At 44.8% G+C, this 143,818-nt stretch overlaps 2 protein-coding genes and 1 long non-coding RNA gene across 5 annotated transcripts in view; all 3 read left to right on the plus strand.

Moving 5' to 3' along the window:
- Positions 1-458, plus strand: part of LDB1 (LIM domain binding 1) — a 299,786-nt gene extending 299,328 nt beyond the window's left edge. For both annotated transcript variants that reach the window (XM_082269267.1, XM_082269268.1), the window contains exon 11: positions 45-458. In XM_082269267.1, the coding sequence (XP_082125393.1) occupies positions 45-275 (231 nt within the window). In that variant the 3' untranslated portion in view covers positions 276-458. The remainder of the gene's footprint in view (positions 1-44) is intronic.
- An 11,638-nt stretch (positions 459-12,096) lies between these two features.
- On the plus strand, positions 12,097-12,659 carry LOC309563811. Its single transcript, XR_014225743.1, has 2 exons — positions 12,097-12,156; positions 12,334-12,659. It is a non-coding gene; the product is annotated as an uncharacterized lncRNA (long non-coding RNA).
- A 29,764-nt stretch (positions 12,660-42,423) lies between these two features.
- LOC309564609 (uncharacterized protein) lies at positions 42,424-121,344 on the plus strand. 2 transcript variants are annotated; one of them, XM_082269264.1, is made up of 12 exons: positions 42,424-43,109; positions 74,730-74,830; positions 79,336-79,378; positions 83,909-83,942; positions 85,956-86,030; positions 94,334-94,483; positions 96,739-96,810; positions 101,259-101,321; positions 108,051-108,149; positions 114,403-114,527; positions 117,797-117,908; positions 121,082-121,344. In XM_082269264.1, the coding sequence occupies exons 1-12, from the start codon at positions 42,457-42,459 to the stop codon at positions 121,262-121,264; spliced, it is 1,710 nt and encodes a 569-aa protein (XP_082125390.1). In that variant the 5' UTR covers positions 42,424-42,456; the 3' UTR covers positions 121,265-121,344. The 2 variants fall into 2 exon arrangements, with proteins under 2 accessions (XP_082125390.1, XP_082125391.1); XM_082269265.1 differs by having other exon boundaries at positions 94,334-94,471.
- The last annotated feature ends 22,474 nt before the right edge of the window (positions 121,345-143,818 follow it).

Raw genomic sequence — 143,818 nt, forward strand, 5'->3', positions numbered from 1 at the left:
CTCGCCTCTACCTTGATTATGTTTGTGGAAATCTTCCCTTTCAGGATGTAATGGTGGTGGGCGAACCAACCTTGATGGGCGGAGAGTTTGGGGATGAAGACGAACGACTGATAACCCGCCTGGAGAACACTCAATTTGACGCCGCCAATGGGATTGACGACGAGGACAGCTTCAATAACTCTCCCGCGCTTGGCGCCAACAGTCCCTGGAACAGCAAACCGCCCTCAAGTCAAGAGAGCAAATCAGAAAACCCGACCTCACAGGCTTCACAGTAAACACACACACACGACCCTTCAAATAAATATATATATGTGTATAACAGGCCCATGTGGAGGAACAAAAAAATGTTGTTTTAAAATAAAAAAGCCGAGGAAAAAAAAAATACAAAAAAAACAAAAAAAAAAAGTTGAAACCTATCTACCTGTAAATTGAAATAAAAAATGACATTTTAAAATGAACCCCTTTACTTCAGGTCATGCCTTTCTAGGAAAGGGGTTACTGTGAGAGCTAAAGAGGGGCTGAGGTACTGTGGACCCTTTAACTGCTACCCACCAAAAAGCCGTTTCTTGTGTCCTGGGGGAAGGGGAATGTAATTGGAAGGGGGAGGCGGGGGAGGGGGGTGCACCGTTTCAGGAACATGTAGTGGGCGGGGTTTTATTTAAAGGACCGCAAATTTTAGAAGGCTAAATCCCAGGAACAGGAAACATTAAAAATGCCAGACTCTCCCCTCCACCATCTTGAGTGGCATTTTCGCACTAAATTTAGGGTGACCCTGTCACCTACTCAATGTTTTGTGGTTGAACCAGCATTCATCTGTGACACTAGAAAACCACGAGGCTCAAAGAGAGCCCAAATAGTCACATTGTTACTATGCATTTTTTTTTTTGGCGGTTTTCTGGTATTGTTATATCGTTATGCATGTTTTGCGTAATTTTTAAACTTATTTAAATATATACCTGCATAACTTGTAAATTTCCACGTTCCCATTTTTATTTTTTGTAATTAGTACGATATTTGTAAAAATGAAGGATACGGCTACTGGGAAAGACGCAGAACATTTGAATAGCATAGGGAAAGGTTAGACCCCCCCCCCCCCCTCTGTCAGGTTTTAGTGCAATCTGTGTAGGAGAGAAAGATAAGGCAATCTCAGGAACACAGACAAAAAAACCTGATGAATGTTCCAACCCCCCCCCCCCCCAGGCTATTTAGAACTAGAAAAAAATGGGAATGGGTTTTAGTGGCCATTGAGAGCAAATGTCATCTTGGCTGGGGTCGAGCCAATACCGAAAGATTAAGATTTCTGGCTTGGCCAACGCAAAGTGGCGGCGGCGGCAAAAAACCTCTTCATGATGCCTGATGACAAAACACAATTAGGTTAATTGTTAATACAACTAATTTTAATCTACCAAAAATGTGCTAAAAAGAAAAAAAACGGAGCAACCTGTAAAACGTATTTTTATTTTTTGCACTGACCATTGGCTATAGTGCAAATATAAGCTTTTATAAACAATCCTCTATCCTAACTGATTCTGTTGATGTCTTTGACCGAGGGCTCCATTGGAACACGCCACTGGCTATAGTGATAACCTAGGCTTATATGTAGGACTCTCTACCCTAACTGGATCCACCATGGTTCTGTTGATGTCTTTGACCAAGGGCTCCATTGGAACACGGCACTGGCTATAGTGATAACCTAGGCTTATATGTAGGACTCGCTACCCTAACTTGGATCCACCATGGTTCTGTTGATGTCTTTGACCAAGGGCTCCATTGGAACGTGCCACAGGCTATAGTGATAACCTAGGCTTATATGTAGGACTCTCTACCCTAACTTGGATCCACCATGGTTCTGGTGAGGTCTTTGACCAAGGGCTCCATTGGAACACGGCACTGGCTATAGTGATAACATAGGCTAATATATGTGGGGTCCTCTACCCTAACTGGATCCACCATGGTTCTGTTGATGTCTTTGACCCACGGCTCCATTGGAACATGCCACTGGCTATAGTGATAACCGAGGCTTATATATAGGACTCTCTACCCTAACTGGATCCACCATGGTTCTGTTGATGTCTTTGACCCACGGCTCCATTGGAACATGCCACTGGCTATAGTGATAACCAAGGCTTATATATAGGACTCTCTACCCTAACTGGGTCCACCATGGTTCTGTTTGTCTTTGACCAAGGGCTCCATTGGAACATGCCACTGGCTATAGTGCTAACATAGGCCTGTATAGAGGACCTTCTACTTTAACTGGGGTCCACCATGGTTCTGTTGTCTTTGACCAAGGGCTTCATTGGAACATGCCACTGGCTTTATTAATAGCCTAGGCATACAAAGGACCATCTGCCCTAACTGGGTCCACCATGGTTCTGTTGTTTGTGACCAAGGACTCCATTTGAACATGCCCTAGAACTCTTTCTATGTCACATGTTCATTCAGGAATTTCTAGAGAAGTGTAAAGACCAAGGTTAAGCGCAAGGAGGGTTCATAGTCTAGAGTGGGGGTCTCCAAATTTTCTAAATAAGGGGTCAGTTTTGTTGTCCAGACTTTAGGGGGGCTGGACTGTAGCCAGTGGGGGTGGCACCAGTGGGAGTAAACATGACATTTGGTATATGAGGAAGAGTGCCCCATGGTTTTTTATCATTGGGAGGAATAGTGCCCGATTGTTGGTGTCATTGGGAGAAATGGTTCCCAATTGTTGGTCAGTTGGCACAATAGTGTCTTGGATCAGTGGAAGGATTAATGTTCCAAGGGCCTGATAAATGCAAGCAAAGGGTCACAGCTTGGAGACCACTGGTCTAGAGCCAAGATTACCTAATGTGGCACTGTTACTACTAGCCATAGTCAAGATTTATCGATCAGTAAAGTCAACATTTTGTGCAAGCCAACTAGCTTATTCAAGGATGTGCAAAGAGTAGTGATGGATGAAGTTCAATAACTAGTCATTTAATTTCATTGTAGTCAACCATGAAAAGTGAATGCAGATTGGATGCCTTGACTTATTGACTGTACACTGATTCCCTGTGCGAGTCTGTAAGAATGAAGTATGATAAACTTGTTCTACATCAATTTGTTTACTGGAGGGTTTCAACTTTGTTCCATCTAGTACTCCACGCAGACCAGAATTTGGATTTACACTCTTGCACAGTTGACCTGAAACCACTTTCGGAAATCTATAGCCTTTGAGATACTTAAGGTTGAAATTTATAAGCAGCAGTCCTCAGTGGCCACAAGTTCAGGTCAGACACCGGCAGACCAGAATTAGGATTTGCTCTCTCACAAAAGTGATTTAACGTGGCACTCAATTAATTACAATCCTCTTTGGGAAATCCATAGACTTTGGGGGGGTACCTAAAGCCAAAGCACTAGTCACTAGTTGAGGTTAGACATATATTGCTTCTTTCTTATTCTGAGACAATGAGGTTGTCAAAACTGACATCAGCCTTAAGGGAGCACACCAATTGTTTTTCCCATGATTTTGATGAGAAAACCTGACCTGTGGTCAGTGGCAGCAATTGGAGTTGGGAATCGTTGTAGACTAGAGTTTACTATGGATGCCTTAGGATGTAGGACACGCCGTACAGCCCTCAGCATAAAATTTACTCTAAGCATTCATGTACGCTGTCAAGCCTTCATTGAAAGGTTCATTGACCTTCTGTGTTACAGCGTTGGGGGGAATTATTTGCCCTACTTTGAACAGATTGGCCCGCAGGAATTTCCTAGTTAATGTAATTACTTTTTTTTTTTTTTTTTAACCCAGATCATTGTAGATAACCATCGTTATTTGTCACCTCGCCAAACATACTGCAGATTCAGGTTCCACAGTGCCTCACTCTTGCTTGACTTTTTATTTTTTATTTTTATTCTGTTTTATTTTATTTTTTTTTTTATTTTTAAATAATATTATTAAAAAAAAAGTTAAAAAAATTGCTGTCCTGATTTTGTACTGGCTTATTCTATATCTCTGAGGAATATTGTTTTATACAGTTCCAAAAGCTTCAAACCAAGGAAGACTTTGCAGAAGTAATTTGTAATCCCTCCAAGAGGAAGAGAAGAGAAAAAAAACAAAAAAAAAACTTTTTCTTTAATGTAAATTTGTGTGATATTCTCTCCGAACCCCCTGTTCTCTTGCTTGGGTTTGTGTATCTGTATGTGCCTGTACATTTTCCGCTCTATAGAAGCAGTGTGTAATTCTGGTCTTAATGTATCCTTTAGAAAGAGATCTTTTTTTATATATAGGTGATATGATATTTGGGTCGGGGAGGGCAGGGGTGGGCTGGGTTATTTTGTTCCCAATTTTTTTTTTTTTTATATTTGGGTCTGAAATTTGAGGGGTGTATTGGCAGGGAGAGTTGATGTATGGTCACCACTTCACTTGGCAACTCTTGCTGGATCATTTTGGATTTCCCGCGGTGCTTATAGGACCAATGGCACTTTTCCACTGCAGGTACCGGCTCGGCTCTACTCGGCCCTGCTTGGCCCGGTTTGCTTTTCCACTGCTGGTACCGCATGGTTCGGTGTTGGAACGGTTCGGTACGGTTTGGTATGGTTTGCTTTTCCACTAAAGTAGTACTAAAGTTAAGTGGGTGGGATAACAACGATTCTCTGACCAATCAGTGGCTAGTAGTGACTGCATGCAAAGGATTGTGGGATATGGTACCGGTATGGTACCGCTTAGAACCACAATCAAGGTGGTACTGTTTAAGCGAGCCGTACCATTTGGTTCCATGCAGTGGAAAAGCGCCGCCGTACCGTACCGTACCATGCGGTACCAGCAGTGGAAAAGCACAAAAGCGAGCCGAATCGTTCGGTTCCATGCAGTGGAAAAGCGCCACAAGATACCTCTCGAAGGGTCTTGCAGTCCTAGATTTAAACAAAGTGCAAATTTTGTTGAGAGCAAAAGAATAAAATCAGAATTTCAAAGGTTCCTACATTTTGCTTGTAGCCTATTTTGTTTCTGAAGCAAGTTCAAGTTGCTCTTTGACAAATGAAGCAGATGCAAGTTGTTCCTTTAAAAGTCATTTGCAAACTTTTAAGAAAATTTAATATTTTAATGATGCAACATAAACATATTTATCAAAGGAAAACTTGAACTTTTATCCAGAGGTAACTTGGCTGAATGTGTTGCATATCTTGGCTAAGTGCAAGCAGTGTAACTTTTACTTGAACTTTCCTCCACAATGTTTATAAGAGGCACCATTGCTTTTTTTTTTCTCTCTTGGATACTTCTCGCAGTAGCAATAAATTAACTGCGAATATGTAACAATGTATTTTTTTTTTTTTTTGGCGCCCAACGTGGGGCATGAGCCCACAACCCTGTGAATGTCTCATGCTCTACCGACTGAGCTAGCCGGTAACCATGTATTTAATAAATGTTGAGGACATATGCACAGAGGCAGAATCTCCACTGTCATGCAGTCCATGTTCGCAATGCAACTCTATAGTTCACAGTACAAGCCTGGCTGGCTCGCCAATTGTTGGTAGTTCCAAGCTTTTAACATTGGAGGAACATGCTGTCAGTGTTGGGGTAGTTACTCAAAATATGTAACTAGTTACTAGTTACTTCTGTAAATTGTAATGAGATTACTTTACTAGTTACTGTATTTGAAAAGTAACTTCACTACTTATTACTTTACTTTCCTCTTTCTTAATTGACTGTGTAGAAGAAGATACATGACACTCTTTCTGCATAGAGTTTATTGTATAAACACAGGCTTTGGGAAACATGAGAACAAAACCTGAAAAAACAGAATAAAACATAAAGTGCAACAAAAAGTCATAAACTTCATCCCTCTCTATTCTTCGAAATAACGATTCGCACGGCTTGGGTAACGCAGGAAAGCGCGTTCCTATAGCCCAGTAAAGTAGTGTAGTTACCTCCTATAGCCTAGTAAAGTAGTGTAGTTACCAATATTAGTATTGTAACTAGTTACTTTACTTAGTTACCAAAAAAAGTAATGTAGTTACTGTAATCAGTTACTTTGTAACTAGTTACCCCCAACACTGCTTGCTGTTTCCAGAACTGCCATTGATCAATGGTAGAATTTACACTAGAGGGGCATTCATAAGTCTAAAGACGAAAGCTGAGCAATAACCATTCTTTAATAAATATACATTTGAATTATCTCCTAAAAATGTTCGCCTGGGGGGGGGGGACTTCGAATACATTTTGGACAAACAAGGAGAAAAATTGTGCAGTTTCAGCCTTTGCTAGATCCCCCATACAAAGTATAAGGAGGCCTTTATAAAACCTGCGTATACTGAAAATCGGCAATCTCTTTCTATATATTAACGGATAATGTTTTTGTTTTTATTTTTTTTTTCTCAGAGAAATTGCCTACTTTTCAGCCTATGAGTGTTTTATGAATTTTGCCTCTAGTGGTATGCTCAGAACCAATTGAAGTTGCGTGTCTCAGATCCGTCCCCCAATTTAGGGCCCATGCATACTTATTCATATGTATGTACATTTTCACTGTTTGAGTTTTACTGCACTTTTGTATACATTTTGTATGTGTTTCTATATACTGTACTGGCATTTCTATTTCCAAAAATCCCTCAGATAAAAAAAAGTTCACATCAGAGATTTTTCACTAATCCTTCCTTCAACAGTGGCACAGTCATGTTAACAAGCTTTTACACTTTTGTAAATCTTGACACTATTGTAAACTGTTGCATGCATCAACTTTTTAAGAACACAGGGATTGATTTACTAAAACTGGTGCACTCAGAATCTGGTGCAGTTATGCATGGCAGCCAATTCGCTTCTAACCTAAGCTTGTTCCATTAGGCTTTGGCAATTAAACCTCTGGAAGCTGATTGGTTACTGTGTAGAAGTTAGCCTGATTTTGCACTCTCCAGCGTTAGTAAATAAACTCCAGTGTCCAAATGTAAACTGATGCATTGACCCTAATGGGAGATCTTGGCTATGTGTTAAAAATGATAAATACAAAGTGTGGACGGAATTCTCTGCTGGCAATGAGGTCCAAAGCTAGCCATAGATGGATCGAAGTTTGTCTGGTTCAATGAATTTCGATCCACCTATGGCTCTTTTTCTTACTTTCTAAGTCAATTGCTTGCAGAGGCTTAGAGTGGGGCATCAGCATGGGATTTCAAGTGATTGTAAAGCAAAAAAAAAAATTGTATTTAAAAAATAACAAACGTGCCACACTTACCTGCTGTGTAATGGTTTTGAACAGAGCAGCCCCGATCCTCCTCTTATCGAGTCCTTTGCTGACATTCTAGCCCCCCCCCCCGCCCGCTTGCTTTGGGGGCGCTCATGCGTGCTCGCTCCTGAGCCCTGATCTCTGTGTCTATAAGACACAGAGCACTGCTCAGTCCCACCCCCACTCACTTGCTGTGATTGACAGCACAGGGAGCCAATGGCTCCTGCTGCTGCATCTCAGCCAATGAGGGAGAGCCTTGGCTCTCTTGCACATCGCTGGGTTAGGTAAGTATTGGGGGGGAAGCAGCACACTAGAATGTGAAATCTCGTATAAAACCCCCTGTTTAAAGGGCATGTTCACCTTTACAGAAAATCTGCAAGGTGAACTAACACTGGAACCCCTCCCCACCCCTGGTCCCACTGTAAAAGCATCTTGCAATCCCCTGCTGTCAGGCACTGGGAGACCGCTCCACTGGTTCAGGGATTGGAAATTCTCCTGTCTTTCTCTCATCTCCTTGCAGCGCAGACAAGACGGGCTAGACTGATTTTGATTGGTCAGTGCTGTCCATGTGACAGGGCTGACCAATTGGAATGCCTCTTGCCCGTACACGCTGAGAGGAATGGATAGGAGATTAAGCTGTGGGGGTTTCAAATCCCTGTAGCATCCTGGTGCCTGACAGCAAGCGATTGCGGGACATTGGTACAGCTGGACCTGGGGGGGGGTCCAGATTTTCTGTAAAAGTGAACTTACATTTTAACTGGAAATCTTGAATGTGTACTTTTCACAAAACCCATGGCACCCAATAAACTATGATTGGAGGTTATAGACCTATGCAAAGTGTTGCATGGTGCATATGGTATGTGGTGCATTGCATTTCTTTCCAACTTTAACATCACAGTGCGCAAACCGAGACCATCACGGTCTTGTGCCATCATTCTCCTGGCGCAATAATGCACACCTTCATCGCAAACCGATTTTCTGAAAAATGTGCACTGTGCAGATTGTGCGTAAACTCACAAACACAGTGGGGTAGATTTACTAAAACTGAGGAGTGCAAAATCTGGTACAGCTGTGCATGGTAGCCAATCAGCTTTTAACTTGTGTTGGAGCTGGAGAGAGTCCAGAGAAGGGCAACTAAACTGATTAGGGGATTGGAGGACCTTTAATTATGAAGAGCGTCTGCAATCCCTTGATTTATTCCCCCTGGAGAAGAGACGCCTGAGGGGGGACATGATAGCAATTTATAAATATCTCAATGGGGATCTCGGCATAGAAAAACAGCTATTCAGTCGAAGGGATTGCATGAGGACTCGAGGGCATGCAATGCGATTAGAGGAAGCGTTTTAACCTCAGGCAACGCAAGGGGTTCTTTACTGTTAGGGCTACAAGATTGTGGAATTCTCTACCACAAGAGGTGGTTTCTGCGGGAAGTATGGTGGCTTTCAAAAGACTCTTAGACGTACATCTCAAGGATCAGGACATTTAGGGCTATGTGAGATGATTACGGCCACACACACCTACACAGGTTGAACTGGATGGAATATTGTCTTTATTCAACCTCACCTACTATGTAACTTCAGCTTGTTCAATCAAGCATTTCCAAAAAAAAAAAAAAAAAAACATGAAGCTGATTGATTTCTATGCAGAGCTGCACCAAATTTTGCATTCCCTAGTTTTAGTAAATAAACCCCAGTGACCCCCCTTCCATGGGTCAATCTTACTAGGGGTGGTTCACTGAGACTTAAAAATTAATGTAAGGGTTGTTTCTAATGTAAAAAGTTTGAGAAAGGCTGATCCCTACCTTTTGAAACCAGTTTTTTTCCCCATATGAATTCAAGCTAAAATGATACAAAATCCATTTAAACCCTTTAAGGCCCACTTTTCGGATCTTCTTTTAGAGCTCATACACTCTTCTACATTATCTTTTAATCCACTTCATCTGCAACTACATTGCACCACGGAGAGGATGGCACCGTTGGGTACAATTCTCACCTATCTGTGTTTGCTAGCTTTAAAACTGTTGCAGTTTCCATTCCCTTCAAGCTGTTCATGCATTTTAATTCATGTATTACTACCTCCCCCTGCCATCTACATTCTCAAAATGCATGCAGAATTCCATTAGATGCATAATAATCATCAATGTGTTTTAAGTGGTGTTGCGTTTGCTTCTTCTCTTGAGCTTCGCAAGCCTGCCACTAGACTAAAACAATGTTCTGTTCTACTTCTAATTTTAATCTATGGACTTCAATTATTGTGCTGTTGCCAAAGCAACAACCCAGCTTCTCTTTCTGCATATTTTAGCATGCAAACTATTGCAGGAAAGGTTGCTATGGGCAGGAGACCTATTTTCCTCTTGTGCTTGCAGGGCTGCTGTTAGAAATCACTGGGCCCCCCCGTACAGCCTTCCAGAACTAGCACAAACGAAGTAACGTGTGGTTATGAGTAAGCGATTATCTATATCGTGAAACTCGTCAACCTGGCATGTCTCTCAATGCACTGTCTGTATGGAGTTGTTTATAAGGAATAAAAGACATCTTTGATTTCATATTTTTCTGAGTGCAGTCCAATTTTCTTCGTTTGTGCTAGTTCTGGATGGCGGATCTGACCAGCACTGGTCTACTTAGCCTCACCTGAGCGGCTTCCCTCTCCTATTCCCCCCGTACAGCCTACCTGGCAGGGCCCCCCCAAATATTTTAAGACCATATTTTCAATAAAGGTACACTAAAATCATTATTAGCAGAAGCAAACCTAACAGAACTTGTGTGAATTAGCCATTTTTAATTGTTTTTTTTTTACATTTAAAAAATTATTTTTTTTTTTTTAAATGTTGAAAATGTTTACATATTTTACGATTTTTTTTAATTATTTATTCCAATGTTTATTGTATTTTTTTTTTTTTTTTTTTTTTTACAGAGCAGGAAAGCCTGCAGGGAGTGGGCACATGGGGAGAGGGGGGGGATCAGAAGCAGGCAGAACAGGGAGGGGGATCGGTGTGGGAGAAGCAATTGCAGGAGAGAACCACCAGTCCTCCTGTAGAGGGCCCGGGCGCACAGGGGGGCCCCAACAGCATGTGGAATCTGTGCGGTTGGGCAGGGGTGCGAGTATAGAGGGAAGCCCTGTGTCTGTGTCTCTCCCTGCAGCAGCTGAAAGCTGGCAGGAGGGGTAGAAACTGGCTTTCAGCTTCTGCAGAGAGCCACACACAGGGCTTCCCTCTATACTTGCACCCCTGCCCAACCGCACAGATTCCCCATGCTGTTGGGGCCCCCCTGTGCGTCCAGGCCCTCTACAGGAGGACTGGTGCCCCCCCCCCCCTATGAGCGGCCCTGTATGCATGCACAGTTTCTTTTATGATAATCAGTCCAGTGAGGTTTGACTAGTGCTATGTTGTAGATTTCTCCAGCTCCCTGTATTTTTTAAAACCAAAATTCTAAATATATGAAACCCATTTGAACCTATAGTAGCTTGGGACCTACACATCCAGGTATGAAACCCATTTGAACCTATAGTAGCTTGGGACCTATACATCCAGGTATGAAACCCATTTGAACCTATAGTAGCTTGGGGCCTACACATCCAGGTTTATTTGCTAAGGTAGTGCATCTGTGATGTCTTGTAGTCCATAGCCCATTTGAACCTATAGTAGCTTCGGACCTACACATCCAGGTATGAAACCCATTTGAACCTATAGTAGCTTGGGACCCTACACATCCAGGTTTATTTGCTAAGGTAGTGCATCTGTGATGTCTGGTAGCCCATAGCGAACCGTAAGAATGGACTCTCTTAGCAGATATTACTACAGAAAAGTGAAATATGGTTGCTCTGAGTTAATACACTTTGAAAACTACATTGCACTATAGCAGTGATGGCGAACCTTGGCATCCCAGATGTCTTGGAACTACATTTCAGATGACGTTCATGCACTCTGCAGTGTGGTTGAGCATCATGGGAAACGTAGTTCCAAAACATCTGGGGGGGCCCAAGGTTCACCATCACTGCACTATACCCTACTTTGTTGAATAAGTCTTGGTGAGACAGCCATTGGGTCCTAAGGCTTATGTTGATGGCTTCCTGTGACTTCATTGGCTGTGGGATTTTTGGCATAGCTGGCAAGTTGACTGATGACACTGGTGCTTCTGTAGAAGCTACCTAAAAGAGAAATGGATTGGTCAGACATGGTCACCATAGCTCATGGTTGCAATGGTCAAAAATCATGGACCTTTCTTCGGACAGGAGCTCTATCATGTGTTATAGGCCTTTTCCCATCAGCTTTTCTGCCTCAATAACCGCTCTACTGAACTTTTTTCCAATGCTTGCTCTTGATGTGGATGAACCTGGCCTTGCATATCAACCTGTCGCCATCAGCATTGTCTCATGGCAGCCAATACCTTTCAAACAAACCCTGAAAAACTGCAAATTAAAGTGTCCCCCTGGTTGGTGTGAGACAATACAGAGAGAGACACTTTGATATGCAAGGCTTTCTACCTGATTTTGCACTTTTGCTTAAACAAACATTCTCGTCTTTTTCATTCTGACTCCCCTGGTTGTAAACTAAGCAATACCTTCATTGTAAATCCCATGTCTTTTTTTTCCTATGTATTCTCACTTGTAGGAGGTCATATAGGAGCCTCATAGTATATATATGTATATATAAATGTGTGTGTACTATATATATTTTTTGTTATCAGAATACAATATAAAAAAAGGGGGATCAAGAATGCCATAAGGCAGGCAGGGGCAATGTGTGGTCTTTAGCTGTTGATGGAGCCCACAAGTGCCACCGCCAAATTGGTATGGTGGCTCCATGATGGCAGCCCACAAGTGCCACCTTGCCCAGGCAAGCCAAAGTGGTATGGTGGCTCCATGACAGGAGCCCACAAGTGCCACCCCTTGCCCAGGCAAGCCAAAGTGGTATGGTGGCTCCATGACAGGAGCCCACAAGTGCCACCTTGCCCAGGCAAGCCAAAGTGGTATAGTGGCTCCATGACAGGTGCCCACAAGTGCCACCTTGCCCAGGCAAGCCAAAGTGGTATGGTGGCTCCATGACAGGAGCCCACAAGTGCCACCTTGCCCAGGCAAGCCAAAGTGGTATGGTGGCTTCATGACAGGAGCCCACAAGTGCCACCTTGTTCAGGCAAGCCAAAGTGGTATGGTGGCTCCATTGCAGCTGGAAGGCCTTAGGTTGCTTGTGCCTGCTATAAATCCGTCTGTTTTTTTTTTTTTTTTCTATGTAGTGAATGGTGACTTATATTACTCTTTCCTGTTGCCCTCTTAATGTTGCCAACATGCGCACCCACATATTGACATTGCATCAATTGTGCCATTGAGTCCTGTATGGTACTAATGAATAACGAATCCAGCTTTTTCGTTCCATAATGTCCTCCCGAATCATTGTATCCCCTCCCCACCATGAGCAGAGTCTTTGCATCTGAGGTTCCTTGTCTCTGCTTTCTTTATAAATATATTGTATAATAAACTCTAGATGGATTTCTATGTGTGAATGTTTCCTCTCTTCCTTTCATTTTTCTTTTTTTGTGGTGTAATAAATTTAAATTCATTTTTTTGGGGAAAATCGTATCATGTTTTAGGTAAAGATGACCAGACCAGTAGACATTTTGTATTCTATACAAAGTCCAGATAGAAATGGGCAGACTCGGTGGACTACTCTTTGTTTTGCCATCCCTTTTCTATGTTTCTAACCTCCCAATGTGAAGTAATTGATGGATGTAATCAAAATGCAATTCTGTTACTCTTTACCTAGACCAGGGGTGTCCAAACTATGGCCCTCCAACTGTTCAGGAACTACAATTCCCATCATGCCTAGTTATGTCTATGAATGTCAGAGATTTAAAATGCCTCATGGGCAGTGTAGTTCCAAGAAAGCTGGAGGGCCGTAGTTTGGACACCCCTGACGTAGACCAAGGGTCTTCAAACTATGGCCCTCCAGTTGTTCAGGAACTACAATTCCCATCATGCCTGGTCATGTCTGTGAATGTCAGAGTTTTACAATGCCTCATGGGATGTGTAGTTCCGCAACAGCTGGAGGGCTGTAGTTTGGGGATCCCTGACCTAGACCCTAAAGGGGTTGTAAATTCAGAAGGTTTTCATCTTAATGCATTCTTTGCATTAAGATAAAAAGCCTTCTGGGTGTAGCAGCCTCCCCAGCACCCCTTAATATTTTCTGAGCTCCATCTCTGTCCAGTCATGTCCACGAGTCCCTTGGCCGTCCGGGACTCTCCCTCCTAATTGGCAGGGAGTGTCCCGGACTCCTGTAGCAGCCTCCCCAGCACCCCTTAATACTTTATGAGCTCCATCTCTGTCCAGCGATGTCCACGAGTCCCTTGGCCCTCCGGGACTCTCTCTCCTAATTGGCTGGGACACAGCCCTGGCACCATTGGCTCCTGCAGCTGTCAATCAAAGTCAGTTAGCTAATCAGGAGAGAGAAGGGGCAGGTCCGAACGGCAGCTCCATGTCTGAATAGACAGACAGAGCTGCAGCTCGGCTCGGGTGCCCACATATCAAGCTGCTTGCTGTGGAAGACAAAACCAGAAAATGTACCACCTTGCCCAGGCAAGCCAAAGTGGTATGGTGGCTCCATGACAGCTGGAAGGCTTTAGGTTGCTTGTGCCTGCTATAAAGCCATCTGTTTTTTTTTTTTTTTTTCTGTGTAGTGAATGGTGACTTATATTACTCTTTCCTGTTGCCCTCTTGCTGTGGAAGACAAAACCAGAGAAATTCCCAGCTCAACTCACCAACCAGTTTGCTTACCAACCAAATTAACTTCTCTAACAGTGTGCGTAAAAAGCAGGGGTTTAGTTTGCAAACCTTTGCAAACGCATGCGTAAGCTGCAGGGCCACTTCACGGCACCCTGTATTACGTGCAGTCCTAACTCCTGTAAATGTGAGAGTTTCTACAGTGAGAGCACATGCATTCTAATGGATAGCTAGGGGGCAGGTGGGCTTGGAGGTGGCCCAACCCTCCTTAAGGTCACAGGGACAAAATGGACGCCCAGCACATAGCACAATGGCAGCAAAGGTGTCCACTGTGTCCCCTCACCAGTATACATCAATAAAAAAAAAAAACGATATGGCCCTTGCCCTCATTCCCTCTCTATAACTGGCCTTCACAGCAAGGAGCACATGGAAGGCCAACGCATGCAAGACCAAACCTTGCGTGCTGTGGGGGCACTCCCTAGGAGAGAGGGGCCAAGGAGCAGGAACAAGGGACCCGAGAAGAGGAGGCTCTGGGCTGTCCTGTGCAAAATCAACCACGTAGAGGAGGCAAGTATAACATGTGTTGTGTCTTTTGTTTTTTTTTGGGGGAAAAAAAAAAAAAGGGTTCACAATATTTTTAACATGACCCTCCACTGGACCCAAACATATCGCAATTCTTTTACACTATACATAGTACCTTTAGGCCCCGTTCACATAGGGGAGACGCTCCTATTAGAACGGGTCCGCAGCTTCCCTATGGGAGGCGACCTACGGAGACCTGTGAGGCGACCTGGTCGCCTCACAGGTCGCCCCAGTGTGAACCGGGACTTAGACCTTCAACATAACCAACCACAATTATATTACACACTATAAATAGAACCCTACACCTCCAACATGACCAAGTAGATGTATTTTATATTCTAAGTCAGGATGGAAACCTCCCAACGTGATGCAACCGATGGGTGTAATACTAATGCAGTTTTGTTACTCTTTACCTTTACACCCCGACCATGACCAAGCACTGGTCCTAATCATGTCACAATTCTATTACACGCTATACATAGAACCCTACACCTCCAACATGCCCAACCACTGGCCCTAATCATGTCACAATTCTATTACACGCTATACATAGAACCCTACACCTCCAACATGCCCAATCACTGGCCCTAATCATGTCACAATTCTATTACACGCTATACATAGAACCCTACACCTCCAACATTCCCAACCACCAGACCTAATCGTGTCACAATTCTATTACATACTATACATAGAACCCTACAGCTCTAACATGCCCAACCACTGGACCTAATCATGTCCCAATTATATTACACACTATACATAGCACCCTAAACTTCCAACATTTCCAACCACCAGACCTAATCGTGTCACAATTCTATTACATACTATACATAGAACCCTATAGTTCCAACATGCCCAACCACTGGACCTAATCATGTCCCAATTCTATTACACACTATACATAGAACCATAACCTTCCAACATTCCCAACCACCAGACCTAATCGTGTCACAATTCTATTACATACTATACATGGAACCCTACAGCTCCAACATGCCCAGCCACTGGACCTAATCATGTCCCAATTATATTACACACTATACATAGAACCCTAAACTGCCAACATTCCCAACCACCAGACCTAATCGTGTCACAATTCTATTACATACTATACATAGATAAGTCGCGCTAAATATATTAGATGGAGATGTGACGTCCATAAAAGTCCAAAGATATATTATTGATAAATTCCAGGATCAAGCTCCCTTGAGGGTATGTGCTTACCAGATGAAGGTAAGAGAAAGGCAGTCTCGCTGCGTGGAAACTTGTCACCTTGACAGTAGATTCAAGCCTCTATGATCGATCAACTCAGTGGACATAGGATCATGAAAAGCAAAAAAGTAACGCAATAGCGTAAAACCCAACAAACAAATCAAGTTTCACAGTGGTCACACTTGAAGTTGCTGCTGTCCCAATTTATCTGTTCCTTTAGCGCGGTTATTATTCCCTTATTTCACATACTATACATAGAACCCTACAGCTCCAACGCGACAAACTACTGGATCCAATTTTGTCACAATTTTATTACATATTATATGTAGAACCCTACAGCTCCAATGTGAAAAACCAGTGGACATGATAGTAATTTTTTTACATACTATACATAGAATACCACACCGCCAAAATCATGAGCACTGGACATGCTCATGTTCCACCTCTCGTACACACTATAGGTAGAACATTACACCACCAACATAACCGACAAATGAACAGGATTATGTTACATTCCTTGTAAACACTATTCATAGAACTCTACTCCTCTAATATGAGAGAAATATGTAGACTGATTTCAATTGTCTCATTCTGGAAATGATAGTTGATACTAATCCCCTTCCTTCCTCATGATGCCAATACAAGAGATGGGGGGGAGGCAAGGTTGTCATTGTGTTAGAAAGTCTGAACTTCCTAACTATATAAAAAGTTTAACCCTTCCCCACTCTACTATATATGTGATCTGTTGGCCGTCCCTTTTGCATAGATGTCCAATTACTTCTTGTCCTGACAGAAGTGATGGGAAATCCCCCCCAACCTCACCCCCCACAGAGTCCCAACAATAAAAACTTGATAGAGGTTTCAACTCTTCTCAGTGTGCTCAAAATTAGGTTGACTGGTATTGGCGGCCATCTCCTCTGGTTAGAGCTACTCAGTCATGCTACTAAAAATCACCAGTGATTGGTATAAGTAGCAGCTGATTGATAAGCAGACGGTTCCCCACAGCGTAAGCTACACAAGTAGCAATCAATCCTTCTACTTACTGCACAGCGAGCCAATTTTTGCTCTGGTTTAGCAATCAACTGCTGCTCATTGCGATCAATCACTAGCAATTTTAAGAAGTATAAATTAACTACTAATACTCTCCTGTGTAGCTGGAGCCTGAGTAGCGTTTTCTAAAGTGGGCCACCAATGAGAACCTCCATGTTTCCATTGTGATACGAAAATCTTCACTGACTGCCCGGGTTATATTAAGCAGGAAGCCGGGGCAGAGGTTTTTTTTGTATTTTATGGAAACTTCTGGTCACTGACCTGCATTATGTAATAGCAATGAAGAGAAATGCAATTAGCTTACATATAAGACATAAGGTGCTAAAGGGGTATAGTATGTGTAATTGGCTGAATGATCATAGAGAATATCTCTAACTTGCAGTTTACTAAATGGATGCAATTTACAAGTTACAATCTGTAATGCAAAACAGGGTCAGAATGGCAAAGAGCATGCATACACAATAGAAAAGCAGCCTCCAAGCTGATGGATGTGGCCCTTTGCAAGCCTTTATCCCTTGAGGCATTATTCTTTCCTCTGACACCAACAATGGAGCATAATTCTTGCCACTGACTCCAATGACGGGGGCATAATTCCTCCTACTGACACCAACGATGGGGCACTATTTCTTCCACTGACACTAACAACGGGGCATAATTCCTCCTACTGACACCAACGACGGGGCACTATTTCTTCCACTGACACTAACAACGGGGCATAATTCCTCCTACTGACACCAACGACGGGGCACTATTTCTTCCACTAACACTAACAACGGGGCATAATTCCTCCTACTGACACCAACGATGGGGCACTATTTCTTCCACTGACACTAACAACGGGGCATAATTCCTCCTACTGACACCAACGACGGGGCACTATTTCTTCCACTAACACTAACAACGGGGCATAATTCCTCCTACTGACACCAATGATGGGGCACTATTTCTTCCACTGACACCAACAAGGGGGCAAAATTCCTCCTATTAATACCAATAATGGGGCAGTATTCCTCCCTCTTACAACAACAGTGGGGCAGTATTCCTCCCATTGATATCAACGATGGGACACTATTCCTTGCTCTGACATCAATGATGGGGCATAATTCCTCCCTCTGGCAACAATGATGGGCACCATTCCTTCCACTGACCCCAACAATGGGACACTATTCCTTGCTCTGACATCAATGATGGGGCATAATTCCTCCCTCTGGCAACAATGATGGGCACTATTCCATCCACTGACCCCAACGATGGGACACTAGTCCTTGCTCTGACACCAGTGATGGGGCATAATTCCTCCCTCTGGCAACAATGATGGGCACCATTCCTTCCACTGACCCCAACGATGGGACACTATTCCTTGCTCTGACACCAGTGATGGGGCATAATTCCTCCTTCTGGCAACAATGATGGGCACCATTCCTTCCACTGACCCCAACGATGGGACACTATTCCTTGCTCTGACACCAGTGATGGGGCATAATTCCTCCCTCTGGCAACAATGATGAGCAACATTCCTTCCACTGACCCCAACGATGGGACACTATTCCTTGCTCTGACACCAGTGATGGGGCATAATTCCTCCTTCTGGCAACAATGATGGGCACCATTCCTTCCACTGACCCCAACAATGGGACATAACTCCTCCCACTGACACTAATGGGGCACTATTCTTCCCAGGGACACCCGACGATGGGGCACTATTCTTCGCACTGACACCAATGATGGGGCACTATTTCTCCCCCTAATACCAAAGATGGGGCATTGTTTACTCCCACTGGGCACAGCCTGGCCCCTTTTAAGTATCAAGAATAGTAAACTGGCCCTTTGTTTATAAACTTAAAGATGCCAACTATCCAGCGCTATTTACTAAGCCGTTGGAGGATTTGAGGCCTTGGTCTGATGCAACCCTGTCTTGGATGGGTAGGATTGCCTCTGTAAAGATGATGGTTTTGCCCAAAGTACTATATTATTTTAGGACCCTACTTTTTTAAGAAGCAATAGAGGCCTTGAGGGGATTCCAAACAAAAATATTTAAACTAAATGAGGTGCTGGGGGCAGTAGACTGGCCCGGGCTAGTATGTATGCACCCAAAGACTTGGGTGGCTTGGGGGGTCATGGAGTTTTGGAAATATTACATTGCAGCCCAACTTACGCAGCTATGTCAACTACACCATACTTATTACAGACCAGACAACTTTAGAGGCCCAAGCAAGCTCCCCGCTGCCCATAGACTTAGTGCTTTTGACCCCCTCCAGGTATCGAAAGGCCATTTTGTGCCCCACGCTCTTCCTTTCTCTTAACCTTTGGGACTTGACTTGCAGACCATGGCCTCTCTGCTCGCCCCCACGCCCCAGTAGCGCCCTTATTCAATAACCCATAATTTCCTCCAGGTATGTCACTTGCTCAATTTAGCTGGTGGATGAATAAGGGACTTTATCGCAAAGGAAACTTCCTTGACCATACAGGGGTGTGCCCCCCTTCGTATTTTGTGCAGGATTTGGATATGCCCCCAGCTGAGAGCTTCTGCTTACAACAAATACATAATGTTCTTCGCTCTTTGCAGAAGAAAAGTCCTGATCTGGTATTTCGTATGCAATTTGAAAACAGATGTATACAAGAGACTCTCTAGCTGGGCTGCATCTCCATGCTGTACAAATCTTTTGTCTCCCCTTCATTGAAACTCCCCTATTAAATTGTTTGGGAGAGGGACCTGGGCATGGCCTTTGAAGTGGAGGATTGCCAATCCTGGACAACACGCCTACCTAAGGGCATTATTAATGTTGCCCTGATCAAGGCAGGGTGCAAAGTTTTTCAGTTACCCTCAATACTGTCTTCAGCCCCCTCTTTACAGTACTCAGCCCCCCCCCCCCCTGACATTACAGTACTCAGCCTTAACCCCCCGACAGTACAGTACTTAAAGCCTCACACACAGAGTACTCTTCTTTGCAGTACTCAGCGCCTCTCCCCCGTCCCACATTCCATCTCCCCTACCTTACACAGACAGGAGGACTCGAAGCTTACCAGGTCTGAATAGAGGACAGAAGCTGCAAGATGGTGATTGGTTGCTTAGATTGCCCTTCATCTTGGCAACCAATCACTGGCTTGTTTACCTTGGGCAGTTCCCGCCTTCCCTCCAGAACTGTCCCGCCTCCCGCTGTCGGCTCTGTAAAGAAAGCGTGACAGTTGCGGTCCGGGAAGGAGAGTGATGGGGGCCGGACTCGGACTGCGGGCCGACATTTAGTGATGCCTGGTCTATGGGTTCTTAGCGAAACCCTTACAATCTTTTATCTACTATTGTCGCCAAATTTTTTCTTTTTTTTTTTTATTATGTACTTTTTATGTTGTCAGTTTTATTTTGTACTACTGTGTGCTACCCAACAATGTCATTTCATGTTACTCTAAACTTTAATAAAAAGATTGACACAGAAAGTTAAAGCGGAGTTCTGGCCTCGGGGGTGAAATTTAGCTAAAAATACCCCCGGGACAGTCGGGGCTAGTGCATTCCACAATGGATAGCCTCTGAACTGTCCCGGGTCGCACTTACCTTTTAGAAGAAATACTTACCTTGAAAATTTCTTCTCCAGCGCTGCCATCTCAGGTGTGGGCAGCTGAAGCCAGCGCGTCCTCTTCTGCCTCCTCTTCGGTGACGTCGGAGTCCCACAATGCACTGCACTGGCCCCGCTCGTCACTTCCGGTGCAGGCGCGGCATCCCTGCAAAGTACCTGGGCATGCCCAGAAGCTGTTTAGCAGTGAATGCCGCGCCTGCACCGGAAGTGACGAGCGGGTCCGGTGCAGGTGCATTGACTCCTGGGAGCGATGACATTCAGCTCCCAGGAGTCATCGCAAGCCGGAAGAGACGGCGCGGGCCGCTGCCGCAGAGGGAGGAAGTGGAAGGAAGGTGAGTATATTTTCTTCTATAACAAGGTAAGTAAACAAAAAAAAAAAATCGGGAGTATCCATTTCTTTTTCAGGTTAATGTCCGCATGCGGATGGCCCAAAGTAATTTTTGAGGCCGGAACTCCGCTTTAAGAGCTTGTTTATACTTTTTTCAAAAAATGGCATTGGACACTCTTTTTTAAAGCACTCTGAATGCCAATCAAAGCGCCTGTCACTAAATAAAATGGTGACCTTAGTTAGAGTCCTGGTCACCCATTGTGTTTGCTTCTTTTCACAAATTATCTTTCATGGCGCTTTATAGTGTCTCCAAAGCCTCCATAGAAGTCTATGACAATGTTTGATAACAGCACCTGCAGATTTTGAGGGGTTTTTATTCAGTGTTTGCTTTGCTTTGTTTTGGAGGTATTGCAGGTATAAGATATCCCAGGATGCACTGGGAGACCACCAGGAGAACCAAAAAGCCGTTATCAGCAGTCACTTCCTGTTCTTGTGTATATTTTCTGGAAGTGTCTGGTGCATATCTGGTGTGCAGCCTGGAGCAGCAGGAAGGTGAGCAGGTCAGGACAGAAGTAGAACAACTAGCAGATGCCATACGTGGTGTGCAACATAGAAATGCTGTAGCAGAAGGGGAGCGGGGATCGGAGAGAGAGAGCAATGAGCGGCAGAGGATCAGCAGAGCTGGGGGACCGGAGCAGGAGAAACTAGGAGACGGCACACGTGGTGTGCAACATAGGAATGCTGTAGCAGAAGGGGAGTGGGGATCGGAGAGAGAGCAATGAGCGGCAGAGGATCAGCAGAGCTGGGGGACAGGAGCAGGAGAAACTAGGAGACGGCACACGTGGTGTGCAACATAGGAATGCTGTAGCAGAAGGGGAGTGGGGATCGGAGAGAGAGCAATGAGCGGCAGAGGATCAGCAGAGCTGGGGGACAGGAGCAGGAGAAACTAGCAGACGGCACACATGGTGTGCAACATAGGAATGCTATAGCACAGAGATATGCAAACTGTGGCCCTCCAGCTGTTGCAAAACTACAAGTCCCATCATGCCTCTGCTTCTGGGTGTCATGCTTGTGTCTGTCAGAGTCTTGCTATGCCTCATGGGATTTGTAGTTCTGAAATATCTGGAGGGCCACAGTTTGCTATAGCAGAAGGGGAGCGGGGAGCGGAGAAAGAGCAATAAGCGGCAGAGGATCAGCAGAGCTGGGGGACTGGAGCAGGAGAAACTAGCAGACGGCACATGTGGTGTGCAACATAGGAATGCTGTAGCAGAAGGGGAGCAGGGATCAGAGAGAGAGCAATGAGTAGCAGAGGATCAGCAGAGCTGGGGGACCGGAGCAGGAGAGACTAGCAGACGGCACATGTGGTGTGCAACATAGGAATGCTGTAGCAGAAGGGGAGCAGGGATCAGAGAGAGAGCAATGAGTAGCAGAGGATCAGCAGAGCTGGGGGACCGGAGCAGGAGAGACTAGCAGACGGCACATGTGGTGTGCAACATAGGAATGCTATAGCACAGAGATATGCAAACTGTGGCCCTCCAGCTGTTGCAAAACTACAAGTCCCATCATGCCTCTGCTTCTGGGTGTCATGCTTGTGTCTGTCAGAGTCTTGCTATGCCTCATGGGATTTGTAGTTCTGAAACATCTGGAGGGCCACAGTTTGCTATAGCAGAAGGGGAGCGGGGACCGGAGAAAGAGCAATGAGCGGCAGAGGATCAGCAGAGCTGGGGGACTGGAGCAGGAGAAACTTACAGACAGCACACGTGGTGTGCAACATAGAAATGCTATAGCAGAAGGGGAGCGGGGACCGGAGAGAGAGCAATGAGCGGCAGAGGATCAGCAGAGCTGGGGGACTGGAGCAGGAGAAACTAGGAGACGGCACATGTGGTGTGCAACATAGGAATGCTGTAGCAGAAGGGGAGCGGGGATCGGAGAGAGAGCAATGAGCGGCAGAGGATCAGCAGAGCTGGGGGACTGGAGCAGGAGAAACTTACAGACAGCACACGTGGTGTGCAACATAGGAATGCTGTAGCAGAAGGGGAGCGGGGATCGGAGAGAGAGCAATGAGCGGCAGAGGATCAGCAGAGCTGGGGGACTGGAGCAGGAGAAACTAGGAGACGGCACATGTGGTGTGCAACATAGGAATGCTGTAGCAGAAGGGGAGTGGGGATCGGAGAGAGAGCAATGAGCGGCAGAGGATCAGCAGAGCTGGGGGACCGGAGCAGGAGAAACTAGCAGACGGCACACGTGGTGTGCAACATAGGAATGCTATAGCACAGAGATATGCAAACTGTGGCCCTCCAGCTGTTGCAAAACTACAAGTCCCATCATGCCTCTGCTTCTGGGTGTCATGCTTGTGTCTGTCAGAGTCTTGCTATGCCTCATGGGATTTGTAGTTCTGAAACATCTGGAGGGCCACAGTTTGCTATAGCAGAAGGGGAGCGGGGACCGGAGAGAGAGCAATGAGCGGCAGAGGATCAGCAGAGCTGGGGGATTGGAGCAGGAGACATCAGGCACATTAAGTTGTTTTCTGGCTGTCACTTAGAACGTTACCTGTTTTGCTTGATTTATTTACCACGGACATTTGTCACTCTCACTTGGACTTTGCATTTTACTTTGTACCTTTGTACCCTTTTGTATTTTTGTGCACTTTTGTGCTATATTCATCATGGGCATTGGTTACCTCACTTGGATTTTGTATTTCAAATTGCATTTTTGTACACTTTTGTGTTTTTGTGCACTGTCATAACATATATTATTTCAGAAGATCTATATATGGTTGGTTTACACATTTTACTGTCTACTGTATAACAGGAATATTTGCTTTTTGCAGAGTTGTGTAAAGTACTCAAAACCCATACTTGCGTAAAAGTTCAAGTGCTTGATCAAAAAGTGACTTGAGTAGAAGTACTAAAGTATTCAACATTTTTTGTACTTAAGTATTGCAAGTAGTTTTTTTAACCACTTAAGCCCCAGCCCTATTTCGGACACTTTTTGTTCACGCGTTAAAACCAGTATTTTTTCCTAGAAAACTACTTAGAACCCCCAAACATTATATATATTTTTTTAGCAAAGACCCTGGAGAATAAAATGTCGGTCATTGCAATATTTTTTATCACGCGGTATTTGCGCAGCGGTCTTTAAAGCGCCATTTTTTTGGAAACATTTTGAAAAATCACATTTCACTAATTTTAAAAAATACTAAAAAGTAAAGTTAGCCCATTTTTTTTGTATATTGTGAAAGATGATGTCACGCCGAGTAAATAGATACCCAACATGTTACGGTTTAAAATTGCGCCCCCCCGTGGGATCGCGACAAACTACGGTCAATAGAGATCTCAATCTGCGACGCTTTAAATATATTTAACGGTTACCAGTTTAGAGTTAGAGTGTAGCTCTTTTTTTCAAATCATTGCTCACGCTCTGGCGATCACGGCGATACCTCACATGTGTGGTTTGAACAGCGATTTCATTTGCGGCTCGACTTCCGTATATGTTTTTTTTTGTGCGCGAGCTAACGGTGACGGGGGCGGCTAAATTTTTTTTTTCCCATTCATTTTATTTATTTTTTTAACTTTATTAAAGTTTTTAAAAAAAATAAAAATCTGATCACTTTTATTGCTGTCACAAGCAATGTAAACATCCCTTGTGACACCAATATGTAGTGACAGGTACTCTTTATGGAGGGATCGAGGGTCTAAAAGACCCTAGACCCCTCCACTACACTTCCCTGTATGCAAAACGCCGAAAACGGCATTTTTGCATACAGCCGTTTTTCAAATTTGCCGCCTTTTGCAGCACAGTAACCCGGACGTGACGTCATGGACGCCGCCTCCGGGTTACGTCATCGGAGACCCGATCAAAGCCGTTTCCGGCATTCATCGGGACTCCATCCAGCCGGCGGACGTGCCGGCTGGGTGCTCGGGGCTCCCGGTGGGACGGGAGCCCCGAGCAAAGCCACGGAAGGCGGCGGGAGGGGGGGGACGTCCCCTCCCGCCCCCCCCCCGGGTACCGATCGAGCGGCTCCCGAGCCGCATCGGTCGGTACCGACGGAAAGCCGACCGTCGGCTTCAAACCACGGTACCGGGATGGTGCCTCTAGCTAGAGGCATCATCCCGGAATAACACCGCAAAGTTTACTGACGTAGATCTACGTTAGTATGCGGTAAGTGGTTAAAAATTTTGCTACTCAAGTACTGAAAGTAAAAGTACCAGTACTGTTATGAAGTTATTAAAGAAAGAAGTCAAAAGTTTGAACATCATATTGTTTTTTATTATTTCAAATGCAGCTTTTATTTATACATACAGTAGCATTTATTTTGGTATGCGCTGATAATACACATGTTTTGAGCTTCATGAAACCTGCCATCTACTGTTCTGGCAGTGGTAATTTTTATAATAGTAACGAGTAACTATGCAGCACAAAAAAAAAATATCGGAGTAGAAGTATTGAAATCATCGAAAAAATGTAGTGAAGTAAAAGTGGAAGTAGGAGAAAAAAATTCTACTCCAGGAAAGTACAGATACCGCCTTTCGGTACTTAAGTACAGTAGTGAAGTAGTTTTACTTAGTTACTATACATCTCTGGCTTTTTGATTTAAGCATCATTTAGTGTTTTTCACTTTGTAGAACACAACAGTAGATTAGCTGGCGCTCAGGATGATTACTAGAGATCGGTTTGACCGGCATATAGTGAGCAATACACTAAAAATGTCAAAACTTCAAATGACAATGGTGCAAGTGTGCATGGGACATACTGTGAGGGTATGGAAGTCCATCAAGAAAAAGAAGGCAGTCCACACAGGAAAGTCAGGGCTCCGTGAAAAGGATGAGAAGAAAGAAACACAGGGCGCCTCTAAGTGCAGTGTGCTTTAATCCACGATTACACATATGATATAAAAACTCACATGGGGTACAGTAATATAAGGCTCAAATGATGATTTAAGGCTCAAACGATGGTGATGGCAGATGGTAGTAGAATCCAGTGTTCGAAGATGGAATGCGGGTAGAAGCTGAAGGATACAGCAGGAAAGACAAACTGGGCCGGCCGTTGTCATCCGGGATCCGGCACTTCTGCCATCACCATCGTTTGAGCCTTATATTACTGTACCCCATGTGAGTTTTTATATCGTATGTGGATTAAAGCACACTGCACTTAGAGGCGCTCCGTGTTACTTTCTAGAACACCACCACACTTGTTTAGCGCACTTGATTTATTTTCACTTCACGTTTTTCCACATTTTGGATCTATGGTTGCAGCTTCACACAGTTTATAATCAGCGCACCTTTCACACCTTAAACATTCAGGAACCTGACTGGCCTACACAGAGTCCTGAACTCAACCCAATAGAACACCTTTGGGATGAAATTGAGCGGAGACTGCGAGCCAGGCCTTCCTGGAATTGAAAATGGCGGAATCAGCAGTTCCAAGATTGATCTAGCAATGACAAGTGAATGAAGGGACTGGGGGAGCCAGATATATTCTCTAGGGATGCTATATAGTGTGGGGTCCACAGCAGGTCAAATTAGCCATCAGCACTCCTTTCCTTAACCACTTAAGCCCCGGAAGATTTTACCCCCTTCCTGACCAGGGCCTATTTTGCGATTTGGCACTGCGTGACTTTAACGGACAATTGCGCGGTCGTGCGACGCTGTACCTAAACGAATTTGACGTCCTTTTTTTCCCACAAACAGAGCTTTCTTTTGGTGGTATTTGATCACCTGTGCGATTTTTTGATCATGCGCTATAAACAAAAAAAGAGCGTCAATTTTGCGAAAATAGCAATATTTTTCACATTTTATTTATATGAAATTCCCAAAAAAAATGTAAAAATCAAAATTTTTTAACATTTTCAGCCAATTTGTTTTATGCTACATATGTTTGGTAAAAAAAATTGCAAAAAGCGTATTTTAATTGGTTTGCGCAAAAGTTATCGCGTTTACTAACAAAGGGAAAGATTTTTGTCATTTTTGTTGTTTTTTTTTAACGCGTAATGGCGGCGATCTGCGATTTTTTTTGCGGTACTGCGACATTGCGGCGGACAGATCGGACCCTTGACTGACATTTTTGACACTTTTGGGGGTGCCAGTGACATTTCTACAGTAATCAGTGCTATAAATATGCACTGTTACTGTAAAATTACACTGGCAGTGAAGGGGTTAACTTTTTTTGAGAGGGAGGGGTTATGTGTGTCCCTAGGGGCGTGATTCTAACTGTGATTGGCTGTGGCTTGAGGTGTAGGAACAGTGATCAACGGTCCTACATAGTAGAACCGTATGATCTCCATTCTTACACAGGGGAGAATGACAGGCGGCTTGTTTACATCAGCGCCTGCCTTTCTCCCTCTGCACCGATGATCGCTGAGTGACCGGCGGACATCGGGTCCGCCGGTCACACGCGCGCGGGGGGGGGGGGGGTCTGTGACCGCGCGGGAACGGGAGCGCTCGCTCCCCAGAGCCCTCACAGGCTAGCGACATAGACCTACGTCGCTCTGCCTGTGAGGGGCTGACTGCCGCAGTAAATATACTGTGAGCAGTCGACAAGCGGCTAGAGAAAATACCGTATCTGTCTCTCCCAGCCTTTTATTCACTCCTCATTATTAAATCAATCTTCGAGCTGCTGATTCCGCCATTTTCGATTTCTGGAACACGCTTTTTGCCATATTAATCTGACAGTTTTTACATCTAACGCTGCCTTCCTGATTAGTCCATCTAGTGCTGTGGTTTGGTCTTTTGCCGGAGGTACTCCTATGCCTGCCCAAGGCGTTGCGGCCGGTAGGTCTTCTGACGGGTCCCACTGGCCTATCCCACAATCCCTCCTAAGTCTGGGTCCTGAGGAAGCCAAATGGTTGGCGAAACGTTGACCGAACAGACAATACTACATCATAATTATTGTATGGATTGTATTGATATATTTAACCAGCTGCTCTAGTTTTATATTTTGTATTTCCCAATTTGAGTATACTTCTTTTCCCCTGTGTTTGGGGATAGATAAGTGTTACCTCTAATTTTTATTTTTTTTTTTAAATCTTTGTACGATAAAACTGTGATTTTATCTATGATGTCTCCTTTCTGTGGCTGCTATAGTCCACTATTGTAGGATACTGGGGGTTGTTTATGGTATTTACCTAGCAAAAAACAAATGCAAAGATGCAAAGCTTTTTGGTTTTTTTTTTTATATGGGACTAAATTTAAAGCAGTAGCCTTAGCCGGGCTGTAAAGGAAACCACAATATTAAGATATGAGAAGGTCAAAATTTTAGGAAGGGGCCAGTGTACAAAAATAATAACCATCCAAGTCTGGAGCATATGGACATTCGAGGAAAAAAGGTGGGGGGGGGGGATTGTGGGGACGGGAAGTGGATTCCCTGGGGGGGTTGGAGGTGGATTCCCTAGGAGAGGGGGGTACTACTTGAATGCTTAGAGAGAGTCAGGGGTGTAGATTTCATTTTATAGGTTTGTAAACTCGAGGGGGTTGATTTATTAAAACTGGAGAGTGCAAAATCTGGTACAGCTGTGCATGGCAGCCAATCGGCTTCTAACGTCAGCTTGTTCAACTAAAGCTTTAACAACAAAACTGGAAGCTGATTGGTTTCTATGCACAGCTGCATCAGATTTTGGACTCTTTAGTTTTAGTAAATCAACCCAGTTGTGTATTTAGGTTTTGTGCTGCCCTAGGCCAGACTAAACTCGTGCATCCCCTAATTTACCTACGTCCCACCCCTTCCTGTCAAGGCCACACCCCTTCCTGTTTCAGACCCGCCCTGTCATCTGTAAACCACACCCCTTCCTCTTTAGGCTCCACCTCTTCCTCTCTGTACATTAAAAGTGGGTACAAAGTGCCTACTTGTATATTTTGTTGTTTTGTATGGGTATGTTGGTTCGTGGGGGGGGGGGGGGTGCTGGGGGCCCCCACTAGGCAGCGGGGACGCCAATCCACAGGGCCATCGGCCGCAATTGCCGCCGGGCACCCGCGATTGCTCCCCGCTGGGAGAGAACAACGGTCTGCTGTTGTAAATACAGCTGACCGTTGTTCTCTCTGAAATGCTCACAGAGCGCCTGTGATCCTTCTATATAGAATCACAGGTCTCTATGTTAAGTTTAACCCCTACCCTGCCAGTGTCATTATTACAGTAACAGTGCTTTTAGCACTGATTACTGTAGTAATGTCACCGGTCCCCCCAAAAGTGTACAAAATGTCAGTTAGGCGTCCGATCTGTTTGCCGCAATGCCACAGTCCCGCTAAAAATTGCAGGTTGCCGCTATTAAAAGTAAAAAAAAAAAAAAAAAATAGAAATGACATAAATCTTTCCCCTAGTTTGTAGACACGATAACTTTTGCGCAAACCAACCAACATACGCTTATTGGGAATTTTTTTTTACCAAAAATATGTAGCAGAATACAAATTGGCCTAAAAGAATGAAAAAATTTTGATTTTTAAATTTTTTTGGGGGGAATGTTATATAGCAGAATGTGAAAAACAATATATTTTTTTTCCAAATCGTTGCTCTTTTTTTCTTTATAACGCAATAAATAAAAATCGCACAGGTGATCAAATACCACCAAAAGAAAGTTCTATTTGTGGGAAAAAAAGGACATTCATTTTTTTAGGGTACAGTCTCACACGCCGTGAAATTGTCCTTTAAAGAAATGCAATCCTGAATCGCAAAAAATGGCCTGGTCATTAAGGGGGAAAATCTTCCAGGGCTGCGGGCATGGTGTAGGGGCTGCGGGCATGGTACAGGGGTTGCAGGGATTGTGCAGGGGCTGCGGACATGGTACAGGAGATGCAGGGGTTGTGGACATGGTACAGGAGATGCGGTGCTGTGGGCATGATACAGGAGATGCAGGGCTGTGGGCAGCATGGTACAGGAGATGCAGGGCTGTGGGCAGCATGGTACAGGAGGAGATGCAGGGCTGTGGGCAGCATGGTAAAGGAGATGCAGGTCTGTGGGCAGCATGGTAAAGAAGATGCAGGGCTGTGGGCAGCATGGTAAAGGAGGTGCAGGTCTGTGGGCAGAATGGTACAGGAGATGCAGGGCTGCGGGCAGCATGGTACAGGAGATGCAGGGCTGTGGGCAGCATGGCACAGGAGATGCAGGGCTGTGGGCAGCATGGCACATGAGATGCAGGGATGTGGGCAGCATGGTACATGAGATGCAGGACTGTGGGCAGCATGGTACAGGAGATGCAGTGCTGCGGGCATGGTTCAAGGGATGCAGGGCTGTGGGCAGCATGGTACAGGAGATGCAGGGCTGTGGGCAGCATGGTACAGGAGGAGATGCAGGTCAGTGGGCAGCATGGTACAGGAGATGCAGGTCTGTGGGCAGCATGGTACAGGAGATGCAGGGCTGTGGGCAACATGGTACAGGAGATGCAGGGCTGCAGGCATGGTTAAGGGGATGCAGGGCTGTGGGCAGCATGGTACAGGAGATGCAGGGCTGTGGGCAGCATGGTACAGGAGATGCAGGGCTGTGGACAGCATGGTACAGGAGATGCAGGTCTGTGGGCAGCATTGTACAGAGATGCAGGGCTGTGGACAGCATGGTACAGGAGATGCAGGGCTGTGGACAGCATGGTACAGGAGATGCAGGGCTGTGGGCAGCATGGTACAGGAGATGCAGGGCTGTGGGCAGCATGGTACAGAAGATGCAGGGCTGCGGGCAGCATGGTACAGGAGATGCAGGGCTGTGGGCAACATGGTACAGGAGATGCAGGGCTGCGGGCACCATGGTACAGGAGATGCAGGGCTGTGGGCAGCATGGTACAGGAGATGCAGGGCTGCGGGCAGCATGGTACAGGAGTTGCAGGGCTGCGGGCAACATGGTACAAGAGATGTATGGCTGTAGGTTGCATGGTACAGGAGATGCAGGTCTGTGGACGGCATGGTACAGGAGATGGATGGCTGTGGACGGCATGGTACAGGAGATGCAAGGCTGCGGGCAGCATGGTACAGGAGATGCAGGGCTATGGACAGCATGGTACAGGAGATTTAGGGCTACGGGCAGCATGGTACAGGAGATGCAGGGCTGTGGGCAGCATGGTACAGGAGATGCAGGTCTGTGGACAGCATGGTACAGGAGATGGATGGCTGTGGACGGCATGGTACAGGAGATGCAAGGCTGCGGGCAACATGGTACAAGAGATGCATGGCTGTAGGTTGCATGGTACAGGAGATGCAGGTCTGTGGACGGCATGGTACAGGAGATGGATGGCTGTGGACGGCATGGTACAGGAGATGCAAGGCTGCGGGCAGCATGGTACAGGAGATGCAGGGCTATGGACAGCATGGTACAGGAGATGTAGGGCTGCGGGCAGCATGGTACAGGAGATGCAGGGCTGTGGGCAGCATGGTACAGGAGATGCAGGGCTGTGGACAGCGTGATACAGGAGATGCAGTGCTGTGGGCAGCATGGTACAGGAGATGCAGGGCTGTGGACAGCGTGATACAGGAGATGCAGTGCTGTGGGCAGCATGGTACAGGAGATGCAGGGCTGTGGACAGCGTGATACAGGAGATGCAGTGCTGTGGGCAGCATGGTACAGGAGATGCAGGGCTGTGGACAGCGTGATACAGGAGATGCAGTGCTGTGGGCAGCATGGTACAGGAGATGCAGGGCTGTGGGCAGCATGCTACAGGAGATGCAGGGCTGTGGGCAGCATGGTACAGGAGATGCAGGGCTGTGGGCAGCATGGTACAGGAGATGCAGGGCTGTGGGATGCATGGTACAGGAGGAGATGCAGGGCTGTGGGCAGCATGGTACAGGAGATGCAGGGCTGCGGGCATGGTACAGGAGAATTTTTTTTTTTTTTTTTAGGTTTTAGCAGCAGATCAGGGGGGCCTAAATACAGCAGTGAATCAACCCCAAGGAGTTACAGGAATCCCAGTTCCAGTAATTCACTTTTACCTGCCAGGACATGTTAGACATTGTTATAGGAATTCCTGTTAGACAATTTATTCAGCAACACCAAAATTCTCATATTTTAATGTATTTTGAGGAATCATAAGATGACCTATGGCAACGATTTAAAAAAAAGAGGTTATATGGATATTTTATATATTGAGAATGTGTATTAAAATTGTCTTTCTACAGCCTATTTAAATGGATTTTTAGAACTTGTTTAGATCTTTGAAGATCATATCTCTAGGTATGGTGCATGTTTGCATTCATTAGTACGTTTTTATAGATAGCATTGAAGATGAAGGGTTCTGTGTAATAATGGATAGCATAGCAGGTTGTAATTATAAAGTTCCGCCACTAGATGGCGTGCTGTGAATGGAAATAGTTTCAATTGTTCCATGCATCTTTTTTAGTGCTGCATTTTACTGTTTTTATCTATTTCATTCTTTTTGTCTCATTTCTTTTTCTTTATGTACAGAGATACACATTCTAATGCAAATGTTGTGGGAAAAAAATTAAAAAATGTTTATATATATATATATATATATATATATATATATATATATATATATACACACACACACACACACTGTATATATGCTTGCTTTGTTTTTTTTTGTTTGTTTTTTTTCAAACTTGTCTGAGTGTCCCAGCATGTGGGAAGTCATTAACTCTTGGCTGACATTATATATATATATATGTACACAGTATATATATATATATATATATATATATATATATATATATATATATACACTCACTGGCCAAATTATTAGGTACACCTGTTCAATTGCTTGGTAACACAAATTGCTAATAAGCCAATCACATGGCAGCAACTCAATCCATTAAGTTATCTAGACATGCTGAAGACGACTTTCTGAAGTTGAAACCAAGAATCAGAATGGGGAAGAAAGGGGATTTGGGTGACTTTGAACGTGGCATGGTTGTTGATGGCAGACGGGCTGCTCTGAGTATTTCTGGGGTTTTCACACACAACCATCTCTCGGGTTTAAAGAGAATGGTGGGAAAAAGAGAAAATATCCAGTGAGGGGCAGTTGTGTGGAGGAAAATACCTGGTTGATGTCAGAGGAGAATGGGCAGACTGGTTTCAGATGATAGAAAATCAACAGTAACTCAAATAACCATTCATTACACCCAAGGTATGGAGAATACCATCTCTGAACGCACAACACATCCAACCTTGAAGCAGATGGGCTACAGCAGCAGAAGACCACACCGGGTGCCACTCCTGTCAGCTAAGAACAGGAAACCGAGGCTACAATTGGCACAGGATCACCAAAATTGGACAATAGAAGATTGGTAAAACGTTGCCTGGTCTGATGAGTCTGGATTTCAGCTGTGGCATTCAGATGGTAGGGTCAGAATTTGGCCCATGGATCCATCCTGCCTTGTATAAATGGATCAGACTGGTGGTGGTGTAATGGTGTGGAGGAGGAGGGGGGGGGGGTAACGGTTCAGGCTGGTGGTGGTGTAATGGTGTGGAGGAGGGGGGGGTAACGGTTCAGGCTGGTGGTGGTGTAATGGTGTGGAGGAGGGGGGGGGGTAACGGTTCAGGCTGCTGGTGGTAGTAGTGTAATGGTGTGGGGGATATTTTCTTGGCACACTTTGGGTCCCTTAGTACTAATTGAGCATGGTTTACACACCACGGCCTACCTGAGTATTGTCGCTGATGGCTCCTTCCAGCAGGATAATGCACCATGTCACAAAGCTCCAATCATCTCACCACTGGTTTCTTCACCATGACAATGAGGTCACTGTCCTCCAATGGCCTCCACACTCACCACATCTCATCCAATAGAGCACCTTTGGGATGTGGTGGAACGGGAGATTGGTATCATGGATGTGCAGCCGACAAATCTGCAGCAACTGCGTGATGCTATCATGTCACTATGGAGCAAAATCTCTGAGGAGCGTTTCCAAAACCTTGTTGTATCTATGCCACTAAGAATGAAGGCAAAATGGTGTCCAACCCGATACTAGCAAGGTGTACCTAATAAAGTGGCCGATGAGTGTATATCAATAAGTCAAGAGTTTTATATAATAACACATATACAGTATCTCACAGAAGTGAGTACACCCCACACATATTTGTAAATATTTTATTCTATCTTTTCATGTGACAACACTGAAGAAATGACACTTTGCTACAATGTAAAGTAGTGAGTGTACAGCTTGTATAACAGTGTAAATTTGCTGTCCCCTCAAAATAACTCAACACACAGCCATTAATGTCTAAACCGCTGGCAACAAAAGTGAGTACACCCCTAAGTGACAATGTCAAACTTGGGCCCAATTACCCATTTTCCCTCCCCGGTGTCAAGTGACTCGTTAGTGTTAAAATGTCCAGGTGTGAATGGGGAGAAGGTGTGTTAGATTTGGTGTTATCGCTCTCACTCTCTCATACTGGTCACTGGAAGTTCAACATGGCACCTCATGGCAAACAACTCTCTGAGGATCTGAAATAAAGAATTGTTTCTCTACATAAAGATGGCCTAGGCTATAAGAAGATTGCCAAGACCCTGAAACTGAGCTGCAGCATGGTGGCCAAGACCATACAGGGATTTAACAGGACAGGTTCCACTCAGAACAGGCCTCACCATGGTCGACCAAAGAAGTTGAGTGCACGTGCTCAGCGCCATATCCAGAGGTTGTCTTTGGGAAATAGACGTATGAGTGCTGCCAGCATTGCTGCAGAGGTTGAAGGGGTGGGGGGTCAGCCTGTCAGTGCTCAGACCATACGCCGCTCACTGCATCAAATTGGTCTGCATGGCTGTCATCCCAGAAGGAAGCTTCTTCTAAAGATTATGCACAAGAAATCCTGCAAACAGTTTGCTGAAGACAAGCAGACTAAGGACATGGATTACTGGAACCATCTCCTGTGGTCTGATGAGACCAAGATAAATCTAATTGTTCAGATGGTGACAAGCGTGTGTGGCGGCAACCAGGTGAGGAGTACAAAGACAAGTGTGTCTTGCCTACAGTCAACCATGGTGGTGGGAGTGTCATGGTCTGGGGCTGCATGAGTGCTGCCAGCACTGGGGAGCTACAGTTCATTGAGGGAACCATGAATGCCAACATGTACTGTGACATACTGAAGCAGAGCATGATCCCCTCCCTTCGGAGACTGGGCCGCAGGGCAGTCATTATTAATATGATTAATTATTTTTATCATTATAGTTGTCATTGCAATTGGCTATTCACCTCCCCTCCCAAACATTCTCAGTTAATACTCGCCATTGTAGATATTTGCAAAATGGAAAATTTAACCGCCATGGCTGAGGATACGATGGCGAGTTTTGGCAGAGTTTGGGATAAATCAGACCACAGTCCCAACAACACCTCCTCAGATACAAACTGAGATTTATTAAACCCAATAATGGCGCACTCAACAACACACATCCCCATACATGGAGATTCATGGTGTTCCCTCTTTCCCCTGATTCCCCCCCCCCCTCCTTTTTTTTCCCCTTCTTTTTATGTACCCAATATGGTGAGATTTTGATTATATATATTTCTATCACAGATATGTTTCCTTTAACACATTAAGGTGAAGTGTCATCTAATTGCCAGTAATACTGTAGCATGTTCAAAACGTTTTATTTTTTGATAATAATCTGTATGCTTCTGGATTTAATAAAAATATAATTAGAAAAAATATATATAGTTAATAATAATTATAATGATAATAATAATAATAATATCAATACAAATATACAGTAATTTTTATTATTATTATTGTCATTATTATTACGATTATTATTATAATCAAAATTTATTTCCATCATTATTATTATCGTTGTAGTTGTTATTATCATTAGGATTAATAATATAATTATCATTGTCACTATAAATATCAAAGTTATCATTATAGTTAGTTATTATTATTTTTATTGATTATATATATTTCTATCACAGATATGTTTCCTTTACCACATGTGTCATCTAATTGCCAGTAATATCGTAGCATATTCAAAACTTTTTCTTTTTTGATGATAATCTGTATGCTTCTGGATTCTGTTTTGATTTTCTATGTATTCTTACCTACAAAACTTTAATAAAAATATAATTAAAAAAAAAATATATATATATATATATATAGTTGTCATTATTATTATGATTATCATTATAATTATCATTATTATCAATAAAAATATACAGTAATTTCTATTATTATTATTAGGATTATTATTATAATCAAAATGTATTCCCATCATTATTATTAACGCTGTAGTTGTCATTATCATTAGGATTAATAATATAAGTATCATTGTCACTACAAATATCAAAGTTATCATCATAGTTTGTTATCATTATTATTATTAATAATAATACTTTGTATTAGGATTATTATTATAGTTTTAAATAATATTTCCATTATCATTATTAATATTATTATCATTTTTATCATTATAGTTGTCATTATTTGTATCAATATAGTTGTCATTATTATGATTATCATTTTAATTATTATTATTATTACTACTATCAATATAAATATAATCTCTATTATTATTATTGTCAATATTATTAGGATTATTATTATAATCATTATTGTTTTAAATATTATTTCCATCATTATTATTATTGTTGTATTATCGTTGTAGTTGTCAATATCATTAGGATTAGTAATATAATTATCATTGTCACTAAAAATATCAAAGTTATCATCATAGTTAGTTAATATTATTATTATTATTACTATCTATCAATATAAATATAATCTTTTATTATTATTATTGTCAATATTATTAGGATTATTATTATAATCATTATTGTTATAAATATTATTTCCAACAATATTATTATCATTGTAGTTGTCATTATCATTTGGAATAATAATATAATTATCATTGTCACTAAAAATATCAAAGTTATCATCATAGTTATTTATTATTATTATTATTATTATTAATATTATTAATAGTCCATCTATGACTGCAACCCAAACTGAATATTCCTGTACCCTGCGTTTTCTATACAGTTTAATGTGGTATGCTTACTTGCTTATCCATCCGTAGCGTATCCTTCCTATGTTTTCGTACCTTTAATTTACAACCATTATAGCCTTTAACCTTTAGAGGTATCTGCCAGTTATCTTTAAATCTTTGTGAAGTTAAACTGCAGTATATGTCCAGCCCTAATTTATCGATTCCTGATTACTAATTGGATAAGCCCCCACCCCAGGTCTAAGAGTATAAAATTAGAACATCACTTGGGGAAGGCACGTGTGCAGGGGGGCACGTTTGCTCTCAGGGGGCTCTCTTCTCAAAGTGGGGGGGCGATTTCTCTAAGTGGGACACACTTCTGAATCTGCACTTCAGAGAATGCACAAAGTGAATGAATGCAGGAAAGGCTGAGAGATAAACCACATAGACTGCAGGTGATCTTTTGTAAACCCCTTCAGCTCTCTCTCCTTGTAAAATGCACTCTTTACCACTTCTTCTGACAGCCCTGTCCTCTATCCTTAAACTCTCTCTCCTTCACCCCTCTTCTCCACCCCACAGCTTATATATATCACCCTCACTTCTGTCCTCACCTTATTACTGCACTCACAATCTCCTGCTATTTCTAAATCCACATGCTCACATATCCTCCAGGACACCGGGCATGTCCCTTCATATAAATCACACTCTCATATTACCACCCTCACCTTTCTGCTTCTCCTAACCTCTGGAGACGTATCCCCAAACCCTGGGCCTCCATCATTTGCCCATGCTCAACACACCACTTACCCTGCACCCTCTGGCTGCAGTCGCAATCAGCACAATTTAGTTCCCATCTCTCTTCTTCCCAAAACCAGACTCCCTTTCTCTTGGGCCCTTTTGAACGCCCGCTCTGTCTGTAATAAACTCACCTCTCTCCATGACCTTTTCATCGCTAAGTCATTTAATCTACTCGCCATCACCGAAAAATGGCTTCACGAATCCGACACTGCGTCTTCTGCTGCCCTATCCCAAGGTGGTCGTCTTTGGACTCACTCCCCTAGACCCAATGGACGCAAGGGAGGGGGTTTTGGGATCCTTCTAGCCCCACATAGCACCTTTCAGGTACTTCACCCGCCTCCATCTCTGTCACTCTCCTTATTTGAGGTACACTGCATTCGTCTTTTATCCCCTGTTTCTCTAAGGATAGCTGTGATCTACCGCCCCCCTGGTCCAGTATCGACCTTTCTTGATGACTTCTCTGCCTGGCTACCCTACTTTCTCTCTTCCGAAATCCCCACAATCATTCTCGGCGACTTCAACATCCCTATTAATACTAACACTCCTACCACTTCCAAACTTCTCAATCTAACCTCCTCCTTTGACCTGAAGCAATGGATAGATGCTTCTACTCTGTTTTCTCCCACCTATGCACTCCGCACAACCTTTCAAACAATCCTTTCCCTCTCTCTGATCACTACCTTATTAGTTTCACTCTCTCCCTCTCCTCCACCTCCTCTCCCTCCAGCTACTGTAGTTACCCACAGAAACCTACGCCATCTCAACCCTTCTCTTCTCTACTCTGCTACTGGCCACCTCTATGACAAAATCGCACCCCTGTCCTGCACCAACCTAGCCACTTCTGTCTACAACGCTTCACTCTTAGCCTCCCTGGACACACTGGTCCCCCTCACCACACACCAAATCAGGCCCCGACCCCTTCAACCTTGGCAAACAGATAACACTAGAAATCTGAAAAAGCATAGCCGTGCTCTTGAGCGCCTATGGCGTAAGACTCGGTCTCAGAAGGATTTCAACCAATATAAATCTGCCCTCCAAAAATACAATTCCAGTCTCCACACTGACAAACAGGCCTATTTTATCACTCTCATTAACAGCCTGTCATCACGCCCCCGGCAACTCTTTGATACCTTTAACTCTCTACTCCGTCCGCCACTACCCCCTCCCACTGACTCACTCACTGCCCAGGAGATCGCCTACCACTTCAAACAGAAGATTGATACAATTCGTAAGGAGATCGTTGTTGTTCAGACACCTTCCATGCCTTATGCTTCATGCCCACAGGTGCGATCATTACTTCCCTCATTCAACCCCGCCACTATAGATGAGGTTGCTAAACTACTTGCTAACGTCCACTTAACCACCTGCCCTCTGGATCCTGTTCCCTCGCAAATGCTACGTTCACCTTCTGGCCCTATTCTACGCTCTCTAACCCACATCTTCAATCTCTCCCTCTCTTCTGGCATCTTCCCCAACTCTCTAAAACACGCACTAGTCAGCCCCATACTTAAAAAGCCCTCACTGGACCCAACCGATCTGAACAACCTACGCCCTATTTCCTTGCTCCCCTTTTCACCCAAACTCCTCGAACGTCTAATCTACAACCGACTGTGTGACCACCTTGCCGAGAATAGCCTCCTTGATCCCCTTCAGTCTGGATTTCGGCCTCAACACTCCACTGAAACTGCTCTCCTAAAACTGACAAACGATCTACTAATAGCCAAAACCAACGGACACTATTCTGTACTCCTACTTCTGGACCTTTCTGCTGCCGTTGATATGGTTGACCATCCCCTCCTCCTCAAAAAACTCCATGCCTTTGGTCTCTGTGACTCTACTCTTAACTAGTTCTCTTCCTACTTATCCAACCGCATCTTTAGCGTTATGTACAATTCTACTTCCTCCTCTCCTCTTCCCTTCTCTGTTGGGGTCCCCCAAGGCTCTGTTCTTGGACCACTCCTATTTTCAATCTACACCTCCTCTCTGGGTCAGCTGATAGCCTCCCACGGCTTCCAATACCATCTCTACACTGACGATACCAAAATCTATCTATCCACCCCTCAGCTCTCTCCCTCAGTCTCCTCACGTATCACTAATTTACTATCAGATATATCGGTCTGGATGTCACACCACTTCCTCAAACTAAATCCATCTAAAACCGAGCTTATAATTTTTCCTCCACCACGTGCCCCTTCCCCTGATTTCTCTGTCAATATCGATGGCATTACTATCAGCCCATCCCCGTATGCCAAGGTCTTAGGTGTTGTCCTGGACTCTGAACTCTCCTTCTAACCCCACATCCAATCGCTGTCCAAATCTTGCCGCCTCAGCCTCCGTAACATCTCCAAAATACGCCCCTTTCTAACCAAAGACACAACAAAGCTCATAGTTCACTCCCTGGTCATCTCGCGCCTCGACTACTGCAATTCCCTTCTCATTGGCATACCTCTAAACAGGTTATCCCCCCTTCAATCCATCATAAATGCAGCCGCCAGACTCATCCACCTTACCACAATCGCTCAGTGTCCGCCGCTCCTCTCTGTCAAGCCCTCCACTGGCTTCCGCTCACCCAACGAATTAAATTCAAAATACTTACATCTTACAAAGCAATCCACAGCTTAGCCCCCAGCTACATCACCAGCCTCGTCTCAAAATACCAACCTAATCGCTCTCTTCGTTCCTCTCAAAACCTCCTGCTCTCTAGCTCCCTCGTCACGTCCTCCCATGCTCGCCTCCAGGACTTTTCCAGAACCTCTCCAATCCTATGGAACTCCTTACCCCTATCTGTGCGATTATCTCCCACCCTTTTAGCTTTTAGTCGATCTCTGAAAACCCTCCTTTTCAAAGAAGCCTATCCTACCAGCCCCTAATAAATGTACCTCCATTTTCTACATCAACCCATCCCCCACGGTTATTGCCTTTTTGTTTCACTTTACCCTCCCTTCTAGATTGTAAGCTCTAACGAGCAGGGCCCTCTATTTCCTCCTGTTTTGAACTGTATTGTAACTGTATTGTCTTCCTTCACATTGTAAAGCGCTGCGCAAACTGTTGGCGCTATATAAATCCTGTATAATAATAATAATAATAATAATAATAATTATCATTAGGATTAATAATATAATTATCATTGTCACTAAAAATATCAAAGTTATCATCATAGTTAGTTATTATTATTAATATTAGGATTAATATTTTAGTTTTAAATATTATTTCCATTATCATTAATAATATTATTATTATTTTTATCATTATCATTATAGTTGTCATTATTTGTATCAATATAGTTGTCATTAATATGATTATTATTTTAATTATTATTATTATTATTATTATTATTATTACTATCAATATAAATATAATCTCTATTATTATTATTATTGTCAATATTATTAGGATTATTATTATAATCATTATTGTTTTAAATATTATTTCCATCATTATTATTATAGTTGTAGTTGTCATTATCATTTGGATTAATAATATAATTATCATTGTCACTAAAAATATCAAAGTTATGATCATAGTTAGTTATTATTATTAATATTAGGATTATTATTTTAGTTTTAAATATTATTTCCATTATCATTAATAATATTATTATTATTTTTATCATTATCATTATAGTTGTCATTATTTGTATCAATATAGTTGTCATTAATATGATTATTTTTTTAATTATTATTATTACTATCAATATAAATATAATCTCTATTATTATTATTATTGTCAATATTATTAGGATTATTATTATAATCATTATTGTTTTAAATATTATTTCCATCATTATTATTATCGTTGTAGTTGTCATTATCATTAGGATTAATAATATAATGATCATTGTCACTAAAAATATCAAAGTTATCATCATAGTTAGTTATTATTATTATTATTATTAATAATAATAATATTATGATTATTATAGTTTTAAATATTTTTTCCATTATCATTATTTATATTATTATTTTTATCATTATCATTATAGTTGTCATTATTTGTATCAATATAGTTGTCCTTATTATTACTATCAATATAAATATAATCTTTATTATTATTATTATAATCATTATTGTTTTAAATGTTATTTCCATCATTATTATTATCATTGTAGTTGTCATTAACATTTGGAATAAAATTATCATTATCATTTGGAATAATAATATAATTATCATTGTCCCTATAAATAGCAAATGTATCATCATAGTTAGTTATTATTATTATTATTATTATTATAATTACTACATCTAGAACGTCTATGTATGGCACTGATCCCTCGCAGTGCATGGACCATGCTGACATCTTTCCTGCTGCCTGGCCTTGGATTTAGAAATGTTTTATTCTAAGATTAATGACATGCGTTGTCACAGCTGACCCTGCCAACCACTACAGACAGTTAGCTTTGGGGCCCCATCAAAATTTCCCTATGGGGCCCCATGATTGGTAGTTACGCCCCAGCCTACGTATTATGTTTCTAGACTGAAAACAAAGGTAATTAAAAATCGAAAGCTTCCCCGAGCCGTGTAACGTTAAGTCCTCATGAATAGGATGCTATGTTGCTTAGGCACCTGTATTGGCTTCTCTAGCTGTATAGCCCCTCCCCCACCCACAAACAGGATCGACTATACACTTGGCTTGGCGAAGCTCCCTGGGACTAGTCAGCTGCTCTGAGCCCAGTTTGTTGTAGATACCATCACCAAGGGCCACTCATTATGAGTCACCAAGGGCCATTCATTATGAGTTGACAGAGAGGGACTTTCAAACAAGCAACAACATCAAAGCATCATTGCTGAGCTGGGTATCCAAACATAAACACACTTCGTGTCCTGAGCACGTCGGATGTTACAGAAGGGGACAGTATATCGAACGTGAGTGGAGGCTGCAATGTCTTCAATTGCAGGTGACATGGACAGGATCCAAAGTATCAGCACCAGAAGTCTGGATGATATGGACAGGATACAATGTATCAGCACCAGAAGCCTGGAGGACATGGACAGGATCCAAAGTATCAGCACCAGAAGTCCGGATGATATGTACAGGTTACAAAGTATCAGCACCAGAAGTCTGGATGATATGTACAGGTTACAAAGTATCAGCACCAGAAGTCCAGAAGATATAGACAGGTTACAAAGTATCAGCACCAGAAATCTGGATGACATAGATAGGATCCAAAGTATCAGCACCAGAAGTCCAGATGATATGTACAGGATCCAAAGTATCAGCATCAGAAGTCCAGATGATGTGGACAAGATACAAAGTATCAGCACCAGAAGTCCGGATGATATGGACAGGATACAAAGTATCAGCATCAGAAGTCCAGATGATTTATACAGATTACAAAGTATCAGCACCAGAAGTCCAAAAGATTCGGACAGGTTACAAAGTATCAGCACCAGAAGTCCAGATGACATAGACAGGATCCAAAGTATCAGCACCAGAAGTCCAGAAGATATAGACAGGTTACAAAGTATCAGCACCAGAAGTCCAGATGACATAGATAGGATCCAAAGTATCAGCACCAGAAGTCCGGATGATATGTACAGATTACAAAGTATCAGCACCAGAAGTCCAGAAGATATAGACAGATTACAAAGTATCAGCACCAGAAGTCCGGATGATATGGACAAGATACAAAGTATCAGCACCAGAAACCTGAATGATATAGACAAGATACAAAGTATCAGCACCAGAAGTCCAGAGGAAATAAACTGGTCACAAAGTATCAGCACCAGAAGTGACAATGGCAGTTCTGACACCAGCCTGGAGGAGGCGCTGACCTTCTCTCCAGACCTCGGACTGTCACCTGTCACCTGTCTTTCCGGAAACATGGATCATCTCCACTGTCTGGACAGGTAATGTGATTCTGGGTTATTCATGTTCAGAGTGTATCTAAACCCAAGAATAAATATGTAATATATTGCACCTTACCAGTCTTTAGATGTGGTGGCTGCATTTGTTTTCAGGCTTTTCCCCCCTTTATTTTCACCTGGTGATCCTGCCACTAACACACTTCCTGTCCTAGAGTGACAACGCTCCCTCGCCTGCACTGTATCTACGGAGGAGTTGTCACCCTTGGACAGGAAGTGTGTAATACTATCTCCATAACATAGGGGGAGGTGTTCTTTAGTCCACATAGAGAACTGGGAACAGTAGTAACTTATAACAGTCTGCACTGGAGGATACCAGCTTGCAAGATTTCTGGCAGGAGTAACAGGTATTTTATTGCACTTTAAAAAAGAGTAGCGCACACATGCAAAAGAAACTACCAAATTTGAAGACAATCCATAAATAAAAATGGGGAAATGCTTGTTTATTTTATTGCACTTATCAAACAGATAAAACAAATATATAAACAAAGTTTAACAAAGCTTCAAAATTGAAATACCTTCGCTAGACTGCAGCGAACATTTTTCTGTAGTGATGTATCAAAGAATACCAAACAATGATCAAAAAATCAATACTTCAATGGGTGTGTCCCCATTATTAAGACAAAAAATCTATCACATATATCAAATCCCTATTAAAGTGGCTCTATTACATTCTATGCATGAAGGTAAAAAAAAAAAAACTTTCTGGGTCCAACTCTCCCCCCCCAGCCCCCCTTTATACTTACCTGAGCCCCATCTCGATCCAGCAATGTGCATCACAGCAGCGGCTCTCCCGGGTCTCTTTCTCTCTTCTCATTGAGATCATAGAGAGCCAGCACAATCAAGGACATGTATGCATTATGATGTCATAGAACAAAAAACACAGTATATGAAGTACAGTGTGCCAAATATGACACTAAAAGAAGAATCATGTTCTATGACATTAAACGATGGCTATCATAAATTTACACAGTCAAATTGTCTCCACAGCTGCATTATGTTGTATCAAGTTATCCCATCATATTCATAAACCCTCATTAGATATGAGCTTCAAAGGTTGCCCCCACATTATGAATATAGTTGGATAATCTGGGATACTCATTCCAACCTTCGCCATCATTGAATTAATTATGAATTTTGTGTCACTATTTATCATGGATGGGGTCAACCTTTGAAGCTCATACCTTGCGAGAGTTTATGAAGACATCCCTAAGGATATCATCTTAAGTTCTCATTATATATGAGCTTCAAAGACTGCCCTCATCGATTATAAATAGTGACACAAAGATGATAATAATTCCATGAAGGCCATGGTTGGAATGAGTATTCCAGAGTATCCAACCATGCCCATAATTCAATGTATGGAAACTGTTAAATCAAACGAGACCCCTCAATTTAAGTTTCCATCAGATAAATCATGGAAATGATTGGATACATGCCCATCACGGAATTAATTATTATTATCTTTGTGTCAATATTTTTCATGGATGGAAGCTTGTTTCTCGTATCTTGTATTGATACCTCTGAAGCTTGTATCTCGTGAGGTTTATGACAGTTTTCTTAGGATGTCTTCATAAACCCTTGTTAGATATGAGCTTCAAAGGTTGCCCCATCCATGATATATAGTGACACATAGGGGAAAATAATTCATTCAATGATGGCCATGGTTGGAATGAGTATTCCGGAGTATCCAACCATACCCATAATTCAATATATGGAAACTGTTTAATGGAATAAAAGTCATCAATTTAATGTTTTTTACACATTACATTATGAATATGGTTGGATAATCTGGGATACTCATTCCAACCATCGCCATCATTGAATTAATTGTGAAGGTTTATGAAGGCATTCTTTATAAACCCTCATTAGATATGAACTTCAAAGGTTTCCCCATCCATGATATATAGCGACACAAAGGTGATAATAATTAATTCAATGATGACCATGGTTGAAATAAGTATTATGGAGTATCCAACTATGCCCGTAATTCAATGTGTGGAATGTGGTATATCATACAAAACCCATCAATTTCACACACAATAAATCATGGGAATGGTTGGATACTCCAGGATACTCATTCCAACCATGGCCATCATTGAATTAATTATCAATTTTGTGTCACTATTTATCATGGATGGGGTCAACCTTTGAAGCTCATATTTTGCGAGGGTTTATGAAGACATCCTTAAGGATGTCATCTTAAGTTCTCATTATATACGAGCTTCAAAGACTGCCCTCATCCATCATAAATAGTGACAAAAAGATGATAATAATTAATTCCATGATGGGCATGGTTGGAATGAGTATCCCAGAGTATCCAACCATGCCCATAACTCAATGTATGGAAACTGTTAAATCAAACGAGACCCCTCAATTTAACAGCTTCAACCCGATAAATCATGCAAATGGTTGGATACATGCCCATCATGGAATGAATTCTTATTATTATCTTTGTGTCAATATTTATCATGGATGGTGGGACACTCTGAAGCTCATATCTTGTGAAGGTTTATGAAGGCATTCTTTATAAACTCTCATTAGATATGAACTTCAAAGGTTTCCCCATCCATGATATATAGCGGCACAAAGGTGATAATAATTAATTCAATGATGACCATGGTTGAAATAAGTATCATGGAGTATCCAACTATGCCCGTAATTCAATGTGTGGAATGTGGTATATCATACAAAACCCATCAATTTCACACACAATAAATCATAGGCATGGTTGGATACTCCAGGATACTCATTCCAACCATGGTCATCACTGAATTAATTATTATCACCTTTGTGTCGCTATATATCATGGATGGGGAAACCTTTGAAGCTCATATCTAATGAGGGTTTATAAAGAATGCCTTCATAAACCTTCACAAGATACCAGCTTCAGAGTGTCCCCCCATCCATGATAAATATTGACACAAAGATAAAAATAATTCATTCCATGATGGCTATGTATCCAACCATGTCCATGATTTACTGGGTGGAAACTGATTTTTTAAGGGGTCTAGTTTGATTTAACAGTTGCCACACATTGAATTATGGGCATGGTTGGATACTCCAGGATACTCGTTTCAGCCATGATCATCACTGAATTAACTATTATCACCTTTGTGTCACTAAATATCATGGATGGGGAAACCTTTGAAGCTCATATCTAATGAGGGTTTATAAAGAATGCCTTCATAAACCTTAACAAGATGCAAGCTTCAGAGGGTCCCCCCATCCATGATAAATATTGACACAAAGAAAATTTGAATTAATTCCATGATGACCATGTATCCAACCATGTCCATGATTTATCGGGTGGAAACTGTTAAATTGAGGGGTATACAACTTTCCACACATTGAATTACGGGCATGGTTGGATACTCTGGGATACTCATTCCAATTTCCAACCATGGCCATCATGGAATTAATTATTATCATCTTTGTGTCATTATTTATCATGGATGAGGGCAACCTTTGAAGCTCATATCTAATGAGAACTTAAGATGACATCCTTAAATTGATGGCTTTTATTCGATTAAACAGTTTCCATATATTGAATTATGGGTATGGTTGGATACTCTGGAATACTCATTCCAACCATGGCCATCATTGAATGAATACTTTTCACCTTTGTGTGACTATATATCTTGAATGGGGCAATCTTTGAAGCTCTTATCTAACAAGGGTTTGTAAAGACATCCTAAGAATGCTCTCAAAAACCTCACGAGATACAAGCTTCAGAGGTATTAAATTATGGGTATGATTGGATACTCTGGGATATTCTTTCCAACCATGGCCATCATGGAATTTATTATCATTTTTGTGTCACTATTTCTTTTGGATGGGGGGGGGCAACCTTTGAAGCTCAGATCTAATTTGGACTTAAGACAACATCCTTAAAGATGTCTTCATAAACCCTCACAGAATATGAGCTTTAAAGTGTCGAAACCGTAAAATCGATGAGTTTAGTTCTGCTTTAAGGATGTCTTCATAAACCCTCATTAGATAAGAGCTTCAAAGGTTCCTCTCATCTATGATAAATAGTGACACGAAGGTGATAATTCATTCAATGATGACCAAGATTGGAATGAGTATCCCAAACATATCCATAATTCAGTGTGTGGAAACCATTAAATTGATGGGTTTAACTGTTTCTACACATTGAATTAAGGGTATGGTTGGATACTCTGGGATACTCATTTCAACCATGGCCATCACTGAATGAATGATTTTCACCTTTGTGTTACTATTTAGCATGGGTCAGGGAAACCTTTGAAGCTCATATCTAATGAGGACTTACGAAGAATTTCTTAAGAATTGACTGTATTATTAGGTGTGTAATAAAATATCTGAATGTTCTCTGATGTCCATAAAAGGCAAGGTTTTCTTCATAGATAGTGCATTGTTAGGGCATATGACCGACCCGGGTGTGGGAGCATGGGACTATGTGACTGATCATGGTATGGGGCATGTGCCCAACCCTGGTATATTGACATGCAACTGACCTTGTAATGGCAGCATATCCCCAACCTTGTAATGGAAGCATGTGACCTATTCTGGCATGGTGACATGCAACCGACCATGGTATGAGGGCATGTGCTCGACCCTGGCATGGGAGCATCTGTCTAACCCTGTAATGGGGACATGTGACCTACCCTGGCATGAAGGCATGGGGCATGTCTGGATACTTCAGGACACTCATTCTAACCTTGGCCATCATTAAATTATTTATTATCAAGTTGGTTAACATTAATCTCTCTAAGCCGTCATTCGTTGTCACTTAGCTGAAACTACAGTCACAGGATCATGCAGGGCTCCTTCTCCTCATCCTTTACTTCCTTGAGGGGTCCACATCACACATCCCATTGGCCAGCCAGTGGAGGGGTCCTCTTAGGATCCTGAAGGGAGATGAAGTGAGGGGTGAAGGGTTAACAAGTGGCTCTGAATTAGAGGTAGGAGGAGGAAATAGCATCAGAACATCCCTGTGATTTGAAATGATATAATGATCAATGGTTTTCAACATTTTTTACAAAAAAATATGTGAAAAGTGTGGCGTGCATTTGTATTCACCCCCCCCCCCTCTCCCCTTTACTCTGATACCCCTAACTAAAATCTAGTGGAACCAATCACCTTCAGAAGTCACCTAATTAGTAAATAGAGTCCACCTGTGTGTCATTTAATCTCAGTATAAATACAGCTGTTCTGTGAAGCCCTCAGAGGTTTGTTAGAGATTCTTAGTGAACAAACAGCATCATGAAGGCCAAGAAACACACCAGACATGTCAGGGATAAAGTTGTGGAGAAGTTTAAAGCAGGGTTAGGTTATAAAAAAATATCCCAAGCTTTGAACATCTCACGGAGCGCTGTTCAATCCATCATCCGAAAATGGATAGAGTATGGCACAACTGCAACCCTACCAAGACATGGCCGTCAACCTAAACTGATCGGCCGTGCAAAAAGAGCATTCATCAGAGAAGCAGCCAAGAGGCCCATGGGAACTCTGGAGGAGCTGCAGAGATCCACAGCTCAGGTGGGAGAATCTGTCCACAGGACAACTATTAGTCGTGCACTCCACAAATCTGCCCTTTATGGAAGAGTGAGAAGAAGAAAGCCATTGGTGGAAGAAAGCCATAAGAAGTCCTGTTTGCAGTTTAGGAGAAGCCATGTGGGGGACACAGCAAACATGTGGAAGAAGGAGCTCTGCTCAGATGAGACCAAAATTGAACTTTTTGGCCTAAAAGCAAAATGCTATGTGTGGGGGAAAACTATCACTGAACATCACCCTGAACACACCATCCCCACTGTGAAACATGGTGGTGGCAGCATCATGTTGTGGGGATGCTTTACTTCAGCAGGCACAGGGAAGCTGGTCAGAGTTGATGGGAAGATGGATGGAGCCAAATACAGGGCAATCTTAGAAGAAAACCTGTTAGAGTCTGCAAAAGACTTGAGACTGGGGTGGAGGTTCACCTTCCAGCAGGACTACGGCCCGAAACATCCAGCCAGAGCTACAATGGAATGGTTTACATCAAAGCATATTCATGTGTTAGAATGGCCCAGTCACAGTCCAGACCTAAATCCCATTGAGAATCTGTGGCAAGACTTGAAAATTGCTGATCACAGACGCTCTCCATCCAATCTGACAGAGCTTGAGATATTCTGCAAAGAAGAATGGGCAAAAATGTCCTCTCTAGATGTGAAAATCTGGTAGAGACATCCCCAAAAAGACTTGCAGCTGTAATTGCAGGGAAAGGCGGTTCTACAAAGTATTGACTCCGGGGGGTGAATACAAATGCAGCCACACTTTTCGCAGATTTATTTGTAAAAAAATGTAGAAAACCATTTATCATTTTCCTTCCACTTCACAATTCTGTGCCACTTTGTGTCGGTCTATCACATAAAATCCCAATAAAATACATTTACTTTTTTGGTTGTGTCGTGACAAAATGTGGAAAATTTCAAGGGGTGTGAATACTTTTTCAAGGCACTGTATATTGATCGCCTTTAAGTCCGCAGCCAGATATTGATTTTATACTGAAGTCAGTTCACAGGTGGTGTTTGCTGTTCATAGGGAAGGAATTTCCCTTACTAACCCTGTATACACTCTTTCAGTAAGCCGGGCAGATCATTATCAAGCTGTTTAAATCTCCAAGTATAAAAGAACATTGTATCGGTTTTCAAAGCTGGGAATCCTCTGATATGCAATTAGGTTGATCCCCACACATAGCCAGAGTAAGGGCACGTTATCTGCATTGTCCATTGAAGAGCAATCACTGGCGAATCTTTTTTCAGAGGGTGATATGTCACCTCCTCACCAACACTTTTAATCTTGTGATGCCCACACCACCGAGCAGCGGTTGCAGGGCAGCCCCATTGTCGCTCAGCAGTACCACTGCCAAATGCGACAGAGGTTATCACAACTCAAGCGTCTGTTTTTAATGCCCCCCTAGACTGCAAATAGTAAACAAGGTACAGTGCAGCTAATACATTTTTTTTGTTCCTGACCTAGAACAGTGTATGTGTCACATAGAGTCAGCTTTCTGTGTCTGTACCCACCCCCTCTTCTGTAATATATAATAGATTAGAGAAGAAGTGTTATTTTATTTTTTTTAAATCTTTATTGAATTTTAGCTCCCTTATGCAATTAAAGCACATTCTGAATTCTATATTTCCTGGCTGTAGCTCCACCCCAGGCTGAAGCCCAATTTATGTGCATGCTCAGGGGATGGGGGCATGTCATTGAGGCATTCCTATGTAAGGGCACTAAGCATTGAGGCATTCCTATGGGGGAGCACTAATCATTGAGGCATTCCTATGGGGGAGCACTAATCATTGAGGCATTCCTATGGGGGAGCACTAATCATTGAGACATTCTTATGGGGGAGCACTAAGCATTGAGGCATTCCTATGGGGGAGCACTAAGCATTGAGGCATTCCTATGGGGGAGCACTAAGCATTGAGGCATTCCTATGGGGGAGCACTAAGCATTGAGGCATTCCTATGGGGGAGCACTAAGTATTGAAGCATTCCTATTGGGGAGCACAGAACCGCACTGAACCCCTACCTAGAATAGTGTATGCGTCAGAGGGAGTCAGCTTTCTGTGTCTGTGCCCACCCCCTCTACTGTAATATATAATATATTAGAGAAAAATTGTTATTTAAATTTTTTAGATCTTTATTGAACCCCCCCCCCCCCCCAGTGGACAAGTTAATTTTAGCTCCCTTATGCAATTAAAGGACATTTTGAATTCTATATTTCCTGGCTGTAGCTTCAACCCAGGCTGAAGCCCAATTTATGTGCATGCCCAGGGGATGGGGGGCATGTCATTGAGGCATTCCTATGGAAGGGCCCTAAGCATTGAGGCATTCCTATGGGGGAGCACTAAGCATTGAGGCATTCCTATGGGGAGCACTAAGCATTGAGGCATTCCTATGGGGGAACACTAACCATTGAGGCATTCCTATGGGGGAGCACTAAGCATTGAGACATTTTAATGGGGGAGCACTAAGCATTGAGGCATTCCTATGGGGGAGCACTAAGCATTGAGGCATTCCTATGGGGGAGCACTAAGCATTGAGGCATTCCTATGGGGGAGCACTAAGCATTGAGGCATTCCTATGGGGAAGCACTAAGCATTGAGGCATTCCTATGGGGGAGCACAAAGCATTGAGGCATTCCTATGGGGGAGCACTAAGTATTGAGGCATTCCTATGGGGGAGCACAGAACAGCACTGAACCCCTACCTAGAACAGTGCATGTGTCAGAGGGAGTCAGCTTCCTGGGCCTGTACCCACCACCCTCTACTGTAATATATAATATATTAGAGAAGAAGTGTTATTTTAATTTTTTAAATCTTTATTGAACCCCCCCCCCCCCTCCCCCTAGTGGACAAGTGAATTTTAGCTCCCTTATGCAATTAAAGCACATTTTGAATTCTATATTTCCTGGCTGTAGCTCCACCCCAGGCTGAAGCCCAATTTATGCGCATGCCCAGGGGATGGGGGGCACGTCATTGAGGCATTCCTATGGAAAGGCACTAAGCATTGAGGCATTCCTATAGGGGAGAATTACGCTTTGAGGCATTCCTATTGGGAGCACTAAGAATTGAGGCATTCCTATGGAGGAGCACAGAACAGCACTGAACCTCCACCCCATCAGGTTTTACATGCACTTGGTCCCCTGTCTAATTTAATAATGATTTTTTTAAAAATGAGGTGATACTTCATCTTTAGTCCACCCATAGGGGCCATCCATAAACTACAAGGAACTTCCCAATTGATATGAATAAAGGGGGGGGAAATGAATGATGCTCCCCCTCCTTCTATAAAGCAGCTGGCTGGGAAGGGTCTGGGTCCCCCCATTGACACGAGATTGGCTTTAGACAGAGCTTTTTTCTCAGAGAATAGATGCAGGTACTCCGTTCTTCCAAGTCACCCCTTGTCTCCGCCCCCTACCCACTTCTGAGCATCGTTCCTTGGGTCCACCCCGTGCCCATTTACCAATACCATCCCTTTTAGAAAAAACAGAACTATATCATTTTGTGGTGCTAAGTCATTTGTATAGAATTTGTTAAGGATAATTTAAAAGTAAAATAGATTCCCCACAACCAGCAACATTAGCCCCCCAAGCAACAATAGATCATTCCGGCAAAAATAGACCCCCTGCAACAAAAATACCCCCTAACAACAGCAGGAACAATAGAATCCAACCAGCAACAACAGATCTCCCAACAGCCAGCATTTAAAGACCATCAAGCAGCCAGCAACAATAGACCCCTCCCTCAACAGTACATCCCTCGCAGCAACAATGGACCCCTCTCTCAACAATAGATCCCCCCCAAGCAACAATAGATTACCCAGCAGCCAGCATCAATGGATCATTCAGCACACCCCAGTAACCCTTGCCATTAGATACATTCAGTGGTGCAGATGCTGGATCTGCGCTCCCCATGTCCCTGTTAGATAAACTCAATGGAAGAGGGCCTAATAATTACTTTTATGTTGTTTTCCATTGTGTTCCTGTGTTGAATGTGGACGCCAGAAATAATAAGGTTCCCTATACAGTACAGACTATACAGTGGGGAAAATAATTATTTGATCCCCTGCATATTTTGTAATTTGCCCTCTTACAAAGAAATGATGGGTCTGTAATTTTTATCATAGGTCTATTTTAAATGATAGAGACAGAATACCAACCGCAAATCCAGAAAAAAAAACACATAAAACAAATGCTTTAAATCAAGTTGCAGTTCAGTGAGTAAAATAAGTATTTGATCCCCAAGCAAAACATGTACTTGGTGGAGAAACCCTTGTTGGTAAGCACAGAGGTAAGACGTTTCTTGTAGTTGGTGACCAGGTTTGCACACATCTCAGGAGGGATTTTGGTCCACTCTTCTTTACAGATCTTCTCTAAATCCTTAAGGTTTATTGGATGTCGCATGGCAACTCGAAGTTTCAGCTCCCTAAATAAATATTCAATAGGATTAGGGTCTGGAGTCTGGCTAGGCCACTCCATGACCTTAATGTGCTTCTTCTTGAGTCCCTCCGTTGTTGCCTTGGCGGTATGTTTTGGGTCATTGTCCTGCTGGAAGATCCATCCATGACCTATTTTCAGTGTTCTGGCTGAGGGAAGAAGATTTTACAATACATGGCCCCGGTCATTTGCCCCTCAATGTGCCAAAACTGGCCTGTACCTCTAGCAGAGAAACAGCCCCAAAGCGTCATGTTTTCACATCCATGCTTGACTGTAGGGATGGTGTTCTTAGGGTCATAGTCACCCTTTTTTTCCCCTCCAAACACGGTGAGTCGAGTTCTTTCTCGTTCTTCTTCTCCCAGAATGCGCCTGCACCGGCCCCTTTCGTCACTTCCGGGCAGGGCTGGGACAAGGTCATTTGGTGCCCAGGGCGAAGATGGCAAACTGCGCCCCCCCCCCCCCCAGTCCCCAATCCCGTCCCTGTCGTGGGTGTAATATAAGAATCAATGTAGTTTCAAAACAAGAAAATACTTAAAACAATACAAATTAAATACAATTGGTTAACCTCCACCTCTCAGCTAGACCCCCCCCCAATCTAAATAATAGTTGACCTGCTCTCAGCCCGACAGAGCCCCCCCCCCCCTCCAACCCTAATCTTAATAGCTGACCTCATCTCAGACAGAATAAAAACCCCAAAAAATCCACGCTTAGGATAAAACTAAGAGACAGACTTGGCTGCAGCCCACTTCAAAAAATACAGCCCTAAAAAAGGATGTATCAGATATATTTGTAAAAAAGGGGAAGTGATTGGCGCTTCCAGATATAGAAGGTGGAGCAAATAAATAAGATGAGTTATCTAGTGGTAATGAGTCTCTGTTGTAATATGTAAAATCAACCTATATGGAGCAGGTGGTGGTGGTAAATTTCAAGATAAAGAGATATAAAGATAAAAATAGTAAATGTAAAATCTTATATGTGGCATATATACTACCAATATAAATGTAATGTACCTATGTACATATGCCACTGTGAAGCAGATGTGACCTAAGTGCAAAAAGTGCTAAGTGCAGCAGGTGTGGTCACCCAAAATAAATCTGTAAAGTAAAAAAATATAAAAAGTGCTAAGTGCAGCAGGTGTAATCACCCAAAATAAATCTGTAAAGTAAAAAATGTATATATGTGTCCGTAGTTGTATATAAATTTAGTGCCAGCCTCAAAAATAGTCTAAAATTATAAAATACATATATTAATGTAATAATTAGTGCCTAGTGCGATAGTGTGCAATGCGTAGTAATAAATGGTTTATAAAGTGTACGGATGCACATATGAGTCCAGAATGTCAGTACCACCTATAGAGTGTCAAATTGTGTACGGGGTTATAAAAATATATATGCCCCGCATATAAGTGAGTATAAATAAATATATGCAAATCCAACAATAAATATATGTAAATCCAGCGGTATAAATAAATATAAGCAAATACAGCAATATAAAATAAATATAACTAAATATATGTAGATCCGGCCATAAATATATGCCAATCTTACAATTGGTGAAACGTGCAATCATAAATTAGTGCAGAAAGTGTCCAAAAACTCTTAGAGTGGTGCAAAGTCAATAAGGAAATATTAAGGTGCTCTTTTTTGCAAAAAATATTTTGGGTGACCACACCTGCTGCACTTAGGTCACATCTGCTTCACAGCAGCATAGGTACATTACATTTATATTGGTAGTATATATGCCACATATAAGATTTTACAATTACTCTTTTTATCTTTATATCCCCTTTATCGTGAAATTTACCACCACCTGCTCCATATAGGTTGAATTTACATATTACAACAGAGACTCATCACCACTAGATAACTCATCTCAGCCAGAACCCCCCCCCCCCCCCACTAATCAAAATAGTTGACCTGCTCTCAGCCAGGCAGACCCCCCCCCCTCAGCCAAACACCCCCCCCCCCCCCACTAATCTAAATTGTTCACCTATTCACCTCCTCCTCTCAGCCAGACAGACCCCCCCAGCCAGAACTCCCCCCTCCCCACTAATCTAAATAGTTTACCTGTTCTCAGCCAGACAGACCCCCCCCCCCCACACTAATCTAAAGAGTTTACCTGCTCTGAGCCAGACAGACAGACCCCCCTCCCTCCATCTGAATAGTTCACTTCTTCACCAGGGCAGGCAGGCTTCACTCACGCTGCTGCAGACAGGCAGAGACACAGTGCCAGGCTCTGGATGTGCTTTTCTGCTTTCACTTTCACTTTCTCCTCTCTTCCACGGCTCCTCGAGGTAGTGGCTCAAGCAGGAGGAGAGCGCTCTGTGCTCATTGACGTCACAGTCGGGAGAGACTACTGAGCGCCTGTCAGGGGGGGGGGGGGGGTGTTTTCTCCGCTCCCCTGACAGAAGAAGAAGTAGAACAGAAGGATTCAGGCTGTGCTGAGTGCAGGAGGAGCGCACTCGGCACATTGCAGGCAGATAGCGGCTGGCGGCCAGCAATAATTTACACTCACACAGTCAGCAGTGTGTGAAAGAAGTTGTCCAGCAGTGGCGCCCCCCCCCTCTCTCCAATAAATGTTAGCACCCAGGGCACCCGCCCCTTCTGCCCCGCCCTTGTACCGGCTCTGCTTCCGGGGCGGCGCCGCATTCCTACACAGCTTCTGGGCATGCCCAGAAGCTGTTTAGCAGGGGAATGCAGCGTCGCACTGGAAGTGATGAGCGGGGCCGGTGCCGTCGCATTGATTCCTGGGAGCGATGACGTTCAGCTCCCAGGAATCATTGCAAACCGGAAGTGACGGCGCGGGCCGCGGCCACAGAGGGAGGAAGTGGAAGAAAGGTGAGTATTTCTTTCTACAATTACAAGGTAAGTAAAAAAAAATAAAAAAATCGTAACTATCCAATTCCTTTTCCGGTGAAGAAGAGCAAGCGGATGGCCACAAAATCGATTATGTCGATTTTGTGGCCCGGAACTCCGCTTTAATACCAAAGAGCTAAATTTTGGTCTCATCTGACCACAGCACTTTCTCCCGATCCTTCTCTTTCTCAATTGCCCTGAAACTTTGCACAGAATACGTTTTTTACTTTCCTAATCTATCCTAGAAGTTTCATTCATTTTGGTCTCCAACGAGGCAAACTAGGGACGTTAAGCTCCTTTTTTGAGAGCGTAATGTGGCTTAGCGTACAAAAAAAAGGTGTAATAAAGTGCCTAAACTTTGATGAATTGTCTTGAAACTTTGCACAGCCTAAGTTCTACACTTCCCAAACATATTCTAGAAGTTTCATGGATTTTGGTCTCCTACAAAGAAAACAAGGGACATTAAGTTCTTTTTTTGGGGAGCTTAATGTGGCTGTTGAACTTGTCATTTTTTTCCTTCTTGACACCAGGCCGTCCTCCAAAAGTCTTCTCTTCACTGTGCATGCAGATGCACTCACACCTGCCCGCAGCCATTCCTGAGCAAGCTCTGCACTGGTGGTGCCCCCATCCCGTAGCTCAATAAACTGTAGGACCTGGTGCATGCTGGGTGCCCTGAAGCCTTCTTCGCAAATGCTTTGGAAATGTTTTTTATAGGATTAAGTTCATTTTCATAGCAAAGAGGGACTTTGCAATTTATTTAAATTCATCTGATCGCTCTTCATAACATTCTGGAGTATATGCAAACTGCCATCATAAAAACTGAGGCAGCAGACTTGGCAAAATGTAATATTTCTGTCATTCTCAAAACTTTTGGCCACGGCTGTAGTCTGGTAAAACGATCACACTGAACAATCACTGGCATGGTATGGTGGCATGTGACCAACCATGATATGGAGGCATGTGACCAACCATGGTATGGTGGCATGTGACCAACCATGGTATGGTGGCATGTGACCAACCATGGTCTGGAGGCATGTGACCAACCATGGTATGGTGGCATGTGACCAACCATGGTAAGGTGGCATGTGACCAACCATGGTATGGAGGCATGTGACCAACCATGGTCTGGAGGCATGTGACCAACCATGGTATGGTGGCATGTGACCAACCATGGTATGGAGGCATGTGACCGACCATGGTATGGTGGCATGTGACCAACCATGGTATGGTGGCATGTGACCAACCATGGTCTGGAGGCATGTGACCAACCATGGTATGGTGGCATGTGACCAACCATGGTATGGTGGCATGTGACCAACCATGGTATGGAGGCATGTGACCAACCATGGTATGGAGGCATGTGACCAACCATGGTATGGTGGCATGTGACCAACCATGGTATGGTGGCATGTGACCAACCATGGTATGGAGGCATGTGACCAACCATGGTATGGAGGCATGTGACCAACCATGGTATGGTGGCATGTGACCAACCATGGTATGGTGGCATGTGACCAACCATGGTATGGAGGCATGTGACCAACCATGGTCTGGAGGCATGTGACCAACCATGGTATGGTGGCATGTGACCAACCATGATATGGAGGCATGTGACCAACCATGGTATGGTGGCATGTGACCAACCATGGTATGGTGGCATGTGACCAACCATGGTCTGGAGGCATGTGACCAACCATGGTATGGTGGCATGTGACCAACCATGGTATGGTGGCATGTGACCAACCATGGTATGGAGGCATGTGACCAACCATGGTATGGAGGCATGTGACCAACCATGGTATGGTGGCATGTGACCAACCATGGTATGGTGGCATGTGAACAACCATGGTATGGAGGCATGTGACCAACCATGGTATGGAGGCATGTGCTCGTTCTGGTATGGGGGATTATGCCCAAGCCTGGTACAGTGGCATGTGACTGACCCTGGTATGGTGGCATTTGCACAACCTTGGTAAGGGACATGGGCCTGACCCTAGTATGCTGGCATGCGACTGTTCCTGATATGGTAACATGTGACCGTCCCTGGTATTGGGGCACGTGACTGACCCTGGCATAAGGGCATAGGGGAATGTAAACAACCCTGGTAGTGTGGAATGCAATTGACCTTAGTATGGGGAGCATGTGATTGACCCTGCAATGGGGGAATGTGACAGATCCTGGTGTGGGGGCATGTGCCCAACTGTGGTAGAGGGGCATGTGCCCAACTCTGGTAGAGGGGCATGTGCCCAACTCTGGTAGAGGGGCATGTGCCCAACCATGATATGAGGGCATGTGACAGATTCTAGTATGGGGGAATGCAACTCAAGCTGGTATAGGGGCATGTGATCGACCCTGCCATGGGGGCATGTGACAGATCCTGGTGTGGGGGCATGTGCCAAACCCTGGTATGGGGACATGTGACTTACCCTTGTGTAGGGGCATGTGACTGACCCTGGTATGGGGACAAGTTACAATGCTCAGGCCTAGCCACTCACTAGGCCCTAACAGTATCACATAAGAAGGGGACGTGCTGTCATTCACCCTGACACCTGGTGGGACTTGGCTCATTGCAAGCATGATCACTTGTTCTAAATGGGCAGTTTCTGTTTTTTTTTTTTTTTTGGCTCAGAACAAATAAAATAATTTAGGACAATGTACAAAACTGTCATAAACAAAGAGAGTAAAAAGAACAAATAAATATAAATGACACAAATTAAATAGAGCAAAAAATTGCAAACTAACTTGGTATCTTTTTTTTTGTATAGCTTTAAGAAGTTGCATTAGCATTTCCTGATCATGTGTTGATGCTAAAATGCGGGAGGAGGAGCACACTTTTGGGTTATGTTTTTTCTTTGTTATCAGGGCGGGAGGGGGTATTTAAGGTGGAAGTTTAAGAAGAGTGGAGTGAGGAGGAAATTATGGAAGGGGTAGGTAATGAAAAAATGAAGTGTTGGTGGTGGGCATTGGGGGGGAAGGGGATGATAGAGGTGGGAGGTGAGGAAAGGAAAGGAAGGGGAAAAGGCATACGGTGTAGAAGGGAAACGAATAATGAACAGGAGAAAACTAGGGGAAGGAGGAATCTAGTATTCCTTTGGTGGATTCCAGGGTAAAAGATGGTGGATCATAGATCTCCATGAAGGAGGACTTTGCAGTCTTTAGAGAACCTGAAGTCAAGCCAATACAACCATGTATGTAGCTCAGTGTTTAGGAGGAAAAAAATAGGTCCTCCACGTGTCTGATGATAAAGTGTATCATCATCTATTCTACCCATCTACCACATTGATATCGAGGGAGCATAGGGATCTCTCCACCCAATGGGGATACAGGATTTTTAATTCAGCCTCTCTCAAACTTTTCAATACAGAGGAACCCTTGAAATTACTTTCCAGTCTCAGGGACCCCCTGCTAAAAATGACTATATGTACAACTCATGTTACATTAGTGTGATGGTCAGTGGGAAGAATGTTCCTTAAATTAGTTGTCAATGGAAAGAACGTTCCTTACATTGGTGGTCAGTGGGAAGAATGTCCCTTACATTGGTGGTCAGTGGGAAGAATGTCCCTTACATTGGTGGTCAGTGGGAAGAATGTTCCTTACATTGGTGATCAGAGGGAAGAATGTCCCTTACATTGGTGGTCAGTGGGAAGAATGTTCCTTACATTGGTGGTCAGAGGGAAGAATGTCCCTTACATTGGTGGTCAGTGGGAAGAATGTCCCTTACATTGGTGGTCAGTGGGAAGAATGCTCCTTACATTGGTGATCAGTGGGAAGAATGTTCCTTACATTGGTGGTCAGTGGGAAGAATGATCCTTACATTGGAGATCAGTGGGAAGAATGTTCCTTACATTGGTGGTCAGTGGGAAGAATGCTCCTTACATTGGTGATCAGTGGGAAGAATGTTCCTTACATTGGTGGTCAGTGGGAAGAATGTCCCTTACATTGGTGGTCAGTGGGAAGAATGTCCCTTACATTGGTGGTCAGTGGGAAGAATGCTCCTTACATTGGTGGTCAGTGGGAAGAAGGAGGAGGACACACCCAAGGAGCTCTCTGTGAGAACCAGCCCTTTTCAAGCCTGGGCCTTGCTTGCTAGCTTGGCCCAGGAACAATGCCTGATCCTGGGGGAGGCCCTGGGAGGGATCCCCCTGATGACACGGGGCCTAGTGAGGAGGAGGTGGAGGACCTGTCTGTGGGTCCAGGCCCCGGTGAGAATGCGGATGTCTTCAGCCAGAAGGTTATCAATCGTTTTAGGGCGATTGGGAGAGCGGAAGAAAAACTTAAAGTTTTGAAGGCTGAACACAAATCCTTCAAAACCAAGTATTTCCAGGCCTGGAGTAAAAATCGCACAGCCATGAAGCCTGAGTTACAGGAATTGGAAGAAAAGGTAAAGGAACAATCTTTATTATTGGAAAGGCTGAAAGACAGAAGTGGAGCATTTAAAGAAAAGTTTGACAATGAGAGGCGTTTTACCAGCCAAGCATCAGCAAGTTCTGTGGATCAGCAGCCTCAGTTAATGGATGACCAGGCTCCATCTGCCTCTGCACCTCTCCCCCCATGCCAGAACTGGGAATCACCAGCGGCAACCAGCCAGGGGGTTGAGAGTGGACATGGATCCCTGACATTCATCCAGCAGATGGAGTCACCCCTGAAAGCAGACAAGTTTGTCTTTTCTGATGATCCATCAGAAATCCCTGAGGATGGGCAGAGGAGATACAAGCCAGCAAAGCCAGTAATGGTGGAGAAATCCCAGTACACCATGCTGCCATCCAACATGTCTGCCCCATCTGCTGTAGTGGATGGTGTCCCAGGTGAGAAGGAGCTCTGCATACAGCTACCTATTGGAGTTACCGCTGTGGAGAAACCGACAGACATGCAAGGAAAATCCCTGACCATGGAATCCCCGGACCATCAGATGAATGTGGATGGACCTGCATTAAACACCCCAGGCATGGATTTTGCTGGTCTGGCTGAGACCAGTAGTCCCACAGCAAGCAAAATGGCTGCCAGCTCCAAAGAGCATGCTTCATGTTCACCTGAGCCTCCCAGTCTTCCAGTGCTGATTGACCAGCTGATTGCTGGTGGGGGAGGGGATCAACATAGTGTTGGAAGTGAAGTGGAAGCAGCTATGGAAGTCTCCTGCAATGTTTCACCTGTTGCTGTGTTAAAACAGAATGCTATTTCCACAGCTGAAAACCCTGTCCTATTGGAAGAGAAGATGACAGCTGGAGTTCTTACCAGTGCAGCAGCAGCTATGGATTCTGCTGTGAAGACAACAGCAATAATAAATATCCCAGCAAGTATAAAAAATGACATTAATGTTAAAGCAATGAATGTGGTGGGTGGTGGTGAAGGGGTTAGTAATGCTGGGAAAAATAAAAATGACATTTCTCCTCCTGCTCAGCAGAGGAAAGATTCGATTGCACAGATCAATCCCGAATCTGTGCAATCGTTATCTGCTAAGTGTGTGTCAGATAATTTAAAAAAAACTGATGGATTTTCTGCTGGGAGGAATGTGGGAAGCTATGCTTCAGCTTTGGGGAGTCACACCAGGGTGGGTGGTGGGAATTCTGTTATTAGTCAAAATTCAGGGAGGTTTGGTGGGTATAGGAGGAGGAATGTGGTACAGTTGAGGTGGGTGGGGGATGGAACTCCACCAGTAAGGGGGAGGGTGGCTGAGTTGATTTTGGAAATAGGGTTTAAAGCCTGTGATATTTTTGCTTTAATTTGCCCGGTGGGGAGTTATGAATTTGATTTGTCGTTTGTAAAACCTGAAAGCTTGGATCTCTTCTGGGAGAGATATAGGAGGTGCAAGGGCTTTCAGCAGTGGAGTGGTTTGGTGCCAAAGGTAATTTCAAGGCAGCCTCTGATAAAATCAGTGACCATTTTGGTGCGTAACGAATCCATACCAGAGGCTGATTTATTAGTATGGCTACGCCGATATGGCGAGGTCCTCACTCCACTGCGGAAGGTCCTTGATGAGCATGGGATATGGACAGGGGCCTGGACAGTGTCACTAAAATTGGTGGTGCTGGGCGATGTAGTTCAGCACCTTCCCTGCTCAGCCTTTCTGGGTAGGGATAGGCTGACCATTTTCTACCAAGGTCAGCCTAAGGTGTGTAATAAATGTGGTGATAAAGGCCACTTTGCATCGTCCTGCACCCACAAGAAGTGCTCACTGTGCCAGGATTTAGGCCATTTGGCCAGAGAATGCACCCAGATTCGGTGCAATTTGTGCCAGCAGCTGGGTCATCCATATAGCCAGTGCCCAGAGGCACTGCATAACTTGCCAGGATTGGAGACTGAGCTGCAGAGGCTTGATAAAGAAGATGAAGCAGCTGAAGTTAGAGAGGAAATTGTTGTTGCCCCTCCTGTGTCTGTTGTGTCAGATTCTGTTTCCCCTAGTGAGGTGGTCCCTGAGTCTGTCCCTCCTGTGTCTGTTGTGTCAGATTCTGTTTCCTCTAGTGATGTGGTCCCTGAGTCTGTCCCTCCTGTTTTTCCTACATCTACTGTGCGTAGATCCTCCAGACTAGCGGAAGCTGCTGGGGGGGCGGGTATAGTGGATCTTCCCCCTCAGCCTACTCCACCTCCAGTCCCTGTCTCTCGACACCGCAAACGCGGCCAAGAGGGTGCAGGGGTGCTGGATGGTGGTGGGGTCGATGGGGTTGAGGGAGGGGTGTCCATGTCCCATGTCTCACCCTCTGTTGTGGAGGATTCGGATGATGAGGGGTGGGAGAGGACAAAGAGGAAGAAAAGGAAGAAGAGGAAGACCAGTAAAGCGGTCATTTCTTCCTTACAGTTAGAGCCAGGAGGGGTTCCTCTTGGCAACACATTTTCTGTTTTATCAGGGGAGGAGTTGGTGTCGGATTTATCTAATTCTTTATCATCTATGGATGAGGGGGAGTCACATAGTGTAAAGAGAGCTGTTTCGGGTGATGAGAGTGTGGTGGAGGTTAAGAAACGACTACCCCAATCATCCTGATGGCAGTGCCCGCTCTGATAAAGGTGGCGACCATTAATGTCGCCAGCGTGAAATCTGCAAGAGCTCGTGATATTGCCTTATTTTTGCTCAGTGAGTTTGATGCTGAGATTTTATTTTTGCAAGAGACCTGGCTCAATACTTTGGCCGATGTCCATCTAGCAAAAAGGGAGTGGAGATGCGGTCCCTCCTTTTGGTCTCTTGCGGCTGAGCCTTGCAGCGGAGTTGCAGTTCTTTTTAAAACCGATATGGTAACGTGCCGGCGGATAATTGAGGTAGAAATGGGGAGATGCATGGTCTTAGACGTCTCTGTTAGGGGGCAGGACCTGCGCCTGATCAATATCTATGGACCGCAGTCAAAATGGGACAGGAAATGCCTCTTCACAAAGATCAAGCCCTTCCTTTTTACATCCCAGCAGGTTGTCTTTGGAGGTGACTTTAACACCATAATTAGGCCTGAAGACAGGAGGGTCTCCATAGACAGGCTGGGTTATGATAGCGTTTTTCTTAGAGATATGGTTAGACAAGCAGGCCTGGTAGATGTGCACATTAAGCACTGCCCTGGCAGCACGGGATTCACGTTTCAGAGAGGGAATAGTCAGAGTAGGATAGATAGGTTTTTTTTAAAGGAGAACTCTGCTTTCTCGGCTCCTGAGTTGAGGGCGGTGGAGTTCTCTGACCACTGTATGCTGTCTGTGACTCTGAATGCCTCGGACACTCCACCCAGGGGAAGGGGTACCTGGAAACTGAATTCGGCTCTCCTGGAAGATGTAGAGGTAAGACAATCCTTTGAGGATTTTTTTCAGGCACAGGTTTCTATTCTGGACTTTTGCAGCAGTAAGTCAGAGTGGTGGGAGCTTGTGAAACAAAGGGCGATTGGACTTTTCAAGGCCATAAGTAAGAAGAAGCAGCTTGGTATGTATATTGCCTACCAGCATTTGCGGAGGAAGCTTGATCGTCTTGTCTCGTATGGAGGAGATCCAGGGGAGATCTCGGAGGTAAAGCTTCTTCTTAGGAAGTGTCAATACGACCGGCATGCCTCCTTGGTTCTGGAGAGAGATTATGGGAAATATCACTCGCCTGATCCTTACCAGAACTGTAAGCAAGGCATAGCAGTTAAGACGGTCATAGGTCTGAGGGATAGTACGGGTTCCCTGGTGAAGTCCAGATCAGGGATCCTGGAGATCTTCAGGTCATATTACGCAGACCTTCTGGGAAGAAAGGACCTTAGTCGGGACAGGATGGAAAGCTTTCTGGATTCTACTCCAGGATTGGGAAACGATACATTGCCTTTGATGGATTTGACAGAACCAATTTCAGCGGATGAGGTAGTTCGTGCTATAGAGAAGCTGGCTACCAAAAAGTCGCCTGGGCCAGATGGGTTGACAGCTGAATTTTACAAGTGTTTTAAGTCCATTCTGGCTCCCTTTTTAGCGGAGGTTTATAACAGCTGTTTAGAAGAGGGTTCTCTCCCTCCCTCCATGAGGCAATCCGCTGTGATTCTTCTGTCAAAAGGTAAAGACCCCTCAATGATTGAGAACTGGCGCCCCATCAGTCTTCTCAATGTTGATAGAAAGATCTTGGCGAAGATTCTTTTTTGGCGCTTGTCGTCAGTAGCAGGCGATTTGTTGTCCAATCATCAGCACTGCTCGGTCCAGGGCAGAAGTACCTTTTCAGCAATTTTAGCTGTCCGGGAGGCTTTGGAGCGATGCAGGGCTGCTGGATGGAGAAAGTACTTGCTGGCATTGGATCAGGCGAAGGCTTTTGATCGAGTCAATCATGAGTACCTGTATTTGCTACTTGGTAGATATGGCCTGCAGGGGAGGTTTATTGATTGGCTGAAAACATTATATAAAGGGGCTGAGAGCTTCCCACTTGTTAATGGTTGGGTTGGATGGCCTTTTGAGGTTGGCTCTGGTGTGCGCCAGGGGTGTCCTTTGAGCCCCCTGCTATATGTATTCGCAATCGACCCCTTCATAAGAAGGTTAGAGAGTGGATCGTTGTGTGGGGTGCCTTTGGGCATTGCTGGTGTGCCGCCTTTGAAGGTCGTGGCCTATGCCGATGATGTGTCTGTTATTATCTCTGGGATGGAGGAGGCGCAGGAGGTGGTCTCTGTGATAGAGCAGTACACTGAGGCTTCTGGCTCTAAAATCAATCATGAAAAGAGTGAAGTTTTCTGGATGGGTGAGGAGGGTGAAAGCTTCGAACTTCCGGATGCCTTCCCAGAGCCCCAGCAGGAAATTAAAGTGTTAGGCATCAAATTTGGTCCTGGTGACTATGGTCATCGAAATTGGGAAAGCAGGTTGTTGAATGCCAATGCCAAGGTGGCAAGCTGGAAGAAATGGAAACTTTCCTTGAGGGAAAGGGTTGACTTGATTAAAACCTACCTGATCCCAATCTTTTTATATGTCAGCTTTGTCTGTATCTTGCCGGAATCTCTCTATGCAAGGGTGTACAGCTGCTTTTTCCAACTGTTATGGGGAAATAGGCTGAACCTGATCAAACGCAATGTAACTTACCTGTCCAGGCGGGAGGGTGGTCTAGGAATGGTCAACCCTATAGTTTTCTTTTCTCTGCTTTTTTTAAAGTATAATCTTGGTAATATGTTAGCAGAGACCCCGCCGGGATGGGTGGGTATTTTTCAATCTTGGTTTAGGCCTTTTCTGCGATGCTGGGAAGATGGCGGGCCAGTGAAAAGTCTGAGAGTTCCGGCTTATGTTGCCCCGTGTCTGAAAATACTTAGGCAGTGGCAGGTGACAGTGGGGGATATCAAGTCCCTCCCCAGAAAGCTTCTGGAGAAGAGGATTTTGGGCTCTGCTTTCAGTGTGTCGCTGACCTTAAGGGATTGCCCAGGCCCCGTAATGAGGGAGGGGTTGCGTTTAATTAACTTAGGAAGAATCCCTTTGAAGTTTAGGGATCAAGCCTGGCTCGCTTTCCATGGAAGGCTCTATGTGAGAGGGAACCTGAAGCATCGCCCTGTGGATGATCGGGATTGTCCTAGAGCGGAGTGTGTTGGTAAAGTGGAGTCTATGGACCACTTTTTGCTCCAGTGTCCCTTTAACATAGAGGTGTATAAAAGGGTGGGGAGGGCTCTAGGCATCCCCTTTCTCTATCGCATGAGTTATGCGGAGTGGGTGTACGGGGCATTCCCGACTCGCTGGGATTTTGATTTGGATACACTTTTTCTAGTTAGTATAGTTGTCCGTTACTTCACGTGGAATGCACGGTGCCAGATTACCCTGCGGAAGAAAGTCCTCCCTGTCGAGGTGGTGGTGTACGATATTCTGGGTGAGGTTGGGAAGATTCGGGGTCTTGAGAAGGGCAGGGAGCCTCGAGCAGTCTGGATAAGGGCGTGGAGGAATATCAGACCTGCTTTTGGTGAACTGTCCATCTCTGGGTGAAAAGCTTTTTTCCTATGCTATTTCTTTCACGCCCTTAGCTTTTGTTGGTTAATATCTTCATTTTTGAAGAAGGGCTGCATGCATAATGGGGGTGGTTTTGTTTCTTGACCTCGCAGGTTTGATGTCTGGTGTGGTGGTGTGAGTCTTATTAAGATTATTTTTCCCGGTAATGATGTGTTTCATGATGTGAGTTTTGTTTTTGCTGTAAAGGCAGTCTTTGCTTGAGAGCAGAATTTGCTATGTATTTTTTTTTCCCCTTTTCATGTAAATATGTATATATTTATTTATGTATATTGATTTTATGCTTATTGATTGCAAGACTTTTAATAAACAAAATTGGGAAGAATGTCCCTTACATTGGTGGTCAGTGGGAAGAATGTTCCTTACATTGGTGATCAGAGGGAAGAATGTCCCTTACATTGGTGGTCAGTGGGAAGAATGTTCCTTACATTGGTGGTCAGAGGGAAGAATGTCCCTTACATTGGTGGTCAGTGGGAAGAATGTCCCTTACATTGGTGGTCAGTGGGAAGAATGCTCCTTACATTGGTGATCAGTGGGAAGAATGTTCCTTACATTGGTGGTCAGTGGGAAGAATGATCCTTACATTGGAGATCAGTGGGAAGAATGTCCCTTACATTGGTGGTCAGTGGGAAGAATGCTCCTTACATTGGTGGTCAGTGGGAAGAAGGAGGAGGACACACCCAAAGAGCTCTCTGTGAGAACCAGCCCTTTTCAAGCCTGGGCCTTGCTTGCTAGCTTGGCCCAGGAACAATGCCTGATCCTGGGGGAGGCCCTGGGAGGGATCCCCCTGATAACACGGGGCCTAGTGAGGAGGAGGTGGAGGACCTGTCTGTGGGTCCAGGCCCCGGTGAGAATGCGGATGTCTTCAGCCAGAAGGTTATCAATCGTTTTAGGGCGATTGGGAGAGCGGAAGAAAAACTTAAAGTTTTGAAGGCTGAACACAAATCCTTCAAAACCAAGTATTTCCAGGCCTGGAGTAAAAATCGCACAGCCATGAAGCCTGAGTTACAGGAATTGGAAGAAAAGGTAAAGGAACAATCTTTATTATTGGAAAGGCTGAAAGACAGAAGTGGAGCATTTAAAGAAAAGTTTGACAATGAGAGGCGTTTTACCAGCCAAGCATCAGCAAGTTCTGTGGATCAGCAGCCTCAGTTAATGGATGACCAGGCTCCATCTGCCTCTGCACCTCTCCCCCCATGCCAGAACTGGGAATCACCAGCGGCAACCAGCCAGGGGGTTGAGAGTGGACATGGATCCCTGACATTCATCCAGCAGATGGAGTCACCCCTGAAAGCAGACAAGTTTGTCTTTTCTGATGATCCATCAGAAATCCCTGAGGATGGGCAGAGGAGATACAAGCCAGCAAAGCCAATAATGGTGGAGAAATCCCAGTACACCATGCTGCCTTCCAACATGTCTGCCCCATCTGCTGTAGTGGATGGTGTCCCAGGTGAGAAGGAGCTCTGCATACAGCTACCTATTGGAGTTACCGCTGTGGAGAAACCGACAGACATGCAAGGAAAATCCCTGACCGTGGAATCCCCGGACCATCAGATGAATGTGGATGGACCTGCATTAAACACCCCAGGCATGGATTTTGCTGGTCTGGCTGAGACCAGTAGTCCCACGGCAAGCAAAATGGCTGCCAGCTCCAAAGAGCCTGCTTCATGTTCACCTGAGCCTCCCAGTCTTCCAGTGCTGATTGACCAGCTGAGTGCTGGTGGGGGAGGGGATCAACATAGTGCTGGAAGTGAAGCAGCTATGGAAGTCTCCTGCAATGTTTCACCTGTTGCTGTGTTAAAACAGAATGCTATTTCCACAGCTGAAAACCCTGTCCTAGTGGAAGAGAAGATGACAGCTGGAGTTCTTACCAGTGCAGCAGCAGCTATGGATTCTGCTGTGAAGACAACAGCAATAATAAATATCCCAGCAAGTATAAAAAATGACATTAATGTTAAAGCAATGAATGTGGTGGGTGGTGGTGAAGGGGTTAGTAATGCTGGGAAAAATAAAAATGACATTTCTCCTCCTGCTCAGCAGAGGAAAGATTTGATTGCACAGATCAATCCCGAATCTGTGCAATCGTTATCTGCTAAGTGTGTGTCAGATAATTTAAAAAAAACTGATGAATTTTCTGCTGGGAGGAATGTGGGAAGCTATGCTTCAGCTTTGGGGAGTCACACCAGGGTGGGTGGTGGGAATTCTGTTATTAGTCAAAATTCAGGGAGGTTTGGTGGGTATAGGAGGAGGAATGTGGTACAGTTGAGGTGGGTGGGGGATGGAACTCCACCAGTAAGGGGGAGGGTGGCTGAGTTGATTTTGGAAATGGGGTTTAAAGCCTGTGATATTTTTGCTTTAATTTGCCCGGTGGGGAGTTATGAATTTGATTTGTCGTTTGTAAAACCTGAAAGTTTGGATCTCTTCTGGGAGAGATTTAGGAGGTGCAAGGGCCTTCAGCAGTGGAGTGGTTTGGTGCCAAAGGTGATCTCAAGGCAGCCTCTGATAAAATCAGTGACCATTTTGGTGCGTAACGAATCCATACCAGAGGCTGATTTATTAGTATGGCTACGCCGATATGGCGAGGTCCTCACTCCACTGCGGAAGGTCCTTGATGAGCATGGGATATGGACAGGGGCCTGGACAGTGTCACTAAAATTGGGGGTGCTGGGCGATGTAGTTCAGCACCTTCCCTGCTCAGCCTTTCTGGGTAGGGATAGGCTGACCATTTTCTACCAAGGTCAGCCTAAAGTGTGTAATAAATGTGGTGATAAAGGCCACTTTGCATCGTCCTGCACCCACAAGAAGTGCTCACTGTGCCAGGATTTAGGCCATTTGGCCAGAGAATGCACCCAGATTCGGTGCAATTTGTGCCAGCAGCTGGGTCATCCATATAGCCAGTGCCCAGAGGCACTGCATAACTTGCCAGGATTGGAAACTGAGCTGCAGAGGCTTGATAAAGAAGATGAAGCAGCTGAAGTTAGAGAGGAAATTGTTGCTGCCCCTCCTGTGTCTGTTGTGTCAGATTCTGTTTCCCCTGGTGATGTGGTCCCTGAGTCTGTCCTTCCTGTGTCTGTTGTGTCAGATTTTGTTTCCCCTGGTGATGTGGTCCCTGAGTCTGTCCCTCCTGTGGTTGTTCCTACATCTACTGTGCGTAGATCCTCCAGACTAGCGGAAGCTGCTGGGGGGGCGGGTATAGTGGATCTTCCCCCTCGGCCTACTCCACCTCCAGTCCCTGTCTCTCGACACCGCAAACGCGGCCAAGAGGGTGCAGGGGTGCTGGATGGTGGTGGGGTCGATGGGGTTGAGGGAGGGGTGTCCATGTCCCATGTCTCACCCTCTGTTGTGGAGGATTCGGATGAGGAGGGGTGGGAGAGGACAAAGAGGAAGAAAAAGAAGAAGAGGAAGACCAGTAAAGTGGTCGTTTCTTCCTTACAGTTAGAGCCAGGAGGGGTTCCTCTTGGCAACACATTTTCGGTTTTATCAGGGGAGGAGTTGGTGTCAGATTTATCTATTTGTTTATCATCTATGGATGAGGGGGAGTCACATAGTGTAAAGAGAGCTGTTTCGGGTGATGAGAGTGTGGTGGAGGTTAAGAAACGACTACCCCAATCATCCTGATGGCAGTGCCCGCTCTGATAAAGGTGGCGACCATTAATGTCGCCAGCGTGAAATCTGCAAGAGCTCGTGATATTGCCTTATTTTTGCTCAGTGAGTTTGATGCTGAGATTTTATTTTTGCAAGAGACCTGGCTTAATACTTTGGCCGATGTCCATCTAGCAAAAAGGGAGTGGAGATGCGGTCCCTCCTTTTGGTCTCTTGCGGCTGAGCCTTGCAGCGGAGTAGCGGTTCTTTTTAAAACCGATATGGTAACGTGCCGGCGGATAATTGAGGTAGAAATGGGGAGATGCATGGTCTTAGACGTCTCTGTTAGGGGGCAGGACCTGCGCCTGATCAATATCTATGGACCGCAGTCAAAATGGGACAGGAAATGCCTCTTCACAAAGATCAAGCCCTTCCTTTTTACATCCCAGCAGGTTGTCTTTGGAGGTGACTTTAACACCATAATTAGGCCTGAAGACAGGAGGGTCTCCATAGACAGGCTGGGTTATGATAGCGTTTTTCTTAGAGATATGGTTAGACAAGCAGGCCTGGTAGATGTGCACATTAAGCACTGCCCTGACAGCACGGGATTCACGTTTCAGAGAGGGAATAGTCAGAGTAGGATAGATAGGTTTTTTTTAAAGGAGAACTCTGCTTTCTCGGCTCCTGAGTTGAGGGCGGTGGAGTTCTCTGACCACTGTATGCTGTCTGTGACTCTGAATGCCTCGGACACTCCACCCAGGGGAAGGGGTACCTGGAAACTGAATTCGGCTCTCCTGGAAGATGTAGAGGTAAGACAATCCTTTGAGGATTTTTTTCGGGCACAGGTTTCTATTCTGGACTTTTGCAGCAGTAAGTCAGAGTGGTGGGAGCTTGTGAAACAAAGGGCGATTGGACTTTTCAAGGCCATAAGTAAGAAGAAGCAGCTTGGTATGTATATTGCCTACCAGCATTTGCGGAGGAAGCTTGATCGTCTTGTCTCGTATGGAGGAGATCCAGGGGAGATCTCGGAGGTAAAGCTTCTTCTTAGGAAGTGTCAATACGACCGGCATGCCTCCTTGGTTCTGGAGAGAGATTATGGGAAATATCACTCGCCTGATCCTTACCAGAACTGTAAGCAAGGCATAGCAGTTAAGACGGTCATAGGTCTGAGGGATAGTACGGGTTCCCTGGTGAAGTCCAGATCAGGGATCCTGGAGATCTTCAGGTCATATTACGCAGACCTTCTGGGAAGAAAGGACCTTAGTCGGGACAGGATGGAAAGCTTTCTGGATTCTACTCCAGGATTGGGAAATGATACATTGCCTTTGATGGATTTGACAGAACCAATTTCAGCGGATGAGGTAGTTCGTGCTATAGAGAAGCTGGCTACCAAAAAGTCGCCTGGGCCAGATGGGTTGACAGCTGAATTTTACAAGTGTTTTAAGTCCATTCTGGCTCCCTTTTTAGCGGAGGTTTATAACAGCTGTTTAGAAGAGGGTTCTCTCCCTCCCTCCATGAGGCAATCCGCTGTGATTCTTCTGTCAAAAGGTAAAGACCCCTCAATAATTGAGAACTGGCGCCCCATCAGTCTTCTCAATGTTGATAGAAAGATCTTGGCGAAGATTCTTTTTTGGCGCTTGTCGTCAGTAGCAGGCGATTTGTTGTCCAATCATCAGCACTGCTCGGTCCAGGGCAGAAGTACCTTTTCAGCAATTTTAGCTGTCCGGGAGGCTTTGGAGCGATGCAGGGCTGCTGGATGGAGAAAGTACTTGCTGGCATTGGATCAGGCGAAGGCTTTTGATCGAGTCAGTCATGAGTACCTGTATTTGCTACTTGGTAGATACGGCCTGCAGGGGAGGTTTATTGATTGGCTGAAAACATTATATAAAGGGGCTGAGAGCTTCCCACTTGTTAATGGTTGGGTTGGACGGCCTTTTGAGGTTGGCTCTGGGGTGCGCCAGGGGTGTCCTTTGAGCCCCCTGCTATATGTATTCGCAATCGACCCCTTCATAAGAAGGTTAGAGAGTGGATCGTTGTGTGGGGTGCCTTTGGGCATTGCTGGTGTGCCGCCTTTGAAGGTCGTGGCCTATGCCGATGATGTGTCTGTTATTATCTCTGGGATGGAGGAGGCGCAGGAGGTGGTCTCTGTGATAGAGCAGTACACTGAGGCTTCTGGCTCTAAAATCAATCATGAAAAGAGTGAAGTTTTCTGGATGGGTGAGGAGGGTGAAAGCTTCGAACTTCCGGATGCCTTCCCAGAGCCCCAGCAGGAAATTAAAGTGTTGGGCATCAAATTTGGTCCTGGTGACTATGGTCATCGAAATTGGGAAAGCAGGTTGTTGAATGCCAATGCCAAGGTGGCAAGCTGGAAGAAATGGAAACTTTCCTTGAGGGAAAGGGTTGACTTGATTAAAACTTACCTGATCCCAATCTTTTTATATGTCAGCTTTGTCTGTATCTTGCCGGAATCTCTCTATGCAAGGGTGTACAGCTGCTTTTTCCAACTGTTATGGGGAAATAGGCTGAACCTGATCAAACGCAATGTAACTTACCTGTCCAGGCGGGAGGGTGGTCTAGGAATGGTCAACCCTATCGTTTTCTTTTCTCTGCTTTTTTTAAAGTATAATCTTGGTAATATGTTAGCAGAGACCCCGCCGGGATGGGTGGGTATTTTTCAATCTTGGTTTAGGCCTTTTCTGCGATGCTGGGAAGATGGCGGGCCAGTGAAAAGTCTGAGAGTCCGACATGGCAAGCTTCCGGCTTATGTTGCCCCGTGTCTGAAAATACTTAGGCAGTGGCAGGTGACAGTGGGGGATATCAAGTCCCTCCCCAGAAAGCTTCTGGAGAAGAGGATTTTGGGCTCTGCTTTCAGTGTGTCGCTGACCTTAAGGGATTGCCCAGGCCCTGTAATGAGGGAGGGGTTGCGTTTAATTAACTTAGGAAGAATCCCTTTGAAGTTTAGGGATCAAGCCTGGCTCGCTTTCCATGGAAGGCTCTATGTGAGAGGGAACCTGAAGCATCGCCCTGTGGATGATCGGGATTGTCCTAGAGCGGAGTGTGTTGGTAAAGTGGAGTCTATGGACCACTTTTTGCTCCAGTGTCCCTTTAACATAGAGGTGTATAAAAGGGTGGGGAGGGCTCTAGGCATCCCCTTTCTCTATCGCATGAGTTATGCGGAGTGGGTGTACGGGGCATTCCCGACTCGCTGGTATTTTGATTTGGATACACTTTTTCTAGTTAGTATAGTTGTCCGTTACTTCACGTGGAGTGCACGGTGCCAGATTACCCTGCGGAAGAAAGTCCTCCCTGTCGAGGTGGTGGTGTACGATATTCTGGGTGAGGTTGGGAAGATTCGGGGTCTTGAGAAGGGCAGGGAGCCTCGAGCGGTCTGGATAAGGGCGTGGAGGAATATCAGACCTGTTTTGGTGAACTGTCCATCTCTGGGTGAAAAGCTTTTTTCCTATGCTATTTCTTTCACGCCCTTAGCTTTTGTTAGTTAATATCTTCATTTTTGAAGAAGGGCTGCATGCATAATGGGAGTGGTTTTTGTTTCTTGACCTCGCAGGTTTGATGTCTGGTGTGGTGGTGTGAGTCTTATTAAGATTATTTTTCCCGGTAATGATGTGTTTCATGATGTGAGTTTTGTTTTTGCTGTAAAGCCATTCTTTATTTGAGAGCAGAACTTGCTATGTATTTTTTTCCCTTTTCATGTAAATATGTATATATTTATTTATGTATATTGATTTTATGATTATTGATTGCAAGACTTTTAATAAACAAAAATTGGAAAGAATGTTCCTTACATTGGTGATCAGTGGGAAGAATGTGCCTTACATTGGTGGTCAGTGGGAAGAATGTCCCTTACATTGGTGGTCAGTGGGAAGAATGTCCCTTACATTGGTGATCAGTGGGAAGAATGCTCCTTACATTGATGGTCAGTGGGAAGAATGCTCCTTACATTGGTGGTCAGTGGGAAGAATGTCCCTTACATTGGTGATCAGTGGGAAGAATGTCCCTTACATTGGTGGTCAGTGGGAAGAATGCTCCTTACATTGGTGGTCAGTGGGAAGAATGTTCCTTACATTGGTGGTCAGTGGGAAGAATGCTCCTTACATTGGTGGTCAGTGGGAAGAATGCTCCTTACATTGGTGGTCATTGGAAAGAATGTTCCTTACATTGGTGATCAGTGGGAAGAATGTCCCTTACATTGGTGATCAGGAGAAGAATGTCCCTTACATTGGTGGTCAGTGGGAAGAATGTTCCTTACATTGGTGGTCAGTGGGAAGAATGTCCCTTACATTGGTGGTCAGTGAGAAGAATGCTCCTTACATTGGTGATCAGTGGGAATAATGCTCCTTACATTGATGGTCAGTGGGAAGAATGTTCCTTACATTGGTGGTCAGTGGGAAGAATGCTCCTTACATTGGTGGTCAGTGGGAAGAATGTTCCTTACATTGGTGGTCAGTGGGAAGAATGAGTGAGGCAGAAATTGAATATTGCTCAAGGAACCCCTAGCAACCCGTGGAGGAACCCTAAGCTTCCATAGAGCCATGGTTGAGAAACCCTAAATGGTCAATTTAGATGCGAATAGAGCTTAGGAGGAGTTCTGTAAATATCATTGTAGAAATTGTACTAAAGCCTTGGTCCTACCTCAACCTAACGATGATCACAAGGAGAGTCTACTTTAGCAATGTAGGGATGCATTATATGTTTTGTTGTGTATCGATGAACTGCCGTTTGATTGGTTGCTAATGACTTTTGTATCCCACAACATTGCCATTATAATTGTTTTTTTATCCCTCTGCAGTATCAGTCCAAGGAGAAGGCTGAAACTTTCGCCGGACTCCCAGAATCCCAGCCCCAGCGAGACACCGCTGCACCCAACCATGGGAACCGCTTCCTTCTCAGGTTAGTCAGCATCCCTCCCACAAAAAACCACTTCATTATCTCCATAGGACCACGTTGGGTCTCATTGACACGTGGCCACCAGGACGTCTAGGTGACCTCAAACCGTCTCCATGGCCGGTTCAGCGGCTCTGGGTTAATCATCTCTGAAAGGAACACATCAATAAATTCCTGTCTCTGCCTATTTCATCCTTCACAGCAATTCCTACAACTTCATTATACAACCGATTTTCTGTTCCAGTCTTGCTTGAACTTTCCCAGTCCTCCCCTGCCTGAACGCCATGGTTTATTGCAGGGATGGGGTGCCCTGACTAGGGCTGTTGATAAGGCAGCCAGCCCTCGTGTACAGGGCCGGGCCCCATCAGTCCAAAAGGGGGGTTGGGCCCCTGCTGAGCAGGAGGGCCAGCTGTACGGTCTTTTTGCAGACACCAATCCTCTTTTGCCTCCCCTTGCCAGCTTCTCCTCCTCTCTCTGCCTCTGGCTGCACTACAGGGGGATTGGTTTCTTTCCATCTGATGTCCGGGCCCTCCTGTGCACCCCTTTTCCCTCGCAACACTGCCAGCTTCCTTCCTAGCTACTGCAGGCACACAGGGAATTTTTAAAGCAGAGTTCCGCTCAAAATTGGAACTTCCGCTTTAAGTGGTCCCGACCCCCTGATATGCCACATTTGGCATGTCAATTTTTTTGGGGGGGTTGGGGGAGTGGGTACCTAGTTTTGACAGGTACCCGCTCCCACTTCCGTTTGGGCAGCCTAGGCAGCTCGGGCAGAAGTTTTCCTCTCCCCCTCTCTCCCTGCAATCTTCTGGGACAAGTCATAGGTCCCAGAAGATTGCATGGTCAGTCACGATGCGCAGCGTGACTCGCGTATGCGCAGTGCGCACCCGGCTGTAACAGCTTGCAGGTTCACACTAGAGATGCTGGCGCAGCGGGGAGAAGATGGAGAGAACCAAGGCTCTCCCCGGCTGCATCTCTGGATCATGGGACAGGTGAGAGTGTTTATTAAAAGTCAACAGCTACACTACTGACCTCTTCTTTTTCCGAATGAACACAGTGAGCGATCGGTAACAATCACTCCTGCGTCCATTCATCACTGAAGCATAGTAAACTGCGTCTACTTTGCTTCAGTTTGTGAATGAGCAGGACGCCTCAGAGCGCTTCCTATTCATTCATCTGTGCACCTGAGGCTGCAGAGAAAGGGACTGAATAATCTATGTCCTCAGTCACTTTCGGTCGGCCTCTTACTGACCTCTTCTTTTCCTGAATGAACACAGTGAGCGATCGGTACCAATCACTCCTGTGTCCATTCATCACTGAAGCATAGTAAACTGTGTCTTCTTTGCTTCAGTTTGTGAATGAGCAGGACGCCTCAGAGCGCTTCCTATTCATTCATCTGTGCACCTGAGGCTGCAGAGAAAGGGACTGAACAATCCTGTGTCCATTCATCGGTACCAATCACTCCTGTGTCCATTCATCACTGAAGCATAGTAAACTGTGTCTTCTTTGCTTCAGTTTGTGAATGAGCAGGACGCCTCAGAGCGCTTCCTATTCATTCATCTGTGCACCTGAGGCTGCAGAGAAAGGGACTGAATAATCTATGTCCTCAGTCACTTTCGGTCGACCTCTTACTGACCTCTTCTTCTCCTGAATGAACACAGTGAGCGATCGGTGACGATCACTCCTGTGTCCATTCATCACTGAAGCATAGTAAACTGTGTCTTCTTTGCTTCAGTTTGTGAATGAGCAGCACGTCTCAGAGCGCTTCCTATTCATTCATCTGTACACCTGAGGCTACAGAAAAGGGGACTGAATAATCTATGTCCTCAGTCACTTTCGGTCGACCTCTTACTGACCTCTTCTTCTCCTGAATGAACACAGTGAGCGATCGGTGACGATCACTCCTGTGTCCATTCATCACTGAAGCATAGTAAACTGTGTCTTCTTTGCTTCAGTTTGTGAATGAGCAGGACGCCTCAGAGCGCTTCCTATTCATTCATCTGTGCACCTGAGGCTGCAGAGAAAGGGACTGAACAATCTATGTCCTCAGTCACTTTCGGTCGAGGGTGGGGCCCTGTCTGGTAGGCTGTATGGGGCCCCGCGATTTCTAACAGAAGCCCTGACCCTAACTCTAAGGGAAGGGGGGGGGTTGCGCAGTTTGGCATCTTTGCCCTGGGCGCTGGATGACCTTGTCCCGGCACTGATCAGAAGTACCATGTTCACCGGTTCACCTTCTCTGGGAGTTCATAGCACTTCGGGGTCAAGTTTTTAACTCTCTAAGTCTTGTGTAGCAATTTGTATAATATATATTATTTTTTATTTGGTGTTTTTTTTTTACAAAAGTAGAGGTGCCTTATAAATTGGGGTTGCACCAATACCAATACCGGTATCGGTGCCGATACTAAGCATTTGCATGAGTATCGGCACTCATGCAAACGCTCCGATACCTGAAACCGATACTTTGTGCCTCAGTCCTTTCAGCGGGATTCCCCCCACTGGCAGTTAAAATGTAAAATAAAAAAATTTAAAAAAGAGCCGACAATTATCGGTTGTTAACCACCTCCTTCCCAAGCCTATTCTGACACTTCTATCCTACATGTAAAACATTTTTTTTTTTTAGCAGAGACCCCCAAACTATGGTCCTCCAGTTGTTCAGGAACTACAATTCCCATCATGCCTAGTAGGGATCGACCGATTATCGGCAAAGCCGATATATCGAGGGCCGATCTACACTTTCCCCGATATATCGAAATTGGCCCCTGAGGTTACCGATATTGCCGATATTTCGGGAAAGTGCTTGTACCGGAGTGATCCCTGCAGCTAGAGGCATCACCCCGGTACCGGCGTCCATAGCCGACGGTCGGCTGTCTTGTAATGCCAACCGATGCGGCTGAGAAGCCGCTTAGATGTCATTACAAGGAGCGGGAAGGGACGCCCCCCCCCTCTGTCCCGCCGCCTTCCGCGGCTTGCCCGGGCCTCCTGTCCCTCCGGGCAACCAGCCTGCACGGCCGCCGAAGACTCGATCAAAGCTGCATTCAGCTCTGATCGGGTCTCCATGCAAAAACTTGGAAGTGACGTCATGAGTGACATCACTTCCGGGTATTCGGCGCCAGATTAACCACTTAAGCCCTGGAAGATTTTACCCCCTTCCTGACCAGGGTTTTTTTGCGATTTTTTTACTGCGTGACTTTAACAGACAATTGCGCGGTCGTGCAACGCTGTACCTTAACGAATTTGCCGTCCTTTTTTTCCCACAAACAGAGCTTTCTTTTAGTGGTATTTGATCACCTGTGCGATTTTTACTTTATGCGCTATAAGCAAAAAAAGAGCGTAAATTTTGCAAAAATAACAATATTTTTCACATTTTTTTATATGAAATTCCCCCCCCCCAAAAAAATGTAAAAATCTAAATTTTTTAACATTTTTGGCCAATTTGTTTTAGGCTACATGGTTGGTAAAAAAAAAAAAAATCGCAAAAAGCGTATTTTGATTGGTTTGCGCAAAAGTTATTGCGTTTACTAACTAAGGGAAAGATTTCTATCATTTTTGGTGTTTTTTTTAAACGCGTAATGGCGGCGATCTGCGATTTTTTTTGCGGTACTGCGACATTGCTGCGGACAGATCGGACCCTTGACTGACATTTTTGACACTTTTGGGGTTACCAGTGACATTACTGCAGTAATCAGTGCTATATATATGCACTGTTACTGAAAAATGACACTGGCAGGGAAGGGGTTAACTTTATTGGGGAGGGAGGGGTTAAGTGTGTCCCTAGGGGCGTGCTTTCTACTGTGATTGGCTGTGGCTACTAGTGTAGGAACAGTGATCAACGGTCCTACATAGTAGAACCGTCTGATCACTGTTTCTACACAGGGGAGAATGACAGGCGGCTTGTTTACATCAGCCGCCTGACTTTCTCCCTCTGTACCGATGATCGACGAGTGACCTCGGGACATCGGGTCCGCCGGTCACACGCACTAACTTCCCTGTGAACGAGCCGCGGCGGGTGCGCGCCTCCGCGGGCGCGCGCTCGCCCGCTATTGGCTCACAAGGAAGTGACAGGCGAGTGACGTACCGGTACGTCACTCTGCCTGGCCGGGGCTGACCGCCGCAGTATATAGTCGTGCGGCGGTCGGCAACAGTTAAAAAAATGACCGCATTCAAAACAGCCAAACTTGGCGTTTTGAATGCTTTTAAGTGCAGAGGAGGGGTTTGGGGTCTTTTAGACCCCCCAGATCCCTCCACAAGAGTACCTGTCAAAAAAAAAATTTTTAAATGTATGAAAATATCGGCTCATATTGTCCGATACCGATATGCATTGGCCAAAATATCAGTATGGGCAATGAAAAACCGATATCGCTCGATCACTATGTGCCTAGTCATGTCTGTGAATGTCAGTTTTACAATGCCTTATGACTCATGTATTGTATCATGGTCTCAGTATTTTGCATCTCTGGCTGTAAGCAGGTTTTCAAGCTGTGATCATTCCTTTTCATTATTGTTTTTTTGTTTAGATTTTCCCATTGAATCAACTCCTCCACAGACCTGCAGCACAAGGTGAGGCGCCATCTAGTGGATATATTGATGTACTTACCACATCGCTATAATAACGGCACTATATTGTCAAAAGTATTGGGACGCCTGCCTTTACACACACATGAACTTTAATGGCATCCCAGTCTTAGTCCGTAGGGCTCAATATTGAGTTGGCCCACCCTTTGCAGCTATAACAGCTTCAACTCTTCTGGGAGTTCATTCCAAGTATCAACCACCCTTTCAGTAAAATAATACTTTCTAAGATTAGTTTTGTACTTTCCTCCAGTAAGTTTGAGGTTGTGTCTCCGTGTTCCTGATATTGTTTTCATATTAAAAAAAACTGCCCTCCTGAACCTTATTCACCCCCTTGATGTACACTTTATTACCAAAAGTATTGGGACGCCTGCCTTTACACACACATGAACTTTAATGGCATCCCAGTCATAGTCCGTAGGGTTCAATATTGAGTTTGCGCACCCTTTGCAGCTATAACAGCTTCAACTCTTCTGGGAAGGCTGTCCACAAGGTTTAGGAGTGCTTCTATGGGAATGTTTGACCATTTTTTCAGAAGCACATTAGTGAGGTCAGGCACTGATGTTGGACGAGAAGGCCTGGCTCGCAATCTCCACTCTAATTCATCCCAAGGGTGTTCTATTGGCCAGTCAAGTTCCTCCACCCCAAACTCGCACATGCATGTCTTTATGGACCTTGCTTTGTGCACTGGTGCGCAGTTATAATGGAACAGGAAGGGGCCATCCCCAAACTGTTCCCACAAAGTTGGGAGCATGAAATTGTCCAAAATGTCTCTGTATGCCGACGCCTTAAGAGTTCCCTTTACTGGAACCAAGGGGCCAAGCCCAACCCCTGAAAAACAACCCCACACCATAATCCCCCCTCCACCAAATGATTGGGACCAGCGCACAAAGCAAGGTCCATAAAGACATGGATGAGCAAGTTTGGGGTGGAGGAACTTGACTGGCCTGCACAGAGTCCTGAATTCAACCCAATAGAACACCTTTGGGATGATTTCTGGAAGAATAGTCAAACATTCCCATAGACACACTCCTAAACCTTGTGGACAGCCTTCCCAGAAGGGTTGAAGCTGTTATAGCTGTAAAGGGTGGGCCAACTCAATATTGAACCCTACTGACTAAGACTGGGATGCCATTAAAGTTCATGTGTGTGTAAAGGCAGGCGTCCCAATACTTTTGGTAATATAGTGTATGCGTTGTGCAATTTGGTAGACCTATCGGGGCAGCATGGTGTCTTAGTGGCTAGTTCTTCTGCCCTGTAGCAGTAGGGTCCTCTGTTCAAACCCCAACCAGAATGTTATCTGCATGGAGTTTGCATGTTCTTCCTGTGCTTGAATGGCTCTCCTCCAAAAATACGTTGGTAGGATAATTAATCTTAACTTATCTAAACTGTTCCTAGTATGTGGGATAGGAACTAGTGATCGACTGATAAGTCGATATATCGAGGGCCGATCTGCACTTTTCCCGATATATCGGAATCAGCCCCGGAGGTTACAGATATTGCCGGTATTTCGGGAAAGTGCTGTACCGGAGTGATCCCTGCAGCTAGAGACATCACCCCGCTACCGGCGTCCATAGCCGAGGGTCGGCTGTCTTGTAATGACAACCAATGCGGCTAAGAAACCGCTCGGCTGTCATTACAAGGAGCGGGAGAGGACGCCCCCCCTCCCACCGCCTTCCACGGTTCGCCCGGGTCTCCTGTCCCACCCGGGAGACCCGGGCAACCATCCTGCACGGCTGCCGAAGACCCGATCAAAGCCGCATTCGGCTCTGATCAGGTCTCCATGTAAAAATCCGGAGTGACATCACTTCCGGGTTCTGTCTGGCGCCAGATTTAAAAAAAAAAGCCAAACTTTTTTTAATGCTTATTGAATGCTTTTAAGGGCAGAGGAGGGGTTTGGGGTCTTTTAGACCCCCAGATCCCTCCACAAGAGTACCTGTAATAAAAATATATATATATATTTTTTTTTTAACCACTTGCCGACCGCCCACAGTATATTTACTGTGGCAGTCAGCCCCTCACAGGCAAAGCGACGTAGCACTACGTCGCTAGCCTGTGAGGCTCTAAGGGGCGAGCGCGCTCCGCCGGAGGCTTGCTCCCGCCCCCGCTCGTTCACGGACCCCCCCCCCCGCGCGCGTGTGACCGGGGGACCCGATGTCCGCCGGTCACTCGCGATCGTCCGCTGTGAAGGGAGAAAGGCAGGCGGCTAATGTAAACAAAGCTGCCTGTCATTCTCCCCTGTGTAAGAACAGAGATCATACGGTCCTGCTATGCAGGATCGTATATCTCTGTTGTTACACAACCAACCACATCCCTTCACAGTTAGAAGCACGCCCCTAGGGACACACTTAACCCCTCCTTCTCCAATAAAGTTAACCCCTTCCCTGCCAGTGTCATTTTTACAGTAACAGTGCATATTTATAGCACTGATTACTGCAGTAATGTCACTGGTACCCCCAAAAGTGTCAAAAATGTCAGTCAAGGGTCCGATCTGTCCGCCGCAATGTCGCAGTCCCGCAAAAAAAATCGCAGATCGCCGCCATTACTCGTTAAAAAAAAAAAAACAACAAAAATGACAAAAATCTTTCCCTTAGTTAGCAAACACAATAACTTTTGCGCAAACCAATCAAAATACACTTTTTGCGATTTTTTTTTTTATTAAACATACGTAGCAGAAAACAAATTGGCCTAAAATGTTAAAAAAATTTAGATTTTTACATTTTTTTGGGGGAATTTCATATAAAAAAATGTGAAAAATATTGTTATTTTTTCAAAATTGTCGCAATTTTTTTGTTTATAGCGCAAAAAATAAAAATCGCACAGGTGATCAAACACCACCATAAGAAAGCTCTGTTTATGGGAAAAATAGGACATCAATTTCATTTGGGTACAGCGTCGCACAACCGCGCAATTGTCCATTAACCACTTTACCACTGAGCCTATTTTTGACACTTTTTGTTCACAAGTTTAAATCAGTATTTTTTGCTAGAAAACTACTTAAAACCCCCAAACATTATATATATTTTTTTAGCAAAGACTCTGGAGAATAAAATGTCAGTCATTGCAAAATTTTTTGTCACGCGGTATTTGCGCAGCGGTCTTTAAAACGCCATTTTTTTGGAAAAAACTTGAAAAATCACATTTCACTGCATTTAAAAAATACTAAACAGTAAAGTTAGCCCATTTTTTTGTATATTGTGAAAAAACATGTCACGCCGAGTAAATAGATACCCAACATGTTACGGTTTAAAATTGCGCCCCCCCGTGGGATGGCGACAAACTATGGTCAATAGAGATCTCAATCTGCGACGCTTTAAATTTATTTAACGGTTACCAGTTTAGAGTTGGAGTGTAGCTCTTTTTTTTAAATTATTGCCCACGCTCTGGCAATCGCGGCGATACCTCACATGTGTGGTTTGAACAGCGATTTCATTCGCGGCTCGACTTGCGTATAAGTTTTTTTTGTGCGCGAGCTAACGATGACTGGGGCGGCTAAATTTTTTTTTTTTTTCCTATTTATTTTTTCTTTTTTTTTAACTTTATTACAGGTTTTTAAAAAAAAAAAAAATCTGATCACTTTTATTGCTGTCACAAGCAATGTAAACATCCCTTGTGACACCAATATGTAGTGACAGGTACACTTTACGGAGGGATCGAGGGTCTAAAAGACCCTAGACCCCTCCATTACACTTCCCTGTATGCAAAATGCCAAAAACGGCATTTTTGCATACAGCCGTTTTTCAAATCTGCCGCCTTTTGCAGCACAGTAACCCGGAAGTGACGTCATGGACGGCGCCTCCGGGTTACGTCATCGGAGACCCGATCGATGCCGTTTCCGGCATTCATCGGGACTCCATCCAGCCGGCTGACGTGCCCGCTGGGTGCTCGGGGCTCCCGGTGGGACGGGAGCCCCGAGCAAAGCCATCGAGCGGCTCCCAAGCCGCATCGGTCGTTACCGACGGAAAGCCGACCGTCGGCTTCAAACAATGATACCAGGATGATGCCTCTAGCTAGAGGCATCATCCCGGTATAACCACGCAAAGTCAGCCGACGTAAATATACGTGGCTAGACGTTAAGTGGTTAAAATCACACAGTGCCGAATCGCAAAATAGGACCTGGTCTTTGAGCAGCCAAATCTTCCGGGGCTTTAGTGGTTAAATGTACAAACATATCGGCCAATATCGGCTGATACCGATATGCATTGGCCAAAATATCGGTATCGTCAATGAAAAAAACGATATTGGTCGATCACTAATAGGAACCTGACCTTGTAAGCTCCTTGGGACAGCATGACACTAATAAATGCATTTAGAACTGCTGCATCAGGTAGGTGAAATGGTGACTGTGGGTGGGGGGGGGGGGGCTCAGCATGGAATGAATTGCATGAAAACTGAAATATTGAAACAAATTGCATCGATCGCTAAATAAAAACTTGCTAATTCTGAATTGTATCCAGCTGGATGGTACTGTAGTATAAATACTCTGAATAACTCTGCCTTATTCCATTCATTCTGCAGAGATTCCTCCCGTGAATCCACCATACACAAACCGGTAAGTTCTAACCTTCCTCACTCCACCCAAAACAAAAAAAAGGTTTGGGACATTAGATACATTTTAAGGACCTGTTTTTTTCCTCTTACTTCTATACTTTAAATCCTTAACCCAGAATAATAACATACCTACTCTGCGGGAAGTTCATGGAAGGAAGGAAGAGGAGGTAAAAAATTGAATAGAAAATAAAAGAACAGAATAAAATAGAATAGAAAATAAAAGAACAGAATAAAATAGAATAGAAAATAAATGAATAGAATAGAAAATAACTAAATATAATAGGATAGAAAAAAGAATAGAATAGAATAAAATAGAAAAAATATAACCATCTTCTGAAATTCGAATTTCAAATAGAATAGAAAAGAATATAATAGAATAGAAAAAAAAAATAGAATGGAATTAAATAGAATTTAAATAGAAAATAAAAGAACAGAATAAAATAGAATAGAAAGTAAATGAATAGAATAGAAAATAGCTAAATATAATAGGATAGAAAAAAGAATAGAATAGAATAAAATATAAAAAATATAACCATCTTCTGAAATTCGAATTTCAAATAGAATAGAAAAGAATATAATAGAATAGAAAAAAAAATTGAATGGAATTAAATAGAATTTAAATAGCAAATAAAAGAACAGAATAAAATAGAATAGAAAATTAATGAATAGAATAGAAAAGTACTAAATATAATAGGATAGAAAAAAGAATAGAATAGAATACAAAAGAAAAAATATAACCATCTTCTGAAATTCGAATTTCAAATAAAATAGAAAAGAATAGAATAGAAAAAAAAAATAGAATGGAATTAAATAGAAAGAATCTATCCTATTTGAATAGAATAGAAAAGAATAGTATAGAAAAAAAACAATAGAATAAAATAGAAAGAATCTAACCATCTTCTGAAATTCAAATATTAAATAGAATAAATTCAAAATTCGAATAAAATAGATTTGAATGTATTATAAAATAATAGAAAAGAATATAAAATAAAATAATAGAAAAGAATAAAAAAAAAAAAAAACAATAGAATAGAAAGAATGTAACCATCTTCCGAAATTCGAATTTCAAATAGGCTAAATTTGAATAGAATAGAAAAGAATAGAATATAATAGAAAATAAAAGAATATAATAGAAAATAATAAAATAAAGGTAGAAAAAAAAGTAGAATAGAATGGAATAGAAAGAATATAACCCATCTTCCAAAATTTCGAATAGAATAAATTGGAATTCTAATGGAATTACATTTCTTTTTGAATTTTCGCATTGAGTTCAATTTGACTGAATTTGAAAAAAAATTTGATTTGAATTCAAATAAACGAAACAAATTCCGAAAACAAATTAAATTAATTTAAAAGTTTTAACTTAACAGATTTATGTAAATGGTTGACAGCACCACTCACCATCGAACCCTCAACAAGCACCCCCCCCCCCCCAACATCCACAACCACTATGCAGGAACTCCCCTACTGTGCCTGCACCCCCCACCTTCTCCCCATCATCCATAAAACCTCCCAACCCCCGAGCCTCTACACCCCCCTCATGTACTCTCACCAGTGCAATTGGCCCCTATCCTCCTCCCTCTACACCACACACCTGAACGCTAACCCTCGCTTGTGAATGCATCAAGCTGTCACAAATAATTCCTGAATTAATGTGTATTATACAGTGTATGGGCTCCATCTAGTGGCCATATTGTAGTATTTTTCTGATTGCAGCCATTCAGGAAAATACCACACTATTGCCACTAGATGGAGCTGACAATCAAAGAAAAATACACATATTAGACAAAATATGGGGATCATGCGTGACACCTGTGTGAATGCTTTTGCATTTGCACAGCTAATTTTATTTATCTGGCTGGTGTGTTCTTGCCCAGACTCTTTCCCCCAGAAGCACTGGAAGGCATGTGTCCTGTGTATTATTACATTGCATATCAAAAACTATACTGTAACTGAACATGGTAAATAGATCAGTCTGGAAATGGTGTTGGGGTGATATTTTTTATTGTTATAGATAAAGAAGAAGGCGACAAGAAGAGCAAACATGAGGGACAACGAGGAGAACAGATGCCAAGCAGGCACCAGGAAGGTAGGTGATAGAATGGCCATAGAGGTTGGTTAAAGCGGACACCAAGATATAGTCTCTGAATGGCAGCTTCCAGCCCTGTAGCCAGAGCTCTGCTACCTACCTGGACACCCCATCCAAAGTGTTGTGTCTTATTGATCAGCAAAGAGGGACAATCTGTCAGGAGGACTCTGCGTAAAGCCAGCTGATAGGTGCTCTCCAGACCGCTGTCAGATGGGAACACAGATACCGAGTCACCTCCTTCACCACAGGCTGTGTATTCAGTTCCTGCAGAGGAGATGTAAGGAGGAGGCCGATAGAAGGAGAAAGAACCACCAACCCCAGCCAACCCATTCCATGTTCCTCTAATAGTTGACGTGGGAAAGTCCACAGAACAATACCCATTGTTAGGGTGCTCCCTGGCAGGTCACGCAGGTTCACCGAAGGAGTGGAATCTAAGTGGCAATCGGCCTTCACCAGAGCTCCCGATGGTGGAGATGGGTGGGAAACCTTACTGATCCCAATTTACTTTGCTGCAAACTGACAGCAGATCACAGCCCTCAGGATCACTCCACCAAAGAGGGTGGCTGGAGGGAACAGGCTGCTGTGTGTAGACAATTCTTCAAATAAGAGAGTAGTCAGGTCCAGGCAGGGGTCAATGGAGGCAGTAAATAAAAGAGTAGTCAGGTCCTGGCAGGGGTCAATGGAGGCAGTAAATAAAAGAGTAGTCAGGTCCTGGCAGGGGTCAAGGCAGGGCGTAAATAAGAGAGTAGTCTAGTTAGGTCCTGGCATGGATTCTGCAAGTACCATTGGAAGGTAGGGATTCTGGAAATTCTGGTAAGGATTCTGCGAATACCATTGGAAGTTCTGATAGGGATTTTGCGAGCACCATTGGAAGGTAGAAATTATGGAAGTTCTGGTAGGGATTCTGCAAGTACCATTGGAAATCCTAGTAGGGAATCTGTGTGAGTACCATTGGAAGTTCTGGTTGGGAATTTGTGAGTACCATTGGAGGTTTTGGTATGAAGGCTGTAAGTACTATTAAAGGCAGGGTGTCGGGATTCGAACCCATGACCAGTCACATCCCAGGCGGTAGCCCTGCATACTAGGCTACCGTCCTCTCTGGACATTTCCTCCCTGAAACCTATTATTCAACCTTAGTCTTGCCAAGCCTTGCTCATCACCCTTGATTCCCCACACCTGGTACTTCCCTATATAAGTCCAGCCCCTTGCACTCCACCTTGCAGATTATTGAGCTCCTGAGCCTTGATCAAGCTTCTCCTCACCTGCTGCTCTTGCCTACTACCACAAATCCACTGCTGACCAGGAATTGATTACCGACTACTCTGCTGCTTTGTCCCTACCTACTGAACTGCTACCTCCGTTGCCGATTCGGATTGTCTGACCACGCTTACTGCTGCCCGCCCCGACCTTTGGCTCGTCTGACTTCTCTCTGGTTATCCCTTGTCTGCTCCTCCGCCTCCGGACCGAACCTGCACTCTGCCTGGCTGGGTGATCCTGGGGACTGCGACCTGGTGTTAGCTTGCAGCGCAGTCTATCCCCACCATCAGGGGCTCTAGTGAAAACCAGTTAGCACTTAGTTTCCGCACCTCAGGTGAACCCGTGTCCTCATCAGAGTACTACATGGTGTCCATCCGGTATCCAGCACTGCTACCAACCCGGATTGTCTGACCACGCCTCTGCCAGACTTCCTGCACCTACTACCTGCCTGCGGTCCTTGCCACTGGGCTCCACTCCTACCTCCGGCCAGCAGTCCTCTGACTCAGGTGAGCCTGTAGGATTGTTACACAGTGATTCTGGACATATCATTGAAAGCTCTGGAAGGGATACTGCGAATACCATTGGAAATTATGATAGAGATGATTTAAGCACCATTGGAAGATAGGGATTCCATAAGTTCTGGTAGGGATTCTGCAAGCACCCTTGGAAGGTATGGATTCTGGAAGTTCTGGTGGGGATCCTGCAAGTACCATTGGAAGGTAGGGATTTTGGAAGTATCATTGTAAGTTCCTGTGAGTAACATTGGAAGGTGGGGACTCTGGAAGTTTTGGTACGGATCCTCCGAGTACCATTGGAAGGTAGGGATTCTGGAAATTCTGTTAGGGATTCTGCGAGTACCATTGGAAGTCCTGATAGGGATTCTTAGAGTACCAATGGAAGTTCTGGTAGGGATGTTGCAAGCACCATTGGAAGGTAGGGATTGTGGAAGTTCTGGTAGGAATTCTGCAGGTACCATTGGAATTACTAGTAGGAAACTGCGAGTACCATTGGAAGTTCTAGTAGGAATTCTCCAAGTACCATTGGAAGTTCTAGTAGGGAAACTGAGTACCTGTCACGTACCTGGTAGAAGAGCAGACAGGTAGCACAGGAGTGCAGAGTGGCATGAGTGCCAATCGGTCTCGATAGCAGCTGTGCCGGACGGACTGTCAGGATCAAGCAAGGGAAGACCATCAGTGGACCCCAGTGGAGCAGGAGAGCCATATGGACACCGCTGAGCAGGAGACAGGAGCAGGAGCTGAGACTGTCAGTGGGTTGCAGTGGCGCAAAATGCCCGATGGACACCAGTGAGCAGGAGACAAGAGCAGGCTGAGACCGTCAGTGGGTTGCAGCGGAGCAGGAATGCTGGAAGGACACCAGTGGCACATAGGTAGGGGCTAGCAGCAGGCAATCCAGCAGAGTTGAGACAGGAGCAGAGTCAGACAAACTGGGTCATACACAGGCAGGCTGATCAGGTGCAGATGCGTAGGCAGAAGCGTGGTCAAAGGCAAGCTGGGATCAATACAGGCACAGTTAAGGAGAAGTCAAGGCAAGCCAGGTCGGTAACTGTAGTCAAATGCATATTCACAGTTAGCAGGTATACACGGGAACGCTGTAGACAAGACAGCACTGAAGCACAGCACAGGATCAGTTTAAATAGCCCCCCTGGCACCAATTCAAGCAACAGATGCGCGCTCGTGAGCAATAGGCGTTCGAGCATGCACATGAATATTCTCGTATCTGCGTGAGCGAGCACGTGCACAATTTCAATTAGCATGAGCAGGAATACGGATTAGCCTGTGCACAGGAAGATGTCTAGAAGAGCCATTCTGTCTGTTGGAATGTCCTTCCTGACATTGCCCCCTTCCAATGGGCAGCTTCCAGATGCCCAACTGAAACATCTTCTCTGGGTGGGCGCGACGAAATGCTTGAATAAGTCTCTTGGCATGGATATGGTTTTCAGGCTCCCATGAGTTATCTTCAGGGCCATACCCCTTCCATTTAATCAAGTAGTTCCTTCTTTTTCTACAGTACAGAATTGCTTCAACTTCATATTCCTCCTCCCCAACTATTACTGGCTCAGGTGGACCAGTATTTCAGTTAGGAAAAGGATCTGGAATTGCAGGCTTCAGTAATGTTACATGAAAAACGGGGTGAACCTTGAATGAATCTGGCAACGTTAATTCATAAGCAACCAGGGCTTTATTTCAGTGGGAAAGCGGGGGAACGCAGTTCCGGCACCTCCAGGACTGAATGTATGTAATGGCAAGGGGTACTGGAGGTGTGCTGCAGGGTCTGTTGATGCTGGTTGCTGGGGATCTAATGTCACTGGAGGGAATCTATTATTGCAGGGGGGTCTGTTGTTGGGGAGATCTGTTGTTGCTGGCAGGGGATCTATTGTTGCTAATGGGAGGGGGGTCAGTCGTTTCTGGTAGGGATCTACTGTTGAGGAAGAGGTCTATTGTCGCTGGCTGCTGGAAGATCTGTTGTTGCTTCCAGGGGTCTTATGTTGCTGAGGAAAGGGGTGGTATTTTCTTGTAGGTGGTCCATTGTTGCTGGGGGGGGGGATCTATTCTTCCAGAGGGTCTGCTGATGCTGGCTGCGAGGAGATCTGTTGTTGCTGCTAGGGAGGGGGGTGTTTTGTTGTGAGTGGTCCATTGTTGCTGGCTGCAGGGGATCTATTCTACTGCTTTTCTTGTTATCATTACCAAGCTCAATACAAATTAGTTAGTACCACAAATGTTACTGTATTATCTAAAAGGGGTGATCTTCGGAGGTGGGTAATGGGTGGAACCAAGAAACGGTGCTCGGAGGTGGGTAGGGGCAGAGACAAGGGGTGACTTGAAAAGGGGGAGTTCCTGCACCTATTCTCTGTGAAAAAAAGCCCTGTAAGCAACATTACTGATCCTCCTTTTCACTGGAAATGGCCCCACATATTTAGGTCGGAGTTTCCTTGAAGGACAGGCCAACTTTAAGTTTGTTGTAGATACCCATACCGGATCACCAGGTTCCAAGATTACCTCTCCCCGTCTTTTTTTTTTTATCAAAGGTTCTCTTATTCTCCTGTGCCTTGGCCATTACTTCCTGCAACAATTTGTTATTAGAACTGAAGAAAGCCACTGTATCTTGAACAGCAGGAACTGGGCACGCAGGCATTGTGTTGAGCAAGAAGGACGGATGAAATCCAAAGTTGGCAAAAAACAGAGATTGCCTAATAGCAGAATGATTTGAGTTGTTCTAAGCAAATTCAGCTAACGGCAATAATGACACCCAGTCATCTCGAGAAAAGGAGGAAAAACTACATAAGTATTGCTCCAAGGTCTGATTGGTTCTTTCAGTCTGACCATTAGTTTGTGGATGATAAGCCAAGGAGAATGACAACTCAACCTTCAAGGATTTACACAGCGTGAATTGGACCCCGCGATCGGACAGGATGTTACCAGGAATCCCATGGAGCATTACTATTTCTTTAATGCAGGGCTTTTTTTCTCAGAGAATAGGTGCTGGAACTCCCCACTTCTAAATCAACCCTCGTCTCCGCCCCTACCCACCCCCGAGCACCATCCCTTGGTTCCACCCCCCTACCCACCTCCGAGCACCGCCCCTTGGTTCCACCCCCTACCCACCTCTGAGCACCATCCCTTGGTTCCACCCCTACCCACCTCTGAGCACCATCCCTTGGTTCTACCCTCTACCCCCATCCCAGCTCCATCCCTTGGTTCCACCCCCTACCCACCTCTGAGCACCATCCCTTGGTTCCACCGCCTACCCACCTCCGAGCACCATCCCTTGGTTCCACCCCTTACCCCCATCCCAGCTCCATCCCTTGGTTCCACCCCCTACCCTCCTCTGAGCACCATCCCTTGGTTCCACCCCCTACCCACCTTCCAGCACCACCTAATTCAGAGAATACAGAATCAAGTATCAATTTGTTGTGCTAAGTAGTTTGCATGGAATTCGTTAATGGTAACAAGAAAAACAGTAAAATAGATCCCCTGGAATCAGCAACAATAGACCCGCCCTCCCCCCACAATAGATCCTCCCAACAACAATAAATCATCCACTGCAACAATAGCCCCACCCCCAACAAAATGCCCTCCAGCAACAATAGATCCCCCAGCAGCCAGCATCATAAGGCCCTTCAGCTCACCCCACTGACCCCAACACCCCTTTGCCATTGCATACATTCAGACTGGAGGTTCCGGAACTGCGTTCCCCCGCGTTCCCGCTGCAAAAAAAGCCCTGCTTTAATGAATATTCGTGCTGTCTCCGAGGCTGACGGTGTGCCTTTCATGGGTACAAAGTGTGCCATCTTTGTCAACCGGTCTACAATCACAAAAATGGCAGTGTAATCTTCTGATGGAGGGAGCTCTACAATGAAGTCCATTGATATTTTCTCCTAGGGTCTGTCTGGAATCGGCAGCGGTTTAATCACTTGCCGACCGCCCACAGTATATTTTCTGCGGCGGTCAGCCCCTCCTGGGCAAAGCGACGTAGTACTACGTCGCTCGCCCAGGAGCCTGCAGGGGGCGAGCGCGCGCCGCCGGAGGTGCGCTCCCACCCCGGCTCGTTCCCCTGCATCCCCGCGTGTGTGACTGGCGGCTCATATGTCCGCCGGCCACTCGCGATCTCCCGCTGGAGAGGGAGAAAGGCAGGCGGCTGATGTAAACAAAGCCGCCTGTCATTCTCCCTGTTGTAACTGCAGAGATCATACGATCCTGCTATGTAGGATCCAATGTCTCTGTGGTTACATCACAAGCCACGCCCCTTTACAGTAAGAAAATCACGCCCCTAAGGACACACTTAACCCCTTGATCACTAATAAGGTTAACCCCTTCCCTGCCAGTGTCATTTTTACAGTAACAGTGCATGTGTATAGCACTGATTACTGTAGTAATGTCACTGGTATTCCCAAAAGTGTCAAAAATGTCAGTCAAGGGTCCGATCTGTCCGCCGCAATGTCACAGTCCCGCAAAAAAAAAATCACAGATCGCCGCCATTACTCGTTAAAAAAAAAAAAGACATAAAAATGACAAAAATCTTTCCCTTAGTTAGTAAACGCAATAACTTTTGCGCAAACCAATAAAAATACGCTTATTGCGATTTTTTTTTTACCAAAAATATGTAACAGAAAACAAATTGGCCTAAAATGTTAAAAAATTTTGATTTTTACATTTTTGTTTTTGGTAATTTCATATAAAAAAAATGTGAAAAATATTGTTATTTTTTCAAAATTTACGCTCTTTTTTTTTTTATAGCGCAAAAAAAGTAAAAATCGCACAGGTGATCAAATACCACCAAAAGAAAGCTCTATTTGTGGGAAAAAAAGGACGTCAATTTCATTTGGGTACAAAGTCCACGACCGCGCAATTGTCCGTTAAAGTCACACAGTCCCGAAACGCAAAATAGGGCCTGGTCTTTGAGCAGCCAAATCCTCCGGGGCTTAAGTGGTTAAGCAGGCCCCATGCTTTGGTCCTGTTGCTTTTATTCCGAATACACGTGGAGCAGGCCTCAACATACCTCTTACAGTCCTTTTCCAGATTAGGCCACCAGAAAGTACGTTGTGTCAGCTCAGTAGTTTTGCTGATTCCAAAATGTCCTGCTAACGCATGGTCATGACACAGACCCAGGACAGCAACACACATATTCTCTGTGCCGCGGTGCATTATCTGGAGGCTGTCTGCAAGTACTCAGGAAAGACAGCCGGCTCCCTGATGACACATCATGGCATATGTGCAATAGGATATTCCATGAGCTCCTGGGATGCGTGTTGTGGGTATCCAAGGAGGCTGCAGGAGGAAACACGTCATTCTTGGCTAGATGTACAGCGAATGGCTCATCACCATTTAATGTTTGCTAAATGTTACACTCACTGCTTTATAAATATGTAATAATGAATACAGAACTTCCTTGGCTGGTGTCTTTTATACAGAGGCGAACCCGGGGTCTCCAGCGCCCTTGGCGCGGAGCTGTATTGCCCCCCCCCCCCCCGAGAGAGAAAGAGGGGTTGATAGAGAGAGGGGGTTTGATAGAGAGAGACAGGAGAGGGGTTTGACAGAGAGAGGGGGTGACAAAGAGAGGGGGTGATAGAGAGGGCGAGAGAGGGGGGGTGACAGAGAGAGAGAGAGGGGGTGACAGAGAGAGAGAGAGAGAGAGACGGGGGTGACAGAGAGAGAGAGGGGGTGACAGAGAGAGAGAGAGAGAGGGGGGTGACAGAGAGAGAGAGGGGGTGACAGAGAGCAAGAGAGGGGGGTGACAGGGAGAGAGAGGGGGTGACAGGGAGAGAGAGAGGGGGGACAGGGAGAGAGAGATGGGGGGTGACAGGGAGAGAGAGATGGGGGGTGACAGGGAGAGAGAGATGGGGGGTGAAAGGGAGAGAGGGGGGGTGACAGGGAGAGAGGGGGGGTGACAGGGAGAGAGAGGGGGGAGTGACAGGGAGAGAGAGGTAGGGTGACAGGGAGAGAGAGGTAGGGTGACAGGGAGAGAGAGGGGTAGAATGACAGGGAGAGAGAGGGGTCCCCTGGTCAGTTTGTCCTAGGATCGCAGAGGAGGTTGAAGGTGCTGAGCGGCGGTACACTCTCCTCTGACACCCTGAGTCAGTACAATCCCCAGCCTGCCGCCGCTGGAGCCGATTGATGATGTCACGGTCATGTGACTGCTGACCGGCCTCGTGTGGGAGACAGAGATTTGGAGAGCCTGGACTGATGCCGCTTGGAGCTCTGGGATTGGAGCCGCACGCTGCCTGGGGCGCCGGGGGCACAGGCTAAGCGGAGGGCCCAACAAGCACCGCTAACACTGACAATTTTTTGCGCCCCCCCCCGGCCCGCGCCCCTGGTGGGCGCCAGTCTGGCCAACCCCTTGGTACGCCCCTGCTTTTATATCTGCCCAGAGTAAAGTAAAGGTACATTGAGACTTTAGCATGGCTGCAGTGTTTGCTGCACACAGTTCACTGATTGGTTTCGCTGCTTGCTTTGTATTTATTTTCCTGGGATGAAGATGATATAATATATCTTTTTTTTTTATTTATTTTTTTTTTTTTGCTTCTAAAGAAAAAATCCAGGATGAAGCTTTCGGAATTGTTCACCAGCCCGGAGCTCGCAGTGAGACAACAAAGTCACAGAACGGAGGAGACCAAAGAAAGATCCATCACACAGAGGAGCGACGCAACAAAAGGCGCCTCTGATAATGTAATGTTTATGGTAAAGTCTTCTCTAAATGGCTGTTGGTTTCCCTGAGTTCCTTTCCTCGTATCCCGTTCTCCCAGCTGCCTCCTGGGATGTCCACAACACACATCCAGGGAGGCACTTTTATTGGCCGGTGTATGCGTGCCATTGGTTTTTGAGACTCTGCAGAGAGCTGTAGCACATCTGTGCATGCGTAGGGGGTTTCCTCCGATTGCAATGTGTGTCACTGGCTTTAGTTTACAGATTTCAAATGACACATCTGCTGTGATTATGGTGTTACATGATCTAGCTAGCTAGGGGTCTTTGTATAAAACAAATGTCTCAGCATTTGCAAAGCTGTCTTAGATATTATGTGTATGTATAATAATTTCCTTTGATTGTGAGCATCCAGTGGCCATAACGTTGTATTTTCCCGATTGTGATATTTCAAGAAAATACCGCATTATGGCCACTAGATGGAGCTGACTATCAAAGGCTGTCAAGAGGATGCATTCACACATATCACACCTGCTTCAAAGGCTGTCAAGAGGAGGCCCCTTTCTTCCATAAACTTTAGCAATATACAGTATCTCACAAAAATGAGTACACCCCTCACATTTTTATAAATATTTTATTCTATCTTTTCATGTGACAACACTGAAGAAATGACACTTTGCTACAATGTAAAGTAGTGAGTGTACAGCTTGTATAACAGTGTAAATTTGCTGTCCCCTCAAAATAACGCAACATACAGCCATTAATGTCTAAACCGTTGGCAACAAAAGTGAGTACACCCCTAAGTGAAAATTTCCAAATTGGGCCCAATTAGCCATTTTCCCTCCCCGGTGTCATGTGACTCGTTAGTGTTACAAGGTCTCAGGGATGAATGGGGAGGAGGTGTGTTACATTTGGTGTTATCGCTCTCACTCTCTCATACTGGTCACTGGAAGTTCAACATGGCACCTCATGGCAAAGAACTCTTTGCGGATCTGAAAAAAAGAATTGTTGTTCTACATAAAGATGGCCTAGGCTATAAGAAGATTGCCAAGACCCTGAAACTGATATGCAGCACGGTGGCCAAGACCATACAGCGGTTTAACAGGACAGGTTCCACTCAGAACAGGCCTCGCCATGGTCAACCAAAGAAGTTGAGTGCACGCGCTCAGCGTCATATCCAGAGGTTGTCTTTGGGAAATAGAGGTATGAGTGCTGCCAGCATTGCTACAGAGGTTGAAGGGGTTGGGGGTCAGCCTGTCAGTGCTCAGACCATACGCCGCTCACTGCATCAAATTGGTCTGCATGGCTGTCAGCCCAGAAGGAAGTCTCTTCTAAAGATGATGCACAAGAAAGCCCGCAAACAGTTTGCTGAAGACAAGCAGACTAAGGACATGGATTACTGGAACCATGTCCTGTGGTCTGATGAGACCAAGATAAAGTTACTTGGTTCAGATGGTGTCAAGTGTGTGTGGCGGCAACCAGGTGAGGAGTACAAAGACAAGTGTGTCTTCCCTACAGTCCAGCATGGTGGTGGGAGTGTCATGGTCTTGGGCTGCATGAGTGCTGCCGGCACTGGGGAACTACAGATCATTGAGGGAACCATGAATGCCAACATGTACTGTGACATACTGAAGCAGAGCATGATCCCCCTCCCTTCAGAGACTGGGCCACAGGGCAGTATTCCAACATAACGACCCCAAACACACCTCCAAGACGACCACTGCCTTGCTAAAGAAGCTGAGGGTAAAGGTGATGGACTGGCCAAGCATGTCTCCAGACCTAAACCCTATTGAGCATCTGTGGGGCATCCTCAAATGGAAGGTGGAGGAGCCCAAGGTCTCTAACATCCCCCAGCTCTGTGATGTCATCATGGAGGAGGGGAAGAGGACTCCAGTGGCAACCTGTGAAGCTCTGGTGAACTCCATCCAAGAGGGTTAAGGCAGTGCTGGAAAATAATGGTGGCCACACAAAATATTGACACTTTGGGCCCAATTTGGACATTGTCACTTAGGGGTGTACTCACTTTTGTTGCCAGCGGTTTAGACGTTAATGGCTGTGTGTTGAGTTATTTTGAGGGGGCAGCAAATTTACACTGTTATACAAGCTGTACACTCACTACTTTACATTGTAGCAAAGTGTCATTTCTATAGTGTTGTCACATGAAAAGATAGAATAAAATATTTACAGAAATGTGAGGGGTGTACTTACTTTTGTGAGATACTGCAAGCATTACTGGTGTTCCTAAATAAGGTCCAACATATCATATCACATCGCATGTCTTCTGCTTGTTGTAGATGGGTGATGTCAGTCCAACCTTTAATGCTGCCGGTAATGAAGAAGACGACCTGATTGGTGATTTTTCTAAGGTATGTAGTAAATGATGGGACTTTTCCCGTATAAAGAATTTCACAACCCTTTTTTTTTTTTTTTACAGAACTTAATATTTTTACAATTATCTCACTAAAACCGATTGGTGGTGGAGACCAGGGATTGGCAAGGTGTTCGGACACTGGTGTCCGTGAGCGGTCCTTACAGCGCAGTCACAGGCAGCATCCACTTCCAGCTCCCCTGCTGTTGCCCGCTGGTTGCTAGGACTGCCAGCATCCTAACCAACCAGGTGCACTGCTCACTGCTTGCGTGTTACCCCGTCCCCAGGCCCTGACTTTAAGACTGAGGAGGAGAACGGAAGGAACTTCCTCCTCTAACCTGCCCATGCCGTCGGTCTCGGTGTGCGCAGCGTGACCCAGCCCGGGCCCCAGCTTCCTCGTCGTGAGTCAACTCGTGTAGTCTGTGTGTCCTATTCATAAGGTCCAGAAATCATATCATAACGGAGATCTATGAGGGAACCTGGCCTGCTCTAAAGGGGGATCTATAGGGGACCCTGGCCTGGTCTAAAGGGGGATCTATGGGGGACCTGGTCTGCTCTAAAGGGGGATCTATGGGGACTCTGGTCTGCTCTAAAGGGGGATCTATTGGGACCCTGCTCTAAAGGAGATCTATGGGGACCCTTCTCTAAAGGGTGATCTATGAGGGACCCTGCTCTAAAGGGCGATCTATGAGGGACCCTACTCTAAAGGGGGATCTTTGGGGGACCCTGATCCAAAGGGGGATTTATGGAGGACCCTACTCTAAAGGGAGATCTATGAGTACCCTGCTCTCAAAAGGTAGATCTATGGGGATTCTGGCATGCTCTAAAGGGGGACCTATAGGGACCCTGCTCTAAAGGGGGATTTATGGTGACCCTGCTCTAAAGGGGGATCTAAGGGAACCTTGCTCTAAAGGGAGATCTATAGGGACCCTGGCGTGTTCTAAAGGGGGATCTATGTGGCCCCTGCTCTAAAGGGGATCTATGGGGACCCTGGTCTGCTCTAAAGGGGAATCTATGGGGAGCCTGGTCTAAAGAGAGATCTATGCCATAAATCCCCCTTTAGAGCAGGCTCACCAAAGACCCCCCTTTATATCAGGGTCACCAAAGATCCCCTTTAGAGCAAGGTCCCCATAGATCTATGGAGGAATCTATGGGGACTCTGCTCTAAAGAGGGGTCTATGGGGACCCTTCTCTAAATGGGGGACCCTTCTCTAAAGGGGGATCTATGGGGGATCCTGCCTGCTCTAAAGGGGGATCTATGGGGGATCCTGCCTGCTCTAAAGGGGGATCTATAGGGGACCCTGCTCTAAAGGGGGATCTATAGGGGATCCTCCCTGCTCTAAAGGGGGATCTATGGGGGACCCTGCTCTAAAGGGGGATCTATGGGGGACCCTGGCCTGCTCTAAGGGGGGATCTATGGAGAGCCTGCTCTAAAGGGGGGTCTATGGAAACTAGGGATAGACCAATATGTTTTTTTCAGGGCCAATACCGATATTTTGGTCACATTTAAAGTTTTGAAAAATAAAGACAATTTTTGACACAAATCTGGTACTGAACATGTTAATTTTTGTTTAATGCTTAATGGCTGGCTTGCTGGCACCCTGTTTGTGGGTGGCTGTCTGTCTGGCACCCTGTGGTGGGTGGCTGGCTGGCTGGCACCCTGTGGTGGCTGGGTGGCTGGCTGGCACCCTGTGGTAGGTGGGTGGCTGGCACCAGGGCTGTGGGTGGCTGGCTGGCTGGTACAGGGCCTGTGGCTGGCTGGCTGGCTGGCACCCTGTTTGTGGGTGGCTGTCTGTCTGGCACCCTGTGGTGGGTGGCTGGCTGGCTGGCACCCTGTGGTGGGTGGGTGGCTGGCACAGGGCCTGTGGGTGGCTGGCTGGCTGGTACAGTGCCTGTGGCTGGCTGGTACAGGGCCTGTGGATCTGGGTTGCTGGCTGGCACCAGGCTGCTGTGGGTGGGTGTATGGCTGTGATACACTCCCGTGAGACTAGTCCTGACTCCAGACGAGGCTGTCCAAGGCAAGGGAGGCGGCCTAAGAAGGCAGAATGATGTCTAAAAATATCGGCAATATCGGCCAGTTCCGGGGCCGATACCGATATATCAGGAAAAGTGCATATCGGCCGCCGATATAAACAAAAAAAGAGCAACAATTAAAAAAAAAAAACTATATCTTTCACTTTCTGCTATATAACATTCCCAATAAAAAAAAAATTAAAAATCAAATTTTTTCATCATTTTAAGCCAATTTGTATTCCGCTACATATTTTTGCTTAAAAAAAAAATCCTAATAAGAGTATTTTGATTGGTTTTCGCAAAAGTTATCGCGTCTACAAACTAGGGGAAAGATTTATGTAATTTTTATTTATTTATTTATTTTTTACTAGTAATGGCGGCGATCAGCGATTTTTAGCGGGACTGCGACATTGCGGCGAACAGATCGGGCACCTAACTGACATTTTTGACACCTTTGGGGGGACCAGTGACATTACTACAGTAATCAGTGCTAAAAATATGCACTGTCACTGTACTAATGACACTGGCAGGGAAGGGGTTAACCCAGGGGTGATCAAAGGGTTAAATGTATGCCTAGGGGGTGTTTTCTAACTGTGTGGTTGATGGGCTTATGGAATCAACTCAGGGACCTGTGTTCCTAAATCGGAGGATCACAGGAGCTCTGTGTTGATAGTTGAGGGAACAACGGTCTGCTGTGTTTACAACAGCAGACCGCCGTTCTCTCTCCACAGGAAGCGATCGCTGGTGCCCGATGGCAATTGCGGCTGCCAGCCCCGCAGATCAGCTTCGCCGCTGGCGAATGGGGGTGTGCGCGCCCCCACGATTGCTCCTGCGATGCGCTGTACTGGTACAGCAATTCGCTGGAACCTGCTGACCCGCCGCCGTATATCTATATACAGCGGCTGGTCGGCAAGTGGTTAAACAATTCATAGCTAATTGGAGGATGGAGAGATTGTGCAATGCAGCCTGAATTTTATACAGAGCAGCCAGAAGCCAAGCAGTCCTCAAGTTGCACAGTTTTGCAGTTCTGGGGTATCCCATGCTCCCCATCTCTATCCAAGTTCCTGTTCCAATAAAAATCCCAAAAGAAACCCCTAGTACCGGTGGTCTCCAAACTGCGGCCCTTTGCTTGCCTTTATCCGGCCCTTGAGGAATTATTCCTTTCACTGACACCAACTATGGTGCATAATTCCTTCCATTGACACCAACTATTTCTCCCTCTAATACCAAAGGTCAGGCATTGTTTACTCCCACTGGGCACAGTCCGGCCCTGAAGGACAGTAAACTGGCCCTTTCTTTAGAACACGTGTGTCAAACACAAGGTCCGCGGGCCGAATCCGACCCTCTAGGCCAGTGATGGCGAACCTTGGCACCCCAGATGTTTTGGAAATACATTTCCCATGATGCTCATGCACTCTGTAGTGTAGTTGAGCATCATGGGAAATGTAGTTCCAAAACATCTGGGGTGCCAAGGTTCCCCATCACTGTTCTAGGCCATTTCATGTGGCCCTCACACCTCTTCTTTAGCTGCGGTAGAGATCCAGCCCTCCTTTAGGCCTCCTCCAGACCTTGCACTTTCTGCTTCCTAGCTCTGCCCCCAGCTTCTTCCTAGAAGCAACACAAGGTAAGGGGGTGCACTTTGATGTAATGGAGGGTGGGGGACTCTTGACATCTGATGTAAGGGGGGTCCGGATACTCTGGACCTCTAGTACTACAGATACAACTGGCCCTTTGAGGGCAATCATAATGCTTAAGCGGCCCTTGATGAAGTTGAGTTTAGAAAGTTTGGAGACCCCTGCCCTCAGGGGAGGACTGGGCCAGGGGGGAAATTGCCCCCTGGGCCGCTCTGATGCACCATAAAAAGGCTGCAATGCTTCTGCCAAAGATATGCCTAAAGGATTCCTGGTGAAGAGAAGTAAAAAGTCAACACCACTGACCTACTGAGTGCGGGTTGAAGACAAGGACAGAGCGCAGGCCCCCCCCCCCCCCCCCCAGCATAGATGTTGTAAACTGTGTCTGAGCAGAGGCTGGTTCCATGCCCTACTGGAGACTCTTCTCCCCTGGCAAGCCCCAACTGAGCTGTCCCAGCTCCACCCCCCCAACCGCCCCCTGCTGGCCAGGTCAGGAACCCAGATTCAGCTGGTGAGTAGAGAGTACCTGGAGCGGAGCTTCAGCCTGGAATGGGGGTCAGGAGGAGGCTGGGAAGTGGGGGAGGGGGCCATGCGCCTCTGGTTTGTACTTGCCCCCTGGGCTGAAAGTCCCCAGTCAGCCCCTGCCTGCCCCAGAATGATCTTTGAGCCAGAGGAAGAATGCAGAAAATGCTATGTGCCTGGCTGTGCATGCTGTGACTGGGGCAAATAGGCCCAAAATTACTAGCAGTTTCCGCGGAGCTAGTGCTATACTATATAACAGTTTTGCTTTTATTGTCTACAGCGGTATTGCTTACCCGTGGAAAGAGGCAAACACCAGGACCTCAGACATATTACAAGTCATACAGTAAGTAATTCTTGATTAAAGTGTAAGCAAATGCTATTATTTTTTTTTATATTTCAAGAAATTGTTGCCTACCATGATGTCTTTGGACTCATTGAATCCAGCAAACTGTCAGTAGTGTTCTCTGCAGCAATACCACCTCTTCCCTCACTGTGAAGAAGGTCTATCCCCTCTTCCTGTTTCTGGGTGACACCAGATCATTAACAGGAGCAGTGGTGCCACCCAGGGGTGCTCATTGCCCTATGAAACTTATTCTGACTCCAATTGTTGTATATAGTGACGTATCCCTTGCTGAGACCTATTCCTGGCCTGTATAAGCAGATACAATCACCGCAGACAGTCGTTATCAGATAGCTGAACTCACCAGACACCGGTTCTTTCCATCCACGTAGGTTTTATTGCAAGCAGTAGGTATAGCAGACAACAAAATGTAGCAGATGATTGAAGGATAGTATCTGCAGGTCAAAACATGGTTAAGTGTTACCGGATGCGAGCAGATTGTATGAAGGCCTAGACAGATGGGGCCATCTCTATTTCCACAAGCATAAAGAAGCAGGAACAGGAAATACATCATCAATGGGAGGGGACAGGAAGGAACACAGAAGGGAAAGACAGAAAGCAAGTGCAACAACCGAAACAACCACAAGATGGCAGTATAAACCAATTATAATGACATTACCACGATTATGCATTATATTATATCTTACATATTGGTGTAACATCACAAAACTACAAATGTACGTGCCTATGCATCCCTCGCTGGCATGTCTGACCTTTAGGTGCACAGCAGGGTGAGTTAGAGCACAGCCTCCTGTCACCCTTGGCATGCATATGCACTTCAAGAGGGAGGCAGGAAGGGAACAGGCCCTGGGCACAGTAATCTCATGTAAAGGAGGGGGGGGGGGGTGTTGAATGCTTCTCTTGTTCCTCACTGACAAGAGTGACACTCCTGGCAGAAGAAGCGGGGTTCCAATAGCTGCTGACAGGAGGATTCCGCTCTCTCCTTCATGCATTGGCAGCCTGCTGTGGGCAGGAAAGGGTGGTGCTGAAACTAAGAAACTTAGGGGTTGATGTACTAAAGGCAAATAGGCCGTGCACTCTGCAAGAGCAGTTGCCCTGGAGCTTAGTAAATGATCAGAAGAGCCAGTGGCGGCCCGTCCATTGGGGGCGCCGCCCCCCCATCCATGCATCCGGCCCCCTAATCTACATGCAGGGCGCCGGATGCATGGATTCCAATGTAGCTCTTTTTTTTTTTTTTTGAAGCACGTGTTTTGCGCTATAAACAAAAAAGAATTAACCACTTAAGCCCTGGAAGATTTTACCCCCTTCCTGACCATGCCATATTTTGCGATTCGGCACAGCGTGATTTTAGCGGACAATTGCGTGGTCGTGCGACGCTATACCCAAATTAAATTGACGTCCTTTTTTTTACCACAAACAGAGCTTTCTTTTGGTGGTATTTGATCACCTGTGCGATTTTTACTTTTTGCGCTATAAACAAAAAAAGAGCGACAATTTTGAAAAAATAACAATATTTTTCACATTTTTTTTTATATGAAATCCCCCCCCCCCCCCCCCAAAAAAGTAAAAATCTAAATTTTTTAACATTTTAGGCCAATTTGTTTTCTGCTACATATGTTTGGTAAAAAAAAAATCGCAATAAGCGTATTTTGATTGGCTTGCGCAAAAGTTATCGCAGCTACTAACTAAGGGAAAGATTTTTGTCATTTTTGGTGTTTTTTTTTAACGAGTATTGGCGGCAATCTGCGATTTTTTTTTGTGGGACTGCGACATTGCGGCGGACAGATCGGACCCTTGACTGACATTTTTGACACTTTTGGGGGGACCAGTGACATTACTGCAGTAATCAGTGCTATATATATGCACTGTTACTGTAAAAATGACACTGGCAGGAAAGGGGTTAACTTTATTGGTGATGCAGGGGTTAAGTGTGTCCCTAGGGGCGTGATTCTTACTGTAAAGGGGAGTGGCTAGTGATGTAACCACAGAGACATACGATCTTACATAGCAGGATCGTATGATCTCTGCAGTTAGATCAGGGAGAATGACAGACGGCTTTGCTTACATCAGCCGCCTGCCGTTCTCCCTCTCCAGCAGACGATCGCGAGTGACCAGCGGACTCTGCCAGTCACACGCGCGGACATGTTAGGGAACGAGCGGGGGCGGGAGCGCGCCCCCGGCGGCGCGCGCTCGCCCCCTAGAGGCTCTCAGGCGAGTGGCGTAGTACTACGTCACTTTGTCTGTACGGGGCTTTTTCCATCATTTTAGGCCACATATTTTTGGTAAAAAAGAATCCCAATAAGAGTATATTGATTGGTTTGCGCAAAAGTTATCGCGTCTCCAAACTAGGGGAAAGATTTGTCATTTTTATTGTTTATTTGTTTTTTTTACTAGTAATGGCGGCGATCTGCGTTTTTTAGCGGGACTGCGACATTGCGGCAGACAGATCGGACCCCTAACTGACATTTTTGACACTTTTGGGGGGTCCAGTGATATTACTACAGTAATCAGTGCTAAAAATATGCACTGTTACTGTAATAATGACACTGGCAGGGAAGGGGTTAACACCAGGGGTGAGAAAAGGGTTAAATGTGTCCCTAGGTGGTGTTTTCTAACTGTGAGAGGAGGGACTTGTGAAATGATCATAGAGACCTAAAAAAGGACATCAATTTTATTTCAGTACAGCATTGCCAGATGATAGAAAGGCAACAGTAATGGTGGTGGGAGTGTCATGGTCTGGGGTTGCATGAGTGCTGCCGGCACTGGGGAGCTACAGTTCATTGAGGGAACCATGAATGCCAACATGTACTGTGACATACTGAAGCAGAGCATGATCCCCTCCCTTCAGAGACTGGGCCACAGGGCAGTATTCCAACATAACGACCCCAAACACCTCCAAGATGACCACTGCCTTGCTAAAGAAGCTGAGGGTAAAGGTGATGGACTGGCCAAGCATGTTTCCAGACCTAAACCCTATTGAGCATCTGTGGGGCATCCTCAAACAGAAGGTGGAGGAGCGCAAGGTCTCTAACATCCACCAGCTCCGTGATGTCATCATGGAGGAGTGGAAGAGAACTCCAGTGACAACCTGTGAAGCTCTGGTGAACTCCATGCCCAAGAGGGTTAAGGCAGTGCTGGAAAATGATGGTGGCCACACAAAATATTGACACTTTGCGCCCAATTAGGACATTTTCACTTAGGGGTGTACTCACTTTTGTTGCCAGCGGTTTAGACATTAATGGCTGTGTGTTGAGTTATTTTGAGGGGACAGCAAATTTACACTGTTATACAAGCTGTACACTCACTACTTTACATTGTAGCAAAGTGTCATTTCTTCAGTGCTGTCACATGAAAAGATAGAATAAAATATTTACAAAAATGTGAGGGGTGTACTTACTTTTGTTAGATACCCTGTTAATAATTTATTTTTATTTTTTTTTTGCATGATTTTGTGTTTTGTTATTAAAAATGATTAAGTCTCGGTTCACATACACTCACCGGCCACTTTATTAGGTACACCTGTTCGATTGCCTGGTAACACAAATTGCTAATCAGCCCATCACATGGCAGCAATTTAATGCATTTAGGCATCTAGACGTGGTGAAGACGACTTTCAGAAGTTCAAACCGAGCATCAGAATGGGGAAGAAAGGGGATTTAAGTGACGTTGAATGTGGCATGGCGGTTGGTGATTATTTCAAAAACTGCTGATCTACTGGGATTTTCACACACAACCACCTCTCGGGATTACAGAGAATGGTGGGGAAAAGAGAAAATATCCAGTGAGCGGCAGTTGCGTGGAGGAAAATGCCTTGTTGAGGTCAGAGGAGAATGCGCAGACTGGATCCAGATCATAAGAAGGCAACAGAAACTCAAATAACCACTCGTTACATCCAAGGTATGCAGAATGCAATCTCTGAATGCACAACACATCGAACTTTGAAGAGAATAGGCTACAGCAGCAGAAGACCACACCGGGTGCCACTTCTGTCGGCTTAGAACAGGAAACTGAGGCTACAATTCACACAGGATCACCAAAATTGGACAATAGAAGATTGGAAAAATGTTGCCTGGTCTGATGAGTCTCGATTTCAGCTGCGACATTCAGATGGTTGGGTCAGAATTTGGAGCATGGATTCATCCTGCCTTGTATCACCGGTTCATACTGGTGGTGGTGTAATGCAGAGATGTATAGTAACGAAGTAGAACTACTTCACTACTGTACTTAAGTACCGAAAGGCGGTATCTGTACTTTCCTAGAGTAGAATTTTTTTCTCCTACTTCCACTTTTATACATAGTTACATAGTAGGTGAGGTTGAATAAAGACAATAGTCCATCCAGTTCAACCTGTGTAGGTGTGTGTGGCTGTAATCATCTCTCATACCCCTGAATGTTCTGATCCTTGAGATGTACGTCTAAGAGTCTTTTGAAAGCCACCATACTACCCGCAGAAACCACCTCTTGTGGTAGAGAATTCCACAATCTTGTAGCCCTAACAGTAAAGAACCCCCCACGTTACCTGAGGTTAAAACGCTTCTCCTCTAATCGCATTGTATGCCCTCGAGTCCTCATGCAATCCCTTCGACTGAACAGCTTTTTTTCTATGCAGAGATCACCATTGAGATATTTAAAAATTGCTATCATGTCCCCCCTCAGGCGTCTCTTCTCCAGGGAGAATAAATCAAGCGATTGCAGACGATCTTCATAATTAAGGTCCTCCAATCCCCTAATCAGTTTAGTTGCCCTTCTCTGGACTCTCTCCAGCTCCAACACATCCCTCCTGAGGACTGGCGACCAGAACTGGACAGAATACTCCAGATGTGGTCGGACCAGAGTTTTATAAAGTGGAAGGATTATAGTCTTATCTCTGGAATGCATCCCTTTCTTTATGCATGCTAATATTCTGCTGGCTTTGGCAGCTGCCGCTTGACATTGCATGCTATTGCCTAATCTATCATCAACCAAGACTCCCAGATCTTTCTCCATTTTTGATTCCCCCAAGGGTTCCCCTCCTAACGTGTATTGTGCTTTTATGTTTCTAGTCCCCAAGTGCAAAACCTTACACTTCTCCACGTTAAACCTCATTTGCCAAGTCGTTGCCAACTCCGTTATTTTGTCCAGGTCATTCTGTAGGATATCTGCTTCATGCTGTGCAGTTATTGCCCTGCCCAATTTTGTGTCATCTGCAAAAACTGATAACGAACTCCTGATCCCGACCTCAATGCTGTTTATGAATAAATTGAACAAGGTTGGTCCCAGGACTGAGCCTTGGGGGACCCTGCTTACTACCTCAGACCAGTCGGAGTATGCGCTGTTTATTACCACCCTTTGGACACGGCCTTTTAGCCAGTTCCGTATCCAAGAGCAAACCCTGCTGTCGATACCTGCAGACCTTATTTTATAAATTAAGCGCTTATGGGGAACTGTATAAAACGCCTTAGCGAAATCCAGGTACACCACATCTACTGGTCTGCCCCTATCTAGCTCACAGCTCACCTCCTCGTAGAATGTTAAGAGATTGGTTTGACAAGAACGCCATTTGTAAACCCGTGCTGGTTACTGCTGATGATGTTGTTGTCTTTAGCAAACTCTACGATATAGTCCCTTATCATCCCCTCCAGAAGTTTACATACTACTGATGTCAGACTGACAGGCCTATAATTTCCCGGGACATGCCTCTGCCCCTTTTTGAATATCGGAATCACGTTGGCTTTCCTCCAATCCCCTGGTACATCTCCTGTCCTAATACTGTCCGCAAAGATCAGGAACAGTGGTCTAGATATAACCTTACTGAGTTCCTTGAGTACTCTCGGATGTACGCCATCCGGGCCTGGTGATTTGTTTGTGTTAAGTTTATCCAGCCTTTCCCTGATTTCACCCTCTGTTAGCCATAGTGGCAAGTCCTGTGTATTACTACTAACCATACAGTCATGGTCAGTGTACCCCTCCGTTTCCTGTGTAAAGACTGACGAGAAAAAAGCATTCAGCACGGTTGCTTTTTCAGTGTCCTCTGAACTTTTACTTCACTACATTTCTTCAATGATTTCAATACTTCTACTCAGATATTTTTTTTTTGTGCTGCATAGTTACTCGTTACTATTATAAAAATTACCACTGCCAGAACAGTAGATGGCAGGTTTCATGAAGCTCAAAACGTGTATTATCAGCGCATACGAAAATAAATGCAACTGTATGTATAAATAAAAGCTGCATTTGAAATAATAAAAAACAATATGATGTTCAAACTTTTGACTTCTTTCTTTAATAACTACATAACACAGTACTTGTACTTTTACTTTCAGTACTTGAGTAGCAATTTTTTTTCAAAACTACTGGTACTTTTACTTTCAGTACTTGAGTAGCAAAATTTTTTAAAAAACTACTTGCAATACTTAAGTACAAAAAATGTTGAATACTTTACTACTTCTACTCAAGTCACTTTTTGATCGAGCACTTGTACTTTTACTCAAGTATGGGTTTCGAGTACTTTATACAACACTGGTGTAATGGTTCAGGCTGGTGGTGGTGTAATGGTGTGGGGGATATTTTCTTGGTACACTTTGGGCCCCTTAGTACCAATTGAGTATCGCTTAAACCCCATGGCCTACCTGAGTATTGTTGGTGACCATGTCCATCCCTTTATGCCTACAGTGTCCCCATCTTCTGAGCAATCGTCAATCCTAATTCTTTTTTATCCTTTTCTTCCTGCAGTTAGCCCATCTACTGGAAGGAAGATACAAGGACACTGTGGAGAAGTACTATGTGGTGGATTGTCGCTATCCATATGAGTATGCCGGGGGGCATATCAAGGTATATTATCTCTACCATAAGAGAGGAAACTTTTGGATTTTGAAAATTTGGGGCTGTTGTGAAAACAAGGATTGGTGATAAAACAAGGATTGGTGATACCCCGCTGCAAATTCCAGAATTCCAATATATTGAAAGAAGGATTCCAGGTGCAGACAGTCCCCGAGTTACAAACATTCGACTTACAAACGACTCCTACTTACAAATGGAGGGATTAAACAGGAAGTGAGAGGAAATCTCCCCCTAGGAAGGGAAATTCACTCCCATGATAAGTCTTACAGGAGTGAACTTCCCTTCCTAGGGGGGAGATTTCCTCTCACATGCTGTTTAATCCCTCCATTTGTAAGTAGGAGAGTCGTTTGTAAGTCGAATGTTTGTAACTCGGGGACTGTCTGCACCTGGAATCCTTCTTTCAATATATTGGAATTCTGGAATTTGCAGCGGGGTATCTGTGTTTCTATGCAGCCCCAGAAGCGAAATCCTTCCCAAATCTTTTTTAGTTTCTGTAGCCCCCCCCCCCCCCTTCATAGGTAATCACATCTCTTGCTGCATTTTACATAATAGGTAGGGCATTGAAATCCAAAAAGGGGGTCAACAATGTGGATGTAGCTTCTCATGCCTACTTATGGACTTTTCCATGAGTTCATAGAGAAAACATTATTTCCCATCTATTATTGTCACCGATTTCCTTTACAGTATTGTATACTGACTATGATGACAGTTCTATTTTGTAATAAATTGTTCTACTAAACAGGTATCTAAAAAAAAAAAAAAAAGCAGCCGGCAAAGTTTATCACAACATTGCTCAACACAAAGAGAATATTGTATCATTTAATTCCATTAGATCAAAGGGATGAACTTCAGTCTAAATGAGGGCAGTTTACCACTGAAAGCGGAATGACCGCCTAATAACTTAACCACTTCTGGACCGGTAAAAATTTGCCCCCTTAATGACCAGGCCAATTTTTGCGATTGGGCACTGCATTATTTTAACGGACAATTGCGTGGTCGTGTGACGCTGTACCTAAATAAAATTGTTGTCCTTTTTTTTCCACAAACAGAGCTTTCTTTTGGTGGTATTTGATCACCTGTGCGATTTTTATTTTTTGCGCTATAAACAAAAAAGGAGCGAAAATTCTGAAAAAAAAAAAAAATATTTTTCACTTTCTGCTATATAACATTCCCAAAAAAAAAAAAAATTAAAAATCAAATTTTTTCATTTTTGCCCAATTTGTATTCTGCTACATATTTTGGAAAAAAAAATCCCAATAAGCGTATTTTGATTGGTTTGCGCAATAGTTATCGCATCTACAATCTAGGGGAAAGATTTATGTAATTTTTTTTTTTACTAGTAATGGCGGCGATCTGCGATTTTTAGCGGGACTACGACATTGCAGTGGACAGATCGGACCCCTAACTGACATTTTTGGGGGGGGCAGTGACATTGCTACAGTAATCAGTGCTAAAAATATGCACTGTTACTGTAATAATGACACTGGCAGGGAAGGGGTTAACACCAGGCGCGATCAAAGGGTTAAATGTGTACCTAGGGGGTGTTTTCTAACTGTGAGGAGAGGGACTTGTAAAATGATCATAGAGACCTAAAAAAAGGACATCAATAATCAGTGCTAAAAATATGCACTGTTATTGTACTAATGACACTGGCAAGGAAGGGGTTAACTCAGGGGCAATCAAAAGGTTAAGTGTATGCATAGGGGGTGTTTTCTAACCTGTGAGGGGGAGGGGCTTTTGGAATCCATACAGAGACCTGTGATCCTAAATAGGAGGATCACAGGAGCTCTATGCTGATTTCTGAGAGAACAACGGTCTGCTGTGTTTACAACTGGGGTGGAGTAGCCGCGCCGTCACAGCGTGCGGTCCGCACTGCAGGCGGCTGCGCTGGTCTTCACAGGAACCATACACGTCTTTTTTTTTTGATCCATTGCCATGTAAGTGTCTGTCTGTATTATAATAAATTTATGTCAAGGATAATGCACTATTGGCTGTTTCTTTCCTATTCTGGGGAGTTGTAAGCCGGGCAGGCTGAACATCCACTGTATGGGATCCACTTTTAATACAATGAAGCAAGTTCATTATTATGGTATATTAGCTGGAGCCAGGCTTGAGGAATTTCCATTTTGTCAGGTAACCTGTAGCCAGGTAACAACTGCACCCTGTTGGAGGCAGGGGCGCAGCGCAAGGTAGTGAACCCGATAGCTGACTGCTGCGGATGGACAGGAACGTGAGCCCAAGATTCCCCAGGGCGCGGAGTTTAAAGCCCCGTACACACGCACAGATTGTTGGCCGTAAATTGTTGGCCAACGTCTGATCTGCCGATTGTAGGCTTGTTAGTATGATGCTTCCGACAACCAACTGCGAATTTTCGGCCGAAAAAAATCTGGTGTGCATGCTATAAAATTTTTGTTGGCCAACAAAAAACGGCCGATTGTTCCTCAGTCAGTACAGATTTCAGCAGACAAAAATCAGATGAGCAAGACTGGGCATGCTCAGATAAGAAAAAACACAGGGAAAGTCAACCATCACATGACATCACTTCTGAAGTTGGTTTTTGTTGGCCAACAAAAGTCCAGTGCAAGTCTAGAGCACATTTCAACCAACAGACAACACTGGACAAAAGTTGGCCGATCAGTTGGCCAACAATCTGTGCGTGTGTACGGGGCTTTAGACCCAGCGGGTGTTCACCAGAGCCTCTAGTGGTGAGGATGGACTTGGCTGCAGCTGGGCCCAGGTCGCGGCCCCTGGGGTCCCCCGGGTCACGCCCTGTAGGGAGAGAGGGGAAGCATCCACTCAGTACACAAGGGATAATGAAGGGTAAGCCGAGGTGGGGGCAACAGGCAGACGAGGGTAGTCAGAGACAAGCCAAAGTCGGTACACAGAAAAGTTGATCAAGCACACGGCAGACAGGAAACAACTAACAAACACTGTTGAACAGCAAAGCAGACCTGCAGTGCACTGGTTAATATAGACTTCCTGGAATGACCTGGGGTGGAGCCAAACAGGGAGGAGAGATGATAAAAGCAGCCAGAAGGAAGAGTCTGGCCTCTAATGCAGACATGAGGATAAGGTAAGCTGCCAAACACTATTGCATGTCCATGACACATATGGAGTGTATGGTTGGAAGCTTACCGTCATTTATATCTGGTAAGAAGCAACCCATTTATTTTTCATCACGAGGTGACACACGCAGTGTAGGGATATCCCCATGATTGGGATTTTTCTCCAGTCATTTTATTAAGCCCAGTGGTAGTGGGATTCTGGTAAGGAGTCACCCCACTTATTGTGTTTGAATCACGTGGTGTTGCACTCAAAGCTGGTTTTCTATTGGATTATCCGAAGAAATCACCAAGCATATTACTGAGAGAGACTTTATATTAAGTGATTGAGTTATCTCACATTTGCACATTTTGTTATTTGTCACATTGGAGACTTTGTTCGCGTTTAGACCGCATTCACACTGGTATGACTTGGACCACGACTTCTCAGCCTGACAAGTCGCGGTCCTCACGCTCCCATTGTGTAGTACAGGAACCGTTCTAATAGGAGCGACACAAGTCGCTCCGACTTAAAAAAGGGTCCTGTACTACTTCGGGGCGACCTGGAGGCGACTTGCATTGACTACCATTATGTGAAGTCCGTGCAAGGCGCGCCGAAGTTGCGCTGCACGCGACTTCAAAGGTCGCCCCCTAAGTCGGAGCGACCTAATGTGAACGGAGGTTTATGATCTTGTATATAGGTTTCACTATTGATCATAATTTTTGTATTTGTTTATATATATTACCTATGTTGTGAATATAATTTGCTGAGAGCACTCGTTTTTCTTTATAAAAACATTTACATCTCACAGCCAGTGGTGTTGAACCTTCCAATAGAAATAAAGTGCAATACACAAATTCCCCTGTACACAAATTCCCCTGTAAGTTCAAAGGATATGAGGCTGTAGGGATCTACTCTAAGTTAAAAGGTTGCAATAAATCACAGCACTACGCGTTTCGGGACCATGCCCTTCCTCAGGGATAATGAGGAGGAGATTAAATAAATTTAATTTTGTATTTTTCTCATCCAATTAAGTTCAAAGGATATGAGGCTGTAGGATTCTACTCTACGTTAAAAGGTTGCAATAAATCACAGCACTACGTGTTTCGGGACCATGCCCTTCCTCGAGGGTAATGAGGAGGAGATTAAATAAATTTCATTTTGTATTTTTCTCATCCAATTAAGTTCAAAGGATATGAGGCTGTAGGGATCTACTCTAAGTTAAAAGGTTGCAATAAATCGTCTGCATTTCGCAGGTATTGGTGGACACCAAAGAACCGGAGCAACATCCGAGGCAGGGCCAGCACGGAGGTCCCCACTGTGAGGGCCGTCAAAGGTTCCTTGCTTTGAATCCTATAAGTAAACTGTGAAATAACAGGGTTCACAGTTGGTATATCCCAAGGGTGGATCTGTATAGATGTATAAATCGCTTGTCCTGTTGTTGCAGCAAATAGTTAATTGAAACTCAGGAGGAATTTTGGAAATCAGAATCAAACCTTTTTATTCGCTAGTGATAAATGACTTAGCCCGGCTCATGCCCGCTTGCTAAGTGCCTAAGTAAGTGTAGCACTACTCCCATGGGAGCTGCTAGTTACGGATTCCACTGGGTTACCCATAGCAACAACTTGATAATTCAGAGTACTTCAAGTGGATGGCTCAGTCAGAAATCAGTCCGGGGGATTTGGTTTTTGTTATTTAATTTGAGGACTGGGATAGGAGAAGGGAAGAGTGGGATACTCCAACCGAATGAACTATGCACAATGTCAGGACTTCTAGCTAAGTTGAATGCCGCAAGGCCGCTGCTTCACCTTGCCACTGTAGTGAAGTAGGTAATAAATGAGCTATTCAGTGAATATCTCTTCAGGGCCCTACACGGCACCCCCTTTACCCTAATCTTCTACTTGGCACCCCCATTACTATGATGTACTGTGTGAGCTGACCATCTATCCTCTGACTTTAATGGAGTGTTCCCCCCTTCCTGGGCAGACCCTTAGGCAAGTCCCCTGGTACTCACGGACGCTGTTTTTCCCAGATGACTCTGCCAGCAGCTCCACTGTCAGCTTTCCAGGATCCTTTAGGCTCAGCTCCACACCTGGTGCACTAGGCCGACTCCCTGTGACCACCTTCCTCATAAACAGCAAGAGGAGAGACAGCCTTCAGCCTCCTCCTGGGACTCTGCTTCCCGCCAAAGACGCCATATCACATGTCACCCTGGCCTTTATGAGCAATCCCAGGATGCACTGCAGTTGTGCCCTCCCACTGGGACCCTCACAAAAGCCTATGTGTCACTGGCTGGGTTTCCTCCACTGTCCAACAGGCTCCCCTATTGGACACAGTGGGGACACTCCCTCAGACCCAGTGAATCACACATGGGAACATTCAACAGGCAGAACTAACAGATCAGGCTCCTCTGATATGCAGATTGTGCATAACAATGCTTTTACATCTAGCACCTAACTAGGAGGGTGCTACGTCAGCGTGTACATCGCATATATAAAACAGTTATGTCACAGATACAGATTTCCCTAACTAGCTTGGCAGCAATACATATCCTTCTCCTCCAGATGTTGCCTGTACGTTTGTCTATGGCAATTAACATTCCTGGCTTCATGCTTATCTGTATTCTCGTTATCTGTATTCTCATTAGTTCTAGGAGAACAGAGAGAAAAATATTAGTATATGAGGGGTAGGGAATTGGCGCTGCCCGATGGAAATATATAGTGGTATTACTATCTGATCAGTGGAACGTATTGTACACAGAATCATAAATATGTAAATATGTATAAAAGCATAAAAGTTTGTCAAATATAAATATTATAAACCATCAATATCAATCAATATATCAAAACCACCAATAAAATATCATAAAACCACCAATATCAATATATAAATAGATAAATAGCATATATTTATGACAAAATTTTATGATATTTTATTGGTGGTTTTGATATATTGATTGATATTGACATTTTACCAATATATACTAACTGACTCTAGACAGAGATCAATGGTGTCTGGGTTTCCAATACGATGGATATTGAACCAAATATAAAAGTACAATTTGTAATTTTTGTAAATTTTATTTAGCTCTATTATTCAACTATCACTGGTTGTATAGCATAAGTATTAATCCTACAACGTTAGTACTAGTACCAGTCAAATGTTAGTATTGTTACCAATAATGCGTTGTTTTCTCACGCAGGGAGCCTGGAATTTATATAAAGAAGAACATCTATCAGAATATTTTCTGAAGACGCCACCTCATCCTGGGAGTCGAACAGTGCTGATATTTCATTGTGAATTCTCCTCGGAGAGAGCTCCAAAACTGTAAGTACAACCAAATCTACCTTCAACTTTAGAGACCTCACATGCTTTCTACCTATACAACAGGGGCGTACCTACAGGGGTCACATTTGCAACCTGGTCTCATGCTCCAGGGGGCCCGTGTGGCTCCCCTGTACACCTGGACAGGAGGGGTGGCAGGGGCAGTGGCATAAAGGGGAACTGATGCGCTCCATTTTCCTCCTGCAGGCAATGAAAGGCGGCTTCTTCTCCTCTCCCTCCTGCAGGCATTCAGTGGCTGCAGGAGGAAAACAGAGGGGATTGGTTCCTCTATATGCCACCCCCACCACCCCTCCTGTCAATATCCTGTTGCTCCCGGGCCACAGTGTGTATTCCTTGCCACACCTCGCCCACCCCACAAACCTCCCTGCAGCACTGCCAGCTTCCCCCTCCCCTCTCCCAGGGGATGTGTCAGGATAAATATGTCATTTACCCTCCTCTTCCTTTTCTGAATGGACAGAGTCAGTGATCAGTACCAATCACTGGCTTTGTCCATTCATAACTGAAGCATAGCAAACTGTGTTTACTATGCTTCTGTTTTTGAATGAACAGGAAGCTCTGTAAAGAGCTATTACTGCCCATTCATTCTGTGCAGCTGAGACTGCAGAGATGGATATTGAGGGCTGTGAGTGAGGGCTTCTCTCTCTCAAAGGTGAAACGTGAGATGTCTGTTTAGACCCCTGATATCTCTCCAAAGCCCCCAACAGGGCGCCTACCAAAATTGTAAAACATAAATAAAAAGGGGAAAAAAAATGGTAAAAAAAAAATAACAAAAATAAAAAACTACAACCAGTGACGGAACTACCAGGGTCGCAAATGTCGCACTTGCGACTGGACCCTGATATTCTGCCATTTTGGGGGGCCCTAAGATGGCAGGTAAGGGGCCCGCTCCAGAACATGTGAATGTGTCCTGCAGCAGGACCATAATAAAGGGTGCAGCGATGGGAGTAAAGGGCTCCATGCCCAGAGGGAAGGGCCCTGGCCGGGGTCAGGGAGGCTCTTCATAGTATTCTCTGATATACAATGTCAAAACAACAATGTAACTTTTGAGCATTAAAGGTTAATCCCAGTTGCTAGCCAAATTAAGATGAAAAATATTAAGGGTTAGCCCTACTCACAATTGTCTGAAGTGTATCTTAGCACACGGCTATGGTACCACCAGGCAGAAGACATGGACTAATACGAAGCGTAGAAAAAGTCTGTTTTCACCAAAGCACCCAGAAGACATAGGTGATGGGCTGGAAAACCCTGGTGGTCCCTGTTTTCTTTGTTGCAAATTGGCACCAAATTACAGTCCTCAGGCTGGCCCCACCAATGGTTTGCTTAACAGAAGGGCTAGAGTGCAGAGAAACTGTTCGTAAGGCGGCACAGAGGAGAGTGGTCCGGTCCAGGCAAAAGACATGGGCTCATACGAAGTGTAGAAATAATTGGGTTTAAGAGGTAATGGGCTGGTAAACCCTGGTGGTCCCTGTTTTCTTTGTTGTAAATTGGCACCAAGTTACAGTCCTCAGGATGGCCCCACCAAGGGGATGCTTGACAGAAGGCCTACAGTGCAGAGAAACTGTTTGCAAGGTGAACAGAGAAGAGTGGTCAAGTCCAGGCAGAGGACATGGACTCATAGGAAGTGTAGAAACAATTGGCTTTCACCAAAGCTCCCAGCAAGAGGTAATGGGCTGGAAAACCCTGGTGGTCCCTGTATTCTTTGTTGCAAATTGGTACCAAGTTATGGTCCTCAGGCTGGCCCCACCAAGGGGTTGCTTGACAGAAGGGCTACAGTGCAGAGAAACTGTTCGCAAAGCAGACAGAGGAGAGTGGTCAGGTCCATGCAGAGGACATGGACTTTTGGGAAGTGTAGAAACAATTGGCTTTCACTAAAGCACCCGGCAAGAGGTAATGGGCTCAAAAACCCTGGTGGTCCCTGTTTATTTTGTTGCAAATTGGCACCAAGTTACAGTCCTCAGGATGGCCCCACCAAGGGGTTGCTTGACAGAAGGGCTACGGTGCAGAGAAACTGTTTGTAAGGCAGCCCACAGGAGAGTGGTCAGGTCTAGGCAGTAGACAAGATGGGTGGCAGAGAAGAGAATGAAGTCAGGTCAGGTAATCCGGGTCGGCAACAGGTAGGTAATGGCATGTTCAGTATTATAGATATCTAGCTCCAGGATACACTAAGATACAGTACCAGCCACTACAAAGGCTGCTAAACCCAACAATTTACTGGTTTCCCAAAATAGTTCCATTCAAGGCATGCCTTGACTGATAACTGTCACTTTTACTAGTGGACTTACTTGGGCTATAAACTGAACTGTCGAGCCATTACATGGCCAGTGTCATAAATGATCACATGAGCAGCGCCATGGCAAATGAAGGCTAAGATGGCAGCTTAAAGTGGAACTTTACCCATAACAACTTGATAAAAATAATGTTCTTTAGCAGAAAACATACATTCCACGTTAATAATTATGCTACCAAAACTAGTGTGACCTGTAAATTGTCTCCAGCATTGTTCCTGTTTCTTCTTGCTGGAGGCTGCCATTTTGCTGAAGCCCAGAGCCCCTGACCAGCAGTAAATCTTTAGGTTGTCAGAAGATCGGCCTCTACAAATTCGGCTGTGTACAAGTTGTTAAGGTGCGGGCGGCCACAAGGGGCACAAGAACCCCCCCTGTTGAGGGCATGTGCCCTATGGTTCAGGAGAGGGCGCTGGCTCGTTACCCTTACCTTCCTGACATGCCTGGCTGTATGCTCGGATAAGAATCTGCTGTGGCTTTTGGGGTGGGCTTGGGGATTCCCTTCATAATCCATACCAGACCTAAAGGGTCACATTTTTTTATTTAGTTTTTTTACTTTCAGCTGTCAGAGGGATGATTCAATACTTGTTAAGGATGTGGCAGCCGCCCGTTCCTTAACAACCATGTTGTTTAGTGGTTGTTAAGGACACTGGCGGCCGACTGCCCCTCAACCATGCCTATTTATTTATGTTAATCGATGTGGATGAAGGAATCCTCCCTGCTGTGCTATTGTATTCCAACAGCAGGACGCCTCCGCTGTCTGAAATTACTGATCAGCAGCTGCAGCCACCGATCGCCATAAGTTCTACAACAGTCCCATTCTATAGAAGTCGAGTGGGGACGACCATAGATGGATCAAAATTAGACTGCTGAATCAGACGAATTTTGATCCATCTCTGGGCAGCTTAATGCATTTATTACTATGGCTTTATATCCCCCTAAAATTAATTTCTTCTGTTCTCATTTAAGGTGCCGTATATTAAGAAATCTGGACAGGAAGGAAAACATATATCCCCGTTTATATTACCCTGAACTCTACTTGTTAAAGGGAGGTTATAAGGAGTTTTATGAAAACTTTAAGGTATGTATTCCTGTAAAAGGTGGAATGTCTGAAAAACTATTCATTGACGAATCAACATAAGAATGGGAATACTAAGAGTAAATAGAGCAAGTCGTATGGTACTTCAGTGTAAGGCAAGGGCCATTAGGATGGTAATATATTGCAGATAATCCTGGTCCACATAACATGTATATTGTAGCAATACCACCCCCCCCCCCAGGAGCTGCACTTGGTGTGATGGTTCTTCTGTTCTGCCACGACTCATACTTCTGGGTTTCCACTGATGCACCTGTTTATAGACTAATGCCAGCTAACACCTGTGCAGCTTGCAGCCCTTACATACAGCCTTTTAGTGGGTGGGTGTACACATTCCTAACCAAGGTGTACCCCTGGAGGTGATTACATAGTACTTAGTGCCTAATTGTTAGTGTTGTTCGGTTTTCATTGGGGCCCTTCTGTAGGTGGTGCACATGTACTGTAGTTGTCACCTTAAGACTGTACACAAGGGATGACTGATGGGCTGTTACGTAAGGGCAGTCTCTATTGGCAATAACTGTAGGCATTGAGGAGCTAGACTAGGGTGACCCGCTCACCACTCCCATATGCTTGGGGGTCGATCATCCCAGAAGGCTCAGTCCTCAAAGTCAGGTCCAAACTGGCTTAGACACACATTACAACAGATCTTCTAGCTCTGGTCCCAGAACACAGCGAAATTTTATAGCTCAGCTCTGTTGTAGACAAACACAACTTCAAAATCTGCAAGGCTCCAGCCCAGCGCTCAAGAGCCCTGTCTGCATACAGTCCTCAGTGACTCTGGCTCAGCTTTCACCATTTCTCTTTCTTTTAGTGGGAGGGCATACCCAGAGAGCACAGGTCTACATTTTTTCTCTCCCAGGGCAGCACTGTCCAGAATTCTAGTAGTTTGCCCAAGAAAAGTTGTGACTGCTCCTCCCCTGTGGTGCAGGGAATCATGGGTATTAAAGTCTGCAGCTCCCTTAACCCACATTGACGTTTGTCTTTTGACTATTGTGCAATGCCCCTTTAAGGACTACAGTTCCCAGAATCCATTGCACTGCATAGCAAGTTCTCTCCCCACCTGATTGGCTCAAGCACATTGTTACCAGGGGGGGAGGGATGGAGCAGGAGCATGTGGGGGATTAACACAGAGCTGCTCTGACACTGTGCAGTGGCAGCAGGGAAGTTAGAGTGCATCCGGAAAGTATTCACAGCACTTCACTTTTTCCACATTTTGTTATGTTAAAGCCTTATTCCAAAATGGATTAAATTCATTATTTTCCTCTACAAACAATTCCCCATAATGACAACGTGATAGAAGTTTGTTTGAAATCTTTCCAAGTTTATTAAAAATAAAAAATGAAAAAGAAAGTCCCATGTACATAAGTATCACAGCCTTTGCTCAATAATTTGTTGAAGCTCCTTTGGCACCCATTACAGCCTCAAATCTTTTTGAGTATGATGCTACAAGCTTGGCACACCTATTTTTAGACAGTTTTTACATTCTTCTTTGAAGGCCCACTAAAGCTCCATCAGGTTGGATGGGTAGCGTCGGTGCACAGCCATTTTCAGATCTCTCCAGAGATGTTCAATCGGGTTTAAGTCTGGGCTCTGGCTGGGCCACTTAAGGACATTTACAGAGTTGTCCTGTAGCCACTCCTTTGTTATCTTGGCTGTGTGCTTAGGGTCGTTGTCCTGTTGGAAGATGAACCTCCCAGTCTGAGGTCCAGAGCACTCTGAAGTAGGTTTTCATCAAGGATGTCTCTGTACATTGCTGCATTCATCTTTCCCTCGATCCTGACTAGTCTCCCAGTTCCTGTCGCTGAAAAACATCTCCACAGCATGATGATGCCACCACCATGCTTCACTGTAGGGATGGTTGTGGCCAAGTGATGAGCAGTACCTGGTTTCCTCCTTGGCAACTTTGACAAGGGCCAAATTGTAATGTCTAGATGACTGGGTCAGAGTAACTCCAAACCTGCAGCTCTTGTGGGATTTTCCCAGTCTGCAGTGGTCTAAGGAATGAAAGCCAGAGAACCAGTGACAGGGTCATGGGCATCCAAGACTTATTGATGAAGGTGGGGGGGAAGGCTCATTGATGGAGGTGGGGGGAAGACTCATTGATGGAGGTGGGGGGGAAGACTCATTGATGGAGGTGGGGAGTAAAGACTCATTGATGGAGGTGGGGAGTGAAGACTTATTGATGGAGGTGGGGAGGAAAGGCTCATTGATGGAGCTGGGGGAGGATCATTGATGGAGGTTGGGGGTAAGACTCATTGGTGTAGGTGGGGGGTAGAAAGGCTTATTGATCGGGGTGGGGCTTTGAGGAGGGGGGGTTGAGGCTCATTGATGGAGGTTGGGAGGCGAAGGCTAATTGATGGAGGTTGGGAGGCGAAGGCTAATTGATGGAGGTTGGGAGGCGAAGGCTAATTGATGGAGGTTGGGAGGCGAAGGATAATTGATGGAGGTTGGGAGGAGAAGCCTCTTTGTTGGAAGTGGGGAGGGAAAGGCTTATTGATGGAGGAGTGGAGGGAAAGGCTTATTGATGAAGAGCTACAAATTGCTGAAAAAGTGAATTCAGGTTCTGATAGAAAGGTGTCAGAAAATCAGAGCATTGCAATTTGTTGTGCATGGGGCTGCGTAGCCACAGACCGGTCAGGGTGCCCATGCTGACCTGTCTCCTCAGCTAAAAGTGCCTACAATGTGCACACCAGCATTAGAACTGGACCACAGAGCAATGACTTGATGTGTTGACTTGGCCTCCAAATTCTCCAGATCTTAATCCAATCGAGCATCTGTGGGATGTGCTGGAAAAACAAATCTGATCCATGGAGGCCCCGTCTCCCAACTTACAGGACTTAAAGCAGGGATCTTCGCACTATGGCCCTCCAGCTGTTGCGGAACTACACGTCCCATGAAGCATTGTAAAACTCATTCACAGAACGACTAGGCATGAGGGGAATTGTAGTTCCTGAAAAACTGGAGGCCATAGTTTGGAGACCCCTGACTTAAAGGATTTGCTACTGATGGCTTGGTGCCAGATACCACAGCATACCTTCCGAAGTCTAGTGGAGTCTATGCCTCAGCGGGTTGTGGTGGATGTTCATAATAGTTATGGCTGATCAGTGTATGCTCACCTGATAAGTTTACTTTAACAATCTTCTTCTTTGATTTTTCAGGATCTTTGTGAGCCCCAAGGTTATGTGAACATGCTTCACAGTGACTTCACAGATCAACTGAGGAAATACCATAAAAAGAAGAAGCCCCCCTCAGGAAAAAGGGTGCGTAAGGAGCTCTTTAAACCACCCAACTCCAACAGAGGCTTCAGTCCTGTAACCACACAAAGTTTATTAAAACTCTGAATCAATAAACGTTTGTCCGTAAAACAACAGCAAGCCTACAAAAACATTTGAGAAAATGTATTAAACCTTATTCCAAAAAAAAAAAAACCCAACCTAGGAACCAAAACTGTACAGTGAAAATCCAGACAACTTTTTTTGGGCTCTGGCTACCAAGATAAGAAGAGATGAGTAGTCTCCACCATTGGAGGAAGAAGTGTCTCCCATTGGAGGACGAGATCTGCACCATTGGAGGACGAGGTCCCCATTAGAGGAAGAGATGTCAACCATTGAAGTAAGAAATGTCCACCATTGGGGGAAGAAGTGTCCACCATTGGAGGAAAAAGTGTCCACCATTGGAAGAAGTGTCCACCATTAGAGGAAGAAGTGTCCACCATTAGAGGAAGAAGTGTCCACCATTAGAGGAAAAAGTGTCCACCATTGGAGGAAGTAGTGTCCACCATTAGAGGAAGTAGTGTCCACCATTAGAGGAAGTAGTGTCCACCATTAGAGGAAGTAGTGTCCACCATTAGAGGAAGAAGTGTCCACCATTAGAGGAAGAAGTGTCCACCATTAGAGGAAGAAGTGTCCACCATTAGAGAAAGAAATCTCCACCATTAGAGGAAGAAGTGTCCACCATTAGAGGAAGAAGTGTCCACCATTGGAGGAAGAAGTGTCCACCATTGGAGGAAGAAGTGTCCACCATTGGAGGAAGAAGTGTCCACCATTAGAGGAAGAAGTGTCCACCATTAGAGGAAGAAGTGTCCACCATTAGAGGAAGAAGTGTCCACCATTAGAGGAAGAAGTGTCCACCATTAGAGAAAGAAATCTCCACCATTAGAGGAAGAAGTGTCCACCATTAGAGAAAGAAATCTCCACCATTAGAGAAAGAAATCTCCACCATTAGAGGAAGAAGTGTCCACCATTAGAGGAAGAAGTGTCCACCATTAGAGAAATAAATCTCCACCATTAGAGAAATAAATCTCCACCATTAGAGAAAGAAATCTCCACCATTAGAGGAAGAAGTGTCCACCATTAGAGGAAGAAGTGTCCACCATTAGAGGAAGAAGTGTCCACCATTAAAAGAAGAAGTGTCCACCATTAGAGGAAGAAGTGTCCACCATTAGAGGAAGAAGTGTCCACCATTAGAGGAAGAAGTGTCCACCATTAGAGGAAGCGGTGTCCACCATTAGAGGAAGAAGTGTCCACCATTAGAGGAAGAAGTGTCCACCATTAAAAGAAGAAGTGTCCACCATTAGAGGAAGAAGTGTCCACCATTAAAAGAAGTGTCCACCATTAAAAGAAGAAGTGTCCACCATTCGAGAAAGAAATCTCCACCACTAAAGGAAGAAGTCTCCACCAATGGAGGATGCAGACAAGGAGTACTCTACAGGGGTTCTAGGATGTTCCTACTTTATCTGAAACTACCGTAAATTAAAATATATTTGGAATGGAGTGGCTTTAGAAAACCTAGAGACAATTTGGTACCTATATTGTATAGAAAGGTCATGGGGGAGGTCTAGGGCAGTGCTCATTTTCTGCATTTTCTATTACTTCTGAGTAGTGGTGGGTTTTGAAATCATTCCATTAAATTAACTTCCTCTCATCCCCTTTCTCTTACACAATTGCATTTTTTTTTTTAATGGGAAAAGTGCATTTTTTTATTAGTTCCTCTTTCTAAATCCTCTCCAAGGCGAGTATGGTTTATGGTTGGCCACCTGCTGCCTACTGGGATGCCCATGTCACACATCCTAGGTTGCAGCACAGAATCTCATGCATGCGCAGTCATTCCATGGGTCATTGCCAGGTCCCAAATAGCTGGAACATATACCCCTGAGATCCTACACATATACCAGGCAGAGACCTGCCGCCATGCCTGCACATGCATGAGATCTCCCTTGAACTGGTGTTTCAAGATGGCGGCACAGAAGCAAAGTGGTGCAAGGGGAACTTCATCTCCAAGGAAGACAATGTTGACCTCCACAGACAAGTATGCTTTTGGTCTCATAGAGTGGGATCAATTAAACAAGTGTCAAGGATTATTTTTAGGAAACCGTCTGTAACCTTTGCCAGCCAATCATAGTCTGTCAATTTTTCCTTCTAAAAGTGCCATTGTATCTGGCTAGCCATTGGCTACATAAGTTAGGACATTTTAAAGTGGAATACCAGCTAGCTATCTTCTTGCCAACTCAAGTTTACCCCTTCCCCCTCATCAAGTGTTGATATTCATGTAATTTAAAAAACTTGTCATAAGTTTGTCAAAATAAGATTAAGTGCTCATTTATAGATGCAGTCCCCTCTGAAGAGCAATCTGCATTGAATCAGTCTTCAGAGGGCATTTGGAAAGTGGTGAGGAAGCACAACATTGCTTGTTTTAATCCCTTTAATCCCTAATCACCACTGTGCTGCAACTACAGGCATCTGGTTGCGGGGTGAATGCAGGGTGGCCCTATTCAGTTAGGGATAATTTTTGCCACGGCCGTGACATGTGAACACCCCCATCCGCTGCCTTAGCAGCTTAAGGAGAAGAGGCTGGGGGGGGGGGGTAAAAAACGCTCTTAGCCATGTGTTTTTACCAGGGCCGCCCTTTAATATTAATATTATTTGGATCCTGGGCAAACATTTTCTTGGGCCCTCCAAAATCCACTTATCAACTAAGTGGGCTCAAGGGGCAGCTGCTTTGGGCTCCACAAGAATGAATGGGCCCGGGGCAGCTTCCCCTTTTGCCCTGTGTTAAAGATGGCCCACCAACAACCGCAAATGTAAATGAGGCCTTAAACAGAGATGTGTTAATTGCCATAATTCATTCACATAAATTATATAACACATACATTTGTTGTGCAGGTAGAATTGTAAAAAAAAAAATAATGTTCCCTTCTATTGGTTGAACTAGATGGACTTGTGTCTTTTTTCAACCAGACTATGTAATTATATATACAGTATATATCATGACGCTGTCTTTTGTTTTTGGTTTCTTATATCCTTTAAGTCCCTTATTCCTGCAGTGCCGTTGTGTGGTCACATGACCTCTCCCTGTTCTTTGGCATTTGCAGGGAAAGATCCTCAAGGGAGGGGCTTCTATTATTCTGCTGGTGTATGCTCATTACAGTGTGAGTCTGTGTCTATCCAGCCCTGATTGGTGCTCTGCCAGTCAGATGACTAATGCCTCGTACACACATACCGATTGTCGGCCGACCGATCGGCCGTCTTTTGTCCAGTGTTGTTGTGTTGGTTGAAATGTGCTCTAGACTGCACACGAATTTTGTCGGCCAACAAAAATCAACTTCAGAAGTGATGTCATGTTCTGGTATACTTTCCGTGTGTTTTTTCTTCTCTGAGCATGCCCAGTCTTGCTCATCTGCTGTTTGTCGGCCGAAATCTGTACTTACTGACGAACAATCGGCCGTTCTGGTGACGGCCAACAAAAATTTTATAGCATGCACACCAGATTTTGTTCGGCCGAAAAGTCGGAGTCGGTTGTCAGAATCATCATACTAACAAGCCGATAATCAGCCGATCGGGCGGGGGCCGAAAATTCACGTCCGACAATCGGTACGTGTGTACGGGGCTTTAGAAAAACAGTTTCAGAAGGTCAATCCAAATGAACTACTTCAGCTCTGGAAGGTTTTACCCCCGAATGACCAGGCCATTTTTTTGCTATTTAGCACTGCGTTATTTTAACTGACCATTGCGCGGTCATGCGACGCTGTACCCAAACTAAATTGATGTCCTTTTTTTCCCCCACACAAATAGAGCGTTCTTGTGGGGGTATTTGTTCATCACTGAGTTTTTTTGGGGTTTTTTTGCGCTATAAACAAAAAAAAAGAGTGACAATGTAGAACAAAAAAAGCAATATTTTTTTTATTTTCTGCTGTAAGGCTCCGTTCACATTTCAGCGTTTGGATCGCGGGCAGAACCGCCGCGGTTCCGCCCGCGATCCGGAGATTTATTGCAAATCGCGGGACGCCTAGCGTTGCCCGTTGATTTGCAATAGCCCCCCAAACGCCGAGCGATGTTGCCGCGATTTCCGCCTGCCGAATAGCGGCAACATCGCACAAACAAAATCGCGGGACGCAATACGCTCCAAAGAAGCTCTTGTACTTCTTTGGAGCGTATTGCATCCCACGATTTTGTTTGCGCGATGTTCGCGCGATTCGGCAGGCGGAAATCGTGGCAACATCGCTCGGCGTTTGGGGGGCTATTGCAAATCAACGGGCAACGCTAGGCGTCCCACGATTTGCAATAATCTCCGGATCGCGGGCGGAACCGCGGCGGTTCTGCCCGCGATCCAAACGCTGACATGTGAATGCAGCCTAAAACATAGCCAATAAAAACCACTTCTTGCCCAAGGACGTCATATGACGTCCTAGGCTTTATCATTAAGATAACATCTTTTGCAGCCGTTGATTCCCTTCACCATAAGAACACTCATAATTGCAGTTCAGCCGCTTGATTGTTTTTACAGGTGGCGGGAGGGGACGTTACCTAAAACGCCCCCCCCCCCCACTACCCTCCGGTGCTTCTACCAGCTCACCCGTGCGATCAGCAAGCCCGGGAAGGAATCCGTCCCTGGTTGAAGTTTTTAAAAAAATATTTGTTATTTTTTACTAGTAAATCGAGGCGATTAGCAGGACTGCGATATTGCGGCAGACATTCTGACACTTTGCGGGAACCAGTGACACTAATACAGTAATCAGTGCTAAAAATATGAACTGTCACTGTGCTAATGACTAGTGATCGACCGATATTGTTTTTTTATTGCCAATACCGATATTTTGGTCATCGCATATCGGTATCAGCCGATATTTTCGGACATTTAAAAAAAAATTTATTTTTTGTTTTTACACAGGTACTCTTGAGGAGGGATCTGGGGGTGTAAAAGACCCCAAACCCCTCCTCTGCACTTAAAAGCATTCAAAACGCCAAGTTTGGCTGTTTTGAATGCTGTAATTTTTTTTTAATTTGGCGGCGAGTACCCGGAAGTGATGTCATGACATCACTTCCGGGTTTTTACATGGAGACCCGATCAGAGCTGAATGCGGCTTTGATCGGGTCTTCGGCGGGCGTGCAGGTAGGATGCCCGGGTCTCCTGGTGAGATGGGAGACCTGGGCGAGCCGCGGAAGGTGGAGGGAGGGGGGGGGTGCGTCCCCTCCCTCTCCTTGTAATGACAGCCAAATGGCTTCTCAGCCGCATCGGTTGTCATTACAAGACAGCTGACCATCGGCTATGGACGCCGGTACCGGGTAGATGCATCTAGCTGCAGGGATCACTCCGGTACAAGCACTTTCCGAAATATCGGCAATATCGGTACCCTCAGGGGCCGATTCTGATATATCGGGGAAAGAACATATCGGCCCTTGATATATCGGCTTTGCCGATAATCGGTCGCTTCCCTACTAATGACACTGGCTGGAAACGGGTTAATCAAAGGGTTAAATGTGTGCCTAACCAATGTTTGTATACTGTGGGAGGTGCTTTTACTAGAAGAAGTGTAGACATGTGCATGACGATTAGTCATTAACTAAGTTGTTTAGATTTGTTAATCTAGTTATTACATTTTGTTAAATCCGGTTGATTCCTTCAATTCTTATTCGGGGTTTGTATTCGGAATTCGTTTTGTCTTTTTCAAATTTTCTTCAAATTAACAAATTTTTTTCAATTCAAAATGTTTGAATCGATACATTTTTGAATCAGTTTTTTTTTTATTTTATTTTTTTATTCAAATGTGGCAAAGTGAAGAAACAATAGAAAATCTTCATCAAACGATTACAATGACTCTTTAAATCAGCTTTGGCTTAACAAAAACAGCATTATTTCTAAATGGTACATTAATAACACACAGTCCCCGATTTCAGAAATATGTTTACAGTTGGAATTCGATGTAAAATTCGATTCGAATTTAATTTCCGAAATTCGGACGGATTTCGTTTCTTTATTCGGAGTATTCGGTAAACTTCATTTATACTGCAGTTCGGGTATTCGGATATATCCGAATCTCCGAATAATGAAATTTTGTTGGAACGAAACAAACTGCACATGTCTAGGGAAGTGATGGATCCTTGTGCCTGCTTTGCCTTCCCTTCTGACAGAACTGTACTAATGAAACTGGCTGGGAAAGGGTTAAACATCTAAGGGCGATCAAGTTAAAGTTGTGCCTAACATGTGTTAATGTGTGTGCTGTGTACTGTTTTTACTAAGCAGATACAACCACCGCGGACAATCAGATAACTGAACTCACCAAACACTGTTTCTTTCCATCCACTTAGGTTTTATTGCAAGTGTAGCACTGCCCCCTTGAGGGCTGCTGAATTCCTCACCTTTCCGGGTCCCCCTGAGTTACCGTTAGTAACTGCATGCAGAAACGTAACACTTTCCTTTCCGGCTCAGTCAATAAACAGTCTGGGGGTTGTTGTTTTATTTTAAACAGGGATGGGAGAAGGGAAGAGTGGGATACTCCAGAACTTGAACTATTCACAATTCTGAGGACTTCTATCTGAAGATGCAGCCAGGCTGTGAATTTCACCTTGCCACTAGAACTGTAGATACCGAGTCTCTGAACAAAGACCTGGTTGCACACTTTCTTCAGGGTACTCGCCTAGCACCCCCTGTCACTCCACCAGTTGACATCCGTTCTCTGACTACTCTGCTCCAGGGTTGGCCCCCTTCCTGGTCAGGCCCCTAGACATGATCCCCTGTACTTGCGATACTGTTTTTCCAGGTTCTCCAGTGTCTCAACCCCTCTAGTCAGCTCTTCTGGGTTCAGCTCCTTCCTTCTGGCTCACCAGGCCGACTGCCTACAACCATACCCCAACCACTGCAGAAGAGCAGGCAACCACCACCCTTCTTCCGGGACTCTGCTCACCAGCCAAAGACCCTGAGCACATGTGCTCCTGGCTTTTATACCACAACCCAGAATGCATAGAGACAACCAGTCTGTGCCAATCACTGGCACTGTATCAAAGCCTGTTTGCCCATTGGTCAGGTTTCCTCCAGTATCCAACATGCCGCCCTATTGGACCAGTGGGGACACTCCCCTAGACCAGATGAATCACACACCGAGCACCATGAGCAGACCTAACTCACAGTTCCTGCTCCCTGTTAAGCAGAGAGTCATATAGATTTTGCCTGCGGCTCCTCTGATAGGCAGACAGAGCCAAAACTATACTCTCTACCTAGCACCTACCTAGGAGGGTGCTACATAAGCAGTAAGTATAGCAGACAACAAAATGTAGCAGATGATTGGAGATGGTATCTGCAGGTCAAAACATGGTAATGTGTTCCCGGGTGCGAGCAGATTGTATGAAGGCCTAGACAGATGTGGCCATCTCTATTCCCACAAGCATTAAAGTGGAGTTCCGGCCTCAAATACCTTTTTTAACTAAAAATACCCCTATAATACTAATCAATCGCCCTTTACAGAAACGCTATTCTCATACTTACAAGGTGTACAGGATTGGATTTTAGTCAAAATCTTACTTTTAAAAATGCAGTCTGGGCGTGGCCATCTTGGATGTGGGCATCTGAAGCCGCTGTGTCCTTCTTCCTGATTCCAGGGAGTGTTCTGGGAGTTCTTCCTGATTGATGAGTCCCTGATTACATTTTCTGGCCACCTTGCTTTCAAACAGTTTCTCCCCAGAAAGCGTGCCAGATATGGGGTCAAGATGTATAATCTCTGTGACAGCGCAATAGGCTTTACGTGTAGTTTCCGGGTTTACGGGGCAAAGATAGCAATGTGGAGCCCCCCAACTATCCAGACTACATAGGGAGCAGCAGCAAGATTGTTTGGGACTTGGAGTCACCCTTATTCGGAAAGGGGTACCATTTTTAGGTGGACAACTTCTATACAAGCGTGCCACTTTTTTAGACACCTTTCCGATTTTGCACTTGGCACATGTGGCACCATGCGACCTAATCGCTGGGGCTTCCCCTAATGGCTTGTAGATACCCAACTTAGATGGGAGAGAGAGCCTGCTTGAGGTCTAACAGATTGCTTGCTTGAAGTGGAGGGACACACGGAATGTTTTCGTTCTGTCCTCCATTCACGCAGATAGGACAGTCCGAATTGCAACGGCGGCTGGTGTTGTTGAGAAGATCCTGCTAACCGCTTATGTGCTATACAAAGCATCAGGATGAAGTGGACCCTTCCTAAAATTCCAGGAAGAGATCATCACAGTCCTTTTGTATCCAGGAGGTGCTGTGGCCCAAATTCCCAATCCAGATCCAGTGAGTCGGCTGCATGAGAGGCCTCCCTTGTACCCCTACCCAAAGACACCCCCAAAGAAGATGTCGAGTCTGTAGGAAACGTGGATTTAGGCATGACACCAGCTATTTTTGTCCTTCCTGACCTGGCCAACCTGGTCTCTGCATCGGGGACTGTTTCTGTCGCTACCACACACTAGTAAAGTATTAGTATAGGGTAAAGCACGGCACAGTCTAGGGCATGCTTTTCACACAGGGTTTCGAAAGATGTTGGCCATCGCATTTTGAGAGACCCTAGCCTGGAACAGTTTTTTTACAGTTACAAAAAAGTGTAAAAAAAATTAATTAATTAAAAAAAAATGTAAAAATAAAAAAAGCCAAAAACAGTTGTCATTTTATTGAGTTAATTTTCTGTTCTTACTCTACTTTTCTACTCTTTCTAATTGTACTGTACTTTATAATATAATGTTATACAGCAATGTTTTATTGTTACCATTGTTTACTTTGCAGGTGCTCTTATCAGCTGAAGCACTGATTTGTTTATTCTGACAGCAACAGCTTTTGCTCTCACCATATAAGTAATCAATGATTGTAGCACTGTAGGAGGTGATTTCACCACCGCAGTTAAAAAAAGGGCATATATGGCAAAGCATAGGGGATGGGGTGTGGACACAGAGGGAGGATCTCCCCTATGCTTCGCCATATACACTTTTCTTGGCAGAGATTTCTTCATGCACATCGATCGATGGGAATGGAGTAATCTGCTATGTACTTTTTTTTCCTTCAGCCCATGGGAAAAAAGGAAAAAAAAAAAACATTGCATGTATGCCCATCATTAGAAGTGGGTGGATGCTGGGAGGTCTAATGGTGGGCATACCATACACTTTCTGGTATCGTTTTCTATAGCCAGCAGTCAGCCTTCATGTAAAAGCAATCCTAGCAGATAATTAGCCACTAGACTGCTTTTCCAAGCAGTGGGAGGGGACTCCCCCCCCTCCGGCCGTCTTCCACGGTTTCCTCTGGCTTTCCTGTCCCATCGGGTAACCTGAGACTGCAGCTGGTGGTTCCGTCAGCTGACCATAGAGCTGATTGGAGACCAGAATGGCTCCAATGATCTGTATGGCCTAAGATACCGGAAGCTACAAGCATTTCAGGACTTTGGTTTCGCCAGATATAAATAGCGCCATTGGGAAATAGGGAAAGCATCTTATCACACCAATCTTGGTGTGATCAGATGCTTTAAGGGCAGAGGAGAGATCTAGAGTCCAATAGACCCCACTTTTTTTTAGAAAAAAGAGTACCTGTAACTACTTATTGCTATCATAGGGAATATTTAAATTCCCTACGGTAACAATAAAAATGATAAAAAAAATGAAAGGGAAGGTGTCAAAATAAAATAAAAAAGCAAAATAGATAATAAAAAATAAAAAAACTTCAAGCACCCATGTCCCCCAGAATTTGCACGCAAAGGTGAACGCAATCATCGGTCTGGTGTCATATGTAACCAGCAATTGCACCATGCATGTGAGGTAACGTCAGATTGAGGGCAGTAATTCTTGCAGTAGACCGCTGTAAATCTGAAGTGTTAACCTGTAAAGGCTTTTAAAAATGTACGTAGTATGTTGGCGCTGCACGGCATGTGCAATTTTAAAGCATGTCTTGTTTGGTATCTATGTACTCTACATAAAATCATCTTTTATATTTTACCAAACAATTAGGCAATATATAGTGTATTTGTGCAATAGATTTAAAAAAAGTGTTTTTTTCACAAAAAATTGCATTTGGAAAATCTCTGCGCAAATACCGTGTGACAAAAAAAATTGCAACACCCACCATTTTGTTCTATAGGGCCTCTGCTTTAAAACATATATAATGTTTGGGGGTTCAAAGTAATTTTCTAGTAAAGAAAAGAATAATATTTTCATGTAAACAAAAAGTGTCAGAAAAGGCTTGGTCTTCAAGTGGTTAGAAGAGTGGGTGATGTGTGGCATAAGCTTCTAATATTGGACATAAAATGCCAGGACAGTTCAAACAACCCCCAAATTACCCCTTTTTGGAAAGTAGACACCCCAAGCTATTTGTTGAGAGGTATGTTGAGTCCATGGAATATTTTATAATTTGCCACAAGTTTCGGGAAAATTTAATTTTTTTTTCTTTTTGTTTTACACAAGGTTGATATATTGCTCACACATGCCATGGGTATATGTGGAATGACACCCCAAAATACATTCTGCTGCTTCTCCTGAGTACAGGGATACCCCATGTGTGAGACTTTTTGGGAGCCTTACTGTGTACGGGACCCCAAAAACCAATCACTGCCTTCAGGTTTTCTATGGGCTTAAATTGTTGATTTCACTCCTCACTACCTATCACAGTTTCGGAGGCCATGAAATGCCAAGATAGCACAAAACCCCCCAAAGGACCACTTTTCGAAAGCAGACACCCCAAGAAATTTGCTAAGAGGCATGGTGAGTATTTTGCAGCACTTATTTATTTATTTTTTTTTCAAATTTCTTTATTGATCAAGAGTAACATAACCAACATACAAAATATGCATTATAACACAAGTCCAACATGTAGAGTACATGTAGCATCCAAGGCTAACGCCGGCAACTAAATCATCAGACCTGAATCGAATAATTGGAACCTCATAATAATGACATGGTATTAATGAGTGTTACAGCAAACTCCAGGATGTCAAACCATGGGGCATGTGACATGTAAAAAGAAGTAATGTTCACGTATGCAACTGGGACAACCACTTCATAAGAACCAGAAGAAGTGCAGCACTTATTTATTTTGGAAAATAAAGAAAGAAAAGATTTTTCTTTTCTCAATTTTCAAAACTTTGTGACAAAAAGCGAAATCTGCAAAATACTCAATATGCCTTTCAGCAAATACAGTATCTCACGAAAGTGAGTACATCCCTCAAATTTTTGTAAATATTTTATTCTATCTTTTCATGTGACAACACTGAAGAAATGACACTTTGCTACAATGTAAAGTAGTGAGTGTACAGCTTGTATAACAGTGTAAATTTGCTGTCCCCTCAAAATAACTCAACACACAGCTATTAATGTCTAAACCGCTGGCAACAAAAGTGAGTACACCCCTAAGTGACAATGTCCAAATTGGGCCCAAATAGCCATTTTCCCTCCTTGGTGTCATGTGACTCGTTTAAAGTTACAAGGTCTCAGGTGTGAACGGGGGGAAGGTGTGTTAAATTTGGTGTTATCGCTCTCACTCTCTCATACTGGTCACTGGAAGTTCAACATGGCACCTCATGGCAAAGAACTCTCTGAGGATCTGAAAAAAAAATTGTTGCTCTACATAAAGATGGTCTAGACTATAAGAAGATTGCCAAGACCCTGAAACTGAGCTGCAGCACGGTGGCCAAGACCATACAGCCGTTTAAAAGGACAGGTTCCACTCAGAACAGGCCTCACCATGGTCAACCAAAGAAGTTGAGTGCACGTGCTCAGCGTCATATCCAGAGGTTGTCTTTGGGAAATAGACGTATGAGTGCTGCCAGCATTGCTGCAGAGGTTGAAGGGGTGGGGGGTCAGCCTGTCAGTGCTCAGACCATACGCCGCACACTGCATCAAATTGGTCTGCATGGCCGTCGTCCCAGAAGGAAGCCTCGTCTAAAGATGATGCACAAGAAAGCCTGCAAACAGTTTGCTGAAGGCAAGCAGACTAAAGACATGGATTACTGGAACCATCTCCTGTGGTCTGATGAGACCAAGATAAACTTATTTGGTTCAGATGGTGTCAAGAGGTTGAGAGGTGAGCTGTGACCTAGACAGGGGGAGACCTGTGGATGTGGTGTATCTGGATTTTGCTAAGGCATTCAATACAGTTCCCCACAAACGCTTAATCTACAAACTAAGGTCTGCAGGCATCGACCACAAGGTTTGTTCTTAGATAGAAAAATGGTTAAAGGGGCGTGTCCAAAGGGTGGTGATAAATAGCGTGTATTCAGACTGGTCTGGAGTGGTAAGTGGGGTCCCCCAAGGCTCAGTCCTGGGACCAATTTTGTTAAATTTATTCATAAATAGCATTGAGGATGGGATCATTAGCTCAATCTCAGTTTTTGCGGATGACACAAAAATAAGCAGGGCAATAACTTCTTATCAAGATATAGATATCATACAGAATGACCTGGACAAAATAACAGAGTGGGCAACTACATGGCAAACGAGGTTTAATGTGGAGAAGTGTAAGGTACTGCACTTGGGGACAAAAAGCATAAATGCAAAATACACTTTAGGGGGGAAACCTCTGGGGGAATCAAGAATGGAGAAAGATCTGGTTAGTAGAGGATAGACTAAGCAATAGCATGCAATGTCAAGCTGCAGCTGCCAAAGCCGGCAGAATATTAGCATGCATATGGAAGGGGATGTATTCCAGAGATAAGACTATAATCCTTCCACTTTATAAAACTCTGGTCCGGCCACATTTGGAGTACTCTGTCCAGTTCTGGTCGCCAGTCCTCAGAAAGGATGTGTTGGAACTGGAGAGAGTCCAGAGAAGGACAACTAAACTGATTAAGGGATTGGAAGACTTTAATTATGAGAAGCGTTTACAAGCACTTGATTTATTATCTCTGGAGAAGAGACGCCTGAGAGGGGACATGATAGCAATTTACAAATACCTCAATGGGGATCTCAGCATAGAAAAAAAATGATTCAGTCGCAAGGAATGTAAGAGGACACGAGGCTATACAATGTGACTAGAGGAGAAGCGATTTAACCTTAGGCTACGTAAGGGTTTTTTTTTTTTTACAGTAAGGGCGATAAGATTGTGGAACTCTCTTCCACAAATGAAGGTAACTGCGGGGAGTATGGCTACTTTTTTTTGAAAAACAGTGATTTTATTGAGAAAAAACAAAAAACTTCAGCATAACAACAAACAATAACAAGAACTGTGCATATGGATACAGTACAACAATAAGCAACTCCTACAGTCAAGACCGTCATTAATACAATGCAAGGAAACTTCCTACATGGAGCGGTGAAACGCCCATAGAGGGCGTAAGTAGAAGTATAGAATACACTAATTGCAGGTGTCTGATCTTTGAAGCCAGCGATCCCAGATCTTATTAAACTTAGTTGGGTTGCCTCTGTGCTTGTACATGAGCTTGTGATATGGAAGTATACTATTGACCTCCGCCATCCACGCACTGAATGCGGGGGGACGCTCCCGCATCCACTGTCTGGCAATCATCTTTCTGGCAAGAAACAGTGTGGTCTTCAGAAAAGTGGTGAGGGATTTGTCCATGTTCTTGTCCGGGTATATACCCAAGAGGCACTGCTTAGGGTCTAACTGTACAGGGGATCCCATCTCGTCATGCAGGAAGGTGACTATCTGTTTCCAATATCCCTGACAGTGGTGTATTTTGGTTTTGTGCTGCCCTAGTCAAAACTAAAACTAGGCGCCCCCTCCTATGTATATTTGCTCCACTCCTTCCTTTTAAAAGGATGTGACTCCCTCCAAAATTGAAGGACTACAAGTCCCAGCATGAACCCCTGAGATCTCACGAGAGGGGGGGAGAGAGGGGGGAGAGAGGGGGTGGGTGAGGGAGGGAGGCAGAGAGAGAGGGGGTGAGGGAGGGAGGGAGGGAGAGAGAGGGGGTGAGAGAGAGAGGGGTGATGAGAGAGAATGGGATGGGAGAGAGGGGGGATGAGAGAGAGGATGAGAGACAGAGAGGAGGGGATGAGAGAGAGAGAGAGAGAGGAGGGGATGAGAGAGGGGGGATGAGAGACAGAGAGAGAGAGAGAGAGAGAGAGAGGAGGGGATGAGAGAGAGAGAGAGAGAGAGAGAGAGAGAGGAGGGGATGAGAAAGAGAGAGATGGAGAGAGAGGAGGGGATGAGAGAGATAGGAGGGGATGAAAGAGAGGGGGGATGAGAGAGAGGGGGGTGAGAGAGAGATGGGGGGATGAGAGAGAAAGGGGGATGAGGGAGAGGGGGGATGAGCGAGAGAGGCGGGGATGTGAGAGAGAGAGAGATAGAGAGAGAGAGAGGAGGGGATGAGAGAGAGAGGGGGTGAGAGAGAAAGAGAGAGAGAGGGCGGGTGAGAGAGAAGAGGTGTCAGAAAGAGAGAGAGGGGATGAGAGAGCGAGAGAGAGAGAGAGGGGGGTGAGAGAGAGGGGGGTGAGAGAGGTGGCTCTAGCAATCAGTGCCCAATAGAGTCTCAGGTGGAGGAGGGCGGCTTTTTTCCTGCCCCCCTGCAAAGTGCCGCCCTAGGCCTGGGCCTTGTTGGCCTAGGCCAAAATACAGCACTGATCCCTGAATCAAGGGGCAGCTCCAGATCAGGTGAAAAAAGGTGCCCACGGTCGCGTGGCACATTGGGCAGTCTGGGGATGTCTCTGGTCTCTGGTGAACAGCTGAGTAAGTCGGTCAGAGAGTTTGGGGGATACCCTCCTGCACGTCTTGAGGGCTTCATGCCAGTCCTCGTCGTCTATGTCGCCCACGTCAGTCTCCCAGGTGGTTTTAACAGAGTAGGCTATGACAGTGGAGGAGGGCGTGTGGAGTTCCGCGTAGAGGATAGAAATGAGGTGTTGTGGGTCAGTACTCTTGATAATGTCAAGTATAGGGATAGATTCTATTTGGGGGAGTGCAGACGGGAACTGAGTCCTAAATGCATGCCTGACTTGGTAGTAACGGAATAGCGTATGAGCCGGCAAGGAGTATGTTGCACTCAGTTCCGCGAATGTGCCCAGGGCTGCCCCCCGCAAGATATGTGGGAGGTAGAGAATTCCCCTGCCGCTCCACTGCACGGAGTCCGGCAGAGAATAAAATTCCGCAAGAGCGGCGTTGTGCCACAAAGGAGCATAGGTGTGCAGCACTGGGCACTTCAGCTTATGCATCACCACCTACCACACTCTACTGTGATGGTAAAGCATAGAGTCGGGTCGCCCTTAATCTCAGAGCCCCGCACTCCTTGCAGAATAACTGTCAGCGGGTCCTCAGTTGGGAGGGACCACCCAGGGCACAGGAGCAGAAGAAAGCGAAACTTGTCAGTTTTGTCTAGGTGGAACAGGTGGGATAACTGGGCAGCAAGGTAATAGAGGTTAAAGGCAGGTAGTGCTACTCCCCCCAGATTGGAGGGGTTTTTTAAGTTTGCGCCAGGAAAGTTTGTGCCTGCTCTGTCTCTATACAAATGCTTTAAGTAGGGATTCCATTAGTTTAAAGAATTTCAAGGAGAGGTAGATCGGGGAGTGCCAAAGAATATATAGTATCTTGGGGAGGAGAACCATTTTAATGAGGTTGACCCTGCCCATGACACCCAGGGGTAGTTTAGACCAGATTTGAGTCTTGGATTTGATTAAATCGTACAGAGGTTGGATATTGTCGGAGATGTAGTCTCGGGGGTTCGTGGTGACCAGGACACCCAGATATTTTATCCGTGATGATACCCTTTGCAGGGTTAGATTTGAGGGATACTGAGGGGGTGAAGGGTGGTCAAGGGGAAGGATCTGGGACTAGCCCCAGTTGATTTGTAAGCCTGAGCATTTGCCAAATTGTTCTATGAGGGATAAGGCTGTGGATAATGATGCTTCAGGGTCCGCGAGATACAGCAGCGTGTTGTCTGCGTACATACTAATTTTTTCGGTCAGTGGACCCATGCGCAGTTCATGAATGCCGGGGTGGCACCGGATTGCAATGGCAAGTGGCTCAGCCGCCAATGCGTAGAGTAAAGGGGAAAGTGGGCACCCCTGCCTCGCCCCCCTGGTAAGTGGAAATGCTGCAGAGGTCCTGCCGTTTGTCAGGACCTTGGCAACCGGGGCGCTATATAGCAGTCGAACCCATTTGACAAATCGTGGCCCAAAACCGAACCTCTATAGGCACTCCCAGAGGAAACTGCTTTGGCCGTGTCCAGTGTCACTACCACTCTTCTACCAGGGTTCTCATGCCGAGCTTGAGTATGGCTACTTTTAAAGGAGTAGTCTGAAGCCCCATTCCACAAAATGCCAGAATTTAGCCAATTGAAATACCTTTTCAATGTCGCCACTTTCAAGAAAATCGGCCCAGCGGTTATTCTTTTATTCCCTCCCGAAGTTTTCAGCACTTCCGGGTTTTCTTCTATGGCCGCCATGATAAAACTACCTTTCCCAGCATGCCCGCTCATCTCTTCCGGTAATCTCCTGCCCTCCCCCTGTGACTCCTCCGCTCGGCCCCCTCCCTAAATTATAATATTACACGCCCCCTCCTCTCGCACCTATTTCCCTATCCCCGCCTCGTAAAATACGTCCTCTTCTATTGGCTTGCCGAGCTCCAATGAGCTTTCGGCTGCCGCTGCGTGCGTGCGCACGCACGCGTCATCTAGCGATGTAAGCACGTAAAGCTTACATCGCTAGAGGTTGTAGTGCCGGAGCAGCAGCGGGCCGAAGGATCGGAAGTTGTGCACCAATCACCATCCCATAATGGTAAAATAAAGTACAATACACATACCCCCTTTCCATGTTAGTCCCCCAACCATCCCTTATCCAGAACTACAAGTCACAGCTTTCCCGTACATAAAAATACTGTATTGGCATGCTGTGACTTGTAGTTCTCCCCTTGATGTAAGCAGCATTTCATTATATGTATTTATATTGAAATGCTTATTACCTCAAGAGGAAAACTATAAGTCACAGCATTCCCTTACAGTATTTCTATGTATGGGCAAGCTGTGACTTGTAGTTTTAAAACTTATTATATGTTTATATATATATATAGTGAAATGCTGCATACATCTAGGTGCACACTACAAGTCAAAGCATGCCCATACATAAAAATACTGTACGGGCATGCTGTGACTTATAGTTTTTACTTAGATCTATGCAGCATTTCACTATATCTATATATATATTTCTTTATTTATTGAGATGCTGCATAGATCTAAGTAAAAACTACAAGTGACAGTATAATTCCCTCCACAAGGTTGGCAGTATTCCAGTCCAGTCCACAATGAAAGTTTATTGTTTTAAAAACACATTTATAGTCAAAAGGAGGGGTTACATATGTAAGGAATCCCCTTTATTTTAATATTCATTAACACTTTGATTACTTTACAAGTGACCAATACTAACCTTACATAGCTGTTGTTATGTAATAAGATACTGTCTCCCTACGCTGGGAGAAAGGAGCAAGACGTGCTGTGAATAAGCCTACATAGTACGCAAGCGTACAATGGACTTCTGTAGAAATTTACTATCCGTAGATTTTTCTACGGTCGGACGTGCGCATGCGCGGTACGTAACCGCTGATTGGAGGACAGCGCTCCAATCGGCGTTTGCTGAGCTGAGCCAATGACAGCTCAGCTCAGCGCATATATGAATAAATTAGGTCAGGGGGAGTATTCGACTCCGGGCGTGGAGGCCGGCGCAGCCCGCAGTGACTCCTGGCATCGATGAGTCACCGGGCGAAGATGGCGGCGGATGAAGAAGAAAGAAGTCGAGCGTCATCAAAAGACCCAGCTTCCGGCCGGAGAGAAAAACGAGGAGAAGACCGGGAAGAAGACCATAAGGAAAACGTGAGTATATTTGTATGTGTTATAACTTTGTGTGATGCTCTATTTCCCCCAGAAACACTTTGCTTCAGACTACTCCTTTAATAGACTCTCGCCCCCCCTCCCCTTTTTGACTTCCTTTTGTTTATCCCTGCACTTCTCTGTTTCTGTACACTTTTCTGTGCTCTCTTTTTTTACTTGACATTTGAAAAATGTTTTTGATCCTTGGGCATGCTTAAATTCGGGATGACATTGTGGTGTTTGTGTTGATGGTCGCCACTCGGGCAGTGCTCCTTCTCCCTCGTTTGCCGGCCAATACACTGACTGATGCCAGTGGAGGTGGAGGTCACTCCCGGGGCCCCCCAGCATACCCAGATGCTCCTTTATCTCATTATCTCTTATGACAAAATACTGGAAATCTCGTTTGTTGTATTCACTTATGTGGTCGTTCTATTATCCATTTGCCATATCTGCTGAGATGCTACGCACTCTTAGACCAGATGGATTTATATCTTGATGTTACAACAGGTGACAATCGCTTGTATTTTACCATTTTTGTCATGTTGATTTTTTCCTGTATGTATCGCATGCCTTTAACCACTTGCCGACCGCCGCAAGTAGATATACTGCGGCGGTCAGCCCCTCACAGGCAAAGTGACGTATATAAACGTCACTAGCCTGTGAGGCTCCGGGGAGCGAGCGAGGTAACCCCAAAAGTGTCAAAAATGTCAGTCAAGGGTCCGATCTGTCCGCCGCAATGTCGCAGTACCGCAAGAAAATCGCAGATCGCCGCCATTACGCGTTAAAAAAAAAACAACAAAAATGACAAAAATCTTTCCCTTTGTTAGTAAACGAGATAACTTTTGCGCAAACCAATCAAAATACGCTTTTTGCGTTTTTTTTTTTTACCAAACATAGGTAGCATAAAACAAATTGGCCGAAAATGTTAAAAAATTTTGATTTTTACATTTTTTTGGGGGGGAATTTCATATATAAAAAAATGTGAAAAATATTGTTATTTTTGCAAAATTGAAGCTCTTTTTTTGTTTATAGCGCATGATCAAAAAATCGCACAGGTGATCAAATACCACCAAAAGAAAGCTCTGTTTGTGGGAAAAAAAGGACGTCAAATTCGTTTAGGTATGGCGTCGCACGACCGCGCAATTGTCCGTTAAAGTAACACAGTGCCGAATCGCAAAATAGGCCCTGGTCAGGAAGGGGGTAAAATCTTCCGGGGCTTAAGTGGTTAAATAAAGAATTTATAAATAAAAAAATAAAAAAAAAACTCTTGGACGTACATCTCAAAGATCACAACATTCAGGGGTATGAGAAGTGAATACGTCCACACACACCTACACAGGTTGAACTGGATGGACTGTTGTCTTTATTCAACCTCAACTATTATGTAACTATGTAAGCGTGTGTAGCAGCAACCAGGTGAGGAGTACAAAGACAAGTGTGTCTTGCCTACAGTCATGCATGGTGGTGGGAGTGTCATGGTCTGGGGCTGCATGAGTGCTGCCGGCACTGGGGAGTTACAGTTCATTGAGGGAACCATGAATGCCAACATGTACTGTGACATACTGAAGCAGAGCATGATCCCCTCCCAAGGAAGTATTCCAACATGATAACGACCCCAAACACAGTTCCAAGACGACCACTGCCTTGCTAAAGAAGCTGAGGGTAAAGGTGATGGACTGGCCAAGCATTTCTCCAGACCTAAACCCTATTGAGCATCTGTGGGCATCATCAAATGGAAGGTGGAGGAGCGGAAGGTCTCTAACATCCACCAGCTCCGTGATGTCATCATGGAGGAGTGGAAGAGGACTCCAGTGGCAACCTGTGAAGCTCTGAGGAACTCCATGCCCAAGAGGGTTAAGGCAGTGCTGGAAAATAATGGTGGTCACACAAAATATTGACTCTTTGGGCCCAAATTGGACATTGTCACTTAGAGGTGTATTCACTTTTGTTGCCAGCGGTTTAGACATTAATGGCTGTGTGTTGAGTTATTTTGAGGGGACAGCAAATTTACACTGTTATACAAGCTGTACACTCACTACTTTACATTGTAGCAAAGTGTCATTTTTTCAGTGTTGTCACATGAAAAGATAGAATAAAATATTTACAAAAATGTGAGGGGTGTACTCACTTTTGTGAGATACTGTAGCTTAGGGTGTCTATTTTCCGAAAAGGGGTCATTTGGGGGGGGAGTTTTGTGCTATCTTGGCATTTCATGGCCTCCCAAACTGTGATAGGTAGTGAGGAGTAAAATCAACAATTTCCGCCCTTAGAAAACCTGAAGGTGGTGATTGGATTTCGGGGTCCTGTACGCGGCTAGACTGACAAAAAGTCTCACACATGGGGTATCCCTGTACTCAGGAGAAGCAGCAGAATGTATTTTGGGGTGTCATTTCACATATATCCATGGCATGCCTGAGCAATATATAATTTCAATGACAACTTTGTGTCAATGTTTTTGTTTTTTTGTCATGTTTCAAACACCTGTGACAAAAAAAATTAAATATTCAATGGCTCAACATATCTCTCAGGAAATTCTTTAGGGTGTCTAATTTCCAAAAAGGGGTAATTTGGGGGAGGGGGGGGGTTATTGCCCTGCCAATTTAGCACTTTAAGAAATGAGATAGGCAGTCAGAAAGTAAAAGCTGCGTAAATTCCATAGTTTGTAGACGCGATAACTTTTGCGTAAACCAATATTGAGATTTTTTTTTTTTTTTTTAATCAAAGACATGTAGCTAAATACATTTGGCCTAAATATATGACAAAAATTGAGTTTAGTAGAAACTTTTTATAAGAAAAAGTAAAAAATTTTATTTTTTCTCAAAATTTTCGGTCTTTGTTGGTTTATATTGCAAAAAAAAAAAAAGAAAAAAAATCGCACAGGTGATCAAATACCACCAAACGCAATCTCTATTTGTGGGTAAAAAGGACTTCAATGACATTTGGGTACAGCATTGCATGACCGCGCAATTGTCAGTTAACCACTTCCCGACCACCCACCGCCTTTTTACTGCGGCAGGGTGGCTCTGGCAGGCAAAACGACGTAGACCTATTGTCGCTCGCCTGAAGGCCGCGAGGGGGTGTGCGCGGGCGCCGCCGGTGGCGTGCGCCCCCGATCGTCAGCGGGGAAGCCGATGCCTGTGTCAGGTGGCTCCGATGGCCACCTGACACCCTCAATCTCTCCCCGCTGAGAGAGAAAGACGGACGGCTGTTGTAAACACAGCCGACCGTTCTTCTCCCTGGAATGATCACAGAGCCCATGTGATCCTTCTATATAGGATCACATGTCTCTATGGTCATTTCACAAGCCACGCCCCCCCCACAGTTAGAATCACTCCCTTAGGGCTCTTTCACACGGGCGATCCGATCAGATCCGCCTGTCAGTTTTTTAGGCGGATCTGATCGGATCCTCCATGCAGCTCTATGGGGCAGCGGGTGTCAGCGGAGACACCTCCACTGACACCCCACTGCCATCCGTATCCGATCCTGTCCGTGAAATCTGGACGGATGGAAACCCTATTTTTCCATCCGTTCAGTGATCGGATCAGATCGGGTGAGAGCGGACAGGCGGTCCACTCTCATCCGATCCCCCATAGAGGGCAGCGGGGGCTGAGACACCTCCCTCTCCGCTCTGCAAGCGGAGACGGAGCTGTCATCCGCCGGCTCAGCGGGGATCGCGGATCGATCCCCGCTGAGCAACACGGATCCGCCTACGTGTGTGAAAGAGCCCTTAGGCTTGCATTTAACCCATTGATCACCCACAGTGTTAACCCCTTCCCTGCCAGTGTTATTATTACAGTAACAGTGCATATTTTTAGCACTGATTACTGTAGTAATGTCACTGGTACCCCCAAAAGTGTCAAAAATGTCAGTTAGGGGTCCAATCTGTCCGCTGCAATGTCGCAGTCCCACAAAAAATCCCAGATCGGCGTAGTTACTAGTTAAAAAAAAAAAAAAAACAATAAAAAATGAGATAAATCTTTCCCGTAGTTAGTAAACACAATAACTTTTGCGCAAACCAATCAAAATACGCTTATTGCGATTTTTTTTACCAAAAATATGTAGCAGAAAACAAATTGGCCTAAAATGTTAAAAAAGTTAGATTTTTACATTTTTTTTTGGGGGGGGGGGGGATGTTATATAGCAGAAAGTGAAAAATATTGTTTTTTTTTTTTTTTTTCAAATTGTTGCTATTTTTTTGTTTATAGCGCAAAAAATAAAAATCGCACAGGTGATCAAATACCACCAAAAGAAAGCTCTGTTTGTGGGGAAAAAAGGACGTCAATTTCGTTTGGGTACAGCATCGCACGACCGCGCAGTTGTCTGTTAAAAAAACACAGTGCCGAATCGCAAAATAGGGCCTGGTCCTTAAGGGGGAAAATCTTCCGGTCAAGAAGTAGTTAAAGTAACCAGTGCCAAATTGCAAAAAATTGCCTGGTCATTAAGGGGGTAAATCCTTCCAGTCCAGAAGTGGTTAACCAGGCCATTTTTTGCGATTCGGCACTGCGTTACTGTAACTGAAAATTTGCGCGGTCGTGCAACGCTTTACCGAAATGAAACTGACGTCCTTTTTTCCCACAAATAGAGCTTTCTTTTGGTGGTATTTGATCACCTCTGCGATTTTTATTTTTTTGCGCTATAAACAAAAAAAGTGCGACAATTCTGAAACCAAAAAACATTATTTTTCACTTTCTGCTATATGTCATTCCCAAAAAAATGTTAAAAATCTAATTTTTTTTCATCATTTTAGGCCAATTTGTTTTCTGCTACATATTTTTGGTAAAAAAAAAATCACAATAAGCGTATTTTGATTGGTTTGCGCAAAAGTTATCGTGTCTACTAACTACGGAAAAGATTTATCTCATTT

The sequence above is a fragment of the Pelophylax lessonae genome, assembly GCF_965119305.1.
Source record: "Pelophylax lessonae genome assembly, chromosome: 9".
NCBI lineage: Eukaryota > Metazoa > Chordata > Amphibia > Anura > Ranidae > Pelophylax > Pelophylax lessonae.

What these genes read in the sequence shown, in the direction of transcription:
- LOC309564609 (XM_082269264.1), top strand. Translation starts at nt 42,457, where the DNA reads ATGTACAGGATCCAAAGTATCAGCATCAGAAGTCCAGATGATGTGGAC. An exon ending in TGATTGGTGATTTTTCTAAG is followed by an intron (nt 96,811 to 101,258) that starts GTATGTAGTAAA and finishes TATTGTCTACAG; the next exon opens with CGGTATTGCTTACCCGTGGA. An exon ending in ATGCCGGGGGGCATATCAAG is followed by an intron (nt 108,150 to 114,402) that starts GTATATTATCTC and finishes TTTCTCACGCAG; the next exon opens with GGAGCCTGGAATTTATATAA.